The 144,179-nt window shown below is 45.1% G+C and overlaps 1 protein-coding gene and 3 long non-coding RNA genes across 4 annotated transcripts; 2 read left to right on the top strand and 2 right to left on the bottom strand.

Annotated features, from left to right (window-relative positions):
* The first annotated feature begins 42,260 nt into the window (after positions 1 to 42,260).
* On the top strand, positions 42,261 to 44,659 carry RTP4 (receptor transporter protein 4). Its single transcript, XM_011286030.4, has 2 exons — positions 42,261 to 42,557; positions 43,481 to 44,659. Exons 1-2 carry the CDS (start codon positions 42,376 to 42,378, stop codon positions 44,457 to 44,459), a joined length of 1,161 nt encoding a protein of 386 aa, XP_011284332.2. The 5' UTR covers positions 42,261 to 42,375; the 3' UTR covers positions 44,460 to 44,659.
* Positions 44,660 to 82,181: 37,522 nt separating this feature from the next.
* LOC123379988 lies at positions 82,182 to 112,156 on the top strand. Its single transcript, XR_006585172.1, has 5 exons — positions 82,182 to 82,436; positions 84,206 to 84,265; positions 110,736 to 110,928; positions 111,583 to 111,653; positions 112,018 to 112,156. It is a non-coding gene; the product is annotated as an uncharacterized LOC123379988 (long non-coding RNA).
* Positions 95,032 to 101,331, bottom strand: LOC123379990. Its single transcript, XR_006585174.1, has 3 exons — positions 99,075 to 101,331; positions 97,688 to 98,399; positions 95,032 to 96,607 (listed from the first exon to the last, which is right to left on the bottom strand). It is a non-coding gene; the product is annotated as an uncharacterized LOC123379990 (long non-coding RNA).
* LOC123379989 lies at positions 109,201 to 119,365 on the bottom strand. The gene is made up of 2 exons (XR_006585173.1): positions 118,788 to 119,365; positions 109,201 to 116,543 (listed from the first exon to the last, which is right to left on the bottom strand). It is a non-coding gene; the product is annotated as an uncharacterized LOC123379989 (long non-coding RNA).
* Between the last annotated feature and the right edge of the window lie 24,814 nt (positions 119,366 to 144,179).

The raw sequence follows: 144,179 nt of genomic DNA, 5'->3' as shown, positions 1-144,179 counted from the left end.
TGCCCTTCTGTGCTTGTGGAAGCTGACTTTTAAACCAAGTACAGAGTTCATGTCTGCTAAATTAAAGCTGGGTTTTAGCTCTTCACTCTAGACACTTCACATCTCTTTGGATCTTCGTTCCGTTGTTTAATGATCTTACTATTTCTCCCAGATTTATCTCAACTCAGATTTTGGCAAAGTGAGTTGATATATTTACGGTATTTGTTATCTTTGTACCTCATTTGAATCACCCTGCAAACCTGTTTTCAAGCACACCTTTCCCCTCCCTCTCCCCACTGGCCTCAGGAGAGAGGGGCTCTGGACCTCGCCCGGCTCCCGGTCCTCTCCAGGATGCTCCCTTCTCCGGCCACCCTTCCCTCCTGGACCTTCTGCTGTGATCTCCAGCCATTCGGCCTCCATACCATAGAGAGATAGTCAACTTTTCCGACCCGAACACCAAAATTCTTCTCTGGCACCTATTTCCGTCCCCATCTGGCTTCCATTCTCTTTCTCATTTTCTTTCCAGGTCAGGCTTCTAGAGGGAGGGAGAGCCCCTGAGTGTCCGCATTTCTCTTTTCCAGTTACTTCTGACCTTCTATCGTCTGGCTCTGTCCCCACTGCTCCCACAAAACCGCTTGCAGGATAGTCATTAAGGACCTCCTCATTGCCCAAAGCCAATCACCGCATTTTCTCTTCATACCTAATTTAACTTTCCTGGTGAGTTTGCTTTGGGGAACCATTCTGTCCTTAAAACAATTTTCCTGTGGTCTTATAGGCACTGCTTGTTCCCTTGTCCCTTCCTACCCCTCCAATTGTTCCTCTGTAGCTCCCACCACAAAGCATCTTTTTCACAGCCCCGTCTCTCGCTGTCCTTGGCCCTTGCTCCCCTCATTCTTCTCCAGTGGTGCCTCAAGTGCGGCCCTTGAGTCGTTTGTAGCAGAAGCTTAATTCTTGCTAAAAATGCCAAGTGCTGGGGCACAAGCCCAGACCTGCTGAGGCCGAATCCCAGGAGGGGCCCCGGGACTTTGCTTTAGAAGCTCTCCCTCCTGGAGACCCCATAGCACACTAAAGTTGGAGAACACCAGCTCTATAGACTTTTCCTGGGCCACGTTCTTTATTCTAATGTTTCCGACTTCATTGACCCCACTGCTGCCCAGACCCCCATTTCATTGTTGTCTTTAAAATCCTTTGCAGGGATTTCACCCCTAGAAACAGAGGCTAAGCTCCCATGTCCTGGCATGAGGAGCCCTTGTGAGTTGGCCCCCGAGTTTGCCTTTCTCACCCACAACTCTCACATGCATCCTGTACTCCAGATATACCCTTCCCACACCTACTTGTTCACATCTCTGCGGCTGGCTGTGTCTGCTGTCGGATGCCCTCCACCAAGGGTCACCTCCACTCACCTTCAAGTCTCAGAAACTATCTCGAGATTCACAGCCTCACCCCAGTGTTTTCTCTCTGCCCTTAGGGTACCTCTGTGTAGGACTCCCCACATCATATTGTGATCCATACTTGACCTTGCTGGGGCTCCTCCCTGACTGGAGCACCACACGATAGGGACCACGTCTTGTTCTCTTCAGGACCCTGAACTATAAGGGGTCCACGGCATGGAGTAGGAAGACAGTGGTCATGGTGACAGGGGCAGCAATGGTGCTCCTGGCCCGCATGCATACTGTACTGCTCATCTGGGTGATGGGGAACTTCATGCATCTGTCCGTGTGTTCCAGGCTCCAGGCTGGGTCCTGGGATACAGAGTGTGAACAGTCTCTGCTCTCAAAGGTCTCTTTTTGAGTGAGGGATGCAGAAAAGTCAGTAGGACAACCTGGGTAGAGAAGGCCGTTGCAGAGGGAAACTTAGAGGACTTTAGGAGCACCAAGGAGGGCATTCAGCCCAGACATTGGTTCCAGATGGAAAATTCCTGTCCTGGGAAAAGGGTGAAGTGGAACGAAAAGTTAACATTGCACAGGGTGGGAGAATGCTCCGGAAGGAGAATAGGAAGGCCTGAGCTTCAATGTAGTCTCTGCCACTGATGAGTCACCTGCTATATCACTTATGCCATCCCTGAGCTTCAACTTGCATGTCAGTAATGGGCGGAGTTTGAACTGAGTTCAGTTTTGAAATCGGTAAAAAGCAAAGTACAAACTTAGTGCTAAGTCTGTGTTGTAAGAGGTGCATTCATAAGTAGTGACCACCAGGTGGCACCAGAGAATCACTTTTAGCACAAACCCCGGGGTTTCGCCTCCTTTACTGAACCCTGGAAGGGGTGGGGCGGCGTCCTTTAGAATTTGAGGCTGATGGATGCCACCAGCTCAAGGCTTGCTTCTATGTAAGGCTCTTCTGAGACATAGGAGCAGAAATCTCTTTTGAAACACGCCACTTTGGGGGAGCTAGGCATTAGTTGTCTTTACACGAAGTATAAAATCATCTTCTATGCCTGCTGATGTCCTCTGGAGCCTGTTCCAGCATTCGCATGCTACCATTCCGGCTCTGACCCCATGTGTTGGACACGTGGAGGGAGAGGCATTGCTCTAGTCCCATTGGGACCACCTACTCACTTTTCATTCTCTGTGGGAGGCAGGCAGTGACCACAGGAAACAGCATGCATTGTCTTGCTAAGGACATGTCCCATCCCTGGGGCTTTGAGCAAAGCCAAGTAGTTGGGAAGATGACAAGTCCATTCTAGATCTTCATGTGCCTGGAACTGAATCAGAGACCCCTGTCAGGATCTGATGGAAGCCATGGACCCTCTCCTTCAGAACACTTACAACATGCATGTTGTTTCAACTGCTTCCAGACCTTTGCCTAAGGGACCCAGGCTGTGGTCCTTTCAGGGTTTCACTGGACCTTAAGAAATTAATGTGTAGTCATTCTCGATGGTCAACTATGCACATTAGCCTCTTAATTTGTAGTAAGACTATTTCCTCCTGAGACGGTTATCTCTTCCAGAGAACAAAGAGTGGCAGTGATGGGTCCCGAGTCTTAGGATGGCTAATATCTAAACAGTGGACCGTGCACAGATGAGTTGGACATAACCCTGATGTGTTTGGATCTGGCTTTCATGGGAGCACCTGGGCTGCCAGAGGAGGCTCCATTCTGGAACTCTGCTCCAGGAGAGGCTGAAGAGCTGCGAATGTTCCTGGCTGGGGACCGCTTGCTGGGAACGTACCTTTGCTGCACCAGGAGGACTGGGAGCTTCTGGCCAGCTACTCATCCACATCTCTGTCCTTTCTTTGTGAATCTTGCTTGGTGCTAGAAAGCTCCAGAGGTTCTGCCTGTGCCCTGTACAGATGCTCCACACATAAATGCCTTTGGGATTCTTTGCTTCCTGAGGCTAATGACCTAGAAGCATCATAAGACCAAATAGCTAGCAATGACCTGGGGATGAGTGTCTCCACTTGGGCCTGGCTCTGCCATTTATTAACTGCGAGACTCTAGGCTTCAAATAGAAAATGGGGATAATGACTTGTCTTCTTTGCTTCATAGCGTTCATGTATTCAACAAATACGGATTGGGCACCTGTTATGTGCCACTCACTGCTCTAAGCCCTGTGGATGCAGTGGATGAAACAGACACGATTTCTCTTGTCTTGATGAAGCTAACAGTCTACGGCAGCTTGAGAATCAAATCTGAAAACGTATCTGAGTACCTTCTGTTGTCTCTGTAGTGTTGGGCTGGGCTGCCATTCATACACTCTTCTGACTCTTTGTCGTTGTTGTTTAATGGTTTTGTGGCCCACTGTGGCAGGAGACACAGACTCGGGCTCACAAATGTTACCAATGTGGGAAAGTTCCAAACAAAGTTGATGGCTCTCAACTCCAGTCAATGGGAAATTGTAAAGGGGCTGGTCACACCTGTCTTCCTTCCTCCTTCATAGTCTCTCTCCTGGAAGATAAATCGGTGGGACTGAGACCTCCATTATTTAAACAAGCCACAAAGTCTATTGAGGTTTGGACAAGCAGGGAAATCTTGCGGAGCATGTAGGTAGGACACTTCCATCCTAGCACCGCAGGGCATCCTGCGTTTCAAGTCTCTTGAGGGTTTCTCTCTCTGATCCCACTGCCCTCACCATATCTGATGCTGGGTGCGCAGCTTTACACCCTCCCCTACTCTGCACCCTCGCCTCTTGCTTTATTTATTTATTTATTTATTTATTTATTTATTTATTTATTTTTTAGTGAAAATAATTTAGTATGGCATGGGGAAGGAATCTTGTTAACAACCAAAAGGAAATAGAAAAGAAAATACCAAGCTGTACCAAATGAGACCTGTTCATGGAGAACAGGGTCTTGAGCAGAAGCCAGCACTAACATCTTCCACCCGAATCTCCTTGCTGACTCTGCCCCATCTTGTTTCCTGGTCACTTGGGCTTGGGGCCTACTCAAGGACGTGTCCAAGTTTTTGACATGTGTTGAGGTCACAGCTGATGGGAAGCCACCTCCTGCTTTTCTCTGTGTTTCTTGTATGCATCCCCTCTCCTTAGCCCACCTCCGCAGAGGATTGTTAGATGATATACAAGGATTGCTTTCTTGGATCTGTGCCCTCTGGTTGTGTCTCTCACACAGAATTTTGGCTCAGCCAGGACACTTACTTTGGAAAATGGAACACTAGCAAACTTGATGCAAGCAGAGGCTTTAAAAAATGCCTGATTTCTTTAGCTTTCACTCAGATGTGCTGAAACAGCAGCACAAATGTGTGGCAAACAAGCCAGGTTGTCCCTGAAGGCACTAGCTCAAAGATTGGAAACAACCCAAAGGTTCCCATGTACTGATTTGAAAAGATCACCATGGTTTTGTGTATAAAGAAGAGTAGTATATCCAGCATAAGAAGGTTTTGTGTCCAAAATATGGGAAAATAAGAACATACATTCATGTATGGTTGTGTCCTCATTTAAAAAAAAAAAGGGGCACCTGGGTGGCGCAGTCGGTTGAGCGTCCGACTTCAGCCAGGTCATGATCTCGTGGTCCGTGAGTTCGAGCCCCGCGTCAGGCTCTGGGCTGATGGCTCAGAGCCTGGAGCCTGTTTCCGATTCTGTGTATCCCTCTCTCTCTCTGCCCCTCCCCCGTTCATGCTCTGTCTCTCTCTGTCCCAAAAATAAATAAACGTTGAAAAAAAAATTAAAAAAAAAAAAAAACAGTGGAGGGGCGCCTGGGTGGTTCAGTCGGTTAAGCGTCCGACTTCAGCTCAGGTCATGATCTCGCGGTCCGTGAGTTCGAGCCCCGCGTCGGGCTCTGTGATGACAGTACAGAGCCTGGAGCCTGTTTCGGATTCTGTGTCTCCTTCTCTCTCTCTGACCCTCCCCCACTCATGCTCTGTCTCTCTCTCTCTCTCAAAAATAAATAAACGTTAAAAAAAAATAATACAAAAATAATTAAAAAAATAAAAAAAAACAGTGGACAAGTATATGAGAAATGAATAAGAAAGTGTTATCTGTGGCTGGGAGCGGGCTGGGAGAATAGGGCAGACTGGGGACAGGAACAGGGAGGAAGATTTTTCACTCCTACCTTTTTACAATGTTGAACTCTGTTTTGATCAATTCAACTTCTGTATTAAAATGCTATTAAAGAAAATACAAGGAAAAAGTAAAAAAATACATAGAAAAAAAAAAAAGCCTGATTTCTCACTTAAGCCTCCACTACTGCTCTGAGAACATGTTTGGGCTGGGCTGCTAGAGGGATGTGACAGAGAGCCGACCAGAGAGTCCCCAAGCCAACCTGCCAGCCGAACAACCACAGACACATGCATGGGCCCAGTCAGGATTGGTCAAGTAGGGCTTCTAGGTGACCTGTAGGTATTGAAAAATAATAGGGAGTTTTAGGGTGATTTGTTACTCAGCAGTTCCTAGCTGATACAACTGCTGCTCAGGCCATTATCATGCCTTTCTTAACATAGCTTAAGAAAGGTATTGGTAATTTAATAGTAATTCATTGGAATTTAATGGTAGCTCATCTCCTGGCCTCCAGGCAATGTTCTTCCAGTCTTGCCTCCACTCTGATGTCAGAATGATCCACTCATGTTATGTTAGACTGAACTGAATTATTGAAGAGGCCATGAGGATCGCCTGATCCTTTTCACAGATGAGGAAACTGAGCCCTAGAGATGGAAAGTGACTTTTTCATGTCACAAAGATTCAGGGACAGCCCCCATCAGCTTCAAGACGGGAATATAAATCTCTGGGTGCCTGTTTGAGGCTCTATCCATGCACTGGAAACCTGCTACATGATCAGAGTAGCTCCTTGCCATCTTCCACTCTAACAGGTCCATTCCTGGTAGCGAAGGTCTACCCTCTCTTTTCACTGAGGAGTATTGGGAAGGTCCAAATGTCTCTCCCCAAATGTCAAAGGGGAGAAGTGTGTGATGGCCCCATTCCAGTGACACCCCTAGGAAATGACAGCTTCCCCCAACACAGCTCAGAGGCAGGTCTGGGCCCTGCTCAGTGTGGGAGGTGGGTCCTCTGTTCTGGGACAGCTGTCCCTAATTCCCTAACCTTTTTTGATGATTCCACAGATATGACCGGTGAAGTCCCCTTGCCAGACACGCTCCTATGGTTCTTCCCAGGGTTACAAAACATGCCCAGCTCGAAACTTTAATTCTATTTCATTGACTCCTTTAAGAAGGCAAATGGGACAGGAATGAGGGCGATATTATCAAAGGAAAAACCTTGATGGCACCTTGATTTAGAAAGCAGTGAATCACCGAAGAGCTGTGTAGCACGGTGCCTCCAAGAAAGCACTGCCCTTGTCACCAGGGTCGCACGCAGGCTCTCTCCTGGCTGTAACCGAACCCATTTTAGGCGTCCTGGGCACTGGCAACAGCAATGCTTGTATGTCATGTGTTCTTCCTGCAACGCCCAAGCCTTCCAGGCAAAACGATTCTGAAAGCAACCAGTTCAAGGTTTCCATTTGATCCTATGGATCTTATGGTTTCCATTTGATCTGCTTCGTGTGGTTCTAAATTCCCACAACCATAGGTGGTGTAGACAAAGTACACTGATATTAATGGTGGGGATCTGCGAGACCCTGGGCCCCCACTTTCTGCTCTTATCCCCTTTCCTCTTCAGCAAGGCCATCTTCCAGGCCAGGCTCGTCTCTGGGTGAGATGCTGTCGGTGAACAGGCTAACACTGAGTAGCAGCAGAAACCCAACAGCCCAGAGGACTCTGGACTAGAAATCAGGGCACCTCCTCACCCCAAGTGTTTGCAAAGGTAAAATATAATCCCTTTCCTCTTCCTAGGACCCTATCAGTTATTTGAATACCCACCCCTCTTACTGGGTGGGCTTTCAAACCACAAGGTGGTTTGCAGAGGGGACCTGCACGTAAAGGGTCTGAGTGCACTCAGGAAGGGGCGGAGAGGGGGACCCGTCGCTAAAATCACCTTTTTATTGAAGAATAAAGGACTGGAGCTATTCTGTTCTGTGGAAATTATTCCGGAAACTAATTTTCCCGGACAGATGGAAAAAGTAGGGAATGCAGGAAAGAATGATTAGGGGTTCTGCAAGACGAGCCCTTCTCTCTTGTTTCTGAGAAAACTGAGGCACTTTGGTCCATCCTGTTTTGAAGAAGACATAGGTGCAGGAGATGTGTACAGAACAGGTTACTCAATCGCCACCCTGCCTCTGTCCCCAACCCAACCCATGCACATACCTGAGCGCACAGAGAGTATCTCGCGAATCCTGTGAGCTGCTCTGAGGCCCCCATCCTTCCAGGCACTCAGCCCCCAAACTGTACTCCACACTCTCTCTTCAAAATTACAGCCGGGGTGGTCCTGTAAAACACAAGCCACATTAAATCGATTCCCTTGCAAACCCTTTCATCAAAACAAAACCAAATTAAAACCCATTCGTATTCTCTACCGATGGCTGGACTGTCTTGCCGGGCTGTGCAGAATCTGCCCGTGCTCCGTTCACCAGCATTAAGTATCATCGGCTCTTGGGTTTGGGCCCAATTCTCTTATTTCCTCTGAAAGGCTGAAAAAAGTCCTGAAAATGAGAGAACAGCAGAAATAGGCTGAGAACTCTTTGAGGTTATTAATTTTTATTTCCCGCTGGGTAAATTGGGCCCGAGGTTCTCCCGAGAAGCCCAGAGCAGTGATTTCAGGGGGCCCTGCCAGGGTAGGTCCAAGGGATCCATCCAAGGCTGGCACAGGAGAGCAATTGGAGGAAAACCAAAAAAGCCCATGCAAGTCAACTGGAAATAAATGAGGCTTGGATAAGCTTCGTTGCCCGGCAAGTCTCCCCCCTTACCCATTGTCCTTCCTTTAGGGGGCACTCTGCCAGCCAAGTTCCTAGATCTTCAGTCTACAGAATCTGATCTGAATAATAGGAGGTAATATTATACAGGAGATAATGGCTAATAATTATTAAGCACTTACTTTGTGCCATACGCTATTCTAAACCATTTATACTCAGCCGTTCATTTGTTTACTCCTTCAACAGATATTTATTGGCACTTAATACATACATAAATAAACACAAAAGAGAAAAATAAGCCCCTGCCCTTCACAGCTTACATTCTGGTACAGGGAGACACAAAATATACAGTAAATGTAATGAACAGGTAAATTGTATTGTATATTAAGAAGTGATGGGCTGGGGCGCCTAGGTGGCTCAGTCGGTTGAGCGTCCGACTTCAGCTCAGGTCACGATCTCGCGGTCCGTGAGTTCGAGCCCCGCGTCGGGCTCTGGGCTCATGGCTCAGAGCCTGGAGCCTGCTTCCGATTCTGTGTCTCCCTCTCTCTGTGCCCCTCCCCCGTTCATGCTCTGTCTCTCTCTGTCTCAAAAATAAATAAAACGTTAAAAAAAAAATTAAAAAAAAAAAAGAAGTGATGGGCTAAAGGAAGGAAAAGGGAGTATGGGAGAGCAGGGATCAGTTGTTTTTTTTTTTTTTGTAACCAAAATTTTTTTAATTTTTTTGTATTTTATTTTGAGAGAGAGAGAGAGCACAAGCAGGCGAGCAGGGGGGAGGGGCGGAGGGAGAGAGGGAGGATCTTAAACAGGCTCTATGCTCAGCGTGGAGCCCAACATGGGGCTTGATCCCACGACCCTGGGATCATGACCTGAGCTGAAATCAAGAGTCAGATGCTCAACCGACTGAGCCACCCAGGCGTCCCAAGGGACCGGTTTTACATAGTTGGGCCAGATGGGCCTTACTGAGGAAGTGACATCTGAGTGGGGACAGAGGTGGTAAGGAAGGTATCTATGTGGTTAGCTGGGGGACCAACACTCCAGGTAAGGGAACAGCCGGTGCAAAGAGAACAAGCCGGATGCTCTAGGACCAACAAGGAGCCCCGTGGCTTGAGCGGAGGCAGCGGGGAGGATCTGGGGGGGGGGGTATAAGGTCAGAGATGTAAGGGTTTGTAGAAGCCGTGAGAGTCTTAGGGGGCCACTGTAAGGGCATGGCTTTCTCTCTTACCAAGTAAGGAGCCACTGGAGGATTCGATTTAATGTGACTTACATTTTACAGAATCTCTCTGACTGCTGTGTTGAGCACAGAGTGTGGGGGGCAAGGAAGAAGTAGGGAGACAGTCAGGCGGCTGCTGCAATAATCTTGCTGAGAGATGATGATGGATCAGCAGAGGGGACGAAAAAGGCTTAGATTCCAGATATATTTAAAATTAAAAAAATTTTAATGTTTACTCATTAAAAAAAATTTTTTTTAATGTGTATTTATTTCTGAGAGAGAGAGAACGAGCACAAGCAGGGGAGGGGCAGAGAGAGGGAGACACAGAATCCGAAGCGGGCTCCTGGCTCTGAGCTGTCAGCTCAGAGCCCGACGCGGGGCTCGAACTCACAGACCACAAGAACGTGACCTGAGCAGAAGTCGGACGCTCAACTGACTGAGCCACCCAGGTGCCCTATGTTTATTCATTTTAGAGAGAGTGACAGAGAGAGAGAGAGACAGAGCAGGAGAGGGGGAGAGGCAGAGAGAGAGAGAAAGAGAGGGAGACACAGAATCTGAAGCAGGTTCCAGGCTCTGAGCTGTCAGTACAGAGCCTGATGTGGGGCTCCAAGTGCCGAACTACGAGATCATGACCTCACAGCCATGCTTAACCGATGAGCCACCCAGGAGCCCCAAGATACCAGATGTATTTTAAGTGTAGAGTCGACAGAGCTTCTTGGATCTGTGGTCAGAAAGAGAGGAATTAAAAACGGATACCAGGTTTTGGCCTGAGTGCTTAGAAGAATAGAGTTTCTTTTAGGCGAAATGGACAATGCTGGTGAATAAGCTTCTGGAGGAAGATCGGGAGTTCCGTTTGGGACATGTGGCGTTTACCAGAGTGGACAGTTGGATATGTGAGCCTGGAGTTCAGGGGAGAAGGCCAGCTGGAGCTATAAATTTAGGGGTCGTTGGGACACAGGTGGTAATTAAAACCTTGAGCTTGGATGAACTCACCCAGGGAATGTGCATAGGTAGAGGGTGGATCGAGGACCTTGGGGTGTCTCACATCCTGGGTCTGGGGAAAGATGAGGAACCCCCAAGAAGAAGGAACAGTCAGACAGGAAGGACAAAGCCAAGAGGATGCTCTCCCAGAAGCCAAGGGAAGGGAGAGTGTCAAGGAGGCAGTAAGGATCTGCTGTGTCAAATGTCACTTGCTCACAGATAGGAGCAAGACGGAGAGCTGGCCGTTGGGTTTAGCAATGTGGAAGTCACTGGTGACCCAGACAAGAATGCTTCGTGGGCAGTAAAGGGCATCCAAACCTAGTCTAAGTATGTTTAAGGAGAAGTAGGAGAGGAATTGAACACAATGAGTACAACAACATAAGAATAGGTAGAGAGGGGAAAATAAAGGCGCTAGGAGAAAAAGAGGAGTACTGTTGGAACCATGTCTTTGGGTCACCTAAACAGGGTTAAGAATCCAGTCACTTTGGGTCACTGAAGGGCTGGCTTTGTCATAGTGTTCTAGGGCTGCCAGAACAAAGTACCACAAACTGGGTGGCTGAAACAATGGAAATGTACTGTTCGTCTCACAGTCCCAGAGGCGAGAAATCCAAGGTCAAGGTGTTGGCAGGGTTGGCTCCCTCTGAGGTCTGTGAGACTTTCTTCCAGCCTAGTGGTTTGCTAGAAACCTTTGTCATTTCTTGGCTTGCAGGCACAGGACCCTGTTCTCACCTTCTTGTTCATATGACGTTCTTCCCACGGACACGGCTGTGAACAAGTTTCCCCTCTGCGTAAGGATGCCAGTTGCATTGAATCAGGACCCTTCCCTACTCCAGTATGACCTCATCCTAACTATGTGCAATGACCCCATGTCTAAATCAGGGCATATTCTGAGATGCTAAATTTTTAGAGGGCACAATTCAACATATAATAGCTTTACTATTTTTTATTTCTTAAATTTTCCTTTTTTAATGTTGATTTAATTTTGGGAGAGAGAGAGAGAGACAGAGACAGAACATGAGCAGGAAAGGGGTAGAGAGAGAAGGAGACACAGAATCTGAAACAGGCTCCCAGGCTCTGAGCGGTCAGCACAGAGCCCAACATGGGGCTCGAACCCACAAACCGGGAGATCATGACCCAAGGCAGAGTCGGTTGCCCAGCTGACTGAGGCCACCCAGGCGCCCCAACACATAATAGCTTTAGATAGGGGATGGGCAATATATCTTTCGTAACAGGAGAGAAGGTAGAGTACTTGTCCGAAATTGCTGCCAGGCTTATAGATACATTTGTGAAAGTCTGTGGACCTGCTCTTCTGAGTGCTTTAATTTTTTCAGACGTGGAAATCAAGGTCATTAGCTGAGAGTGCTGGCAAAGGCAGATTGAGGAGAGGGATGTTGTCAAGTTGTTTCCAGCAGGGTGAGAGTGAGTGGTCTAAGGAAACACAGCATGACAGCTGGGCAACTTTATGGGCGCACCTGTGGTCCTTGGTCCTGTATCTAAAGCCGGGCGGTTTGTGTGGTGTTGCATTTTTCTCAAGCTCCCTTCAGCCACACAGGGGCAGCAGAGAGTGTGGGGAGGGTTGTGATTTACTAGGGGGAGGTTTTACAAAGCAGATTTCAGCAGGGGAGGAAAAGGCGGGAGAAGGGAGTGGAGAGTAAGTGCAAGGAAGTTGTAATGATAGACCGTGGAAGCAAAACTGGCTACGTGGAGACAGTATGATTAAACCAATTTTACAGAAGAGGAAAGGGATGGATAGAGAAGTGAAGCACTTTTTCGGGTTGGATTCGTGGCAGAATCAGAATCCAAACCCAGCTGTGTGGTTCAGAGCCCATGTTTTTAGAGGCGGGACCAGAAAGGTGGGAGGAAAGAGGCAGGACAGAGGACGCATCAGATTCGTTTGGGGACTGTTCATTCCAGTGGCTCAGCTCATAACCATTCTTAACCACAAGCAAGGCATTCCTGATCCCTGTAACATGACATTCTATGATTTCAGTGGTTTCCTCCTCTTTGGAGAAGGATCTTCCTCTTTGATTCTGACAGAAATAGGTCTTTTATTTAGGACAGATATCTGTTTCCCTACTAACCTCCCACACTCACTTCTTTTCCTCTCTTAAATGTATATATATAGTGTTTCATTGTTCCAAAATACTTTTATATTCATTTTCAGTCTTTGTGTCCGCAGCCACCCTACTATGGTAGTTATTGTTATTCCTATTTTCAAGATAAGGCAATGAGGCTAAGCCTCATTTGGAATTCAAGAGTCAGACAATGGGGCGCCTGGGTGGCTCAGTTGGCTAAGCGGCAGACTTCTGCTCAGGTCATGATCTCACAACTCGTGGGTTCGAGCCCCTCGTCCCACTGTGTGCTGATAGCTCAGAGCCTGGAGCCTGCTTCTGATTCTGTGTCTCCCTCTCTCTCTGCCCCTCCCCTGCTCACACCCTGTCTCTCTCTCTCTCAAAAATAAATAAACATTAAAAAAAATTAGGGGCGCCTGGGTGGCGCAGTCGGTTAAGCGTCCGACTTCAGCCAGGTCACGATCTCGCGGTCCGTGAGTTCGAGCCCCGCGTCAGGCTCTGGGCTGATGGCTCGGAGCCTGAAGCCTGTTTCCGATTCTGTGTCTCCCTCTCTCTCTGCCCCTCCCCTGCTCACGCCCTGTCTCTCTCTCTCTCAAAAATAAATAAACATTAAAAAAAATTAGGGGCGCCTGGGTGGCGCAGTCGGTTAAGCGTCCGACTTCAGCCAGGTCACGATCTCGCGGTCCGTGAGTTCGAGCCCCGCGTCAGGCTCTGGGCTGATGGCTCGGAGCCTGAAGCCTGTTTCCGATTCTGTGTCTCCCTCTCTCTCTGCCCCTCCCCCGTTCATGCTCTGTCTCTCTCTGTCCCAAAAATAAATAAACGTTGGAAAAAAAAAAAAAAAAGAAAGATGTGGTAACTTCATCCAGGCTTGTGGTCAGTCTTGTGTTCCTCTAACCGACAGACAAAACCAAAGTCTTCCTGTTTGAGAGGGAAGTACAGAGGACTGGTGTGGATGAGACCCGGCAAATGACCTGCTGACTGATGGATTCTTGGCCTTCTATTTCTCCTCCCTGGGCCATCCTTCATAAATTACGGAGCTGATATTGCTAATTGTAATTGTTTTGTGAATGAATTATTTTTCTTTATACGATTTTACGTCTTCTGTACTTTCCAAATTTTCTGCAATGAGAATGTCTTAACTGACTTTAAAGTGTGAATGTATTAGTTAACCTTTAAAAAAGTGAAAACGAAGGAATTGAAGTAAATGGCTTCTGAGATCCTTTCCAACTAAAAATATGACTTTATTATATTTTTAGAGAGAGGGAGGGAGGGGCAGAGGTAGAGAGAGAGACAATCTTAAGCAGGCTGCACGTTAAGTGGCTCATGATCTGAGCCAAAATCAGGAGTTGGATGCTCAACCGACTAAGCCACCCAGGTACCCCTCAAAAATATGATTTTTTTTAAATTTTTTTTCAACGTTTATTTATTTTTGGGACAGAGAGAGACAGAGCATGAACGGGGGAGGGTCAGAGAGAGAGGGAGACACAGAATCGGAAACAGGCTCCAGGCTCTGAGCCATCAGCCCAGAGCCCGACGCGGGGCTCGAACTCACGGACCGCGAGATCGTGACCTGGCTGAAGTCGGACGCTTAACCGACTGCGCCACCCAGGCGCCCCAAAAATATGATTTTAAAGAAAGATTAGAGGGGCGCCTGAGTGGTGCAGTCGGTTAAATGTCTGACTTCGGCTCAGGTCATGATCTCACCGTCGGTGAGTTCGAGCCCCGCCTCGGGCTCTGTGCTGAGAGCTCAGAGCCTGGAGCCTGCTTCAGATTCTGTGTCTCCCCCCTCTCTATCCCTCCTCTGCTCACACTCTGTGTCTCTCTGTCTCTCAATAATACATAAACTTAAAAAAAATTTTTTTTTAAATCAAAAAAAAAAACAAAAGGCAAAGTTAACAAATGAGGTCACGGAGCACAGAGCAAGCTGTGATCTGCAGCTGAGCAGTTACGCCAGCTCTTAGAGCAGGAGCATCGACAGGTGAAACATTGAGCAGAAGGTCCAATTACTTGGAGGAAAGAGTCAGCAGTCCACCCTCTTTGTGATATAAGTTCAAGATGGAGACAGTGGACAACATGAATGAAAGATAATCAGAGATTTCACTGAGGAAAACATCCCAGTACCAGAGAAGGGTACATAGGTAGATGGAAAGAACACACGAGGCTTCTGGGTAGAGTGAGGAGAAAACTCAGCCCTAAACTCGTCCGAGTGAAAGTTGGGGAAATGAAAGGAACAAAACCCAAACACAATCTAAAAGCTTTCAGAAAGAAAACAGATTTATCTACAAAGGAAAAAGAATCAGATCACCAAGCTTTTGATTGTCGATAATGGCTGCAAGAAATAATGGAATGATGTTTCGTGTTAAGAAAGAAAATGATCTTGAGCCTGGACTTCTATAATGACCCGAGTGATCATTAAAATGTAAGGTCAAACTCAAAGCATTTTAGGCATACAAAGTCTGTACAGTGACTCTCACTACCAGAATTTCTGAAAGCTCTGGTCTAGCAACCGGAAAAAAAAGAACACAAGAGAAAATTATTGCAGAGAGAAACATTCTTGAGTAAAGAAACAAGGGCAACTTAAAAATAAAATTAGTGTTGACTATTAAAAAATTAATATTATGCTAGATTTCAAATCCGTAATGATCCCTATGTATAATCTGGGGTAAGAGGAGGTTAACATTTTTTTTTTTAACGTTTATTTATTTTTGGGACAGAGAGAGACAGAGCATGAACGGGGGAGGGGCACAGAGAGAGGGAGACACAGAATCGGAAGCAGGCTCCAGGCTCTGAGCCATCAGCCCAGAGCCCGACGCGGGGCTCGAACTCGTGGACCGCGAGATCGCGACCTGAGCTGAAGTCGGCCGCTTAACCGACTGAGCCACCCAGGCGCCCCAACATTTTTGTTAGAAATAGGGGGAGATATAAATACAGCTCAATTTTAGGTTATAGAAAAATAGACTTATTGTATTGTTTGGACTGCAACACTAAGTGGGAATTGCTTTCAGACTTTGAAACGAAGATCGGGAAGTTACATATAAAAGAAAAAAAAAAGACTCTGCCATATCAAAATGGAAATAGCAGTCTTACCTAACACCCCCGATCGCTGAATAACTCCTTAATTTGCCTTCAACACCTATTGGTTGACTGGTTAAGAGTAAGGATGCAGTGAGGCTCTCAAGTTTTGCTGTACAATAAGATCAGCTGGGTAACCGTGTTTATAACTCTCAATAGCAGGTTTCACTCCCCATTAATAAGGTCAGCATCTCTGGGGTGGGACACAGGCATCAATAGTTTTTAAAACTCTCCAGGTAATCCCAGCATGCAGCTGAGTTAGCTAAAAGGAAAAGGTCTCACTTCATGCGGAATTAGATGGCCAAGTGACAGTGGTGAGGTCCTTGCACCTTCTGACATTCCTCTTACCCGTCTCTGCGCCGTAAGAGTTAACATGGATGCCCACCATGGGTCCTGCCAGAGCTGAGAAACTGTCTAAAGCCAGTTCAGAAAGAAGAGGGTGTGTTTCCTTCCTTCTGAAATGTATCACAGGGGACCCATCTGGGTACGGTGCTCACCCCCTTCCTGGTCATCAGAGTTGGCACCCACATTATTGCTCTGTCTGCTGTATTATAGCCAAACTTGACCCCCTTCTCATTAGGAGCTTATTAGGCGGCTGCCCACAGCCACAGGTTGAAAAGCCTATCAAGACATTCTTGACCTAGAATAATGGTTAGCCCCCTTGCTGCGCTCTGCTGTTGGTCCCAATGCCAAGCCTGCAATACCTTCTCCTCTCCTCCCTGTCTATTCAGGACATACTCAGCTTATCTAGGAAGACACTGTTTGTTTTGTTTTGTTTTGTTTTGTTTTGTTTTGTTCTCTCTACTCACTATCTTGGCTCCTAAGTACACGCCAACCTCCTTTTTGCCAATTATTTTTAACATCCTCCAAATGCTCGTTTGATTGTAAGTCCGATACGATGAAGAGGCATTTAAGCCTGCAGTCTTTGGTTTTTTGTTTTTTGTTGTGTTTGTTTGCTTGTTTGTTTGCTTGAAGTAATCTCTGTGACCAGCTTGGGGCTTGAACTCATAACCCTGAGATCAAGAATTGCATGCTCTGTTGACTGAGCCAGCCAGGTTCCAGGCTCCCCAAGTCTGCGGTCTTTAAATGCGTTCTCAACACAACCCACCCGAGTGTATGTCAGTCTCCTGCATGTCTTTTCCTCTTTGACATGGTGAAATCTAAATGCCTTTGCGTGACCTCCATGCACTCATCAATCTAGCGCTCATCAACCTCATGAAACACCACTTTCTCTGCCTTCTGGTGAAATCCATTTTCCAGTCCATGCCTTTACTGCTGGGAGAACATGCTACCCACACAGCCTCTCCACTCATCTTCTCTGAGAAGCACTCTTGGAGGCCGCAGTCAGAATTGAGTTCACCTGCCTCTGTGCTCCCATACTACTCTTTTCCTCCCTCTGTGATGGAAGTCATGACTGTGTGTTATAATTACATTTCTCATGTGTTGGTTTCTCTTGCTAGACCACAGGGAACTCTGTCTTCACCCATGACTATCACAGTGCCTAATGTTTAATAAATACTTATCAGATGAATGAATGAATGAGAGAAATGATTTCTAGATCCTAACTGACTTGGCAAAAAAAAAAAAAAAAAAAAGACCTTGAGTTTGGTCAAAAATCAGGCTTAACGTGAGAGTGTGTTAAAATGCTTATTCCCAGGCTTCCGTCCATAAACGTTTTCATTCGGTAAGATGGGGATAAGACCTGGCAATCTGCATTTTCAAAAGCCTCCATATAGGAGTCTGATTTGTCAGATCTGGGGACTTGCCGTAGCCTGGGGGATTTTCCCTGGGAAATGATGTGCTTTTGCCATTCTTCCAGTGTGTGGAGTCCAGAGCAACAGGGCTGGTCATGGGGCTGTTTGGCCTCTCCCTTTCCAGGATGTTCCAAGAGACCAGCTGCCCCTCCAGCATGCTCACCCGAGTGACGAAGAGTCTGTCCAGCTTAAAACGTTCTATGGGCTGTGCCCTAAAGACAGCAGACCCGTGCCCACGCAGACTTGCACGGTCATGGAGCCCAGCCTGACAGCGGATGTGCATTTTGGCTGCCTTCTAATCCAAGAGGATCTGAGGAAAATAGAGCAACACTTTGCTCTCTGGGTCCTGTCATCTCTTCACTTTCTGATGTGACTGACAGCCCGGGCATGGGCAGTCTGTTTTTTCAGCCTCCATCCTTCTCTAAGTGAATATTGATGCTGTGTTTACCTCTAATTAATATTCATTGCAGTAAAGGAATTACACTCATCACTATTAATTATATCCTTCTTGCAGAAACCGGCTTTTAATAACATATATTCCAGGGTGGAAAAAACAAGCTGCCTGTCCCCAGCCTTGTCTGGTGCCAGGCGGTGAGTGAGTGATACAGGCGGCCTCAATTTGTTTATTTGGTGCGGTGGGAAGAGCGGTGGGTGGAACGTTAGCTCCTCGAAGTTCTAGCTCCAGCCCCACCGCAGCTACCGTGGGTTCTTGGGTTAATCCCTTCCTGCCCGGGCTTCACCTTCAGATCTGAAATGTGGTTGGACCAGATCAGTCATTCTCGTCTATGGCTGCACATTGGGATCACCTGGGGGAATTAGTGAACAAGGCCAAAGCCCGCACCATATTCCAGATGAAATAAAACAAAGTCTCTGTGGCCTGGGCCCAGGCACCGGTCCTTTCTGGAAGATTCTCAGATGGAATTCTTTTGAACGTCGAGAATTTCAGGGTTGATAACTGCTGACGTGGGAGTCCTCCTTACCAGTCTCCTAGTTGCTTATGGCTCCTGCACAGCATCCAGAAGGACGCTCAGCTCTGCCCTGGTTCTCCCTTGTGCTGGGGGCTTACATCCTGGATTCAGCTTTGTGGCGTTCCCTAGGAGCGGAGAAGAGGGAATAATATTCACCAGACACCTGCTATGTGCCAGGCACATCCAGTATCTCATCTGTCGGTCATCAGACACATGTCTCATGTCTGCTATGCGCCAGGCATGGGGTATTTAATGTTGGCGAACAAGGAACCTTCTGATCTAGTAGAGGAGAGAGAGTTTAAGCTGATAAGTAGCAATTAATTACAAGAGATTAAAGAGTTGCAAAGTAAAAGTAGAGGTTATCAGAACACGTAACGATGATGCTGGGGAGTGTTGGTCCAGGAAACCTGCTTGATAAAGGCACATCTAAGATCTAAGGCCTAAGAACAAGCAAGACTTAGTTCACTTAATCGACCGGGAGGAGCACTGGAGTCAGAGACGACGCCCTCACGAGGCAGATGCTGTGGTTCCTGTTTTACAGATAAGCCAACTGAGGCCCAGCGCTTTTCCTGAGGTCGAGGCAACCACCTTAGTTCTAACTTTTTGGCCGGGAGGGGTTATTAGACACCACTGAAACCACGTGATGGGGCAGAACGGGTCGAAATGACCTTGGCTGCAGCTGGACAGAGTAGGAATCAGGTTGGAGCGGGAATGGAGTGAAGCCACAGGCCCAAGGTGGGCTGCAGGTAGAAAACGCCACCTGCTTGGTTGTGCGGCAGACTGAACGTGGTCCCGGAACACATCACAGTGTTCACGCCCATCTCGGATGGGAGTAGCGTTCTGGGTAAGGCAGACAGGACATGTGGGATGCAAGGAGGGGTCCAACAGCAAGGGATACCCGGATGATGCCAGTAACGGGTCTCCTCCCGTTAGCCTGGAGTTCAGAGATGGGATCCCAAACTCGGAGAAAGGCAAGACAGTGCCCTGCCAGTCAGGACTAGACAAGCCCAGCGATGCAACTGCCTCCGGGAACAGGGTAACACCACATCTTGGCAACTGGCCAGGGCTCAGAGGTGAGAGTAAAGCAGGAAGTCAAAGCCAGTGTAGCGCCGCCAGAGTTGATGCTGAGGTCCAGAGCTTTGACCCACAGGATCCGTGTGGGAGGTTGTGGGCGGGCTTACCTGAAGATGGGAATCAAGTAGCTCCAAGTGTGGAGGGAGCAGGTATACGGAGGGGGGAGGCAGGAGGGATTTGACTGTCCAATCCAGTGGTCCTCGGTGGTTATGCGATTCTAGTATCTCCTTAGAATTTTCTTCAATATGTCTGGGGTAGAGTGCGGGCACCCGCGCTTTTAAGAATCTCCATAGGCAACTCTAGTGGACGTAAGAATCACTGATTTAGACCAATCCCTTCAGTGTTGCAGATGAAGAAACTGAGGCCTACAGAAAAGAGACTTGCCCAAGGTCATATATCATACTAGCAGAAATAGGATTTAAACCCTGGTTTCTTCATCCCCAGTCCAAAGTACCTAAATGTTCAAGTTGGCAATTAACGTCAACAGCAGTAACAACAGCTCCTTAAGTGCATACCCCTAGGCCTCTGATTCCATCTGATCTTCACAATCAGGGACTATTTATGCCCCAGGTATCAGATCAGCAAACAGAGGCTGTGTGACTGGAAATAATTTACTTGCTCAAGGCCATGCGGCTGGGCTGGGACAAGAACACCTTCTTTCCTAGTCCTGAGATCTTTCTCCGGTGTCAGATGATAAAAGTAGGCTTTTTTTCCCAAGAGGAAGGCCCGACCCTTCTCAACCTGGACAGTCTAATGGCCCCCAATCCATTTCCTGTACATGTCGCCAACAAGCCCCTAATGGAGTGACGCAATAAGGCCAAAGGGGAGCCTGGTAATTAGTGGCCTAGAGGCATAAGTGACATTTGGACAAGTGGACAGCTGGCTGCAGTGCATTTGGCACCCCAAGGGTTCCAGCAACCGGAGCTAAAGCGCCAAGTACATCAAACTCAAGTGTCACCAAGGTCTGAGCTCAGCTGCTCCCTTAGCATTTGCAAAATGTCCTGCCCGCAGTCTGCCCCTCACATCCTCTGTTGGCCATTTGCAGGAGCAGATGAGCTGAGGTTACATGCAGCTGATCCCAGACCTGCTGGTTAATTATCTTGGCCTGTAATTAGTGTTTCTTATTCCTCGCTCCTTGCCAACTTCCGCAGTTAATGTATCATTCTCTCCCGGCAGATTCTCCTTTGGGAGGGCGCCGAGGCCACGGAATGAAAATTTCCGGTAGTGGCAGCCTTTTGGAGTTGTTCGGTCTGCGGACATCACCCCTGGCACCATCCCTGATCCCTCTCTCTGCCTCACAGTCTATATCAGTCACCAAGTCTTCCGGTCTCTCCTGAACGTTTCTGTACCATGCCTCTGTCTCCCCATCTTTGTGCGCTCTGATTTGCTCAGGCTTCGTCGACTCCTGCAGTATTTTCTTAATGGGCTTCCTGCCCGGGTCCTGCAAATATCTCCTATGTGATAAAGGCAGAATAATCTTTCTAAATTGTCTACCAGGCTGCGTTGCTCTCCCATCTAAAGCACAACCTTTTTAGTTGGGCATGTAATGCCCTGTGCAGTAGGCTCTATTTTTCAACTCTTTCTTTCACATGGTTTTTAACACTTCACTAATTCAGAACTGCTGTAACTCTCTCCTCCTTCCCTTGCACATCCCAACATATATGTATATGTGTGTACATGCACACACGTGCAACATCATCCGTCCACGCTGCTCCGTCACCGGGAGGATGGAAGAAGGGGCAGGAAGGGGGCCTGATTGATGTGGGTGCACCCTAAGAACCATCCCAAGGAAAGGGAGAAAGACTCTATGTGGCTTTGGGAGATAGGACTAGAAGCTGTAAGTTCTTTTTAACGTACAGAATAATTATTCAACGGTCAATAGTGTTTGAACACAGGGTGGGCTCCCCCAGGAAATAGTGAAGGTGGCCCCTGGGGGATTCAGGAAGAAGCTACCTGTCCAAGCTGCTGGAGGTGCAGTTCTCGATCTCGGCACAGTCTGGGAGTCCTTGGCCCTCCTCTGACATTCTAATCCCAAGGTTCCGTTAATTTCTGATACGAAATCCACATGAAGTTTTGCTGGATCCACAACGAGTTATCTCTTTGGGAAAATCTCTCACCTCTCTGCACTCCGTTTCCCTAGATGCACGCACACAACTGCTCTGCAGACATCCCCGACGTGGGCGATCTCTACGAGGCACAGGGAACTGCCTCACACAGCACGGTGCCTCACACAGCTTCGAGTATCTAGCGGAAGCTAGAGTCTTACACTCATGCAGCTATGCACGCTTGAGGGAGAAGAAGAGCAGGAAAATCATTCGAATAATGCGGGGACGCCACCTGGCCTTCCACTTGGTACACAGGGCCCCGTGCCGGGAGAAGTGTGGCGGCAGGTGAGAGCGTGCCAATCCCTCATCACCATCTCATTCCCCGGGTGCTGCTTGGGGGTGGAAGGCACCCTCAGCGATGTGGCGATGACACCAGCCGCTTCATCTAAGGCATCTCCAGAAAGTTCCAGCCTGGAGAGGCCAACGGGCAGTGTTGGACTCAATGGGAAACATTACGTCAGGTAATGTGGGGCTTCCTGAGGGACTTTAGAGGGAAATTTGGGTGCCGTTTGATTTTCCCTCAGATGCCAACTTGAGTTCAGGTAGAACTCCGCTACGTAAGGCCTATCACCATTTCCAGTGTGGACCACAGAACTTCTCTCATCCTCCACAGAAGCCGGAGGAAGCATGGTCATGCCCCCCCCCCCCCCCGCCCTGCATCTCAGGAATTAGTGATGAGTAATTGTTTAGAAAACAAGCTATGTTAGTCTTTCAGGATTACTATGGTAGAAAGAACATTATTCTAATGGTTAGTGACCCCAGTTATGGTCCCTTACCAGTTTTGTGATTTTAGGTAAATCTCTTCCTTCCCGGGCTCGGTCTCTCTATGTGTGTTGAGGGGAGGGAGGGGAGAAGGGACTAAATGATCTCTGTTCTTCCTTCCGATGTGAATGTGCTAGAATGCTCTGATTTCTCTATGTCAAAGGTCAACAAACTTTTTCTGTAAACGGCAAGATAGTTAAGAGTCTGCATGCCCCATGGTCTCTGTAGCATCTACTCAGTACCATTATTGCATGAGAGTAGCAATAAATTAATGATCGTGGCTTTGTTTCAATAAGACGTTATTTATAAAAACAGGTGGCAAGCTGAATTTGGTTTGCTGACCCCTGGTTTGTCGACTCTTGTTCCAGACGACTCTATTTTCCACAAAATAGGACTGTCTCCAGCCTGAAGTAAGCGGTGGGGACTCCATTCTATTCCACTAAGTTGACTCTTTCATGAAGGGACTCGCCCAAGGCTCCTTCCTTCACCTCTGCCAGAGTCAAGTGGTTCCAGCTTATAGTCAGCCTTTCCTTAAATCATCTCTGAGTTCTCTTGAATTCAGAACCGAGAACCATGTGGTAAAGTAGTGGGAGTTGACCATTTTCAGTCTGTAAAGTAAGTCTAGGTTTTCAAGATTTCTCAAACCCCTATGATGAGTGGAAAATGTAGTAAATAATAGAGTTATTGAATCTTTCCAATAATAAGATCTAGAGAGAATATCTCAAGAGCGAGGCACATTGATCTTAACTTGGCATTATCCTCTTGATCTAGCATCAGTGACTTTTATAAATATATCCTCCTATAACTATCACCGACTATTGTATCAATTTTATCACTTCTAAGCTGGGTGTCTTCAAAGAAGTTAATCTCTCTGGGCTTCAGTTTCTTAATTGAGTGAAACAATCTGTTTAAAGAGCTTTGCACAGCACCTTACTGGCACACAGTAAGCAGTTGATAGATAGATGCCTTGTCCTGTGAATATTCTCCATACTTACCCATCTCCGGGCCTTACTTGTCTTCACCCTTGCACATCTGCATTCTTCCCATTCTCCAAGATTAAGCGCAAATATTAATTGGCCAGAAAGTGTTTCTTAATCTTCCTGGTGAGAAATAAACATCCCACGTCCCGCTAACCCCCTTAACGGAGACTCCTACTTCCTGGTTATTTTCTCCCTTGTCAGAGTGTGTCGGCACCTGTTACCATAAACCTGTTAGGGACAGAAAACCTCACCAGTTCTTGTCTGGATTCTCCCCATGGTGGGAGCCCCGTGCCTAAGCGCACAAAGGAGTCTTTGTTCGGGTTGGTCAAATTAATGAATCAAGTAAATGATGAAAAGCCTCACTAGCCAGATTCGACTTTCTCTTCCACTTTGCATTCTGTACTTGGTTTCGTGAGGATGGGGTCTCCTGTCAGTTTCCAGTAGAAATCTAACAAGGCTCATTCGTCTTCAGATTATATTGGATACGATAACAGAGAGATGTGATTCTTACTCAGGTTCGTTTGAGTACGGGTGGATGGTTTTTCTTGATAACTTGCAGCTATGAACTCATCCATTTATACCACAGCCAGGCACAGACTGGAGACTTGGAATATGGGCCTGGGAGACAGCAGGAGCAGGTGGGCTTGAAGCCTAGGGCTCAAGAGAGGATTTGTCAAATTTTGCTAATTAAGTCTGGGGCCCCTCTTTCCCTCAGCCTGTCAGGATGATGAGAATGGGCTGCAGCTAAGCTATTTTACTAGAGAATTCCCATTGTAATATTTTTGTCCTTGTCCTTAGTGAAAGAGAAGTCTGTGTGCACTAGCCATGTATTGAGGCCATACTTTACCCCAGTTTAGAATGTATATTTGTTCCTACTTGACTTCCAACTTACGGAGTTTAGTTTAACTTTGGGGAAATTTTGGTTCCCAGGCCTATGATACTTCCACGTGTGGCATGAATTACAGACTTTTAGAAAATTGAAAAGGGACTCGGAGATCAACGACTCTAAAGTCCAATGCATTCCTTTTCCCCCGAACGTCTCTAAAGGAGGGCCATGCATCTCGCTCTGAATGCGCCCAGGGACAGGGAGTTTTACTGCTGTGTGACAGCGCATTTCTTTTTCATTGTAACACCAGTTCTTATTGATGTTAATAGTCACATCAGCTTGCATTTTCATAGTGACATACTTGCAACAAAGTATCTTCCTGTTCATAACGTTTTGACTTTCACAAGGTTGTTGGGAAGAGGCGTCGGCGCATCCTGTCGGCAGTCTTCACTGATGGCGCATTCTGTCGGCAGTCTTCACTGATGACGGATGACGGCCACCACGCCAGGGGGTCTCTTTTTTCAAAAATAACAGCTGTTCTCCCCTTCCAAACTATAAATAGTGGAGCGTATGTTCTCAAAGTGCAGGGGGGGAAGAAAACACTCTGTTTTGAACTAGATGCTGTCTCAGTACTCCTTTCAGATGGCTTGACCACGTGGCCAGAGTTCAGGGACCAAAGGAAGCCTGGAAGAGGTCCCACCTGCCCTGACTGGCACTTCAGTTGCCATGGAGATGATTCAGGCAGTCACCTGGGATCTGCCTGCAGCGAGTGATGGTTCACATCTCAGAGAGCCGGGGGCCAAGCCCAGGAGCCGCTGGCCTTGAAGTCAGTGCAGCATTTTCAGCCCCAGGACCGGCCCCTGTTGGCACCAGCTGTCCTGGGTGGGCCAGGCCTGCTGAGGCGTGCTGCTCTTTTGCAGTGTCCTCTTTTCCCTCTCACGAGCCTGGATAAGTTCATGAACCCAGTGGCCTTCCCCTTCCTTAATTCAGGAATCCTAGCCTGTCCACCTGTTGCCAGGGGTCTACCTGGAGAGGGTCTAATGCCTTTCAAGGCCTCAACAGCCCAGCCTTAATTGTGTTGAGGGAACCTACACTGGCTGATGGGGCTGACAGGTCTAAGCTGTGTTCATAAGAATGAAAATTAATAATAATGATAATAATAACGCTAGGCATTTCAGAGAATGAAAGGAAAGCTATAACATTGACACATAAAAATAAAACAGAGCCCATTTAAATAGAATGGAGGAAAGAGAGAGCAAGAATGAGAACGCTTTGATACAAATTTTGAGTGAGATTCAAGAAGATGTTACAAAAGAGAAATAATGAGAAATAACAACAATAGAGGCGCCTGGGTGGCTCAGTCCGTTAAGCCTCTGACTTCAGCTCAGGTCATGATCTCACGGTTCGTGGGTTTGGGCCCCGCGTCAGGCTCTGTGCTGATGGCTCCGAGCCTGGAGCCTGTTTTGGATTCTGTGTCTCCCTCTGTCTCTGCCCCTCCCCCGCTCGCACTCTGTCTCTATCAAAAATGAATAAATGTAAAAGAAAAATTAAGAAATAACAACAATAATAAGAAAGAACCCTCAAAAGTTAGGAAATATAGTTAAAAATTTTTTCTAAAATTGAAACTTCACTGGGGCGCCTGGGTGGCGCAGTCGGTTAAGCGTCCGACTTCAGCCAGGTCACGATCTCGCGGTCCGTGAGTTCGAGCCCCGCGTCAGGCTCTGGGCTGATGGCTCGGAGCCTGGAGCCTGTTTCGGATTCTGTGTCTCCCTCTCTCTCTGCCCCTCCCCCGTTCATGCTCTGTCTCTCTCTGTCCCAAAAAAATAAATAAATGTTGAAAAAAAAATTTAAAAAGAAACTTCCCGGGGCGCCTGGGTGGCGCAGTCGGTTAAGCGTCCGACTTCAGCCAGGTCACGATCTCACGGTCCGTGAGTTCGAGCCCCGCGTCGGGCTCTGGGCTGATGGCTCAGAGCCTGGAGCCTGTTTCCGATTCTGTGTCTCCCTCTCTCTCTGCACCTCCCCTGTTCATGCTCTGTCTCTCTCTGTCCCAAAAATAAATAAACGTTGAAAAAAAAAAATTAAAAAAAAAAAAAAGAAAGAAACTTCCCACAGAAGCAGTGATAATATATGCAGGGACTGAAAACTGGATTAGTCATCTAAGAAAGAAACCTAAAAATATAGCCCAGAATATAGACCAAAAAAGACAAATCAATGAAAATTTTTAATGCAAATAAAAGAGAAATGGAAGGTGGACTCAGGAAGTATAATTGACAAAGACAAACAGCTCCAGAAGAGGAAAAGGAAAGAATGGAGAAACAATAATTAAAAATTGTGATTTCTTGGAACTGAAGAAAGAGAAACGCTTTTGTATAGAAAGTCACAGGATTATAGATGTAATTAATAAAATAACACGAACACACATTTTGCGGTGAAGTTTTAATTTCCAGAAATAAAAAGGATATTTTACAAGTTTTTCGAAAAGAGAGAGCAGGTTACTTACAAGGGGAAAGAATGATTTTGACATTCATGTTCTTATCTGCAGCAGTGGAGGCTGGTAGACCTAGGAAGTATTTAAAGACGATGAGTGGAAAAGCCGAACTGTGATTCCTTTGGTCCTCCAACCAAGGGCTGCAAGGGCTCAAAAGAGTATGCACCTGTGAACATCTTACAAAGGACTTGAAGATCTATGCCTTCTAGATTAAAATCTAATCAGGAATAAGAGTTCAGATTGGGAAAATGAAACATACAAGAAAAACATGCTGATTTTCAATGAATCCAGAGAATCTCATTTTAAAATATAACTCGAGTTTCTTAAAAGAGAAGAAATCGATATTTTAACAACTCGGACTAAAAATTCCAATCCTGTTAACAGGCAAGAGGAGGATGGAGTGAGGGAAGGCACGCTAATAGTCTCTTTGTGAGGGAATGTAAACACGGTTAGTAAAAGATTTGTAGTTGGATAGGTTAAAATAAGCAATCCCTAGGAATCTGGTTTTGGATGAATGAAGAAAATAAAAAATATAAAGCATGAGGAGTGGGAAAAGTATAACAACAAGAAGACTCTAAATGAAACGCATAATTCTTCAGGAGAGTTGAAATAACCAAAACTGACTCCGGACAGGGCTCTCTGGCCCTCCCCACCGCGCATATATGGGTACAGGGGCATCTGTGGGTGGGGCCTTTGTGCCAGCAGCTTCCAGTGACTGGGCGGTTCGGTTCAGGAGGCCCCCATTTGGGCTGCAGAGCTCAGCATGTCCTTCGGGCCATTTCTGCCAGTATCGTAAGGTCTACTATATTTTCATTCCCTCCTGGGTCCAATGTCTACTTTTCCATGTAACCTGGAAGTGGAAGGAGGTGTGGATAATTAGCTTTCTAGCATATTCCAGAGTGTAAACAGATGGAAAATTTTCCCGGATGTTGTTTTTTTTTTTTTAATTTTTTTTTTCAACTTTTTTTTAATTTTTATTTTTGGGACAGAGAGAGACAGAGCATGAACGGGGGAGGGGCAGAGAGAGAGGGAGACACAGAATCCGAAACAGGCTCCAGGCTCCGAGCCATCAGCCCAGAGCCTGACGCGGGGCTCGAACTCACGGACCGCGAGATCGTGACCTGGCTGAAGTCGGACGCTTAACTGACTGCGCCACCCAGGCGCCCCATCGGATGTTTTAATAAGACTGGCATAGAGCCGACACCAGAACTCGATAGAGAACACACACACGCGTGTGCACGCACACACACGCACAGATACAGACAGCTCTGATTTATGAGTGTTATATTCATTTTGTCAAATGGACTTAGGGAAGACAATGGAGCTAACTCGTTCATGTTGCTAACAAATATGGGAGTGTGTCTTCCGGCATGCTGAAAATAGACACTTGAAGGTTCCTGTGTGCTGCTTCCAGGCACCCTTTCTCCTGGGTGGGGCAAGGTGGTCCCCAGCAGGTGGAAGCCGGCAGTCTCTCAGTGGGGAGCCGCAGCAGAATAAGAGCCACGTCTGTACTGACAATTCCAGTACAAGTCCTGAGAAGGGAACTTATTGGTCCGGCTTGGCTCCCATGTCCATTACTGAGATTTCTTCTGTGGCAGATCTGGTGCTCCAGCAGGCCCGGAGGGCACCATGGGTCCACGTCCAGACCAATGGTAGAGTTAGCCTAACCCGAGCCTCGTGGGCTCAGAATGAGTAAGCGGTAACTGTCCAAATGAAAACAGGGCCCTTTATGAAGAGAAAGGAGAATGGATTCTGGGCAGATGGAACAAACACAAGTCAGACACACACAGACAACAAACAAAAATACAGGGGCGCCTGAGTGTTTCGGCTGGTTAAGCGTCCAACTCTTGATTTGGGCCCAGGTCATGATCTCATGGTTTGTGAGTTCGAACCCCACATCAGGCTCCATGCTGACAGCGTAGAGCCTGCTTCGGCTTCTCTCTCTCTCTCTCTCTCTCTCTCTCTCTCTCTCAAAATAAATAAATAAGCTTTAAAAAATACAAAACAACAGCAGCTAATGTAAGGTTAGTCATAAAAATCTTAGCAAATCAAATGTAGCTGTATATTCAAGGAATAGTACACTACTAAAGTAAAGAGTATCCCAGGTATGCAAGGATGGGTCAGCATTGAGAAATCCATGAGTGCAAATCAGAACAGTAATTGTTTCAAAAACAAAAAACAACAAAACAACATGTAGGGGAAAGGCATAGGACCTGATTCAGCATCTATTTCTGGTTGACTCATTCCTCCGGCAAATATTTCTTGAGCACCAACTATGTGCTAAGCACTTTTCCAGGGAACAAAATGGAAAATGGAAAAGTGAACAGAATGGACAAAACTCCCTGCCTCATGGAGGTCATGTATTGGTGATTAAAACATCATGCAAAAATAGTTAGAAAGTGAACCATCCTAATATTATGATAAAAAATTATCTTTCAGATGCTAACAGTAAACTTTATATTAAATATTGAAGCACCAAAGTTCTTCACATCCTAGAGTTCTTATGTTATTTATCTTTCAGAGCACAATTTTCATAAGATTTCTGAGAAGCATCAATATAGGTACTATCTGAGTCCTTGCTTGTTAAGAACATCTTTTTACCCCCTCGCAAGTGAAATAACTTGATATATTTTTCAGCCTTGAATGTTTTCCCTTTAAACTTCCCAAATGTTGTTTCATTTCCTTCTGGCTTTTAATGTTAATAAGAAATGATCTGAAGCTAACTTGATTTCTGTTTCTTTGTAGGTGAGCCATTTCTTCTCCCGTTTGCTGGGATACCTGTAGGTTTTTGTGTTTCTTGTCTTCCTCTGACATGAAAAAGAAAAAAAAGAAAAACCTTACCAGAGTATGTGCATGTGTAGGACTCTTAATTAATGATGGCCTTTCTGAACCCTTTCTTTCTTTTATTTTTTTAGAAGAATTTATTGTCAAGTAGGTTTCCATACAACACCCAGTGCTCATCCCAACGGGTGCCCTCCTCAATGCCCATCACCCACTTTCCCCTCTCCCCCACCCCCCTCAACCCTCAGTTTGTTCTCAGTATTTAAGAGTCTCTTATGGTTTCAAACTGAAGCAGAAGTCTTTCTCTGAAGCGTAGGTCTTTCTTTTTCTGGACCTCTGTATTCTTTGCCAGGGTTCCTTGTGTGACCTGGAAGTTTGGTGGGGGCAGTGGCCTCATTTGCCCGCCTTCAGAGTCCACTGGCACCAGGCTCATATGTCCTTGGCCATGCTCCAAAGTAAGGATACCCTTTATGCTACAAGGACCAGGAAGCTTCACTCAAACAGATTCGGACAATAAAGGGGAACAACAATGCCCAGTTCACTGAGATAAGGTGAACCCTTGAAGAGTGTTTTGCCAGGGCCCAGTGATGTTGTCAAGAACCAAGTTTCTTTTGATCTCCCTTCTCTGCCTCTGAAGCGTCAACTTCACTCTGAGACTGAACTTCCTCAAGGAGACAGAGGAGGTGCATGCAGTAGGGTCCGGAGATCCTATCTGCACCCTACACGACCCAGCAGGAGTGGGATCTCACCGGCTCAGAATGGGCACCCGAACTTATACCTGTTGAAGGGAAATGCACTTTCACTGATAGGTTTAGCCCCATCTTGGCCCCCCTTTGGCCCCCAAGGCTGAGATGGGGTCCATTCACTGCTGTTCCTTGCCCCACCACACCACAGCATTATGGGTGACAGGGAGTTACCTATAAGATACTCAGGTTTTTAATGTTTCTTTTAGTGTGTTCTCAGAGTTGGAAGCAAGTTCCAGAAGTGGTCTAAATACTGCAGAAGCGACAGTCACTTAGCTCTGTGGGCCTATTATATTAATTACCCAGTTTATGAAAATTGTGTAAAGATTTCGAGAGTGAGATTTTGGGAAAGCCCCTTAGCCATTGTTTTGGTTTTATTCCACTTTCATAGTCTGTCAATCCAAACATTGATGAGAGGGGAGCAAAGAGGCTAGACTAGAAGAATATCATGGAATAACACTAACTTTTGATATTAAGAAATGGATGTCTGGGTTCATTTATTTCTGTAACAATTTTTTTTTTCAACATCTGCTACTTTCCAGGTATTTCATCCCTCGATGTGAGGGTACAATGTTGTACCAGGTAGAAAATGCTCCTGCTCTCAACGTGTTTAGAGTCATAGAAGAGACTGGCACAATGTGAATTTATTTCTAAGTGGGAAAGTGTTATAAAAGGAAAACATCAGGCTGCTCTGGGAGCACATGAGATGGGCACCAAATCCAGGCTCCGGGAAGGAGTAAATGCTTATTATTAGAGAAAAGGACATCCGAGATCAGCTTTCTGGGAGGGGTGGTAGTTGGCCAGGTGGAGATGATGAAGGAGTCTTCCAGCCAGAGAGAGCAACCTGTGGAAAGGCCCAGAAGCGAGAGGCAGTAGAGCAGGATTCTAGAGTTAGAGCCCATGGTTTCGAATCCTGGCTTAGCTGCTTAGCAGCTGTGTGACAGTGAACGAATGAAGTTCTTGGTGCTTCCATCTGCCAAACGTGAGTAAGAATGGGAGCTACCTCTTAATGTTGTGAAGAGGGAGCAAGTTAGAACGGTGCTTCATTTGTTACATAAGAAATAAACCTTGTATAAAAAACAAAACACATCTTTCCCCATTGCATCAGCCAACAGTGAGTAAGAATTTACTTTCTGGTGTCTCTCATTCAAGGTAGCCATGCTTATTCTCGAACTTCCAGAGCAGTGGGTCCGGCTGCCTAAACAAGGCTGCCTGCTCAATCCTTCCCTGGACTAAAATGGCTCACTCAAGAGGCAGGCTAAAATACAAGACCAGAAGAGGAGTGAGTGGGAAATGCAGTTCAGTCAATAAGTCAGTGTGAAGGGTGTCAACGAGGATCCAGACAGATGGTCATGGAACAACCAAGATGGCGGCAGGGGCAAGGCAGCAGTCAGTGAGCCACACCGGTGGTCCAGAGAGCCTGACAGCAGGTCCTCGTCAAAGCTTCTCTACCCTGTGAAAAGGCAAGCCTCCATCTCTGGGAGGCCTAACCAGGACTAAGTCAGGCCCAGAGGCAAGGACACCAAAATACAGGCAGGTTATCAAAGCAGTGACTCATTCTTTGATTCATTCATTAACAAAAAAATTACTAAAAGGCTTAGCATGTGCCAGGCAACAGGTCAGGTCCTAGAAGTATTAATAATAACATGATATCTTTGCTTCTAGTTGTCTAAACTGTTCAGAACAGTGAGTAGGATAGATAATACCTAATACAGTGCTTTGATAAAAATATGCACAGGGCAGGATGGTACCAAGCCCAAAGTTCTGATCTCACCAAACCCAGTTGCAAGGATGAGGGGAGAGGCAAGGAAGGGGGGCAGAATAGAGAAAGAGGATTACGAAGTCTTCACCAAGGAGAAACCCAACTACTAATATGAGATCAGTGCTAGCTGGCTTCTCGAATGGCCTGTTGAGGCCACTCTTTAATATGACTCTTTCTAGAGCTTAGGTTGGAGACTGCAGGTTGCAGTGTGCAAGGACAGAATCGTATAATAAAGTTAGGGAGAGTACCCGAATAAGAAAAAATGCGGAGTGTCCATAAAAGATGAACAAGCCTCAGAAATATCATCGGTTAGAATAGTATTCAGCAACAAAAAAAGAGTGAAGCACTGAGATCAGGGATGCTGCTAAGTATCTTGCAATGCACAGAATAGGCCCCCATAACAAAGAGTTATTTAGCCCAAAATGTCAACGGCTGAGGTTGAGAAACCCTGGCCTGAAGAGGGAGGCAGAGGTCATGAAGGGTTATGGGGTCAAGCCAAGGAGTTGGGCCTTCCATTTAAGAGTAGTAAGGAAACAGGGGATTCCGTGGGGGGGGGGGGGTGGTTGGCATAAGATCTGAATTTTAGATAGATTACTTTCAGTGCGCCACATTGAAGGGTCCTGTGGAAATCAAAGTGGAGGCGGTCAGGAGACAATTGCAGATGAGGTTATGACACTCAAACGGACTGGACCTGTAGGCGGGCAGCAGGGTGCATAAGGCCATTATAGGTGGGAAAGCCTGGGCTATCCTAAGAGTAGAACATCAGACAAGACAGCAGAGCTCTGAGGGCCACTGCTAAGCACAGGAAGAACTTGCACAGGAGGCTAAGAGAGTGGCTAGAAAGCTGAGCAGAAAAACAAAACAGAACAGGACTGTGTGGTATCATAGAAGTCAAAGGAGCTTTTGTTTCAAAGAGGCCGAAGCCCTGCCCAGAGATCAAGTCATATGATGACTAGGAATTACCCAGTGGGTTTAGGAACAGGAAGGTTAAGGGAGACGATGGTGAGGCTGGGATTAGTGGGGTGTTGGGGACAGAAGTCAGGTGTAGTGGGAGGTAAGGAAGTGGCGGCAGCGAGTGTGTGACTCATTCGAGAAAGTGGCTACGACAGGGAGGCAGGATGTCAGTGATGGCTGGAAGGGGAGGTGGGGTCAACACATTTAAATGCCAAGTGGAAGCATCAGTAGACAGAGACCATCAGAAATATGAAAGAGGGAAACGAAAACGTCAAGATTTTCGGGAAGGATGGGAGTCATTGCTCGACTTAGGTTGAAGGACACCACATTAAAAAGCAGGAAGGAAGGACAGAGGGATGGGCACAAAGGAGTTTGTAGGTCTGGTAGCAGGACATTGAAGAGGTCCTTATCTGAAGCTTTCAGCTTTCCTGGTGAGCGGGGTAAAGCCATCTCCTCAGCGTGAGCTGGGAAAACGGCAGGTTGGGATTTGGGGGAGAGTGTACACAGTTCGAAATAGCTGCAGTAGAGTGGAAGAGAAGGAAGCCGAGAATTTTCTGGAAAAGGTAGAGGGCTCTACTGAGACTGGAAACGTAAAATATGCAATGGCATCCACAGGCGTGTGTTTTCCCAACAGCATCCGGCAGGCTACTTACATACTTGACCAAAGCAGGAAGCAGGTTCACCCGTGGTTGGGATTTTTAGCAGTCAGATGGGACAAGTCTCAGTGTCAGACCACCTTATCTAATCTGGAGACGGAAGGAGGTGAAGGTGGCAGGGCGCTGACGGACGGAGAGGGTAGGGAGGGCAGGGGCTGGCAAGGTCTAGCAATAGCTTTGGTGGGAGTAGCCGAAGGAGAGAGCTGGTTGCAGCTGGACACTGGATAATCTGGGACATGACAAGGTCAAGTATGAGGCCGCGGGATGGTGTGGCTTAACTGAGTGGAGATGAAAGTCCCTGAAAATGACTAGAGCCAGGAATACAAGATAGATTTTCGTCATCAAAGCTGCCTTGTCTCGGGAGACTAGAAGTAGAACATACCTCTCAAGGCAAGAGCAGATCCTAAGTAATGTCTTGTTTTCAGTTCTCCCCTGCATTTTATCTGTAAATCTAGACCCACTCGGACTTGTTACGCATCAAATCTATCTAGCAGCCGGCACTTAAGGAAATCATGCAGAGAAAAGTGGCAACATTTCTGAAGGCTACAAATGAACGCGGACCATTGTGTGCTCACTGACTTGAGGGTCAGAGCTACGGAAAGCGTGGTAGCCTAGACTTTATCATAATCTTTTTGCAAACAAGCACCCGCTTAGCCCACTTACACTGACCCTTGGACTTGCACCAAGCCAAGCAGGGCCATGCCAGTTTCTCCTGCACTTTATTTTCAATACCAGGGGAGAGGGAGATGCACTCAGAGATTTTAATAAATCCAGGGAGACGCCCTGGAGTCCTCTCCTCCAGCCGACCTTTGGTGGTGAACTGTTCAATATCCTCTCTATGGGGATGCCCTGTCCATTCCTGGAAGAGTTTGAATGTCAGTCCCCGTCTTTAATTCTTAATCCGGCCCTCTGTGTGTTACTCAAAATTCCTGCGATGCTGCTAGAGAGAGGGGCTGGTGGGTAGGATGAGCCACTCCGTCTCTGTGCCGCTTGGAATGACAGTCTTGTTCAGTTGTCCCTTACGTTGTATGAAAGCTCTTCTTGTAGCTTCCCCGTCAGGTCAGCCCTTGGCGTTCCCAGGGACAAGCTTGCATGCTTCTGCACACACCTAAGATCTTTGGTAATTCTAGCTAGCCCTCCGTCTAGTGGATCTTCCCTTCCTCAAGGTCCTGTTTCCTTCACCACCCCTCCCTTGTCTTAGGCACCGACCTCTACACACTGTCCTCCTGCACGTCTAGATCTCCTCCTCAGCTTTACCTACTCCCCAGTTCTCTTTGAGGGAAAAGTAAGCTCTACCAGGAGGTAGGCTTTCCACCTTCAGAGAACTGCTCTAAAGTTCACTACCCTACTACCGCCTTGGGACAGCCTGAGGCTGTGGATCACAAGAATCTGGGATACGGAAAGACCCTTTTGCACCCCCTAATGTAGATCCATAACCTCAACCCTCCCACAGAATGCCAGCGCTAGGACTGAAAAGGCTGAGCCCGAGACTGTCCGAACTAATGCTTTATTATGCGGAAAGGAAGCTGAGGCAGGGAGATGCCCGGTAATGGTGCCTGAGCAGACCATGGCAATCGGCCGTGGATTCAAATCCGGGTCCTCTCCCCCGAATCCGATCCATTTTGTTTATCAATTTCCCTGGGGATAGTAGCTCGTTTTCTTCTCCCTAAATATCTGTGCCAGAATAATTTTTCAGCTCAGTGCCACACGGGCGTGCTCTGAATACTCATTTCCCGCGCCCCGGGAGCTTAACGAGAACAAAAAGTGGATCCGAAAGTTAATCGGTTATTGGGAGACATGGATTGTAACAAATGCAAAGTGGGAGAAAACACACAGAAAGTAAAGCCTCGCAGTGTTTGCAGCCTTATGACATTCACCAGGCTGTGGCCGAAAGTGGACACGACAGAGCATTATAAATCGTGGGGCTGGCAGGGAAGAGCCAGGGGAGAAAACAGTGCGGCAGTGCCGATGCCCGCAGCCACATCCGTCACCTGCAATCTCCCAGCCCGCCTGCCTTCAGAGCAGGTCTTGTGCACCGTGCGGTTTGTTCAGAAGCAGTCGCTCTCCCTACTCACCGAGCTCTCTGCGGATCTGACACTTGCTACTGATGCTCAATAATTAAAGGTGCTCCCAGGGCCAGCTGAGCCCCTCCTCACCGAAACAAGGTGATAATGAGTCTGGATTTTGAAAACTGAAATGGAAAAGAAAAAAAATCTCTGAAGGGTTGTCAGGGAGAGAGAGAGAATTGACCTCTTTTCCTCCAACAACAGTGGAAAGCCTAACCCTCCATCTTGTGGCCAAGAATGAAAAGCGCCCCACAGGGAGGTATGGGAACCAGGCTGTGAAATTGATCCGGGGAGTGAACTGGGAGAAATCAATAACTTCGTGGAAGACTTTAGGTCAGATTCTGAGATGGCTCCAACACCCATCTCCTAAACTCTCCTTGGGGGGAAAATATTGCCAAGCATCTACCTAGTGATCGGGATCAGGGATCCTTTAACATACTCCCCAGACCACCCCTGGGGGACCTGTGGCTTTGAGCCCGCTTGCCTCCTGCTGCCGGCCTGGCCTCTTGGCTGCTCTCAGCACCGCTTCAGAATTCTCACTGATACCAGGATCTCCCCAAGGCCTGGGCTGCACTGTCATGGCCAGCCTGAGGCCGCAGAGGTAAAAAGCCAAGTTCCTGCTGATCGGAGTGACCAATCACAGCTGCAGGCCGTGCAGCATGTCTGCAGCTTTGCATCGCGATGGCCAAGGCTGATCTGCCTCCATTGCTCATAGCCCTCTTCCCTGGATTTCAGTGTATACCATTGTTGATTAAATTCGTACAGAACGACTGTGGCCTTCTCTTGGACTCCATCCATCAGAAAGCAAGCTGCTTTCTGATGCCAGGGCCACTCAGCCTTGGCAAGTCAACGACTGGACTAATCAAGGCTGACCTTGCCTTCCCGAATCACACAGTGCAAGAAAGTGCACAAGTGGGACTCAAAGCACCTGGCTGAGCCTCCTGTCGCTGCCACTCAGAATGTTAGATCTTGGCGAGTGGTTCGGACTGCCCGAGCCTCAGATTTTTAACGTATTAGTGACTCTTAGGCAAGAGTGTATGCCAATATCATTCTTGGAGCTTTTAAAAACTACATGCCCTCTCCACCCCTCAACCTGCAGAATTTTCAGAGGTGCGCCTGGACCCTTGTATTTTATAAAGCTCCATTAGATGTGTCCGTTCTGGAGCATTTCTTGTTTAAGAGTCCTAAGCCATCACGTTACTAAAGGGACAACATAGATGTGGGGATAAAGGTACATTCTAGCAGATGAAATGCTCTACAATTTGGTTATTCATCTTATCTTTTACTTTTCTACATACAGACACAGACACAGACACTTTCTAAGTTCTCAGTCTAACTGTGTCTCTTCTTTCCATAAGTGGGTCCTTGTCTCTTCCTTACTGTTGAATTATTGAGTTCAAATGCTCTGGCCCATCCAAGCACAACTATTTCAAGCTGCTGTATAGTCTTCTTTTTTGAAGTGATGCTACCTGGTATTTTGTAGTTTTTTTTTTTAATTTTTTAAACATTTATTTATCTTGGGCACCTGGATGGCTCAGGCGGTTAAGCGTCTGACTTCGGCTCAGGTCATGATCTCACAGTTTGTGAGTTTGGGCCCCGAGTCAGGCTCTGGGCTGACAGCTCGGAGCCTGGAGCCTGCTTTGGGTTCTGTGTCTCCCTCTCTCTCTCTGCCCCTCCCCTGCTCATGCTCTGTCTCAAAAATAAATAAAACATTAAAAAAAACCTAAAAAAACCCACACATTTATCTCACGGGATGGGGGGCAGAGAGAGAATGAGACACAGAATCGGAAGCAGGCTCCAGGCTCCGAGCTGTCAGCACAGAGCCGGATGTGGGGCCGGAACTCACAAACTGCGAGATCATGACCTGAGCCAAAGTCAGATGCCCGACTGACTGAGCCACCCAGGCGCCCCTAGTATTTTGTAGTTTTGATTCATATTTATAGCATATTAGTGCATACATCATTTAATATAGCGGGATGGGTATTCCCATTTCATAGATGAAGACATTGAGGTTCAAAGAGCTTAAGTAACTCGGTAAATGTTAGAGGGGGAATGTATACCCTCGTCTTCTTATTTGGAGCCCAAGCTTTTCTCCCACTGACAATTCTTCCCCCAAGAATTGTATCTGAATTTGCACTTCTAATTCAAAATGTTAACCATTACAAAGTGAACCAGTAAAGGATGGGACCTAGAGAGCCTTTAAAACCTCTTCCGTGGTTTGATGGTTTAATGATTCTAGCACATGTTTGGAAATCTTGATGGCTGACTGAATTCTTTTTTTCTCCCCCAGATATGATGAGCTGAGAGGAGAATGAGTTCGCCCTGTGTGGGACCTGGCTCCTCTCCCAGAGAACAGCCCAGGAGTAGTTCTGCCCTGTGGAGCTTATGCCTGGCTCTCTTCTCTCATCATTGCAAGATTGGTAGGTTTGTCCTTACAGCAGGCAGAAAGGAGGTCACACGTGGGAAGCGCTGGGGTCGTTCCCATGTGTATGGTGGAGGCCAGCTGCCATTGGCTTTGGGTATTTCCCACCCCTCGGGTCAGTTAGGCTTTTATAAAATCCAAGTGTGATTTTGGTGACATAGCTTTCCTTGACAGAAGACCTTGTTAGGAACAGAGAGGTCTGGGTATCTTTAGGTTTTTTAATTTTTTTAAATGTTTAATTTTTGAGAGAGAGAGAGAGCAGAGGAGGATCAGAGACAGAGAGAGAGGGGACACAGAATCCAGGCTCCAGGCTCTGAGCTGTCAGCGCAGAGCCTGACACGGGGCTCGAACTCCGGAACGGAGAGATCATGACCTGAGCCGAAGTCGGACGCTTAACCGACTGAGCCACCCTGGCGTCTCCCTGGGTATCTTTAAAAAATGGTTATTTTCCTCCTTCCCCTGTTGAAAGCACAAGAAGAATTTTGTCCGTCTTCATAGTGAAGAGACCTCATGGGGTTCTTGGAGATAGAATTCACGAAAGGATGGGAATCTCTTCTAAGACTGGGCCCTCCTGGATTTTCAATTCTTAAGCTAGTTTTCGTTGAGCCCCCAGCAATTGGCCGATGGCAGTTTCGAGTGTTCTGGCCAGTACTGGTTCCAGCTGTGGTGGCTTCTGCTCCCGGGCTTTTGGCTCTGGTAAGCTGTGATCCTCTGTGTCTCCCTGTTTGTCTCTCCAGTTGTCTGGGTAGCAGTTTGCCCCGCGTCCCCAATTCTCTAGTGAATCTTAGAAGAGTGGTTCGTTTTCAGTTTGTTGAGCTTTTTTCTTGTGAGGATGGCAGCGATGTCTTCTCAGCTCCTTATGCGCCAGAGCACAAAATGCCTTTGTACACAAAGGAGGGAAGTGAAGAAAAGTTACTTGCGCTCTTTGTCTCGGTTGGGGTTCAGGAAGCGCACCCGAGATCAGAGCGTGGTGTAGGTGGTTAATGCGAGAGGCGATCCCCGCGGGCTGGAACAAGTGGGTAAAGTGAGTCAGGGACAGGAGAAAAGCCAGTGAACCGTGTGGCGTTAGCCTGCTGGTTTTCCGGCACTGGTGTGCCGTGTGGGTGGAAGGGTTTAAAGACCCTGCTTTAACATATCTTTACCTTCACCACAGCCTTGGAATAGGGCCTGACTAGTTCTGACTCTGGTTTTAAGGCTGCCTGTAGTGCAAAAGAGGAAGTGCTGTCAAGAATGGGAATGTGGGGGTAGGGGGCGCCTGGGCAGCTCAGTTAAGCAAAGGGCTCTTGATTTCCGCTCAAGTCACGATCTCACAGATTGTGGGCTCGAGCCCCACATTGGGCTCTGCGCTGACCGCCTGGAGACTTGCTTGCGATTCTCTCTCTCCCTGTCTCTCTGCCCCTCCCCTGCTAGCGGGTGTGCTGTCTCTCCCTCTCTTTCTCTCTCTCTCTCTCTCAAGATACATAAATTAATTAAGAAAAAAAAAAAAGAATAGGACTCGTGGGTTCTACTCGCAGGGGCTTCTGGGTGGCCTGAGGTTGGTCACCTTCCTCTCTGGGGCTCAGCTTTCTTCAAGCTCACGGAAGATCTTTTCTACTCCTAACATCCAAATGGGTGCCTATGGGGGGATACCCCAGCATCCTGGATGGACCGTGTGAGGCCTGAAGCCAAATACATTTTCACAGAAATTGTGAAGTAAGCTCCCCCTTTGAAAACTTGTGAGTTGTTTTTTTTTTTTAAATTTTTTTTAATGTTTATTTATTTTCGAGAGAGACAGAGAGAATGCGAGTGGGTCAGGGGCAGAGAGAGAGAGGGAGGCACAGAATCCGAAGCAGGCTCCAGGCTCCGAGCTGTCAGCACAGAGCCCGACGCGGGGCTCGAACTCGCGGACCGTGAGATCATGACCGGAGCCGAAGTCGGATGCCCGACTGACTGAGCCACCCAGGCGCCCCGAAAACTTGTGAGGTTTTGAGTTGTTTTGGCTTTACATAGTTCTTCTGATTCTTTCTAGGATATTTATTTATTTATTCGTTTATTTATTTATTTAGTGTCTTTCTTGCCCAGTCTGAATTCTTAAGGGCTGTTGAGCTCTCTGAGTCCTTATGTGCTCATTTATTTGTAGTTTTTTTCATCCTGTATACTATTTAATATATATATATACACACATATATATACACGTATATATATGTATACGTATATATATACGTATATATGTATATGTATATATATGTATATATACACACACATATACATATACATGTCATATTATACATATATATAATAATATATATATTCTATGTAATTTAGCTTTGTTTTTATCCTCAACATATTTAAGAAAGGCTTTATGGTAACTTAACAAGGAAACCTATAACACAGCAACAACAACAAATAGCAAATGCTTCTGTCTGCTTGCTAAGCGCTGGTAACTATTTTTCAACTCATTCAATCCTCAGCACAGCCCTGTGAGGTAGGTGGTATTATTATCCCCATCTTTTAGATGCAGAAACCAAGGTACAGGGAAGTGAAGGCGCTTCCCCGGGCCTCCAAGGGAGAGAGTGGCGGAACGAGTACCCAAACCCGGGTGGGCTGGCTCTGGTCTGTGCTCTGAGTTGAAGGGACAAGTGGAGAAAAGTGACACAGGGACGGTGAAAGTGTATATCTGTCTTTCCTGATAGCCTGAGAATGAGGACGAGGAGATGACGGTACATAATAGATGTGTTATTTGTTCTTTTAAAGACAACCGTCTAATTCTGCCTTCCCTGTTCTACGTAGTGGTGAACAGCCATAATCATGCAGCACAGGGGCAGTGGTGTGGAGAACCAACCCCTTCCCTTACGTTCTTCTATGATAATATGATTTCAACACCTTTCCTCCCCTCTAGGCTGATCTTTGGCTGAGAAGCAGTCCTCACTGGACCAACAGTCCTTCCTAGGATATGTCCGGGAGTCCCAGCCCAGAGAGGGTAACCCTCAGAAGAGCAGATTGAAGACCCCCATTTGGATTTCCCCAAATGCCTTCTGTCCTCTGCCTTCTGCCTACTCTTCTACCATTAGAAAACCATTCCTTCCTTCTTTTTTTTTTAATTTTTTAAAAATTTTATTTTATTAGAGAGAGAGAGAATCCCAAGCAATCTCCATGCTCAGTGCAGAGACTGATGTGGGGCTCAAACCCACGACCCTGAGATCATGACCTGAGCCAAAATCAAGAGTCGGATACTCAACTGACTGAGCCACCCAGGTGCCCCTCAACCCCTCCTTTAGACAAGCCCACACTTTCCTGGGATTCAGTGTGGCCTCAGTAAGTCTTCCACTCTGCCACTCATTCAACAAGTGATCCTGGGGTCCAGGAGGTAACGATATGGCTGGTGTCACCCACAAGCAGGCACCCCAGTTCTAGTACTCATTTCTCCTTATTCTGAATCCCCAAAGCAGGAGATATGGACTTAGCTTAGGGGTCATCCAGCCTCATTATTCCCCAGATTATTCCTTCAAAATTTTCTGTTATCTGTTCTGCATATACCTATAGAGTTTCTGGGAGTCGAAGAGATGCCTAAAATTGAAGTAAAATTATTGTTACATCAGGGACTACATTTCTAGTTTCTTGTTTCTCTCCTTTGATCAAACCAAATCCTTCCGGCCCCTTCTACCCCCAAGCTCGAGTAACTACAGAAATAAATTATCAAGTGGATGACCGCCATAAAGAGAAAAAGTTGATGCTTAAGGGCTTTCCAGGATTTTTTTTTTTAAGTTTATTTATTTATTTTGAGAGAGGGAGTGAGGGTGAGAGCAAGGGGGAGGGGCAAAGGGAGAGAGGAAGACCGAGAATCCCAAGGAAACTCCGTGCTGTCAGCACAGAGGCTGACAGGGTGCTCGAGCCCATGAACTGTGCTATCATCACCTGAGCTGACATCAAGAGTTGGTTCCCTAACTGACTGAGTCACCCAGGTGCCCCTAGGCTGGGAGGGAAGAAGGGGAACATGTTAAAATCTAGAAAGCCAGAGAAGGCTTAGACTGATCCCATTTGGGACACAGTAACCCTAGTGGGGCTTCCAAGGGCATGAGGTCCTGCTTGTCTTATCTCTCCCGTTTGAGTTTGAACTCCAGAGTTACTGGGTGCATGAGACCAACATTGACCACACGCTCCCACACTACCTTCCCATGTCTGCGTGAGAATGTGAGCATCTGCGGGGGTAGAAGCTGCTTTCTTAGTCAGTGGTATTTATCCCAGAGCCGAGCAAAGTGCTTGGCCTCGTGTAAAAATAAGGGAAAACTAAAATACTTAGGTAACTTACAAATGCCCCCCGAATCTAGAACAGAGCTCTGTATTCAGATATCTCTTAGAGAGTTCTGTTCACAAACTAGCAAAACTCTGCTGCCCTCTGTCTTCTGAACAAAGACCTGTTCTGTGTACTCAGTCTAAAACGAAACCTAAGAAAATAGCTGACGTGTGTTCCTGACAGAGAAACTGAAACTGATGTTTTTTTTTTTCTCTTTCCCCTCTTGCAAGTTGCCAAATAAAACTGAGTTACTCACCAGGCATGGCTCCCCAGCCTCAGGAGAAGAAAACGGTTTTAGATGTTGGGGCATGGGAGCAGATATTTCAAGAACTGATGCAGCAGGAGAAACCCCGGGCCAGATGGACCCTGAAGTTGGATAAGAATCTCGATCCAAACTGCCTTGCAGAAGGGTGGAAGCAATACGAGCTGAAAGGATTCGGCAGGTGAGTGAGAGTTTGCCTTTCAGTGGGCATTCTTGGACCAAGACGCCAGCTTAGCCTCAGCAGCATCCGTGGGTTCCTTCCAGAGCATGTTAAAGGAACAAGGGTCACCAGGTTCTCCCTTTGCACAGTGTTCTTTAGTATGTAAATGCCTCCATTTTGTTTAACGCAGGAAGTTTCTTCTTTTACTAGGCTTCCTCCCTTAACCTGAGTGGAAACCACAAATGGGATGCTAGGGTTCCCCGGGTGGCTCAGTTAAGCATCCAACTTTGGGTTAGGTCATGATCTCACGGTTTGTGAGTTTGAGCCCCTCGTCAGGCTCTGGAGCCTGGAGCCTGCTTCGGATTCTGTGTCTCCCTCTCTCTCTGCCCCTCCCGCACTTGCACTCTGTTTCTCTCTCAAAAAGTGAATAAATATTACAAAAAATTTTTTAAATCTCACTGGCAGGGGGCAGAAGGACCCCTCCCCATGAGACACCCAGAGATATTTTACTAGCAAAGAGGCAAACGTGGGGCCACATAGGATAGAAGCTATGGTGGCTCACAGGGAAAAGCTTTGTTAAAAACACAATCCCTTTCATCCTTTTTTTTTTTTAATGTTTATTCATTCATTCTGAGAGAGAGAGAGAGAGAGAGAGAGAGAGAGAGAGAGAACCCCAAGCAGACCCTGAGTTGTTAGTGCGGAGCCTGACGGGGGCTTGAACCCACGAACTGTGAGATCATGACCTGAGCCAAAATCAAGAGTTGGACACTTAACTGGCTAAGCCACCCTGGCGCCCACCCCTCTCATTCTTATTTGGCAATGTGTCAATATCATATGGACTTTTTCAGACTGGAAGAGATCTCAGAGACTGAGGCCAGGCAGGCCAACCTGCTTCGGGTCAGCATTCACCTGAAGGCACACGGCCTTGTTCCTTTTATCTGCAGGTTCCAGTGTTCCTCATGCCAGCGGAGTTGGGCTTCTGCTCAAGTGCATATCCTATGTCACATGCACCTGGAGTCCCACAAATCCCAGGGTCAGGTGATTATGCGCCTCTTTGCTCAGAGGTGCAAGAAGTGTTCCTGGTCTCGATTTGAGAACCCTGAGTTCTCCCCAGAGAGTGCCATGAGGATTCTGAAAAACGTGGTGCTGCGTATTCTGAAGAAATTCTATGACTTTAAGAAGGTTTCAGAGCTACCGATCATTCGGGAGGTCCCTTTGGATGGGTCCCATGACACGAACAATTGTGAAGGTTGCTCTCTGGGCTTCTGCTTACTGAGATTGCAAAACAACACGACGGAGCCATCAGTATCCCCATTCTCTCCTACTGGTTCCTCATCTCCCACTGGTGATGTGTTCAGCCAAAGCCAATGGAATGGGTATTATTATGTCTATAAGGCATCAGGGCCCAGCCACACCACTGCTGAGCCCAAAGGGGAGACCAGCAGGCAGCCCATCCCAAGGACCGACAGGCAGGCTGCACAGGCCCCCTGCAGGACATACTCTGAGGTTGTCAGGAGGGTAGGACAACAGTCCACACAGCAAGCATGCTCACAAGCCACACAAGGGGCAGGTGTGCAGGCCACACGGGGGACAGACCCAAAGACCACGTTGAGGGCAATCCCAAAGGCTACATCAGGGTCAGACACTCAGACTACAGGGAGAATAGTCCCCTCTAGGTCAAACCTACAGCTCACGTGGACAGACTCCGTGGCTACACACGGGTTTTCGGCCTCCAGTGGAACTCAAGCTGCCTGGAGAAGTTCACCCAGAAATGTTCCAAACAGCTATCCCATATACGCTCCGTTAGTGCAACAAGATTACTTCGTTGATGAGGAGAGATTGAACCTGTTCTACTTTCTCTGCGGTATTTGTATCATTGTCGTTTTCATAGCCAAATGGTTAGAAGAAGGAAGATGGCGATAAGCTTGTCTTCTTTTGTCTCAGTTCCACGGTAATCAATGAACTGGTTGCCATTTTAGTACGACACAGAACATGCTTTCAGACCGTGCAGGGTCAAGTTTGTAAGAATAAACACTAGTTTCCTAGATCTCCTTAGCAGATAGTCTAAAACATAACCTAGCAGATAACGGACCCAATAATAAATATTTGATGGCTCACTAAAAGCTCTTCATTCATTCATCCACTCATTCATTTATCGGTATCTATAGATATCGATAGACGCCACATCTTGACAAGAACTGAGGGTCATGAGTGTTATCAGAAAGTTATTGTGGTAGGTAGAATAATGACCCCCCGAACTTATCCGTGTCCTAGTTCCCAGAACGTGTGCATATGCCACAGGCAAAAAGGACTTTGCAGGTGTGATTACTTTAAAGATCTTGAGGGGCGCCTGGGTGGCTCAACCGGTTGAGCGTCCGACTTCGGCTCAGGTCATGATCTCACAGCTCGTGAGTTCCAGCCCCAAGTCGGGCTCTGTGCTGACAGCTCGGAGCCTGGAGTCCGCTTCGGATTCTGTGTCTCCCTCTCTCTCTGCCCCTAACCCCCTCGCATTCTGTCTCTGTCTCTCTGAAACATCAATAAACATTAAAAAAAATTTTTTTTAAAGATCTTGAGATGAGGCGCTTATCCTGCATTATCTGCATGGGCCCAACGTAATCACAGTGGTCCTTACAGAAGGGAGGCAAGAATGTCAAAGTGAGAAAAAAGGAGATTTAACGATGGCAGGAGAGCTTGCAGTGATGGGCTTTGAAGATGGAGGAAGTAGCCATGAGCCAAGGAACGCAGGCAGCTCTAGAAGCTCATAAAGACAAAGGAACAGATGTTCCCCCAGAGCTTCCAGAGGGAACCAGCTCTGCAGACGCACGACTTCAGCCCGGTGAGACTGATTTTAGACTTTGGACCTCCAGAAGTCTATGATAATAAATTTGCGTTGCTTTAAGTCACTACATTTGTGGTCATTTGTTATAGCTGTAATAGGAAAGTAATACAGCTATCAAGATCACTCCAAGGATCAGGCAATTATGTTTTAGGTATGCTTCCGTTGAAACAACAATAAAAAGAGCATTTTGTAGATTAGAAATATCTATAGGCCGGGGCGCCTGGGTGGCGCAGTCGGTTAAGCGTCCAAGCGTCCGACTTCAGCCAGGTCACGATCTCGCGGTCCGTGAGTTCGAGCCCCGCATCAGGCTCTGGGCTGATGGCTCGGAGCCTGGAGCCTGTTTCTGATTCTGTGTCTCCCTCTCTCTCTGCCCCTCCCCCATTCATGCTCTGTCTCTCTCTGTCCCCAAAATAAATAAAAAACGTTGAAAAAAAAAAAAGAAATATCTATAGGCCGATCCCCTCTTGTTCTTCTTCCTCCCCTGCTTAAATCTATCCCAATGCCCCCGTCCAGAAGAGACTCCCTTTGATCTGGTGACCCCTGGAGCTATCCTGTTCTCTCCCTTCTTCCAGCACTGGATGAGGAAGCACGGAAGAGCTTGCCAATCCTGAAACCTGGGCCTCAGTGTCCCCATCTATAAAACAGGCTAATGTCTTCCAGTGAAACATGGTAGATTGAACACGTGCATTTCCCTCTGAGCTTTCTTGAAATCTTACTGAGTGACGGTGGAAGGGGGCGGGGCGGGGGGGGGGAAGGCATCAGCACACAAGGGTAAAGACAATGGGTAGAAGCCAGCAAACCGAGGGACCAGTGATAGGTCACTGACTTGGCAGAGTAGGGAGATCCGGAATAGAAATCAGGTGAGGGAAAACTGAGGCGCAAAGCAATTCATGCGGCACAATTTCAGAAAGTTCAAAACCGGAGGCCACAGCCACGCTGAAGGAAGCTGCTGGGGACGTGGAAACAGGGGGATTGGCTGAAGGCGTTTACAGCACGTTTCTTTCCTCCAGCCCTCTGCAGCCCAGTCACCACTCTTAACTGACTCCAGGTTTATTCTCTGAAGACATTGACTTAGAGGGACTCTGGACTTAGGGACTTGGGTGATGTTATGGGACAGAGTGCCACCCAGCAATCAGAAAGGTAGTCAACGTCTATACACTGACTATGGGAGTCCCTTACCCACTCCCAAACCTAGGAACCATGCCAGGCTTATATCCTACGCACCCGCCCCTCAAATACACAGGTGAGTGGATGGGTCCTCTTTGGGAAAACCTATCAGCTCAAGAGAAAAAACAATACATATCTATGAAAAATGGTGGGGGGGGGGCCGTGGTGATGAGTTTCATCTAGCGGAATGACTAGCCAAAGTAGCTCCAGAGTAAATCCACCAGATGCAAGAGCCCTGCAGAGGGTCGGACACCTCATGTGGACAGATTGCCGAGGGCTTATCCAATATTTGATATGTGTGAAGGGAAATATCAACTGTGAAGGCGAAGAAGAAAACCAAATTTAAAAAAAAAGTGGGGAGTCAGAGAAAACGGATACTTTAAAGATAAGAAAACAAACCAAAACCTATTTCAAAATGATTATTTATGCCTCAGAGGGACAAGAGAGGGTATCATCTTCGCGAAACATGAATTAGACCGATTCTCTGCAGCACTCTCAGGTGAGGCAGTTATCTCTGGCTGGGGGTGAGTCTTTGGGGGGGGAATCTCAGCTACAAGTCTTATGCAGGCAATGCTCCTGAAAGCTGGAGGAATGAACACCCTGGTCCTGAAGGCCAGGCTCTGGCCAGGGGACCACAGCCTCCACGACAGGCAATATTTTGCACCACTCCAATCCACTTGCTTGGTCTAAAATGCTCCCTGAATCCTCCAGGATAAGAGGAAAGATAGCGAGCAAACTAAGCCCCATCACTGCATCTATCTTGGGATGGCAACTATCTCCCTTTACTACTCATTCTCCATTCCCCTTACCTGGGCACCTCTGCCGTTCGGGTGGCTTACCTGCTCAGCCTTTCCAGACCTTCATCTTGGCGGTGTGGACCCTTCCTCACAAGGCCTTTCTCAGTTGTGGTTTCTGCATTTGTCCATCCACTGTCAAAAGTACCAAGTACCAAAAGAGGAAAGTACCAAGAGAGGCACCAGCGGATCACTTGAGTGCCAAATATATTCTTCCTGGGCGCCCCCCTCCCCGCGTCCTATTTCCCTCTGATGATCAGGAGAGTGACGCTTTTTTGCCTGCTGTTCTCTCGGCAAAAAAGTCTTTGAGACGACCAGCCTTCGCTGGTCATGCAGTTCTTGCCGCAGTCCCTAGTGGGAGCAGTCCCCACCCGGGGTGGCCAGACCTGCAGAGCCTTGGGTTGTGGTGATGGGACACCTGAAAATGGCGCCTGATTTAATGTGAGTGATGGGAAACAAGGTCGTTCCTACTTCCATCTCTTGATTTCCAGATCCATATGCTCCACCACTGGGACCGCACACACAATGGTCATTGATTCAGAACGTGTACTACTCCGCCCCGGTGGACGGTGACTCATCTTTGCAAGGCAGCATCTCCAAGCAGCATTACAGCCACCTCTTTAAGGGGCTGTATCATTGATCCGTACCTCAGGCTGGCCACTTCTGGGTGGTGTTGTATTTGAGAAAACCAGGAAACTGCATGGCCTTATCACCTCTGCTGTAACTCTTTTGCTCCACATTTGGTCATTTCTCTAACGTGATAATATGTGATGCGTTAGTTTGCTAGGGCTGTGGGAAAGAATCCGTTCCGTGCCTCTCACCCAGCGTCCCGTGGATTGCTGGCAATCTTTGGGGTTCCTCGGCTTGTAGCAGCATCACCTTGCTCTCGCCTTTTACTTTCACGAGGTGTTCTTCACATGTGCGTTTCTGTGTCCAATTTTCCCCTTTATTTTTCTAAATAAAAAAAAAAATCTTTGTTTTTGAGAGAGAGAGAGAGAGAGAGCAAGGGAGGAGGAGAGAGAGAGGGAGACACAGAATCCGAAGCAGGCTCCAGGCTCTGAGTTGTCAGCACAGAGCCCAAGGCAGGGCTCGAACCCACAAACGGTGATTTCATGACCTGAGCCGAAGTCGGACGCTTAACCGACTGAGCCACCCAAGTGGTCCCCCCCCCTTTTTTTTTTATAAGGACGCCAGTATGATTTTATCCTAATTACCACCACATAATTGAACTAAACTACTAGTGAACCAAGACTGGCCTTTACCTTCCTCTATTGACAGGTCTTAAGTAACAACCTCTTCCTGACCATGTGATCAGCTGTGAGCTGAGGGAGAGGCGTGAGTGCACCAGTGGAGGCTGACCTGGGGGCTGGGCTCCCAGGTCACCCAGCTGTTTTGTTTTCTCCATCCCTGACTTCTGTTCAATCCCGGGCCGTGTCACTTCCATATTCTGATGTGTTGTGCTGGGCCTGCTCAACCTTATGACTAAACGAGCCTTTCGGAATCTGGCTCACAATGGGCATCTCTGGCCCCATTACATTTTGATATCTCATGATCAGGAGTCTTACCTCTATGAGGCCAAATGGCTTGTAGAAGTTGGTTTCTGAATGGTGTGTAATTCTCTAATGCGGATGGGCACCCTGGTACCAAAGGGTCAGCCGGGTCATATGGCCTACGTGGCAGGGCCACTTGCATTGCATTGTGCTTCCTTTTAGAGGTGTGAGGACCTGTGCTTCCTTTTAGAGGTGTGAGGGTCAAGATGCTATAATTTGACCTTCCCGTTGGAAGCGCTATCCTGCCGTGCTCCAAACTACTGTGCCCCTAAAACCTTTACTGATATGGCAGGGAACCTTTGTAGGATTCTGTAGGACCCCTACCCCGTGAAGTGTGAGGTCTCCGATGCACTTGCCACTTCTTACTCCTCTTGTCTGATTAAAATGGTATCGTTGATGGAGTAAACCAATGTGACGTTCTGCAGAAAGTCCAGATGGTTTAGGCTCTGCAGATTGTATCATGACCGAGGATGAGAGAGAAAACATGGTCCTGGGACAAAAGCATAAATGTAAGCTGCTATACTCTCTGTATGAATGTCCTCCAGGATTTGACTGGCTTCTATAGGAGCTAGACCGGGGAATTAATTGAGAATCGGCTGGAGAGCACCACCTCTGTGTCTTTTAGGTCTGAAGGGTGGCTCTAATCTCTGCCATTCTCCGTGAGACATGATAGTTTTGGCTTTTATGGTACTGTATCATGGTTTTTTGAAAGAGAAATCTTTAGCTATTCTCATTACAGTAGCTCTTACCCAGAGGAAAAAGAACCAAAGAAGGGTTCTACTTCCACTGCATGCGTGCATTCCAATTATCCATTCAGGGACTGGCCAAATGCACTGGGTGAGCCCATGGATTTACTGTATTCATCATGAGCCTGACGTGAGCCGGGACTCAGCTTATAACGTGGCCCCCAGATACTTCTACTCAAACAGCGGTCCATGATTTGTTTCAGATCCCTGGGGATCAATATCAATTCAGATCCTGAACCTAAAAGCCCTCAATATGTCTAGATATTCCTCTTTCCCCAGCATACAGTTACCCAAATAAATGGCCATACATCTGTTTGAGGAAGGACCGGGGACTTTTGCCTCATTCTTTCCCCTTGGGAACCAGCCTCTCTGTAAGCCAATGAGTTATGGGTCTGAAAAGTGGCTCCGATCTTACTAAATAAGCATTCTAATTTTCTTTTTTTTAACTTTATTGGTTCAGCTTCCCTCATATTCCTGATCATCCATTTGTGGTTTCTTTTGATTGTATAAATTGAGAAATATTCTTACTGGCTGCCTACCTGTTTATCGTCTACATAAAAAATAGGAAATAGATACAACTAGTATATTGGTACAGAAGGCCCAATATCCAAACAATAGGAGCTCCAGAGAGAGAAAACAGAAAATGAAAAAACAAAACAAAACCTTTAAAAGCCTTTCTTAGAACAAAAGGACAGGACTTCCTGCTTGAGAGGGTCCCCGAGGGGCCACCTACACAATGAATGGACAAGGGTCACATCTAGACACATTATTATGAAATTTCTAACACCAGATATAAAAAAGACTCTAAAAGTTCTGGAAAGAAAAACAAGACAAAAAAAAACAAAAAACAAAAAACAAAGACAACATGCAAAGGGCCTAGAGCTGTAATTACATTGGCCTTCCAACATCTCAATGTGTCTCAGAGGCATTCATGCTTTTGTGTATTTGCAGATGTCATTTTCTGATTCAGTAATGGCTCTTTCTTCTTTTTCTCAAACTTGTTTTGGCCTCTGTTTTTTGTGTTAGAGGATTTCCTCAAACATCTGGTAGTCCTTGGCTCTCCATCCAAGTTCAAATACAAGACACTAGAAAGTGGACTGGCATAGGGTATGCTGGAAGACAATGGAACGAAGCCTTCAAAATTCTGAGGGAAAAAAGTGACTTCCAACAGAGTATCTCATACCCAACCAAAATGTAGTCAAATGTAGGTACAGAATAAACCTCATTTTCAGTCACGCAAGGGGTCATATTTTTACCTCCTTTCCTGCCGTGGATCCATTTTCAGGAAGCCCCTAGAGGATATTCCTTCCCTCTCTCCTCTTCCCACCGCAGTGTAGAGTGAACATCCGGAGTCCAGTCAGTAGGGGCTCGGCACAGGGACTGGGTGAGCTCCTAGAAAGCTGGAGAAGCCAGCTCCCAGAATACTGACTCCCAGCTGGCCTAAAAAGACAAATCCACACTGGCGCTGGCTGACAGAGGGCTCCAGGAGGGCATGCTTCTAAGGGGAACATGGAGGAAACTGAGAGGCTCCCTCAGGCACCTGCAGGTGTGGAAGTATGCAGGTTCACACTTCCAACAGAGTATGGAGATGAGGTAGACAAGAACACGGAAAATCCACGCAGAGAAACAGAAAATGAAGACCAAGGGGATCATTGATGGCAGGGCGAACAAAAACGGTTGCACAAGAAAGTAAATGCAATAAGACCATATGGCTTAGCCACGAGAGCATTCAAACAGTCCTAATGTCAAATATCACGACTGAAGGGCACTTTAACAAAAAATTAGGACTTAAAAGCAGAGGGGCTGAGGGTATATACGACTGCGAAATCTGTATCTTGATGGTAGGAAACCCGTGCATGGTTTTGAAAAATCGAGAAGCAGAGACGCGGAGTTTAAAGACCAGAGACAAAGGCCATTGTTTCTAGGAAGGAAAATGGAAGCAGGGGGGCGGGGAAGGGCGGACTTTTGTAATAGACGTTACAGGACACTCCGCTTTTCTTGCAGCGGTGTATACATTTGGCTGTCCCCAAAATTAACATGAAACGCCACTTTTGAGGCATCTGATTAGATGTCCAAGCTCCTCCAAGTTTCCCCATTCTGAGCTGCTGGCTGCTTACTCTCATAGGCCTGTGCCTTTGGCTTTTCTCGCATCCGGGCTCTTCTTCTTTTCTCCCACTCCTCCTCTGGCCACAAGGCAGACACTGTGGGAAGGCGGCCGGAGGGAGGTTTTCGAGGCGCAAGCCCCAGGCTAACGTGGCCCCCTCGGTCAGCCGGGGGCCGGGCGGTGGGAGGCTCCCGTGCGGACAGGGGAGAGCCCTGGCGGCAGAGAACTTTAAATCGGTGATCACACCCGTGAAACGTGGTCTGCTGTTTAACCTCACTCGCGCCGCCAATTCGGAATTTCAGTGGCAAAATACTCCCCGAAAATAGTATTTTGATGGCCTCCATTTTAGAACAAATTGCTGCGGTTACGGTGTGACCTTTAATATTATGTTTGTAAGCGTGGCTGCCGCCGATAAATCACTGCGGACAGACCCCCACCGAATAGCTCCTGGAAGTGACTGCAGAAAATTCCGGCGGGGGCGGGGACGCGGGCGGGGGAGACCGGCCCCCCCGAGCGGATCCGGTGCGGGTCTCGGGCGCGCCGCCGCCCAGAATCGGGACCCCAGGCGGCAGGTCTGAGCTGGGCGGCCCCCACCCGCCAGCCGCGGAGGGACCGCCAGGTGGCCGGGACGGTGCCGAGATCTGCGCGCGGGGCGCCTCCGCTGTCCCCGCTTCGTGCCCGTGCCGCGCGGCGGCGACCCGCACCCAAAGCGGCGCGGGACCAAATCGCCCTCCCGCTGTGCTAGGTCTGGCTCGGGAGAGAAAGGCCCGCGGCGCAGGGGGTGCCCGGGCAGCCAAGGCCACGGGGCGGGAGTGGGGCTGGGCGCCCTCGGGCGGGGGCCTGGGGCAGAGGGGAAGGCGGGGCGGGGGCAAGGTGAGCACCCCTTCTGTCCTGCTCCTTCTTCTGCGCTTCCTCTCTCCCTGCTTGTGGTTGGGGGCTAAGCCACTCCGGCCTTTCATTTCGCTTTTTTTTTTTTTTTCTTGCTAAGGATGTGGTCCTGGAGATGACTTGTACCTGAGTTTTGTAAAGGGATGTGCGATCTATTTGGAGTTGGTTTTCCTTCTCAGAGACACAAATGTTCCTTCGCCCAGAGTATTTGGAGAAACTTCTTTTTAAACTGGAGTAGATGATCCCTAAGCTCTCTTATAAAAGAAGGGTGCTTTTTAAAAAGACCCATTCAGGGTGTTAAATAATACATCATTGTTTTCAAATTAGATTTCCAGGATAACCATACCCAAGCACTTGATGCTTGTGTTTCTATGGGATCTTGTGTAACCACTAGGTATCCAATAAATATTATGTGATTTGGCCTTTCCTTAGGCCCAAATTTCATCTGTCCCCCAGCCCCCGCCTCTCCCCACTGTCCCCAGCCCCACCTTAAACTGTTTAGTCCAAGAGCCCTGAAGGCCCAGGATGTGGCTGGCCTTCAGGAAAGCATGACTCCATCCCCAAGCTGAGGAATTAACTGGAATCCTGAAATAAAGCATGGGGATGTTCCTGGAGGACGTGTGCAGAGAAATTCAGCAACACCTCGCCAAGCCATGAGTGTTATCAGTCAGGCCTGGCAGCCAAGCTGGAATCAGAAACAAAAATATTTATTTTAAGAACACTGTGAGCACCGAGCTGATTCTGAGGCAAACAGATCTGACCTGAGGAGGCTCAGCAAAACAAAACAAAACAAAACAAAACAAAACAAAACAAAAACACCCTCCTTTTAACAAAATCAGTCATCCCCTGAAATGGAAGAGTTTTTCTGTGTGTTGGATAGTCCGGGGCCAAAATCTGTGGATTTCAAGGAACACTAAATGCATCCAGTGGTCTCCTTGACCCAGCTTTCATGTTCTCTGACCCATCTCCCCTTCACATCTTCACTCCCATGAAGTCAGGGCACTTTCAGCTGGAGTATGATGGCTAAACATCCTCTGGCCAAGAAGGCAGAGGGACAGAAGCCTCTGGAGGTTTGGAAGGACAGATTCATCAGATGTCAGACCGGGAAACAGGTTTCCAGAGCAATCCTGACCCGCCCCTTCGCAGCAGTGGGAATGGGGGGTGTCGCTGTTTGACCTCTGTTACCTCGAGTGGCAGCCAAAAGGTACCAGCTTCCACTTTAAGATGTCAAACAGGTGAACACTCGGGGGAAGACGCCTTACCATCCAAATTAAACTAAAAGGCTGGGGATGTGGAACTGGGAGTTTCTAAGGTTTATATTGGGAAGCAGGGACTGGTTGGAGCAGGGAGAGGCAGAAAAAAAAAAAACAGGAAAAAATTCGGCAAAACAATGTAGTCCAGTTCCTGGGAACTTCTAGAACCACCTTTAGAGTTGCTGCAGGTAGGCAGAACAGTGCTCTAGTGTCATTTGACCACCTCTCTGGGGCCTGGGTGACAAATTGTCTGGCAGGCCGAATTTGTGTGCTCCCGAGTTAAGGTGGCCCTTTCCCTGGAGACCCCGGGAAGCTGGGAAAGAGGGCTCAAGCTGGTTTAGTGGCTCAGAGACCTTAGACTGGGCCCTTAGAGACCTTCTGTCCTAAGGCATCTTTTAACAAATAAGGAAACCAGATCTTTGGAGACAGAAGTGAGCTCCCTGTTAAACCATAATTTTTATTTTTATTTATTTATTTATTTATTTATTTATTTATTTATTTATTTATTTTAATTTTTTTCAACGTTTTTTATTTATTTTTGGGACAGAGAGAGACAGAGCATGAACGGGGGAGGGGCAGAGAGAGAGGGAGACACAGAATCGGAAACAGGCTCCAGGCTCTGAGCCATCAGCCCAGAGCCTGACGCGGGGCTCAAACTCACGGACCGCAAGATCGTGACCTGGCTGAAGTCGGACGCTTAACTGACTGCGCCACCCAGGCGCCCCAAACCATAATTTTTAAAAAAGATAAAAAGCCACGTCTTTCATGCATACAGATTTGAAAGGAATACGTTGCAAAGATTTTATTGAGCTCATTAAGTAATGTGGAAAGCAGTAAGTTTCAAAACTGGCCCAAAGAGCATTTGAAACACTAGATATGTGTAGGTAATCTAATGGCTTGCGGGGTTACAAGCTGTACAAAAACTGGTTTATGTTGAACAGGATCATAAACTGTAAACCTTGAGGCTCTTAGTTCCACTGGGAAGAAATTATTTGCATTTCTGTGGAAGAAAATTTTCCCAGTGAGCCTTTGCCTCATAGGGAAGAAAACGAATCCAGTAAATAGGAAGTCAAGCCTGGCACTGAAAGGGTACCCAATAATCTCCTTTTCCTATTTCCAAGTTTCAGATAATTTTTTTTTTAACTTGTCAAAAATCACACTAATACCTGCTAGGAGTGTAAGGGTTAAATGGTAGTGTAGGGCTAACCTGTAGCCTTGGGAAATAACAGCTTTGTTTTGACACTGTAGGTTAAGAGATAACGGCCTTGTCCTATCAATCAAGGGAATGAAAGTTCAAGGGAAATCAGCTGGATTGGTGTTTGATTGGATGGGGGCAAGGGCATGTTGAGAACTTTGAAAAAGTGGGCCAGAGGCAGGGTCAAGGAGGTCACCTGGTTGCAGCTTAACCGGCAGAAGGTCTGAACTGTTTCCACCCCCATCTGGGAACTATTTCTTTGTTCTGTTCCCAGGTGATAAGATGATGTGGTCGGCTATAAAAACTCTGTACCTCGGCTGTTCGAGGCCGCACTCTGGTCAAGAGTGTCGGTCCCGATTGGTCGGCCTTGCCTCTCGTTGCAGTCAACTTTGTTGTGACTCTCACTGGTGCCCGTAGAATTCTGTTTCAGGAGTTGTGTGGATGCAACAGGAGATGTAGGGTAATCACTGAGGTCTCATTTTGGGCAAACCAATCTTTCTGTCCTTGCAACTCAATCCAGAAAGACCATGGCAGACAAGAGCCAAATCGTCAATGGCAAAAAGGACACCGCTTAGGAAAGTGGTACGTTTCCTACTTCTCGTCTGTCCAGCCCATCTATTCCCTTAAGGTTCTGCTCATGCCAACACTGGTCTTTGAGGAAGGCCAAAATGGGTCCTCATTCCCACCTTCCCCAAACGCAAGGTACAGTCTCACTATTCCCTGTCTTCCCTACAGGAGGATTCCTTAATCGTCCCGTGACCCGCCTTTCCACACTCAGTCTTCATATTTCACTATCTCTGGGCTGCTTTCTCGCATAGTCTCTTTTGGAACCTTCATTAGATGTTTTCAAGAGAAGTTGGAGGACACCTAGTGAAGATGTTAACTAAGGGGATTTAAGTACGAATGTACTCAGTTGGCATAGGTATCTGTTGAAAACCCTTCTAGTTCTTAAACTCAAGCGTTCTGTAATTGTTTTCCCAAATGGGAGTGAGAACCTACATATAAAACCTAGAAAGCTTCAGGTAGGTTTGCAAAGCCAGCATTGACCTTTCGGCTTTAGAAAAACTCTAATTTCCTGGCTCTTCCTCAGAGTGCATACTAATGCCCTTCCTTCTGGGAGGCTCTGAGGATAAGTGAGTTACTATTTGCCAAGAGATTTGGTAGCCCCAGGCGAATGACACAGAGCTATGACAAGGCATCTGCACAAACATCCATTCTTTGGCTCTTGCCAGATCTTTGTGGGCGGCAGAGTTTGTAATAACTTCATTACCAGAGTCCATCAGACTCGCTAGTGTCTCCCTAAGATTGCCTTTTCCATTATCTTTTTGTTTGTTTGTCTACAATGGAATTCAGGTGGATAAGGAACGAGGGTAGTGCTGGGGTAGCTGTTAACTACATTCAAAAGATAACATAATGGGAATGAATCATCTACCCCCACGCCCGGATTCTGAAGCTTATTTTTGCAATCTTTGTATCCTCTATATAAGAAGAGAAAAATTCCAAGAAGGAGAGTTCCTTAAGGCTAGTGACATTGAGAACCATCATGAGGTTTAGACCACAAGTTTGGGATGAAATGGGAACATTTTATTTAAAAAAAATTTTTTTAATGTTTTTATTTATTTTTGAGACAGACAGAGATAGAGCATGAACAGGGGAGGGTCAGCGAGAGGGAGACACAGAATCTGAAACAGGTCCCAGGCTCCGAGCTGTCAGCACAGAGCCCGACGCGGGGCTCGAACTCACGGACTGCGAGATTGGACTGCGAGATGGTGACCTGAGCCAAAGTCGGTGGCTTAACCGACTGAGCCACCCAGGCGCCCCTGAAATGGGAACATTTTAGAAGTGTTATACCCAAATTCTAATTTTGTTCTGCTACTCGTATGTTAGGGCCAAGGGGATGTAAGAGACTATGAGCGATTGCCATTTTATACATTTGGCAATGAAGACCCAGAGAAAGAACGTAACATGCTCAAGTTCACACACCTGTGTTGAGGTGCATGTTTTTGTGATTTATAGGGGAGGAGGCAGGAGGAACAAAGACGTTGACACTAGTACCTTGTCTGTTGAGCTGTCTCATCGATGAAGGATATTTCTCTGCGATTGCACTATAAAACAGAACAGAAATAGGAAGGAGTGGTTCCAGCCCATTTCTCGTCTCCTCAAATCAAACTTTACTCAGATTTTGTCCTCAAGGCCTCCAGGACCAGCTGTTATCTCTGCTGACCACCCCCCCCCCTCACCGTTTTCCCCAACTTCTCCTAAGAAATCATATAAAAATGGCCACTTTTATCAAATATCCATTACAAGTCCCACGCGCAAAGGATTCTACTTCTAGTATCTCGATGAATCTTCATAACAACACTGAGGCCAGTACTGTTGTCTTCATTTAATAAATGGGAAAACCGAGGCTCATTTGCATGCTGAGATTGAGTATGCAAGATCCTACAGCGGGTAACGAGAGAGCCGGGAGTCTTACTTGTCAACTCTCCACTTCAGTTCTGTGCTTTGCGGTCTTCCACACTCCATACCATTTTCTCAAACCTGTGCCTTCTCTCATCTGGCTTCCTCCCCTGGTGAGTAAATTCCACTTCTAGATGGCGCGGGCGTGAGTAAATTCCACTTCTAGATGGGGCGGGGGAGTTGGGGGGCCACTGTCATTGGATCCATGCTGGAATCCAAAAATCTGAGACAGGTAAAGGATGAAGCAGTTGAGTGAGTGCAGAGCCAAGACAGATCTAAAGATCTGAGTTCATGAGTACTGTGGGTTGCCTGCCCAGTGCCCATTTCCCATTTTTTCCTTACGGACATCATTTTTTTTTTTTTTTCAAGTATCCATCCACAAAGCTCATGTGCTTCACCCCCCGGCTCCAGGGAAAGCCTAATTTATCCGAGGCCAGCGACTGGTTCATAAACCAGCGTCTGACACAAAGGTGGTCACTGAGATACAAGGAGAAGTTTGGAGAGGACTTCTGGCAAAATCCTCCTAACTGCTTTGCCTGCTCCTGCACACATTCCTTTCCATGCATGGGGGATTGTGAAATACCAATTCTGAGAACTGGTTTGATGGCTCCAGTGTTTCCAACCCACTTTCTCGGCACAGTGGCAGTGCTCCTGGCTTTTCATAAGCCAGCTCTAATTCGAGGTTTTGGGTCTAGAACCCCCTCCTGTCTTTAGTTGACAGTGGAGACTTTTTATTTTTTTTATTTAAAAAAATTTTTTTAACATTTATTTATTTTTGAGACAGAGAGAGACAGAGCATGAATGGGGGAGGGGCAGAGAGAGAGGGAGACACAGAATCGGAAGCAGGCTCCAGGCTCTGAGCCATTAGCCCAGAGCCTGACGCGGGGTTCGAACTCATGGACCGCGAGATCGTGACCTGAGCCGAAGTCGGACGCTCAACTGACTGAGCCACCCAGGCGCCCCGACAGTGGAGACTTTTTAATGAGGTGGCCCAGGAAATACTGCCCAGTGTCTTCAACAGTAATAACTTCATTTGTTTCCATAACTTAACAGAGGTGTCATGAAAATTAATGAGTGTGCTGGTGGAAATGAATTGTCTTCTGCAAAAGGTTCTCTGCACTCATCGTGTAGGAAATTGTGTGGATCTTTCTTTTCTTTCTTTCTTTGCATCCGGGGCAACATGTTTCTAGCTAAAGGGTATGGGTTTTTTTTTTTTTTAATTTTTTTTTAACGTTTATTTATTTTTGAGAAGAGAGAGACAGAGCATGAGCGGGGGAGGAGAGAGAAAGAGGGAGACACAGAATCTGAAACAGGCTCCAGGCTCTGAGCTGTCAGCACAGAGCCCGAGGTGGGGCTCGAACTCACGGACTGGAAGATCGTGACCTGAGCTGAGGCAAGATCATGACCTGAGCTGAAGTCTGACGCTTAACCGACTGAGCCACCCAGGCGCCCTTAAAGGGTCTGTTTTGATTATACTTACGATGTAGAAAGTGGAGACTTGGTAAAAATCTTCTGAGCCTTTGTTTTGAAGAAGTGTGACATTGGGAGAAAAATAATCCCAAAGAATGAAAACCCAAAGGAATCATTTCAATCAAATGTTTCTCATGACTCTGGCCTGGGTATCTGGATTCCTCTTCAGTCCTTGGGTCTTTACACTCACAGCTAGGCTGAGACGGATTCACACTGAGCTGGAAACACAGCCAGGGTTGGAGAGGAAAAGCTCTGCCATGAGTCTCACAGGGTAGTTAGTAGAAGAGGTTACTGATCCCGTGGTCACATATGTGCTATGCTGTCCATTGCCTACCTTTCCTCCTCTCTCTTAAAAAAGAAAGAAAAAACAAAAAACCAAAAACCAAAAAAACACAAAAACACAAAAAGCAAAACTGGGCATGGGGATAGAATGTAGTAATGTATTCATTTGGTCTTGTAAATTTTCCACATTGAGGTATTTTAATGACGTTGAGTCAAGATCACAATTTTTTTCCCATTCTGAATGTGCCCTCATCTCAAATTTGCTAGTGTCAGGTAGCATGAGATAGATCGTAGGCTTTTGGGGGGTCTTGCTAGGAGGAAGTTGGAGATACATTGAGCCTGAATCGAGTAGGACACATTTATATATTTCACATATCTGAACGTAAGTAAGATGCACCATTTTATGCAGAAAGTTGATAATGTTTGAATAAAACATTTTAGCTGCCATTTGAAAAGACATATTAGAACATTTCAGTAAATTGGTGAGAATTTATTGCTTCCTGATTTGAACAGACATGAAGGATACCTTGTTTCATCCTCTAAAAATGCAAAAATGTATTGAAGAACTGAAAGAAAATTCAGATGAAAATTGGTAGATATTTATCATACCGTTAAAAAAAAAACTATTTCGTGTGTTTAAAATCTTTCATAATAAAAATTCAGGGACTTTAAAAAAATGTAATGGAACACAGAACAATGGGGATCAACACAAGCAAAGGAACTGATAGAAATTTTCTGATCTTGAGAGGCAGGCAAATTGTAACAAAAACAAAAATCACCCAAGATAGTAATTCATTAAGAGAAAGAGATAGCTTTCCAATAAAATTAGCGAATAGACTCTTGGATGGTTTGATAAGCCAATTAACAAAGTGAAGTGAATCATGTAAACACACTGGAAAATTTTAAACTGTTCTGTAGACTTGACCTGGAATGATAATATCAATGAAGGATTAAAAAAAAAAACTGATAATATACACTATAACAAGGACATCAACAACAATTTCATTTAATGAGTGGCTTGATTCAGAGTGCTTAAGATGAGTCACTGTACAAAGAAACCTGAAATGCCCTGAAAACTTCCTGTTCACACAAGAAAAAAACTTCATAAAAGTTCCATTGCTTGACAATAATCCTGAAACTTTGGATGGCATTATTAATAGAGTTATAAAGGAACTTTCCTGAACTGTCAATAATGCTTTCAAAAAATTGATTAACCATGTTAGAAGAAAACTGTATCATCTTTCTAGTCTATAGTAAATGATATTACAAAATCAAATGGAAATTCGATCAGATTGTAGGGGAACAGTAGACAGAGATGTCAATGTATGTCATTTTCTGGATTTTGTGGTACCTATTGGCATTTTAGAATTTATTTGTTGTGATTTTTTTCATTCTAAAGATTCACTTTTGCTTCAATTTTGTATTTTTCTTCTTAAAGAGGGCCTGACTGTATTGTATAAGCTCAGACCCCACCAAACCTCCATGGTTCCAGCAGTGACATAGGGAGAGCTGATGTGGATTTGGGGGGCGGGGGTGGTATTTATGGGAACCTGAAATATAGGTACCAGTTATGGAGACAAGTGAAAAGAGGGAGCATCCAGGTGGCCAGAGACACCAAACTAGAGTGTTGGCTAAGTCAGGTTACCTTATAAATAGGAGAGGTCAAGAGTGGATTGGGGTGTTCCAAAGGCTCTTACTAACAATTACAATAGGGGCACTCGGGAGGCTTAGTTGGTTGAGCATCTGATTCTTGATTTGGATCAGATCACGATCTCATGGTTTGTGAGTTCCAGCCTTGAGTCGGCCTCTGCACGGACAGCATGGAGCCTGCTTGGGATTCTCTCTCTCCTTCTCTTTTTGCCCCTCCCCTACTTTCTCTCTTTCTCTCTCTCTCTCTCAAAATATATGAATAAACTTAAAAAAAATAGCAACTGTTACGGACCACTTATTATATGTCACGCATTACATCAGAGGTCACAGCTATGGCCCATGGACCAATCTGGCCTCCCCTGTTTTGTAAAGAAAGTTTTACTAAATGTAGCATTTAGATATTTTCTATGACTACCTTTGTGCTACAACAGCAGAGTTGAGTAATCATGACAGAGACCACATGGCTTATAAATTCTAACATATTTGCTATCTGGTCCTTACAGCAGAAGTTTGTCAGTGATGTGGGCGTTAACTGCACTATGTGGGCATTAACTCTGTGGTAGATTGTTTTTTCCCATGTGTCCACATTGTATCTCCCAACCCATATACGCAGGTGAAAATGGGACCTTCTAACCCACCCCCCAACTACCTGAGTCTGGGCAGATGGACCCTGTGGCTGCTTTGACCAATAACATTCAGTGAAAGGGATGCTTTGCCATTCCAGGCAGTGCTCCAACCTTCCTGGAAGCTTCTGCTTCCAGACTATTGGAGAAGCCAGCACTGTGTAAGTACAACTACCTGAGACTACCATGTTATGAGAAGCCCAAATTTCATGGAAAAGCCTAGCATATTAGATGCCACGTGAAGAGAGAGAACAAGGACCATGTAGGCACCAGATATGTGTGTGAAGGAGCTACCTTGGAAGTAGATCCCCTGCCCAGATGCTCCCGCTAGTATCATGTGGATCGGGCACAGAGCACCAAAACAAACCCTTCTGGAATTTCTGACCCACAGAATCGTTAGATGGATAAAGTGGTGGCTTTTATCCATTAATTTTGGGGTAGTTTGTTATGCACCAATTCATGTTATCTTCATAACTACCTCATGAGATATGAATTATCAGTCTCAATTTTTGCGTCAGAGAATCAAGGGTTGGAGAAGCCGAGTTATATGTTCAATGTCACGCAGCTGATACACCACAGAGCCGGAGTTCAAAGCCGAGTCTGTCAGGCTCCAAAGCCCAGGTCCCTGCCATGCTTACCAGTGCTGACATTCCGTGTGCTAAAAGCCAGCAAAGATAAGGAACAATGGACCAGACAGAAGGCTCCTGAGAAGGTCACACTCCAGCCATAGTGGAGTTATATTCAAGGAGGGAGTTTTGAGTATCCAGCTTCCATAGAGTGGAGCAGCTAGTGTTATATTCAATGTTGGGGCCTTGGCAATTCTCCCGACAATGTTTCCTTTTCATCCGTATTATGTGTTTATTCTCTTCCAAGGCACGTTGTTTTTCAAAGTGCTTTCTTTTTAAAAAGCTTTACTGTGGCATAAAACACATACCACAAAATCTACCCATTATAAGTGGATAGTTAAGTGGTTTCTAATAAATATATACAGTTGTGCAACCATTGCTACAATCCATTCTAGAACATTTCCAAATGTCCTAAATGAGGGAACATTTCCTAAAAAGGTCCTTCGTGCCAGATTGCGGTCAATCCCTACTCCTACAGCCAGTCCCTAGCAATCGTTGATCTGCTTTTTGTCTCTGTAAGTTTCCCTTTTCTTAAAATGTCATATAAGTAGAAGCATGTGATAGATGGTTTGTTGTGTTAGACTTTTTTTAGTTCAGCGAGCAATTGCTGAAAGTATTGCGTTATATGGATGCACCACATTTTCTTACAAATTCAGCCATTGACAGACGTATGGTTTGGTTCCCATTTTGTGTTTAGTCAGTGTTCGATTGTTTACAATTCATGGGACCCAAACGGACAATGCCTAACATCTATGGTTTATTGAAGGACAAGGATACAAAAATAAAACAACATTACTAAAATACAGGCTCCGAGCACTTCCTACCACTTTCCTCAGAATCAAGAAGGTCTCTCAACGTTGGGGGAAGAATTGGGGAAATCGAAAGTGAATATCTGGGGCCCGATCTCCATCCTCCTGACCTTGCAGGCAGGACGCCAAAAGTTTCCTGTTTTTGGCTCTAAGTGGCAGGGTATGGAAATAAACAAAGACCACCCAAATGAGGACAAGAAAAGGCTGTTATTTAGAGCTTGCTTTAGCCAGGGGGTCAGCTGCCATCATGCTTTTGGCAGAGACTTAAAAGGAAGCAGGAGATGGGGGCGCCTGGGTGGCGCAGTCGGTTAAGCGTCCGACTTCAGCCAGGTCACGATCTCGCGGTCCCTGAGTTCGAGCCCCGCGTCAGGCTCTGGGCTGATGGCTCGGAGCCTGGAGCCTGTTTCCGATTCTGTGTCTCCCTCTCTCTCTGCCCCTCCCCCGTTCATGCTCTGTCTCTCTCTGTCCCAAAAAAGATAAATAAACGTTGAAAAAAAAAAATTAAAAAAAAAAAAAAAAAAGGAGGCAGGAGAGTCTGAAAGCTTTATAGTGAGAAAAGGGGAAGCTTCGAGCATGCCCCAACTGGAGATTGTTGGCATGGGGAGCTGAAGGAGGACTGGTTATGGGTCAGAGTTCTGTTTTATATGGGTCAGAGTTCAGCCTGGCCACTGACCATTGACAATATTCGGCTTCTCAAGGGCCAGTCTTCTCTTAAAATCCCCTCCATCTAACTCCAGCACATGGGTTCCCAGGAAACTCTTCTGTGATGCGATAGAAATGAAGGGCATTTTAGGTCAAAAGACCCAGCTCTAGTCCATGGGAAAAAAAAAAAAAATCACTTCACTTCTCTGAGATTCAGATTCTGTCTATCTTGAGATAGTACATAATGATAGTAATGCTTTATAATAGATATAGATAGATATAGATATAGATATTATATAATAGATAATAGGGTTTATAATAGATTGCTCTAAATTTCCTAATTTTTTATCTGTTCCCACAACTGTGCCTTTTGCCACAGTTCAAAAAAATATTAAAAAAATAAAGATATAAGGGTGCCTGGGTGGCTCAATCGGTTGAGCATTGGACTTCAGCTCAGGTATGATCTTGTGGTCTGTGAGTTCGAGCCCCGCGTCGGGCTCGCTACAATCATCGTTACAATCCATCTTAGAACATTTCCAAATGTCCTAAATGAGGGAATATTTCCTAAAAAGGTCCTTTCATGCCAGATTGTGGTCAATCCCTACCCTTAAAGCTAGTCTCTAGGAGACTAGCTCCCACAAAAGGGAAGAGGATATTTCCCTACACCATGGCTCTGAGTTCAGCCATATGATGTGCTTTGGTCAATAAAATAGAAATGACAGCACGACAGTTCTGAGCTTAACTCTCGAAAGGCCTTTGTGTTTCTACTTGCTCTCTGGTTGGCTTCCTGCATTACCATGAGTAGATCGTGCCTAGTCTAGCTCACTGGTCCCAGAAGGTGGAGCAGAGCCAACCTGTCCCAGTTGAGTAACCCTACAACACCTGACCCCTAGTTAACCCCTAGACCCCTGAGCAAACCCAGCTAAGATGAGCAGACTCACCCAACTAAGTCCCATCTATGAGAATAAATGATTTTGTTTTTTAAGCCACCCAGATTTGGGGCGGTGTCTTAGGTAGCAAAAGCTAATATGATACAGAGCTGTCATGTCAGTCAAATAAAACAATGAGTGTGGAAGCTTTTTAGAAACTGCAAAATACTTTCCAAAATGAATTACCCTTATTTTTTGTTCCCGCATGACCTTATTTTCAATTATCTGTCATCCTCAAAAATGTATTAGCTGGGCACAGTTTAAGGTATGCTCTTTTACAAAGTTTTCATCTATATATTTATTTAAAATTTTTTTTAACGTTTCTTTACTTTTTGAGAGAGAGAGCGAGAGAGCGAGAGCAAGAGTGCACGCACGAGAGAGGCGTGAGCAGGGGAGGGGCAGAGAGAGGGAGACACAAAATCCAAAGCAGGCTCCAGGCTCCAAGCTGTCATTACAGAGCCCGACACGGGGCTCGAACTCACAGACCACAAGATCAGGGCCGGAGCTGAAGTCGGATGCCCAACCGACTGAGCAACCCAGGCGCCCCTATGTATTTATTTTTTAAATATTTTTTTGAATACCAGCTATGTATTCTGGAGAATACAGAAAGACTTTTGAAATTCAAAGAAATATGGCCTGGCCTGCTGTATTCTATGGTGGGCATCTATTCTGTATCTTGCTCTCCTTCAGAAGAAAGGGAGAGCCAAAGCTCTCTCTCTAGATGATGGGGAGCACAGAATTCTTTGGAGAGAAAAACAGGAGTAGAACTTCTTCCATCTGGTAAGGACTAGGGAAGAGGGCCTCATGTACCCTCACGTAGAGAAATTACTGGGGAACCTTCAGTCCTTGTCATTTACATTTCTGAAATCAACACGTTTCTTCAAAGTCCAATCCAAATTCGATCTCCTCCAAGCAGCCTTCTCTCCTAAGGCCCTTTGGGTAATACCTTTTTTCTTTACATCTGGGGCAATCTTTCTTTGTTACCTCTATTGTAGCCTTGGAATACCCCACTGCTTTCACAAAGACAGGAACCTAGTCAACTGTCTGGATTTGACCAGGGAATGGCTTGTCGTAGCTGAATGAGGCTTAAGGCAGGAGAACGCAGCTCTTGGCAAAGGTTGGGACGAAGGAAGTAGAACACGGAGCCGCTGGTTTCTATGAACAATTCTTGGGGGAACCAGGAGCTCAAAGAGTGGCCAAGACTACTTTGGGCCATATCAGGGTCTTAGAAAGAATTTACCTCTGGCTGGGAATGTGAAGGCCACACCTGTTTGGAGGCACTTACCTTCTGCACTGAGCCTCAGGTTCTTCAAGTGGCCAGGGCCCAGCCAGGGGGAGCCCTCAATAACATATTCCTCAGATGCTCCAACCAGATTTGGATTTTCTTGGAAACAGCTCTCCTTTTAGACGACTGGTGCTGAAGCATTACACAATGTAGAACATTGGCTTGACTTGACAATTCATTTTAAGTACTGAATTTTTAAGAAGGGGTATCTCCTTGGGGCGCCTGGGTGGCGCAGTTAGTTAAGCGTCCGACTTCAGCCAGGTCACGATCTCGCGGTCCGTGAGTTCGAGCCCCGCGTCGGGCTCTGGGCTGGTGGCTCAGAGCCTGGAGCCTGTTTCCGATTCTGTGTCTCCCTCTCTCTCTGCCCCTCCCCCGTTCATGCTCTGTCTCTCTCTGTCCCAAAAATAAATAAACATTGAAAAAAAAATTAAAAAAAAAAAAAAAGAAGGGGTATCTCCAGATCTTTAGAATCTCAGGAGGCATTACAAATACAGTGGCTTGTGGTTGTGACAGCTGTTGTTAAAGAGTTAACTCACTTATGATGCTTTTGATAGAAGCAAAACATGCAGAGTTACCCACTTTTACTTAATTAGGGACGTGATCGGTATCAGTAGTAAAACAGGACCCAACCGATCTTTAAAATGGCCGCAAGAAATATTTCGATACAATTTCGATACTCCTTTTATGGTAAACCAACGGTTTACCTTCTGATCCCATATGTCGATCTCATCCGGGAGCCCCTATTTCCCTGAAGTTCGGGAATTGTCTCATTTCTGCCAGCATCTCCTCTATGCCTAGTACAGTGCCTGGTGCGTGATGAGAGCTCAGAATGTATAATTGCTGTCTTGAAGTGTTACCACCAGCTGCTTTTGCAAATGCGATTCATTCACTCCTGTGCAACAATTTTGCAAAACATTCCCACACGGGTTTCCACGGAGGAAGGGACTGAGCCTCAGAGAGGACGATTTGCTCAAGATGGGACCGTTAGTAAATGGCAAGATCAGGATTCAGTCCTGGCCTACTTTCTATGGAATCCTTCTCTTTAGACCGAGAAACAGGACACAGAAAGGAACGAATACGGGGCTTTCATTGCTATCCTGCTGTTGTGGATTTCACTCTTTTCTCTCCTTTTCACTCCATTGACTTATCATATTATACTCTTCAATTACAGCTGTCAACGTCCTCCCACAATTGCTCTGTATTCTGGGCTATAATTGCTCCTCACAGAACTTGAGCCCACATGCCTACAATTTCCCTATCAGCTAAGAAGCCCACACTGCCTCCAAGGGACCATGGCTGCATTAGCCCACAGAGGTATATGCACCTATGATTACTGCCATTTTCCACTTTAGTTATCCCAAGGGAAGCACTATTCTAGAGTGCTTTTTAAGTAATGTGTAGTGACAATATCGTGACGTGGGTAGGTGGCCAAGAGTCATTATCCCCCATGTTATTATTGGAGAAGTACCTTCAAAGTAAGAGCTGACACGTTCCCTTGCATGATTGAGGGGGGACACAAAGGTGAGTCCCTCTGGTATTGAGGGTCATTCTGTGTCCTTAATGCTGAGGGCACAAAGCTCTATCCTAGGTAACAAATGGAGCGTCCATTTAAGAAAAGTCAAAAGCTTTTGCTAACAAGCTCCTGACTTGCATTGTCCAAGAAAAATGTAGTTCAGAAAAAGAATGCTTCCAGTTTCTTCTATATAGAAATCCCCAAAATGCATTTCAAAAAAACTCAGGTCACAGAGCCCGAGAAGGAAAAGAGCCTTGCATGGCCAAAAGAACTGGGGTCTAAAGAGGAAATGGCACTTGGCCAAGTCACTCAGCAAATGGTAGACAAGAGCCAGATTTTAAGACTTCCAGGCAGGGGCGCCTGGGTGGCTCAGTCGGTTAAGCCTCCGACTTCAGCTCAGGTCACGATCTCGCGATCTCGTGGTCCGTGAGTTCGAGCCCCGTGTCGGGCTCTGGGCTGATGGCTCAGAGCCTGGAGCCTGCTTCTGATTCTGTGTCTCCCTCTCTCTCTGCCCCTCCCCCGTTCATGCTCTGTCTCTCTCTGTCCCAAAAATAAATAAACGTTTAAAAAAAAAAAAAAAAAAAAAGACTTCCAGGCAAGGGCCTTCTTCACTTTGGTTAAACTAATGGTTGAAAGGGAGGACTGGTGTCACTTGCGCTTTCAGTCTCCTGGGTGCTTCTGACAGGGGCAGCTGTAGAAACAATGGGTCCCTGGGATGCAGCTCCTGCCATTGGTAACACCTTATGTCTAGGACACCGTGGTCCAGAACTCAGTCAAGAAACTCTCAAGACACCAAAGAAACCAAACATTGCTGAAGAGATATAAAAAAAAAAAAAGAATAAAACAAACAAACAAAGAAAGAAAACGCTAAAAGGGCTCTTGAATGTGCTTGAGATACAGTTCCCTCTCCACCTCAGGAATGAGAAATTTCTCCTCAGGAAGCTGGTTTTAGGGACCTGAGAAGCTTCTGGGAGAGATGAAGAGATCAAGTATAAGGGTTTTCCCAACCAACTTGAAGCCCAGGGAACCAAGTCCCTGTCACAAAGGAAGGGACCCCCCCTTTCCTGTATGTTAACTAAAATCAGAGAGCTAAGGAAATGCTAAGAACGGGTTCCCAGAAGATACTGGGAGGCAGGGACATTACAGAGGTAGCAGCTGTCTGAGGGACCTGCCTGGCATCTCGTAGACACAAAGCCAAACTGACACAACAGCAACTAAACAACACTAAGAAGGGGCACCTGGGTGGCTCAGTAGGTTAAGCATCTGACTTCGGCTCAGGTCATGATCTCACGGTCCGTGGGTTCAAGCCCCACATCGGGCTTTGAGCTCAGCTCGGATTCTGTCTCCCTCTCTCTCTGCCCCTCCCCCACTCATGCTCTGTCTCTCTGTCTCTCAAAAATAAATAAACGTTAAAAAAATTTTTTTAAAAATAAACAACACTAACGGAACAGCAACACGATTAAACTTTACTGAGCACTTATCATGTGTCAGACACTTTTCTAATTGTTCTATATACATTATCTCATTTGATCCTGACAGCAGCTTTAAAATAAGAATTAGGGAATATGGTGGAGTCACTTTCAAAGGTTCTGGGAAAGGATTATTATAAATTAAAAACATTTCATTAGAGGGCTGTTTTGAGATCCCCACAGCCTCTCTGTGTATGCATAAATATTGTTTTCGATACATATTGGTTTGAGCCAGGGGAAAGTGCTAGTGTTGCAGAGCAAAAACATGGTCAATAGCAGGGATTTCATATGGTTCAAACTTATATATAAAATATATACTCTTTATGGGAATTAAGTAAAAAAGTAACAGGCAAATACAATAGAGTGGGATACATACCAGTAGGTTTGTGCACGCTGAAAAACATACATGCACAAAAGAGGTTCTGGCTAAGGTTTAAGGGGAGGAGAACAGTCAGGGGGGACTTTTCAGGGGGAATGTTGAGATCTGATGGATAATGAACAGTAAAGGAAGTTAACTCTTGTGAGCCAGATACAGTAAGTCAGGGAGGCTTGGGGTCATCACAAAGTAACAGACATGGGACTTTGCACTGCCACTAGAAAGTGTAGGAAACTGGAAAAAATATGAAAAACAAAGAACGCTTTCAGACCTGGAACAATAAACATCACAAGACCATCACTAGGAGCAGGAAAATAAACAAGGTGAATCCTTCAGTTGATTAAAACCAGTAAGGCTTAAAAGACTGAAATCAAAAAGAGTACATTCTCTGTACAGAAGTCAATTAGAATCAAAAAGAAAAATATCTAAAAAATAAACAACATCATTTTTCAAAAAAAATTTAATGTTTATTTATTTTTGAGAGAGATAGAGAGACAAAGTGAGAGCAGGGGAGGGGCCGAGAGAGAGGGAGACACAGAATCCGAAGCAGGCTCCAGGCTCTGAGCTGTCAGCACAGAGCTCAACATGGGGCTCGAACTCACAAATCGTGAGATCATGACCTGAGCCGAAGTCCGACGCTTAACCAAGTGAACCACCCAGGCACCCCAATAAATAACATAGTTTTAAGTAACTCTTGGGCTAAAAAAAAGAAACACTGAGAAGAATTAGAAAGTATTTTGAACTGAATGAAACAAAAAAGACTACATACCAAAATTTGTGGGCTGCGGGTAGCGCAGTACCTAAAAGAGGTTGTGGAACTTTAAATGATTTAGGTAGAAAATAATACAAATCAAATGAACGATTTCAGCTTCCATATTAAAAAGCCACAAAAAGAGGAGACACTTCAACCTAAAGTAAGTGAAATAATACAATAGTAGAAATAAGGGTAACAATCAATCAGAGAATGTACAGATCATGGAGCAAATCAATGAAACTGAAAGCCGACTCTGTAAATGTCAGGTCCCAGCTGCAGGCAAATCATGTTCATCTAGAAACCCAGAGATGAGAGTAGCTCATAAAGGAGGTCTGCCCAATGGAATGTATACTGGCTGCAGAGGCCCACAGCTATGACCTGCCGCTTAGTGTATCTCCCTCTTGATTGGCTGCTGCAACAACATTTCAACAAAACTAATAACTACGATCTAACCTCATCAAGAAAAACAGGGGAGCAGACCAAAGTATCCATGTCAAGAAGGGAAGAGGGTACATTATTACAGATGCTACAGTAACTAAAAGGATAATAAGAACGATTGTGAACAACTTGATTCCAAAACAAATTCAATGTCTGATATGAAACATAAGAAACTTTTGGGGGGGGGAGAAAGCCAAAACTGACTTGAGGAAATAGAAATTCTACACAGTCTACACCTATTAAAAAATAATTGGATTCCTTATTTAAAATATTCCACAAAGAAAAATCCCCACCCAGATAGTTTCTCTGGTGAATTCTTTCAAACATCTAAGGAAGAAATAATAACAATCCTATACAATGTCTTTCAGAAAACAGGGAAAGCAATAATACATTATTCTGCCACTAGTCAAAGAAATGAAAAGAGATACCAGCCGGACCATTTGGATCCTGCCTTCCTGCAAGAGTATTATGGCATCTGCAAATCCAAGAGAAACGAAAACATGTGCTCATAAAAATGCTGGTGTGCAGATCTTTATAGAATCTTTATTTATATTAGACATAAACCAGGAACAATCTAGATATACACCAGCCGAAGAAGGGATAAACAAATTGTGGTACATACATATGATGAAATACTCCTCACGTTAAAAAGGAAAAGTTTCACAGAGATGCAACAACACAAATAAATCTAAGAAAGAAAAAAAAACCATGACACTGAATAAAAGGAGGCAGGCACAAAAGAATATGTATATATATACTTCCCATTTTTATAAAAATTTAAAGCAGGTAAAGCTAATCTATGAGTGGATCAGTGGTTACCTGAGGTCATGTGTGGGGGTGATTAGCTATGAAGGTATATGAAGAAACTGACTTGCTTGTGGAAATAGTCTTTATCCTGATAGAGATGATGTTTCATATGTATATACAATTATCAAAAGCTCACCAAACTATATCGTTAAAATGGCCACATTTTAGTACATGTAAATTATATCTTAATAGAATCAGATTTAAAAAAAAAATAAGAGAAATAGTAGAAACAAAGAAATTAGGGAGAATCACGTTGTCCCTAACGTTTCAATTGAAGCAAGTTGGTGGAGGACGGTTTCCCTCACGATTCTGGGAGGAAGTGCTGGAACAGACCTGGTTTGAGATGAGGGAAGAATACTGACGGGGCATTATTGAAATGCTGAATTAAAGGTGCCTGTGGCAGTCGTGTACGATAAACCATTTCTCAGAAGGAGAGGAAATGGCTGGGGAGCCCTCATTGTAGCATTTCTTGATTTTCACGCCGTAAATGCTTCCATCACATCAACAGCTTTAACAAGCAGCTTGAAAAATTTCGGGAAATTTAGCAACAGGCTCTGGCGATCCAGGAGTAGCTGGCTCCAGCGTACCACTGCCTGTGAATCATCACAACAAATACGTGGAACAAGCAGCTGTATAAATGGAGGAGTTCGCTGGGGTGGGGGGAGGGAAGTGCAATCACATGTGAATAAAATCCTGCATACCTGGTAATGAAATCCAGGTATGTAGATGCAATTAGGGCAAGAGTTTTGAGAGAAAGATGCCTAGCATTGTACCTTAGGCTTGTTGGTTTCAAAGCTCAGCCAGGAGAGGGTGAGCAGGTAGAAGAAAGTGAGAAGTGAGGAGCTGAGACTCCGGAGGAGGACCAGGGCGGTATGGTGTGGAAGGAGCCAATGGCCAGAGCCAGGAAGTGCTTAGCAGTGTCAAATTCACCTTAGTTACGTACAACAAAGGCGGACACTTCATGGCGTGGAGTTGACGGTGACCTTTAAGGACACAATTTCAGTGGATATTGGAAGCAGATGCTTTCCTCTAAAAGCCCAGAGGTGAAATAGCTTTGAAGGAGATCGGCTTCATAGAATATATACAGGTCTTTTTCTACTTATAATGACATTACATTCGGACGAACCCATTGTTAAGTGGAAATATCTTAAGTTGCAAATGCGTTTAATATGCCTAACATCAGACCTTAGCCTTGCCTACCTTCAGTGTGCTGAGAACACAGTTGGGCAGAACCATCTCACATAAAGCCCTAATTCATAAATCATCATAACATAAAGCCACCAGAATTAATGTGGTGAATATCTCATGTAATTTATGGACTACTTTACTGAAAATGAAAGACAGAAGAGCCATCTGGGTACAGAATGGTTGTCAGCGTATTGGCCATTTACCATCGTGATCCCGTAGCTGACTGAGAGCTGGGGTTCACCATCCCTGCCCAGTGTCAGAAGCGAGTTACTGTGCATATCAATAAGACTGAGAAAAGATCAAAATCCAAAACCTGAAGCACAGTTTTTATTGAACACGTACATCTTTCACACCATTGTAAAGTCCAACCATCCTAGGTCAGGGACCATCTCCACTGGCTACGGAAGCCCATAGCTATGAACCGCCCCTGTGTGTGTCACTGCCCTGATCGACAGCCATGACCAACCCTACCTACTCTAACCAGAAACAGAAGGTGTCCTGAAACCCAAGCTAAGGTACCCAGGCCCAAAGTTTTATAGTCAAGCATATCCCTAGAAACCTGAAGATCTCTTCATCCACTCATGGGAGGACTTCACAGTGGACCTGGGTTCTCTGTTCCACTTCCCAACTATCTGCACCACCACCAGGCCCATGAAGGAAACTTGTCTTTTCCTCCATGACCCATCAGCTCTCTAACCATGGCCCATGTTGTCCTTTTCTCAAAGAGGTAGTTCTAAGTTCTCCGCCTTAGCTCCCAACAGTAGCTAGCATTTCTGAATAGGGATTCAGTAAATAATTATTGGGTGAATCGATGAACCATCTATACTGGCTTCCACACAGAATCGAAGGGTCCTAAAATCACAGGTCTATTCCCACACCAGTGTCACTGCAGATGTGCTCTGCAAAACCACATTATGCTCCTTGGAACATCCCCCCAAAGTGTGGCTTCTTCTCCTGCCAAGTCCCTATTTCTGAAGCACCATGATTACCCCAGTACCTCAAAGAGCCACAGGTAACTGGATAAGACTTGAGTTGTTCTAAATTCCTCCCAACGACAATGTAATCTCAGCGTCTTTCAACTTGAGGTGTTTTTACCCACTGGTGGTGACTTGAAACTATAGGAGAAATATCACATCTATTCTTGGAGTGTTAGTTTTGTTCAAAGCTGCTTTAGTGGGGGAGATACACACACACACACACACACACACACACACACACACCCAAACAGGTATAAAAAATAAACACTGTGATGTACTGGGAAATATAAAAACAATAGATTTTTAAAAGATAAAGCCCTGGGGCGCCTGGGTGGCTCAGTCGGTTGAGCTTCCGACTTCGGCTCAGGTCATGATCTCGCAGTTCATGAGTTCGAGCCCCGCGTCGGGCTCTGTGCTGACAGCTCGGAGCCTGGAGCCTGCTTCGGATTCTGTGTCTCCCCCTCTCTCTGACCCTCCCCCATTTATGCTCTGTCTCTCTCCGTCTCAAAAATAAGTAAACATTTAAAAAAATTTAAAAGATAAAGCATGAGTTTTCAAAGAAATTATGTTTGCAGCATTTACTTTAAATTTCTAGGACTCTTTCAACTCCTCCCTTCTACTCCACCCTTATATCCACCCCTCTGTGGGGTATCCACATTCATTCTCCTTGGTCATCAGGGAAACTTGGATGAATGAGTTTGACAGAGTGTTGGAGGCATATGCTGACAGGTGCGAAGAACCAGGACATGACTTCTAGCACCAGATGCCCTTCGGCTTTTCTGAGGTACCACCTATCCCCAAGGAACCTGGAGGACTGCTGCTTGGGGCTCTTCCCAGAGGAGGAGGCTGTCAGCCCTATGGTTTCACACTTCCCTTTGCCGTCCTTCGTATCACCCTATCCATATTCCACTGCATCTGACTGCACCAGGCCTGCAAACAGCCCCTGGTCGACCGCATACCCAAGAACCCAGACCCAGAAACCAGAGAGGGAGCACAAGCACCGGAACCAGGAACTTCCAGGTTCTTGCTGACTCCTTTACCAGCTTCACTCACTGCCCGAGTCACTGGGAAAGAGTGCATATGTAAGGAAACTTCACAGTATGCCCATACTTCTGTGAAACCCAGAGCTTAACAAGGGCTTCTCAGAGCAATTAGCCTGATTTATGTAGTGTGTATATATATATATATATATATATATATATATGTTTATATATATTTATATATGTTTGTTAATATTATATATATGTGTGTATATATATGTGTATATATATATGTATATATATATATATATATATATATATATATATATATAAACTCTTGGTTTTATACACTTCTTTGTTTTAAACATCGTATGTCTATGAAAAGATATAAGTGATATACCCTGGAATTGAATAGTTTGGAACCTCTGTAGCTACATGTGCTGGCTCTGCCTCCAAATTCCTGAAACCCTTGCTACCCAGACCAACATCCAGGTCTCTCCCAGGTGAAAAGAATTTGGACTGAAAGGACCATGGAAGTGGTTCGGTGGGGGTAATATTGCTTTTAAGGCATGTTTTGAAATTTTGTGGGGTCTTATAGTTTGCCACTGGTGTTCAGTGAACAGAAGCCAAGGGGGATAGACATTTGGCACCGCATAGGAGAGCTACAAACAACTAAGAATTGTCCCGAATTTCACATGAAAATTGAACATCCCTTTTAAAAAAAATTTTTTTTTAATGCTTATTTATTTTTGAGAGAGACAGAGTGTGAGCGGGGGAGGGGCAGAGAGAGAGAGGGAGACAGAATGCGGAGCAGCCTCCGGGCTCTGAGCAAGCTGTCAGCACAGAACCCGACACGGGGCTCGAACCCACAAACTGAGAGACCATGACTGGAGCCGAAGTCGGACACTCAACCAACTGAGCCACCCAGGCGCCCCTGAACATCCCTTTTTATAATCGTCAGAGCCTGGCAGTTAGTGCTCTTTTACATATGTACCCACTAATGGTATTTGACTCCTCACCCAACACGCCTGTACTGGTATGCCTTTGTAATTATAGCCCTCAAAGTATGCAAGCATTTTGCTACTTGATTATGTACACTAGTTTACTGGAATATATTATTCTTATTACTTGGTTATAAATTACTTTCTTTTACGTCTTCATGTGTTAAATTCAGGGCATTATGTTGTTGTTTGTGAGATGACGTGTGTTGATAGAGTGTATCGGGTGTGATTTTCATTTCCAAAGACTAGGGAGGGCATCAACAACACGTTATTTTTCTTTATTTGTTTTGTATTTATTTTTAGAAAAAGAAGCTTTAGATCGACTAGTGTTGAAAATGACTGGGTTAGGTGATAAACGTCAAGAGCCTAGGCAAAGGACTGAGGAGAGGAAAAGGAAATCGTCGTGGATGCAGAATCGACAGAATTTGGAAGGTGATTGCATTCAGTGGGTTAAAATTAAGCTCTGCTTTGTCCCTTCTGCAGGCTGCGTAAATCCAAAAGCCACCATCTTTCTTGGCTTCGCAAGCCTTTCATTATCTTGGTTGCTGTCTCCAGAAGCACTTCTCTGAGTCTCCAAATGGTGTTTGGTTATAGAGGTCCACACAGGACTTAACTGTATAGAAAGGAGGAGCCAAGACTCCCAACTCACAAACGAGCATGCCTTGCACGAGCCCACAGATCTGACATGTTCATGGATACACATAGCAGACATTATCAGTAGCTCGAAACTATCCCCTCACTTTCTGTCTATGCTGAGGGACTTTCAACTGTCAGCATTTGCATTTCTTTGACAGCCTTCTTTGGCCACTGAAGCCTGCTTTGGTCACTGAAGGAGGATGAAAAGGCTGGAGATAATGAATCTCCCCATCTGCTTAACTGCCCTCAACAAATAACTGACCGGTGTTGGTATATATGTGCCTTTCTCTTACAGTAGATGGATATAGTCAAAGAGCACAGGACTGGGAGATAGACATGGGTTCCAAGCCCAACCTGTACCAAGTCACCATCTGACTTTAGGCTTGTTGTTTCTCTCTCTCTCTCTTCTTTTTTTGAGAGAGAGAGAGAGAGGGAGAGAGGACGCAAGTGAGCGAGGGGTAGAGAGAGAGAGAGAAACGGGGCTCACCTGAAATGCAGTTTGTGCTCACCCAAAACAGGGCTTGAGCTCACCCCACGTAGGACTTGAACTCATGAAATGTGAGATCATGACCTGAGCCGAAGTCAGATGCTTAACTACTGAGCCACCCAGGGGCCCCTCTCTGTCTCTCTCTTGACTTCAGCTCTTACTCTCAAAATAAAGGATTTTTACTACATTAACATTTCCCAGAATGTGTTCTTTGGAAGAACATTGAGTTTTGGGAATGTTAACAATTGTCATGGGGCAAAGACGAGAGAAGAAAGAAGGTTCCTGATCCGCAACCTGTGGCAGTCTCTATCTGCTTCTCAGGACTGTGATAAAATAGGACTGGAAGGCTTTGCTCAGTGCCTGACATATAGTAGACTTACAATGAATGGTGACTGATTTTAAATCCAAAGAAGTTAGCTCCTATTCTGTGTAGAATACATCATCATTAGAGAGGTGTTTTTAATAGGAAGTCCATGCACTCTCTGAAATTGTAATAAAAATTGCATACCCTGTGCTCCTGTGTCTTTTTCTGAATTTTCTGGGTGTCTTAGATTTAACTGGGTTCTTATACTCCCTAAAAGATTAGGCTTGCCTTAAGCCATTTGTTCTTATCAGCTGTTTTAAAACGTAACAGCGAACCATTATTTCCTGGTTTTAATGCTCAATCAACAAACACTTAGTTCGAGTTTTACCTCCCCTTGGGGAGAACACTCCAAGTCTTTGTGCAGTGGTCAATTGGGGGAATTCACTGAGAATTCCTGATATATGAATGCCAAGTGTATAAGTGACATGCAAATATAAGAATTCAGTTGATGTAAAAGAAAAAAAAAATAATGGGTTCTAAAACTTCTGGGTTTCACAGGGAACTATATTTGTATTTGCACAGAAATAAAAACAGGTTTTTGTTTATTCATTATATTTTTTAATTTTTTTTCAACGTTTTTTTATTTATTTTTGGGACAGAGAGAGACAGAGCATGAACGGGGGAGGGGCAGAGAGAGAGGGAGACACAGAATCGGAAACAGGCTCCAGGCTCTGAGCCATCAGCCCAGAGCCTGACGCGGGGCTCGAACTCACGGACCATGAGATCGTGACCTGGCTGAAGTCGACGCTTAACCGACTGCGCCACCCAGGCGCCCCTATTCATTATATTTTTAATTCTGGACCATTTGATGGATGCATGCTGTATGTTAGAATGGGGTGGGATTTTCCCTATGTGGATTGGAACAACTGGGCTATTGTTGAATATTTTCCCTCTACCCTTTTCTCTCAGCGCAACAGATAGGCTACGGGTCTTGGGTTCAAATGCTTTGCCCCACTGTCCGACCATTAATTGGATCAATGCGTCCTGGTGTTTATTGGGAAAAGATGTTCGCTGTATCTCCCTGTGATATCCCCAAGTTTACGCAGTCCCTCCTTGTCTGGAAGGCCTCAATAAAACTCTCTAGAGTGTTGGGAGACCTGGTGCTCTCTCAAGCCACGTACAGTACAGCTGCCTTCGCACGAGGCACCTTCGAAGCGAATGGGACAAACCACGGGGGATGGTTCCAGCTCTGGTTTTCTCAGTCTTTCTCTCTCCACGAAGCCTAGTCTTTGGCTCTTCCTGCCAACGGCTGGGACCACATTTGAGAGTGCCGGCAAGGAGTTCTGGGGAGGAAGTACAGGGAGGCGGGAAGGAAAGGTGGCAAATTGGCAGAAATGATTTCAAAAGACGCATGTTTTCCCAATTACTTAAGCTCACCTGGTTCTGTCGACATCAAGAGAGGCGTAATTTTCTTGTTTTTAAAAAACAAATTATGCCTTGGTAGGAAAATACGTGCATTATCATGAGTAAAAGGGAAATATGTTGTCAAGATAATTGCTATGGGAGCTAGAATCCACTCTCAGGAAACTCTTTTGCGTTTCTTGCAAGTAGAAAACAGTCTTTTTTTCAGAACAAACTAACCAATAACGTTGGTACAGAGGCCTCTGACACACTTGATTATTTAAAATTCTTAGTTTAGTGGCCTTCATATTTTCTTTTTGTGAATATGGGACTCCTTTTAATTTTTTTTAATGTTTATTTATATTTGAGAGAGAGAGAGAGACAAGAGACAGAGTGTGAGCGGGGGAGGGGCAGAGAGAGACACAGAATCAGAAGCGGGCTCCAGACTCTGAGCCATCAGCACAGAGCCCAACGCGGGGATTGAGCCCACAAACTGCGAGCTTGTGACCTGAGCCGAAGTCAGACGCTCAACCGACTGAGCCACCCAGGCGCCCCTGGGACCCCTTTCAAAACATGTCTTCAAACTGAGGATCGTAAAATGCTAGTAGTTGTGCATTTAGTACCTGTGAGAGGGAGAAAATATAAAACAGTATTCCAGTTAGCTGTTGCTGCTTGCCAAGCCCATCTGGTGGTTTAAATCTTAAATCTGGTGGTTTAAAACAATACCCTTTGTTTGTCTGGCTCATAACTCAGCGTTTGGGCAGGGGCTGGCTGCAAGAACAGCACATCCTTGCCGCACACAGCGGATCAGAGGTGGTTTGAGGAGTGGAGGCAGAACTGTTAGTGTCTTCAGGCATGGACGTGTCTCGAGGTTGGTACCCACCGTCGGGCTTCAGCTCGGGCCGTCACCCACAAAACCTATACATGGCCCCTCCTCATGGGCTCTTTTTTTTCATGACATGGCAAACTGAGTTCCAAGAAAAAGTCCCAAGAGGACCAGGTATCGCCTGTATTGCCTCTTATGACCATGGCTCAGAAGTCATACAGCTCCGTATCTGCTCCAGTGATGAGCCCACCCAGACTTAATGGGTACAGTGTCAATGTCGCATAGTAAGAAGAAAGTGGGATCAGAGTTATTGTTGTGGCCATTTTGAAAAATATGATCCTCCACAAATAGCAAAAAGGCTCGCATTAGGTAATGCTTTTAAATGAATGTATGAATGAGCCTATCGCCCCTGGTAATGATACCTCCTTGTCTAGGGATTACTAAATGTCACTGAGCACCTTGCTCAAGAACAAATGCAGGTGAAACACATCCCAACAGGGCCACAGCAATCTGTCGCAGTTTGAGGCCCTGACCATGCCATGTTTCCACCCACAGAAGATGGACCTTGACTTCTGTTGAGCGTACCTTCCAGATCACTCCATATTCTGTTCATTCTGGTCTCTAATCCTTCTCCTACATGTGATTTATCCCTCGTTCAGCTCTTTCTTTTTTTTTTTTTCTAAAAATACATACCTATTCACAAAACGAACCACCTCACAAACCAACTTTAGCTCCATCTGCCTGTAGAAATAACACACATAAGCACCTGCCATTTTTGAGCACTTAAATGCCAGACACTGAGCTGAGTGCTTTCCCAGCATTAAGTACATTAACCATCATTGGGATAATACGGTAGTTTGTGAGATTATACTATTCCAAAAATTAAAGGAAAACAACACCCTAAGGTTTATAATAAACTTATCCAAAATCTCAGCCAGTAAGTTATGGATAGGGTCTCATGGAGACTTTGCTTTCAATCATTATGATGCTATGGATTCCTGCACAGGATAAGCCAGTCTATTTCATGTGACATTCAGGGGCTAAATGAAGTTTGGCTAGTTTTACATTGTAACAGTTTTCCTTCACCCTCATACAACCTGTTTAACAGTCATCTGGTGCTTCTTACTACACACACTTTATTCTTTGTTCATTTGCTTAGTGTGTTTTTCTACTCCCCAACTAGCAAAATATAAATCCCATGCTTAAATGCCATCTCCTCTAGGAAGTCTTCCCTGACTTCCTCAGATAGTTAAATATTCTCTCCTCTTAATTTCTATGACACTCAGTACGTGCCTCTACTAAATCTCCTCGGACACTAAAATTATTTGCATAACTGTCTGTTCCACCAGGTAATAAGGCTGGGGATGTGCTGTTTATTTGTAAAACGTTAAAGACTAACACACACTCGGTACCAACTAGTCACATACTCTGATTGGCGGAGCGTCTGTTTCCTGCCCTGATGGAGTAACAGATGTCACACTAGCCCTTTTGTAGGAAATAATTAGAAACCAAGACAAATTATATAAATAACTATTTTCTGATGTTGAACCAAAGGCAGTGCGGGACTGTGATCTCTGAGAGATGGTAAACAACCAAGGTCAGACCCATGATTAGCATGGCTCCCTTTTGGAGAGGGGAGCCCCAACAGACTATAGCTGCTTCACAGAGCTGAAAAGACAGAGGTCAGAATTCAGGGCCACCGAGGCAGCTAGATTTTCTGGGACAGGGTAAGTGGGAGAAGTGAGCTAAGTACAAAAGGAGCTCTAAAACTCTGCTCTAGGAACCCCTTAAACCTTTAGCTGGATACTAACCTGTGTATGTGGAGAGAAAACAGCAGGAAGCCAGAATTAGTCTAACCCTAGGGCACTAGCCATTCTAGAACAGCTCTTTCTTTCTTTACTTTTTAAAGTTTGTCTTTATTTATTTTGAGAGAAAGAGTGAGCAAGTGGGGGGAGGGGTAGAGAGAAAGAGGGGGACAGAGTCCCAAGCAGGTTCCACACCATCAGTGCAGAGACCAATGCAGGGCTCAGATTCACAGATTGGGAGATCATGACTTGAGCTGAAATCAAGAGTGGGACACTCACCCGACTGAGCCACCCAGGCGCCCCCTAGCCTGGCTCTTTAAATGTTTCTAAACAAATCTTGAAAAGACTATGTCGATCCATGAGCAATTGAAACGCCTGCTGGAAAAAATTCTAAACTCTCTTCTAAAAGAAGATAAAATCCTTTAAAAATGTAGTACCAATGCCAAGCACACACTCAAATTTGCTAGGTATGTAAATGAGCATCAATACATGACCCATAACCAAAAGAGAAAATCAGGAACAGAGAAACATAGCAAGAAATGAGAAATGATAAAATTTGCAAACAAGAACTTTAAAACAGCTTATGATTATAACAAATAAAGTAAAGGAAAACCTCAACCTAATGAGTAGGGAATCTTAAGAAAGAAAGAAAAACTTAAGATAGAAAACCATGAAAATTCTAGAACTAACAAATACAATATTTGAAATGAAAATTAATCATGGGATTTAACATCTGATTAAATAATACGTAAGAAAGGTTGATGAACTTGAAGTCAGAGAACAACATTATATGACTGGAAGCACAGGGAGATAAAATGCTGAAAAAAAAAATGAACAGAATCTCAGAGACGGTTGCCTTGTGGTACAATATCAAGGAGTCTAGTGTATGCACAACTTGAGTACCAGAGGAGACAAAAGAGAGAAAATACTTACAGAAATGATGGTTGAAGAAATTTTAATGACATGGGAAACGTAAGCTCCGAGATACAAGAAGCTCAGTGTACTTCAAGCAGGATAAACACATATACCTCCCTACATACACATCACACCATGTTCTAATCACACTGCTGTAGACCAAGATGTGCTAAATAGAAGATTAAGAGGAATCTTAAAAGCAGCGGAGGTGGGGGTTGGGTGAGGGGAGGAAGATATTCTAGAAAAACAAAAGAATACCTATAAAAATGACCACGGGTTTCTCATTTCAAATCAGAGAAAATTGGAATAACCTCTTAATGTGCTGGGGGCGGGCGGATGGAGAACCCATTAACCTAGAAATCCATAGCCAAAGAAAATATTTTTAAAAGGAAGGCAAAATAAAAATAAACGAAAGCTGAAAGAATTCGTCACTTGCACTCCCTGCACTGGGAGAACTGTTAAGGAAAGTTTTCCAGGCCAGAGGATAATGATACTAAGTAAAATGTATCTGTACACCTAAGATCTGATTGTGTAAATTATACTTTGTTACCAAAGAAGTCTTTCTTCTCAGGCTGCCCTTCAGATTTCAGCGCTCAGTCAACCCTCCTTGAAGGCAACTGTATTTTTCAAGCGGATTCTCAGCTGGCTGGCAAGACCAGGGCCCCTATCTGCCTTCTCTACAGGTCTTCCTCAAATTCGCCTTTCAAAAAGGTAAGGGGATACCGAATACTGGTGGAAGATGTGGAGAAAAGGGAGCCCTTGGGCGTTGTTGCCAGGAACATAAGCTGGTGCAGCCACTCTGAGAAACAGTACGGAGCTTCCTCAAGAAATTAAAAATAGAACTACCATATAATGGAGCAATCCCGCTTCTGGGTATGTTTCCAAAGTAAACATCATCTTTATCTTGAAGAGATAGCTGCACCCCCTGTTTATTGCCGCATTATTTATAGTAGCGAAGGTATGGAAACAACCTAGGTGTCTGTTAACAGGTGAACGGTGAGGAAAATGTGAAATCCACACAATGGAGGGGCGCCTGGGTGGCTCGGTCGGCTGAGTGTCCGACTTCAGCTCAGGTCATGATCTCGCGGTTCGTGAGTTCGGGCCCCGCATGGGGCTCTGTGCTGACAGCTCAGAGCCTGGAGCCTGCTTCGGCTTCTGTGTCTCCCTCTCTCTCTGCCCCTCCCCTGCTCTCACCCCTCTGTCTCTCTCAAAAACAAATAAACATTAAAAAAATTAAAAAAAAAAAAGAAATCCACACAATGGAATGTTATTCAACCTTAAAAAAGGAGGAAATCCTGCCATTTGTGATGACATGGATGAAAGTGGAGGGCGTTGGGCTAATGCGTAAGTGAAATAAGTGGAATAAGCCAGACAGAGATTGATTAATTCAATGGTAGAGGAGCCCTTTCCCAGTGTATATGTATATGAACTCATCACATCGTGCACTTTAAATATCTTACGATCGTATTTATCAATTGCACTTCAATAAAGCTGAAAAAAAAAATCCTGCTCTTTCTCCCTTTGAAAGCTTCTCACACCAGGAGAGTTAACAGGGCACACGCTCAGAGGCTGGTGGTGAATTCAACAATCTGAGGAATTTTTATCAAAGAGACAGAGTTTTTCTTTTGGGTCCCAGTATTGGGTCTGCTGGGGATCTAGAAAGCTATGGCCCAAATCTGCTCTTCGGTTGGGAGTTTCTCAGTAAACCAGTTCCTTTCTCGATCCCCTGAGAAAAGATTGGAGGTTTGAAAACCAAAGCAAATGTGTCCCTGTCGGGCTTGGACCTTGCTTTGTGCTCTGTCGAGGGCAGGACACGTTTGCCAGTGTGCGTTTCTACCCCACCAGCCCAAATGCACCATGTAGGGCATCAGGTCTTATATTATGGTTGGTAAAGTGAAGTCATCAAGAGTCTTTTATCTTCACATCGGAGATTCTGCTTTTGTAGAATGGAGGTTACTCTATTCGGTGTACATATATTAAGGAGGGAGGCCCTCGGAATGTTGGAGATTTATTTTGCAAATGGTCTTATCCATGTTTGAAATCTCATGAAAGGAGGGAACCCAGGAAGGAATTCATCAAATTCCTCTTCCTTTTCTTCACACATCTTTACAGTCTTGTCGAGACTATTATTTCATGGTTTTGTAGTCGACAAGGAACTTTCCCACTCATGTTTTCACGCAAGCGTTACAACCGTACCCTGTGGGAAAAACAAGGTTAGGATTATCGTCTCATTTCACAGGTGTGGAAACTAAGCTCAGAGGTTTGCCCAACAGAGCTAGAACTAAGTAGTGGGTCTTCAAGGCCCCCAGTTCATTATCGTTGCCATGACACTGGCTGGCACACCTTGACTGGGTTGATGTCTAGCCTGCCTCTCACTGTGGGCTGACACCCGGGGCTTGCCTCCCGATTAGAACAGCCCCAACACAATGCTAACTCCCTTCCCTCGTCAAAACCCAATGGCCAGCTTCCTGTGCTTCTAGTTCTAGGACACAGCACTGGACTCTGGAGGAGCCTGGAACGATCCCATAAAGCTTTTCCAGGTAAGGAGCACAAATGTGAAATCGCAATTTCTTTTTCTCCTTTAAGTCTTACTGATTTATTTTCTAATTCCAGTAATTAACATACTGTGTTCTATTGGTTTCAGGAGCACAACTGAAATCATGATGTCTTAATCACAGCTTAGCTGCTTTTTTGGGTGCTTCATCTGATTTTGGGCCACCTTAAGTTATATGTTGCATTTCAGCTTGGTGCCTTCTCACTGGGCCCTCATAACCCAACTCTCCTCCCCTGGCCCTTGAAGCTTGGCCATCCTCTCTGTGGCTTCTCTAGGTCTCTGCTTCCCAGCACAGAACAGGAGGGTTCCTTTAAGAGTGACAGTCAAGGTACAAACAGCAGATCACAGTTTGGTCCTACATGTGTTTTTTGTGGGTAAGGGGCAGCCTCCCTTGTCCAGCTCCACCCCCTACACGGCCCATCTCCGATCTCAAAATTGGGTTCATTCAGTATGTGTCCCTTTGAATATTTTGCAAACACAGAGCAAAGTTGAGAGGCTGTGATGCACCGATTTCACCAGTTCATAATTCTGCAAGGAACCTTTCCACTTTACAGCCCAATGATCCAAGGTTCTGAGAGGGCAAGTGGCTCTCTGAAGATCACCCAGCAAGCTAGTGGCCGGGCTAGGGCAAAGATTCTTTCTGTTGCTTCCATCGTGTCCCTCCTCTCCCCCGTAAGTTTTCAGAGTCAAGAGGCAATGATCCTGTTGGGAGGTTGACTGTCCCTCAGGCAAGATTCAGATTCAAAGAGGAGAGGACTGGGGCGCCTGGATGGCGCAGTCGGTTAAGCGTCGGACTTCAGCCAGGTCACGATCTCGCGGTCCGGGAGTTCGAGCCCCGCGTCGGGCTCTGGGCTGATGATGGCTCAGAGCCTGGAGCCTGTTTCCGATTCTGTGTCTCCCTCTCTCTCTGCCCCTCCCCCGTTCATGCTCTGTCTCTCTCTGTCCCAAAAATAAATAAACGCTGAAAAAAAAAAAAAAAAAGAGGAGAGGACTACCAGCCTTCTGGTTGAACGGGCTCTATTTCTCAAGGGAAGACCCTACCTTTATTTATTCCTGAGGTTTAATTGTTTTGAGAACAGTTAAGTGCCTGTTTCTCACTAGTCACCCTTTGTTTCTTCCCTTGGACATATTTTTGCCGGGCTCCTTTTTATTTGCTTTGAAATACGGTTCTCCTGCACGCAGTTAAACCCTAAAGAGTTTGTTGATGGAATTTCAAATTGTTCTCTTCCAAGTGTTTTCTACTTCTGAGCTCTCCTTACCCAGTGAGGGTGGGGAGATGGAGTTAGAAATGAGAAAACTCAGTCTTGGGAGCCTCGCTGCGTTTCCTTAAAAAAAAAAAAGAAAATCAGCACAGCCTTTGACGAGCATGTTACAAGGTTTAATTCTCCACCTTAGAGTGTCCGTGAAAGGCAGTGTGATGAGCACACATCAAGCCTGGAGCCTGTCTTATAAGGAGATTTTAAGAGGGTCCACCTGCTTCTGGGTGGAAGCGGTGCTTTGCTATGGCACCAAACACATGGCTCGGCATTTCATGAAGGCTTTCTGAAGGGGGGAGAGAGACAGCTCATCTCAACGGCAGATCCGTTGCAGGCAGTAAGAAGCCAGTGGGGAGCTGGGTGCCTGTTCCAGTTATTATTACTGCTGTTGTCATTATTATGATCGTGTTTCAAATTCACTTAATGGCAACAACAGGGCCTGACCACCAAAAAAGAGACTCAAAAAAGATGTAATGTCTGCCCAAGGGCCTCGTTTTTGAGCTGAATGTTTTTCCAGTAACCATTTTCACAGTCCTTTGGTGGCTGTTGTGGGTACGTGTGTGTGTGTGTGTGTGTGTGTTCCGACCGGCCTGGCCAGATTAATGTCCATAAACCACACACGCAGAGGAGCTGTCTCGCTCACATACACTTTACTGCTGCTTTTGTTAAACCAGAGTCTCTTTTCAAGATAACATGACAGATTTATTGACATCATTCTGCCTATGCTGCCATCTTCTCAAATAGGATTTAGAGAACCTGACGGATGACCGGTGTTGGAAGTGACCTCAGAGAGCCAATGACATAGTGCTTAAACCTGCCCTTCAATCACCCCTCTTGCCTATTCTTGAATACACCTGATGCTAGAGAACTCAGCACCTAATAAAACAGTCCATTCCATTCTTAAACAATTCTGCTAGAACGTTCCTTCTTTCATTAGTGCCTTAGGTGTCTGCTCAGTCGATTTCTTTCTCCTTCCAGAGAGCAGCATTCTCTAATTCATGCAGGTTCCTTTCTCTCTTTGCTCATGGCTATGCCCCCTCTGGAGTGCTGCTTGGCACTGGGGGTTCTCTTAGTGCCTCTGGCTTTTCTATGGTTGGTCTTCCATTCCCCTGGGCATCATCTGGGGCTCATGTTCCAATAGGGCTGATGCTTAGTAAGTCTCCCTGAAACTTAGTGGCTTAAAACAAGAACAAATTATCATTTGTTATGATTCTGAATGTTGGTAGGGAAGTTCCTCTGCTGGTTTCTCCTGGGCCTCGACGTGGTGCCTTCAGATGGAAAGCTGGGCTGGGGAGGAAAGGGCAAGATGACGTCACTCTCATGTTCTGCAGTGAGTGCTGACAGTTGCCTGGGATTCTTTGGCCTTCCTTCACATGCCCGCCCTTTCTTCATTGTGCTAAACTGACATTCCTCCCCTGGTGGTCTCTGAGGCAGTTTTCTAAGGGGGTAAAAAGGGAGTAGGGTCTCTTAAGGCTATTGAAAAGAGCACATTGCTTCTGCCACATTTCTATTGGTCAAAGCAAATCACAAAGCCAGCCCAATTCAGGTTGGGGAATTATTTGCCTCTCTTGATGGTTCTTTTGTCTAGCAACACCCTGTCGGACTGGTTGTAGAGAAGGGACATAGAGACAGCAGAAGGTACAGATGGGCACGAGGGCGCCCCCTCCTCTCTCACCACTGTTTCTTCATTTGCTCGAGACCAGTATTTCTGGGTCTATAGTGACAACCCTCTTTTCTAAAGATTTTTGTTGATTTTGGAAGAGAATTACACATAGAGAGGAGGAAAGTATAATTGTAGCATAGGTGAACGTTGCCTTAAATCTCAAAGATGAAGACACTTAAAGACATGTGAAGAGCCTCTGTGGCCACTTTTAAGTTTTCAGCCTGGGACCTGCATCTTCAGATTCGACTATTTCCTCCTCTGTCATATCAGGGGTCTCATTGTTCAAGGGTCTCCATCCAAATCTCGACTCGAACCCCACCTCCTTCTAGGAAAACTTTCCTCTTCCTGGAGGAAGATTTTACCCCCTTTCCTGATATAAAATGACTTAGCTTTAATGATGTGGTCTTAGCAATCCAAACCCTCATAATGGTGGTCATCAATCAAATTTCATAGACAGGCGAGCACAGGATGGGTGCTGGGTCCCTAGGGGAAGCAGAACGTGGAGCTGCCTTTTGAGGGTTCCTTTTCTCTGTTCTCTTGTGAATGCTGTAGCTGACGGTTCCTCTTAACAGGACCTATTAAAATAGGATTCGCTCCCAAGGACAAACATCAGTTTTGTGTGCGAGTGTGCGTGTGTGTGTGCAGGCACGTGTTAAGTATGTCTGTGAAGTTCCTGGGAGTGATTCAGGTAAAATGGGTTTTATTCAATTAAAAATGGAGTCAATTGCTCACTTAGAAGTGGAGTCAATGGAACCTCCATTATTAAATGGAAAGTGTTTTACTTCTCTTTCTCTCAGTCTTGATCCCTGTTGGAATCATGACAGTTTGTGTCCCAGCCTGTCAAGTCAGTGGTTCCCACTCCCAACCAAAGACACATACACATCATTCTGAAGGGATGTCCGTCCACCTGCCAGTGGTGATTCTCCCCTAAGGACACACAGACAAGGTCTAATTCATGTTTTATGAGAGGCTTTCACATATTTCAGGGTAATTACCATGTCTGTCACAAGTCTGTTCTCTTAGATAGCCTTTCAGGCTGGTTTAATGAAATGTCATCTGAAAAATGTCACTTCACCAATGCAAAAAAAAAAAAAAAAAAAAAAAAAGGGAAAACATTCGTACTCACACCTACTATTTTGATTCCAGATGTTTCAGTCGTGCATCCAATAGGAATCCAAATGGTTAGACACACAATGTGGATAACATATGGGATATTGAGCATAAACTGTTAAGTCATCAATCTGCTTCTATTTCTTTTCTTTTGTGTCCAGTACAGAGTCAAAGACAAGGAGAAAAGAAGGCTCTGGAAGCAGATTCTATGTTCAACTTAATAATTATTTTCCCTAACTAGACAAGTCCTACAAAACTATTTAATAAATATTTAATATAATAGCCAGTAGTATTTAGTAATCACCTACTATATATCAGTCACTGTGCATCAGACTTCTAGAAAGCCCTTGGTAAAGGCCTATTGGGTGAACACTAAGTATTACTTAATACATACAACTTTGTGAAGTAGAAATTATCCCCATTTTCTAGAGGAGGACAATGGAATTTGGGAAGGTAAAGTGAGTGGGCCCAATTTTTATAATTAGAAAGTGTAGAATCCAGATCCTTCTTCTCACTGAACTCAGGGCACCCCTATCCTGGGCACTGATTGGCAGGGGAGGTTTGGGTTAGAGACAGTACAGGTGATTTTTCCTTGGTGTCTTCCTCTACATCTGAGGAGGAAAAGTCAAGGCTGAATTCAGGGAGCGGAGGAACACTGGGCTGGTCGAAGAAACAACGACGGGGGCGGAGGGGACTTAATAGCCAAGATAAGGAGAGAAGAATGTGTTGGGGTGCTTGGCACATACTGAGTAGACCAGTCCAACTGGATGTGGGAGGACTCATTTGAGGGTGTATCGGAGGTTGGTTTTGAACTCTGTGTACGTTTGATGAGAGTCTTTGAAATAGTTTGACCATGGACAGCTTTAAATAACAAATTAAGAAGGCTTGTTACTATGGATTGGTCAAGGCCAAGAGCACTGACTGGTCTTGTTTATAGAGATGTAAGCCTGTTCAGGGAAAATTCCTTCTTGGTGATGTTTGGCAAGTTATGGGCAGGCCTTTCCTCCCCTTTGGAATGGGAAGCTGTGTGATTCAGATTTAGGTTTGAGAATAGGACACAAGGTAAGTCTCTTGATCTGTTTCTTTGTCACTAGAATTTGGAAAAAAAGTAAGAGTTTGTCATGTGATACCTGGCATATATTTTCCTTGGAAGTCCCTAAAAATGTTCAACAACAGAATTCAAGATTTAGGATCAGTTCTTAGGATCAGTTCTTAGGATCAGTTCATTCTTAATCTTTCCTTCAACCCAAGTCCAACAAGAGGAAGCCAATGAATTTATTCACTCAACAAATACGTGAAGAGAAACTACATGTGCTACGTACTGGGTCAAAGCTCAAAAAATCAGGGGGTGGACAAACCAGATATGATTCCTGTCCTCAAATAATTTATAGTCTCTGTTCTGAGCTAATCATCCTATAACGTTATTGTGCAGCATTACAGTGTTAGAGGGTGATGAGATATTACTGAATTCAAAATGTCCAGCAAAGGGAAAGGATACTTGACCACAGAGTGATCTCCCTGACTCTGGAGGTGATTCCTGCACTAAGTAGGAACTGGACTTAAATTTCTACTAAAACATCTGCCCAACATGGGAATAGAAAAACCTAGAATTCATGTTTCTAAGTACATGCATCTGAGCCTGGGATGGGGCCATCCAGGATGGGACTGAAAAGGAGTAAAAAGTGGAGTGGGGAGATATTTTTCTTCCTTCCCCTGGAGGAAAACCAATGTGGGATGGAGCAACCATAGGCCAAGTCCTCTCAGGAGAGCTGAACAACACAAAGAAGGGTCAGAGTTCTTCCACAACAAAGGGAGAATCACCCTCCAGGTTTAGCCTGATTCCAAAGTCAAGAAAGCTGAGATTGGTTTCCTTTTGAAACCAGGAGACTCAGCCCAGGAGAAAATGTAGATTCATTTTTGATCTTAAGAAGTTCATCATCAGGAGGCCGGTGCAAAGATGAATTTGAGGTCATCAGCTGATTTCTTGGCTTATGCCTGTAATGGCTGCATGCAGGTGCACTGGTCCCTTCTCGAAGTCTCGCGAGATTATTTTATGTAAACTGTCTGGGCCTCAGTTTTCCCGTTTGTTTCATGATACTGATGATATTGTTTGAAGGGCACCATATGAACTAAATGACTCCGCTTGAGCAGTTGGCCAAACATAGTAGCTGGCACCTGGCTAAAACCCAGTACTTGCCTCATTCCATCACATCTGGAATTGAAATACAGCTTTAACAAAGTACACATTTTGTGAGAGAGGTTTGGTAAGCAAGATAGGAAAGTATTCATTATTAACAGTTTCTCCGGTCAGGTCCTCAGCTCCTTAAGGTATTCATTCCAACACTGGTGGGAGGGAGCTCAAATGAGGCAGCGCATGGGAAAGCCCTTTGCAAACTCTTCAGTACCCTCCTCACAGCGGGGACCCTCTCGGACCTGAGGGGCCCTGCTCACTGGCTTTGCAGCAAGGATGCTGGTGTCACGAGGCCAGCATCACTGTGTGGAGGAAGCCTTCGTTATTAGCCCCACGGGCCTGCTAATGATGACCACAGGCAAAGCAGCGGTGAGGAGGTTTTCCATTGTCGTGCCTTTTCCTAACCCCAATTTGGGCCACCTCTGGCTGCTGTGCCTCTGGGTGCCTGGGGCCCAGAGGCCTGTAATAAACAAGACCACTCTTGGGGAGCTTCCACTCATCTCCAGCCAGCGTGACTCTGACTTCCCAAGAGAAGATAAATGACGGATAAGCCCATGGAGAGGGAGGGAGACACTTGTCATTACCAACCCGGGGCGGACAACAGAGGGCTGGGCAGAAAGGCAGGAAGCAAATGGCACTGCTGCCCCTGTAGCTGCTGCCCCTCTGAATGCTTCCTGGTCGCAGCATGGGGCAGGGTGGTGACGATCTGTCTCACCGAAGAGCTCTCCGGAGGTGATTCCAGGGGCCCTTCTTGGAGGAGCAGAGGCAGATCCTGCCAGAGTTTGCTGATACCACCGACTCCATCGAGGGTGCCTTCTTGACTAGAGCCTTGAGGCTGGAGCTCGGCCTCCATTTAAGTGTAAACCTGCAGGAGAAGTCATCTCTAAATGGACTCATTTCAGCTTCCCCACGCTTAACACGTGCGCACGCACGCACTTGTCTTTCTGTTTTTCTTCTAGGGCACTAAATGATTCTCAAATTTCAGTGTACATCAAAATCACCTGAAGAACCTCTAAGTGTGCAGGAACCACCCCTCCACCATCACCACCGCTACACCCCACAGACCTATGGGAATCAGGGGATCTGTGTTTTAAGCAGTTTTCCAGGTGATTCTTACATAGACGGGTCTTTTTAGAAAAATTTTAAAGCTTATTTATTTTGAGAGAAAGAGAGAGAGAGAGAGCAGGGGAGGGACAGAGAGAGAGGTAGAGAAAGAGAATCCCAACCAGGCTCCATGCTGTCAGCACAGAATCTGACGTGGGGCTCGAACTCATGAACCATGAGATCATGCCCTGAGCCGAAACCAACAGTGGGACACTTAACTGACTGAGTGACCCAGGCACCCCTCTACGTAGATGATTCTTGCATCTCAAAAGTGATATCCTATTCTGGGGGTTCAACATTCGATACAGAACCGATTGTATAGAGTGTTAAGACCAGAAAAGACTTCAAGGTTATCTAGAACAACCTTTCATTCCACAAAGGACACAGTATCATATAGTGGATAAAGGCATAGACTCTAGCAAACTGTCAGAATTCAAATCCTGGCTCAGCCTCTTACAAGCTGTCTGATTTGGGTGCAATCATAGGTACAATCAAGACACCTAAATTCTCTATGCTTTTTCCATCTATGAAAGGGAGAGAATATCAAATAGGATTATACCTACATTACAAGAAGTTTCGTGAGGTTTATGTCAATTAATATAGGGAAATCATTGAGAAGGGAAATCATCATAGTCAGCATTCAGTAGATAGTATTTGTATCATTCAGGATTCAGAGAAGCAGAACTGCTTTGCGTGGGATAGAATAAGAAATAGATTGCAAGGATTAGGCCATATGCAATTGTGGGAGCTGATTATGTTGACTATTTACGTCTATAATGTCTGCCTTTGGTGTTGGGCCTGAAGTCTGCAGGGCTAGACATAGAGAAGGAAATAGACATAAAGTACGGATACCAAGAACAGACGAGAATCGGTAATATTTAGCTGGAAGGGGATCTGTCTCTCCCCTCCTTCAATCTCAATGATGCTGCTGACCCACAAGATGAGCTGACTCCCCGCATCACAGAGTAGCACCTACACCTGACCCGTGATTCAGAGGCGTTGAAGGAGAGCATCTTCGGTGCCGGAGGAGCTGAGGGCCCATCTGTACCTCATGGCCATCGGGTAAGCTGTTAGATTGGTGACGATGTGCATGAACTGAAGCCATGCCTGCCCTCACCGACTTTCAGAGTACAAAAAGGATGAACTGTCTCCCCTTCGTGTCCCCCTTCCAAAGCTCACATGACCCTGATTTGGAACGCTAACTTGCGGCCAACTCTAACGTGAAACCTTATAGAGAAGGGAATTGTAGGATTTATAGTTCCAGCTTAGCTAAGTGGATAGAGTGCAAGACCGCCATCAGAACACTGCAACAGAGAGGGAAAGTAATTTATTCGAAGTCACGCAACAAATTTGTAGGAGAAGATTGACAAGGGGCGGGACCTATTGTTTTCTATTCATGCTATTCAAGCCTCCTGGTTATGACAATGATCTTAAGAGGGTATCCATCTGAATGGTCTCTGGACCCACAGACAGAAGCCCCAAGGGGTGATGGATCTACTTCAATAATACATTAACCGAGGACCTTCTAGGTGTCAGATACTCGGCCCCTGGGCAGGTAGGAGTCCTTACTCTCAACCTGCTCACAGGGAAGACAACTGCATCAGTAAGTACGATAAAGGCTAGAGAGACACATGCTGCAAAAGAGGGACAGTGGCCGTGTTTGGATAGAGCTTGATGGAAAGTGGGTTATCAGGATAATGTCCGGGCCTTTTGCCTAATAGCCAAAATTCATCACGTCCAACCCTTACTTCTGCGCTCTAATCCCTCGGTACTCCACCCTGGGAACATAGGGCTTATGGGTTTTCTGGAACTGAGGGTTTCCCAGGATGCAGGACTTCCAGTGCTGAAACTGGAAAGTGTCTGGCAAATGGGGGTAAGTTGGTCACCTTAAGGCCGAACAAAATAGAGTTAGTTTCTGAAGGGAAAGAGCAAGTAAATAAAGCCAGCTAAGTACAGTATAATACTCTCTTGGCTATTATGGGGGACTTAAAAAAAAAAAAAAAAAAGGACCAAACCTGCAGCACTCAGTCGCACAAGCCCAGAACCACTCACAAACAATAAAGAAGCCAATCAAAGGAAGCAGGACCCTCCAGTCACCCTCAACTTTCTTCAAAAGTTCCTGAACTATTCCACTCGGGTTCCCAAATCCTCTCACCTCCTTTTTGTTCTCCCAGAGGCTTTCAAAGACCACTGGACTTGGTTTTTGTTGAGTCTCTGTGGCTTTTACTTTGGGTCTTTCACTGACTTTGGCTTCACCGTCGCCTTTGTGATCCTTTCCAATCAAGAAGAACGGAAAGAGGACACTCCCACTCAAAACACCCAGCACTACCAAGACGGAAAGACCTTGAGCAGAAAAGAAGGTACTGGAGTTCATGTTTGGTTGCCAGTGCTGACATGGTCACTCAAGGAATTCTCCAGCTCTTCGGATGGAAAGTTTGAAATAATCAGGGGTGCCTATCAGGACCTTTAACTTCCACTATACAAACATCATATCAGATGAATCACCTTCCGGATCTACCAACCAGGGTCTTTGTTTGGCTTGCACAACTAAAATTAGCAGCTCATTCATAATCCATAACGGCTGGGGAATTATCTCATACACATGGGACAAAGGAGAGGGATCCGAAGAGGGGCCTCTTCCCTAAGTCTCATCCATGAGATTCTTCTTGTTAAAGAGGCACTCTCAAGCGTCCAATTTGCCGCAATTATAGCAATCAAAACAGCATTCATCCTCCTTCCGCACCTGACGAGCCAACTCATGCATTCTCCCCGACAGTGGTGGGGAGGATGCTAATGCAGCTCCCATCCCCCTGGTTCCAGCTATAGCCATCACAACCGCCCCTACTCCCTCCCTCACAGCTGGAGTTGGTTCACAGGCCAAGGGGCTCGGTCATGTCGACGCCCCATGGTAGACCTGTAGCTGCCCCGACCCACATGGGCTCACTGGTTCTCCAGGGAAAGAGGGCAATTAGCTTTTGATATTGGCTTATGTATCTCTACCCCCAAAGGCTGGATGCAAAAGAACTGATTAGAGGCAACCTCTTCCATTTTGTAAGTTTCTAAGGCTGATAAAGAAGTCCCTGCTGTGAGAACAGGTGCAGGTGTAGCACTATGGAGAAGCCGGGGCTTGTCTGATTGCTTCTTTGTGCCAGCCTCCCTGGCATTTGAATGGGCGCTTTGTGAGCACACAGTCTCCCCAGATTGCAGGAACCGGCTGCTGCTGGTGGTGGGTGGGGGGGGTCTGTTGATTAAAGGCCCATTAACAGAGCACGAATAACTCTCAACTTCCTCCTCTCACCTGCTTCTTTGTTTTCATCTAACGGCTTTCGGGAGAGCTGAAAATGTTATTAAATTATTCCAACCCCCATGATGCTGCCATTATGAGTCCTGTCAGAGCATGCCTTCCCCAGCAAGGTACCTGTAAACATTCTTGTGAACCACTCCCGGGCTTACCAATAGATGATGTAAGAAGTCTGCAGCTACTCTAGTCAGGCTGGCTTTGAATCATCTGCATGCACACCAACCCTGTGTTCCTCCCTGGAAGCACTGGCTGCCCCACCAGTGACACATTTCCATGGACCTTCAAGGTCATTGACCACAGTCCTAAGGTTGTTACTCACTATGTTTCCCTCGGTCCCTGCCGAGAGTCTTTGGGAAACAATACACAAATCTTTGTTGTTACTAAGGATGATTGCCAAGCCCAGTGGAACATTCTCTCACCTTTTCTCAGTGTCCTCATCTTTAAGTGGGGATAACGGGGATAACGAGAACACCAAAGCACTATTATGGGTCCCAAATGAGATCGTGTTTGCAGAATACCTAACGTTCAATTGTGTGCTCAATTCTTTTTTTCCCCGTCATGTCAGCCGATCAGTTATTTTTAATAACCTCCACTGGAATGTCCTGCTGTCTCTCAGTCTGACGAAAAGTTCTCCTAGAGCTGGGCGCTTCTAGATTTTCCATTTGTCCACACAATCTACCAGGCATCTCGAATGCGGAAAGAGCCAGGAGTCTCCGACTGGAGTGTTGGTGCTGCCCACTGTACCCCGTTCCTCTCTCTGGTTGTCTTTCAATCGTCCTTTTGTCTCTTCTGGGTCCTTACTCTTCCTTTCCTCCTTAAATACCCTGCCCTCTTATCTTGGCCTTGCCCTATGGCAATCACACTCCTTCATTTTAAAGCGATGTCCCACCTTCCATGAATCTCTTCCCTGGTGGACCCAGCCCACAGGGACCTCTTTTCCAGATTGCTAATCCCTTCACAGTAGCATCACCAAGCCTAGCGAGTAATTGCTTCCCAAAAGCCTCACATGAATATAGAAAAAATGCGGTCCTCTTGACCGTTTTGCAAAACTCCTTCCCTGGCTGTGCTGTCTATGTCTACGCAGCACTTTAAGCCAGAGGCTGGCAATCAGTGGCTCCATGGCCGAATCTGCCCTGCTTTCTCTTTCTGTCTGGCCTAGAGCTAAGACTGTTTATTTTCTTTAAATGGTTGGAAAATGAAAAGAGGAATAATGTCTCATGGCATATGAAAATTATAGGAAGTTTAAATTTCAGCATCTGCAAACCAAGTTTTATCAGAACACAGCTGTACCCATGTTTTTATGTATTGTCTGCAATTGCCTTCAGACTATAGTGGCAGAGTATGAATTATTTGCTCTCTGCCCTTCACAGAGAAAGGCTGCTGACCCTTGCCTTAACGTGTACAAAACCCTTCACATTTGCTCATTCATTCGGTCCTCATATTAGGCCTGTGGTAACATCTCCATTCTCAGAAGCTCAGAAAAGTTGAAGCCGTTCGCCCGAGCCGGCAACCCGTTGTCCCCAACCCGTTGTCCCAACCACACCTACCCCTGTACTATTCTTCATGCCAGGCATCATGGAGGTAACTCTTTGGCCTGGAATCCATTCTCTCTCACATGCCTCACTTAGCATCTCCAAGGTGCTCCCTCAGGAAATCTGGGTGTGTGGAAATGTGAGCTTGCATCAGTGGCTCCCCAGACGGCTCTGAAATGGGGTGCAGTTGTTAGCAAATGAAACTCATCAATAACTAGTAAATGGCCTCTGGTCTCGGGTGGTGCGGGAGCTGGGTGAACTGTGTCCGGCCAATCGTAACTCCTTCCTCAGCTGACTCTAGTAAGGCTTAATTAGGAGGAGGTGACATGTTGCTGGTGACCACCAATGGGCAGCAAAGTGTACAAATGAGCAGATGGAGATCCTGTCCCCCATCCAACCATTCTGAGGCAGCTGACTGCCTGCCCAACCCCCCTCCCAAATCTCCTGCTGTCCTCCCTCTTCTCCTGAGCTCCTGGGCTCACTGGCTGTCTTTAGTTTCTCCCTCACTGGTCCTTGGTTTTGGGCCATACTCTTTCCTTAGGGATCTATCTTATGCTTTCCCAGGGGTTGGGTGACGTAGGGTGAATTACTTGCCCTCACTGAACACATCTGTTGAATGAGGATAATACCTTTATATTCAGCATAGTTGTGATGGTCACACATGAAAATTTATGTAAAGTACACTTTGCACGGTGCCTGATCTATTGACCAGACTCAGTAAGTGATAGCACAGCAGCGTCTTCCTTTGGAGTCTCAACAAAGTTAGGAACAAGCCTTTTCTTAGAAGTCTGTTTCTTCTCCCCAGAGCTTTCTGACATGGGTATAACCCTCCCTCTCTCATTTCCCCCCAGTCCTCAAGTTCCCCAACATTTTCTCATGGCTCCTTTGATAGGAAAGCCAGCAATGTCTGTTGATATGACTCCTGTCCTGGAGAGGGAGTGGTAGTTCTGAACCAGAGCTGAAGCCTCTCACTGGGAATGCCAGGTTCCAAGGATGCCCTCCATGGCCACAGGGGACACTGACCAGGCCTTGCCCCCTCCCAGAAACCAGGATTTCCAGGCTCTCATTGGAAGGTTCCTTCCAAAGCCTTTCTGGTGTACCCATGAGTAGAGTCAAAACTAACTACTACCTTTGTAGAGACTTCCATTTCAGTAGTAGCTACTGGACTAGTCAGAATTCTCCAGAAAAACAGAACCTACAAGGCGATATGTATATACAGAGAAACAGATTTATTAAAAGGAATTGGCTTACACAGTTATGGAGCCTGGTGAGTCCAAATTCTGCCTGTCGACAAGCAGTTTCAGGATCCAGCAGAGCTGATGGTACAGACGAACTCTGAAGGTAGTTTGACAGAGAATTCTCTCTTGCTCCAGGAGACTGGTCTTTTTGTGCTATTCACGCTCTCAACTGCTTACTCAAAGTTCACTGATTAAATGTAAAACTCATCCAAAAACATCCGCCAAGTTGATATAATATTAACCACTACAGATAATGGGCATAAATACTCTTTCCATTGCCTTTCTTGGACAATTCCTATTTTGTTTGTCTTTCTAAACAAGTATATTTTAGGAGGGAGAGCAGTTGGAGGGCCATGTGATGTTACTTCCTCTATCCAGAGTGGTCAAATAAGAGTAATACATATACCCTCCTAGGGGGGGTAAAACTCTCTCAACTGTAGAAAGCACTTTTCAGTCACATTCTCACTGGTGTGGGCCAGGCGGCAACGGGTCAAATATGGCTCATTTTTCAGAGAGGGAAACTGAGGCTTGGTTGAAAGAGGAAGCTTGGCCAAGGTTGTCTTACACAGTACATTTGTTGGTGATACAGGACAGCTGAGTAGGTACCCTGGAAGCCCGCCCAGAGTTTTCCCACTCCTTACCTAACATTGGTACAGTTGGCATGTCATGAAGCCAAAAGTTGAGCAATTGCTTCAAGTGGGTTTGAGATCCTTTCAATCAAGGGCCTGTAAGGAAAAATTGTGAAAGCCTTTAATATTTAGTAGTTGTCCTGATTAGCTCATCCACCTAGGTTAGCTCTGATTCCTCTTGTCTTTGACTCAGCTGTTTTACAGCTCTGTACCGATAGAAATTAAGTTGTAGAAAAGGGACAGGAACGCAAATAATTCCGGTCCACAGAAATGCAAATTGAGCCTAATGGGATGCGATAGATTATTGTGAGTGCTTTTGCGTCTCTTTGTCAATTCATTTCAGCTTTCTGTATTTGACTAAAAGTATGTGACCCCGTGAATTTGTATTTGAATTCACTGCAACGTCCACTGGCTTCTTCATCAATTCCTGAGGCAAAAAAAATCTTTGGCATATATTCATTTTCTATCTGTAAGAGCATCATGATTATATCCTCTTTTAAAACGCATCATTTAATAAGTCAGTGTAAACCCTACATACATCTCGTCTGGCCACACTGCTCTGTGTTCCCACACCTCACCAAAAGAATAAATAGAAGTGTCTGTGAGCTTCGGAACGTTCTGGGGAATTAGGTGCTTTACAAAGCACCTCCACCTTTTATCATCGCTTTTGATTCCTCCAGTCCACCTGGGAGAGCAGATACCGTTCCTAATTCACAAATAGAGAAAATGAAGGCCAGAGAAAAAACACGTTTTATTAAACCAAGATCTTACAGCTCTACGAGGCAGAGCCAGGACGTCAGCCTGGCTTCTCCTAGTCCTCTGTTCAGCCTCTTCATAAAGCCACGTCTTCTATTTTGATAAGAAATGCTGCGGACTCAGCCTGGCAACTGGATCCCCGTGAGGGAGAGCTGCTGTTTCAGAAAAAAAAAAAAAAAAAAAGCCAAGAATTTGGATATAACCGAAGTTCTGAGAAGTCACAGGTCCATCCCCAGGGATGCCGGTCAGAGTCCTTTTTCATTTTTCCCCTTGAGCACAAAAGCTAGTTTTACATTTTAATGGATTTAATTACTGCATGGAGATCTGAACAGATAGAAAAGGAACAGGCAGGGAGGACACAGTGATGGTCTATTGAGCAGCATTTGAATTAATTTGGAGTTTTCATCCCTATGATTAGTGTGGTTATTAGTGTTAATACTTGGAGTTCATGTTAGCAGGGTGTTATTGCGAGTTTGAAGCATTAAAAGAAGCCTGATTTCCTAGTATTTGTTTGTTTACTTATTAATCAGTCCATTCATAATTGCTATGGTGCTGACATACAAAACGGCTCCTGCGTTCAACTTCTCAGCTTGACTTAATAAAGGAGAATATTGGGTCTCATTTAGTCAGTGTTTAATGCTAATAGATTGTCCTTGTTTATTTTGGTCACTTCCCCACTGTGGGCATTCTCTCTTTTGTCTTCAGACCACCGTGGAGACTCAGATAAAGCCTCAGAGCTCCCGGAAAGAGCCTAAGCTAGGGTTTGCGATACCGGATTTCTGTTGACTTGAGCTCCTGGGATGGTCTTGGGAAAGCCGCGCCTCCTCTCTGGCCTCCGTTTCCCCTCAATAAACTAAAAGGTTTAAGTGAGATGATCCCTGTTTCCTTTCAGCTCTGTGGTTCAGGGAGCAAATCAAAATGGAGGGGTGACTGGAGTGTGATAGAAATGTGAAGTTGTAACTACGAGAATACCTCTCCTAATGCATTAATTTTTCAGTCTGCTGTTTTACTTCGAAGTACATAGGTGCGGATTCATTTTTTTCTTCTTGTTGGCTCTGGATGCGTTGGAAATCTCCAATCTGAGCGTTTGTGTCTTTCTTCAACTGTGGAAAATTCTCGGACATTTTCTCACTGAATGTTGACTCTCTCCCTTCTCTTTGAGCCCCTATTAAAAGTTGGCAGACCGCAAAAAAAAAAAAAAAAAAAGGCAGACTACATTCTGTTAATATCCTAAAATCTTGTCTTCCAGGCATAAGTTCCATCTACTGCTGTGTCTACTCTGCTTTCTGAACCCTCAAGCTTTCAACTTCAATGATTTTTGTTTCTAGAAGCAACATTTGTTTCTTTCTCAAATCTGCCTAGTCTTTTTTTTTTTTCCACGGAGCCTTATTTTTTTTCTTACAGTTCGATCATTCATTGCACATCTTTAGTCATTTTAAGCTTCTCGTGGTCTCCATTTAGATGGCTTTATCCTGACTTCTTGATGTGCAGATCCCCCTGTGTATTGTACATGTTTACTTTGCCTTTCTTTTCTCGTGAATTTTGTGATTTTTTGAGTACGAGCACATGTTCCGTGACGATTATGGGAGTGACTTCAATGCAATATAGGTTGCGAAAATATCGCTCTAGAGAAAGCTTTACATTTGCTTTTGGTGAGTGTCTCAGAGGTATCATGATCCCAGAAACATTTTAATGTAAATCTTGAGGCTTAGGGATTCCTATCACACATGGGTTATATAGTCTCTTACTCTAGGTCACTGCAGAATAGGACACATGGAGGCTGTTTTTTTGTTTGGTTGGTTTGGTTTTATTTCTACACAGAATCTCAGCCAAGACAGGTTTCCTGATAATCTCCCTGGGTGGGTGTGGTAAGACTGAATGATGACTACTAAAAATATCCAGGTCCTAATCCCTGCATCTTGTGAATGTTACCTTATGGCAAAAAAGAGTCTATAGATGTATTGAAATCGAGGATCTTGAGATGGGAAGATTATCCTGGATTATCAAACTGGACCCTGAATATGATCACAAATATCATTATAAGAGGAAGACAGAGGGAGATCTGACCGCAGAAAGGAGACTCCAACGTGGCAACGGAAGCAGACATTGGGGTGATGCTTTGAAAGTAAAGGAAGGGGCCGCAGACAAAAGAAAGCAAGAGATGCAGAAAAGGCTTGGAAAAGGCAAGAAGGCAGATCGTCCCCTGGAGTCTCCGAAGCGAGCAGTCTTGCTGGCATCTTGAATTTAGACTGACTTCCAGAAGCTCAAGAAAATAAATGTGTTATTTTATTTTATTTTATTTTTTTCAACGTTTATTTATTTTTGGGACAGAGAGAGACAGAGCATGAACGGGCGAGGGGCAGAGAGAGAGGGAGACACAGAATCGGAAACAGGCTCCAGGCTCTGAGCCATCAGCCCAGAGCCTGAGGCGGGGCTCGAACTCACAGACCGCAAGATCGTGACCTGGCTGAAGTTGGACGCTTAACCGACTGCGCCACCCAGGCACCCCAAATGTGTTATTTTAAAGCCATTAAGTTGCAGTAATTTGTTGCAGCACTAATGAGAAACAGAGCTGGTTAGCAGAGTTTTTCTGTTCCTCTTGGACTGAGAGCAGTCCTTCAAAGGTCATCCCAAGAAAACTTGACTGGATTTTCCACGAAAGCAGACAAGGAGGATGTTGTCGATTCAGTCCAGCCAGGCTGGGAAGACATGGAATGACGAGATTCAACAACTCCTGTGACTGCAAATCAGCCTTCAGAGGGAGGATACAAAGACATGGTTTCTTGATTCTGAGCCTTTTTTTCACTGACCAAATCAATGTCTTCAAATGATATAACATAGTTGTCAGGGACGGTGGGACAGAAGTTGGTGTTTTGTATTCCATTTGTCTTATAATTTGCCATATGAAGAGAAAAAGCATCTTCGGCAAAATATTTACATTCTACACCCCAATTTTCTCATCTTTAAATGAAACTAATAAGAGTGCTTCTCTTATATTATCATGGCGAGGCTCCCCTTGGATAGGGCATGTCAAATGGCTGGGCGTGTATATGCCTTAGCCTTGCAGATAGACTCAGGGTCCCTGGAGGATCTTGGCCCAGGATTCTTGTCCAAGAACTATGTGGAGAGAATTAAATGACTCAAAAAGATTCATGAGAAGTTTTAAGGGCTCAAAGAGCAACAAAATGAAGTTTTGTCATCACCAAAGCCCTAGAAAACAGAAGATTCTGCTAATTTTGGAAGGAGAAGAGCTGATTTAAAATAGAAGATGCTAATGTGATTGCTATGTTGTTCATTCAACAAACATGCATTTGTTGGGTGGTATCCTATGTGAGGCTAGATGTCAAGTGCTGCGCAGAAGGCAGACATCGACAGCCACCACAGTCATCCCGTTTCTAGCACAACCAACCATGCTGCTGTAACAGTTCACAACATTGCAAGGGAATTTCAGAGGCCTTCTCTGAGGTGGAGAGTCTAGGAACTGCTTATAAGCATTTTACAGATGGGGAAACTGACCCTCAGGTTTTATAAAGTCAAAGTTGGCTCTCAACTTTGTCTGCTAATTCACTGCCATTGACCCTATATCACAGCTAAGTTGAGATCCCTGACCTCAGAGTGCTTAGAGATAAGACGGACAATCAAAGAGGAGAGAGCACTAGAAGGTACATGTGACTACCACAAGATATAAAAAGAGAAACAAATAAGGTCCTTGGGAGACTAAGAAGGCTGTGATATGGCGTGGGGTGGGGTAACCTGGTAAGACAAAACATAGAAGACACGGTGGAGGGACATGAAAACATTCACATTTAAAAATCCTTCACCTTCAAAAATAAAAACCAGTAACCCAACAACAACAGGAATGGTTTCTGACCAGGTCAGCATGTTGTACTACATGTTTTCGTTCCATAAGCGATTATTATGTACCTACTATATGTGTGGGGTTGATCACAGTGACCCGGAAGTGATGGCATACTGTGGAACCAGCCTGATTTAGGGAAAGGAGACCTGTGCTCCAGCCCTGACACTGAATGTGGCCTCTGGTTTTTTTGTTTCCCCTTCAGCTTGAGTTTCTTCTTGCATACATCAGGAATCTAAACTTCTCTGCTGCTCTGACATTCTAAATTTGAATACGGAGGATGGTTATCTACTGCCCTGTCTTTTCTTTCATTATTCATTCTCTCTTTCCTCGGCTTAATAAATTATTTGCCTTATTCCTCCCCCCCCCCCCCCCATCTCTTCCTCCTCCTTCTTTTGAGATGGCTCCTTCCCTGCCCTCCCTCATGGTTATTCTCCTTCTCACGTTCAGGGTCTGCATATTTTCTTCCTCATTACCTAAGTACATGTAAATTGGCCACATTGCTGATGCGGAAGCAATTTTTAAAATTGGTTAAAATGTGCCAACGTCAAACATGACGAATTCTTCCACTTTTGGACTCCTCATGATTTTAATCATCCAAAATCAGCCATTTAAGAAATGACAGCATGAGGTCCAAATTCCCTTAGCATCATTTTTTTTTTTTTTTTTTTTTTTTGGTTGGGTTTTGTCCTTTGATGCTGTGTGTGTGTGTGTGTGTGTGTGTTGTGTTCACCAAAGTTGTCACCAGGTTTGGGCATTGTTTAAGTATAACATCGATCACTTATTGTGTGCAACACTGGCTGGGTATGTGGAGAAGGAATAACATTTAGTCTGCAATCAGAATGGGACTTGGGGACTCGGTGGATGAGAGCACGGAGGCACGGTCAGAAATAAAGAGGGAAGCTTTGGCTCCATTATACTGGTATCTTGGCCCAAGATCCAGGAATGCCTGACTCTTGTCTTCAGCACGAGTTTCCTGGGTGTTGTCGAACACACGGCAAAGTGTAGTATAATGGACACAAAACTACCACCTTCTTACCACTGAGGCTGGGGCCTGACAATCCCTGATAAGGAGCTGTCTGTTAAATACTGATCTGGAGGGGCGCCTGGGGCTCAGTCAGTTAAGCGTCCGACTTCGGCTCAGGTCATGATCTCACAGTCCGTGAGTTGGAGCCCCGCATCAGGCTCTGTGCTGACAGCTCAGAGCCTGGAGCCTGCTTTGGATTCTGGATCTCCCTCTCTCTCTGCCACTCCTCTGCTCACACTCTGCCTCTCTCTCTCTCTCTCTCTCTCTCTCTCAAAAATAAATAAACATTAAAAAAAAATTTTTTAAATACAGATCTGGAGAACATGAGTTAGGCTTGTTACCTGCCTTTCTAAAAGTGCAAATCTCTATCCTGGGTCTCGTATTTTCCAGAATATCTTTGTTAAGAGAAAGAAAGAGTACTGGACCCAAGAGGGACCTTAAACTTGCTTACTCAATCAGCCATGTGTAGGGGCCATGCAGGCAACTGATAGCAGGAGGGCTCCAGCAGGTGGCAGAGTACCTGGGAACGGGCTGACCATGAAAGATGGGATTCCTGTCCTTGGGGGAGGGCAGGACAGCGGAAAATGGGAAAAGCACAGCAAGGCCTTTGGGGTGAAATGATGGCTTCGAGGCTGGGTTTGCCCCCTCGCTAGCTCCATGGCTCCGAGCAAGTTATTTAACTTCCCTGACCCTCAGTTCCCTCATCTGAAGAGCAAGGATAACAATACCTACTTTAAGGTGTTTGTCTAAGGATAGGATGGAATCATCTGTGGCTATAGCATGTGGACATAGTATGTGCTCAGTGAAAAGTGCCACTATTCTCTCTGCCATTCATTACAGGCTACAATACAAAATACACTAGTTGCCTGCAACAGAACAGTGATTTCTGAAGTCTAATGCACGTAAGAATCACCTATAGAGTTTACTAAAAAATGCAGATTCTCAGTCCCATCCTCCTTCAAGAGATATATGTTTTAGCAAGTCCCCCACCGCCAGTGATTCTGATAAAGTGGTTCAATGATCGCACATCGAGAAGTACTGCATTGGGTTACATTAAAAAAAATTTTTTTTTAATGTTTACTTATTTTTGAGACAGAGGGAGACAGAACATGAGTTGGGGAGGGGCATAGAGAGAGGGAGACACAGAATCTGAAACAGGCTCCGGGCTCTGAGCTGTCAGCACAGAGCCCGATGCGGGGCTCGAACCCACGGACCACGAGATCATGACCTGAGCCGAAGTCGGACGCTTAACCGACTGAGCCACCCAGGCGCCCCAGCACTGGGTTACATTTTAAGTTTAAAATCTGACTTCTCCTGGTTCATGGCTCTCACAACAGTCCCGGTCAGGCTTCCATTCTAAAGATTTCCAACCACCCTTCTTCCTTAGCCTCACCTCCAACCCCAAGCACAATAAGCCGCTGCTGTCATTGGCAACACCTTTGGGTGAGATTCCCTAGAGCAGTGGCTCTTAACTTTGGCCCTTAACTATTACAATCACTTGGAGGGCCTTCAGCCATCCTGATGCCCAGGCTGCACCGGGACCATCTAAGTCAGATGTCTGGGTGGCTCTCAGCATGAGGTTTTTGGAAGTCCGCCCAGAGATTTCACTGAATAGCTACGTTGAGAACCACTGCCCTTGATCCTCTGCCCTGCCTTCCTTTCACATCTCCTCCACCTGGTTTCCATCCCATGCCTGCTATCTGGATGTTTCCCTTCTTTCAAAATTTTTGGCTGGGTTCACTCAGCCGATTTCCTGGTTTTCTCGTCATTCTTCCTGATCCACTGACGCCTCTCGCCTGGCTCTATTTGGCATTGATGTCCTACCCACCCACCTCTCTGTTGAAACTTGCAAGAAACAACACTGTAGACTTCTGATGGCACTACTTTGCCTTGAGACTGGGGGCAACAGATGGAATCATGCCGCTGTCTTTCAAACTTCTTTGTCATTTTCTTCCGCTGGAGAGTTTTCCCAACCCCCACCTGTTTATCCAGCCAGAGCTCATGCAAAGGCTTCCTATTCTAGGAGACCATCTTTGATTCTCACAGGCCACAGTAGAAAGACCCTTATGAGAGAATAGCATTGAGACGGTGCGTTATGACAGTCTATCTATATAATGAGAGGGGAGGATGTTACGGTGACAGTAGTCATTAGAGCTTCTTCTGGGAAGGAAACTACACTTATTTGGAAAAAAATTACGAGTGCTTGGAGTAGAAGTTTATACTGAGAGGGATATAAAACAGGTCAGAACAACCTTGCTCAAATGTAAGGGCAATTGTTTAATACCCCAGAGAGGAGAAAGGAGGCCCTCCACTCCGTGATGTGACCTGCACCATGATTTCTTTCAAATCCTGAGTAAAATCTATAGATCATTCCAAAATATTTCATAAGAGGTGATTCCTCAGGGCACTGCTATGGGCCCAAGTCCAGGGTATTGAGGGAAAGACAGGCCACGTGGCACGGACAGAGAGACAAGAAATAAGCAGAAGATTCTAATGGAAGCTTGAGGAAAGGTTTGAGAGTATCACAGGTCATGGAATATGGGTTAAGGGTAGGTTTGACCAGGTATCCAAGGGGCATCTGGATTCCATTTAGGCATCTTCTCTGCCCACTGAACGGGAAGTTTTCTGATCGTAGGGTCTGTCCCCACCGCCTGTGAACTTTGCTAGTGCCCAGCACAATTCTTGGCACATGGGATGCTCTAAAAAGTGTCTGGAGAATCCACAATACAGAGAGCACATTAATATGGGACCACCAAGGAATTCATCCTGCCTGTGGCTATTTTGTGGTTCAGACTGAATTCTCTTTTATTCACCACTTAGATGCTATTGAACTTGTTTCTCCAAATGCAGTTGCTCAAAATTTGATTAATTGGAGCTCAAAATGACATTTCAAAATCCCCTCTTCCCAAACACATAGCTCATCAGAAATGCCTCCCACTATTTACAGTTTTGCTTCATTGAAATATGATGATGCCAGGCAGACAGCGATGTGTATTCAGTGGAATTCAATTTTCCTGATCACTGGCTCCATCGATCAGTCTGTTTGCAAAGGGCTGATGCAAGCATCAATTCATCTCTTATGGACAGTGGGTGAGCTGCTCCTACTATTTCTGCATGTGAAAGGGGCTGTTAGACTCTAAAGATGGGATTCTGGAGGATCGCTTTATTATTGCTGTTTTAAGCTTTATTGAGTTCCTATCATGGATCAGGAGTTTTTACTGTTTTCATATTTAATCTTTACAATTGACATTTTGTGGGAGCCGAATCTGGGACCTGGAGAACTTGGGGGGGAATGGTCTGTGGTTACAGCATTAGTGATGTGTAGAGTCAGGATTCAAATGCAGTTTTTCGTCCTCAATGGGGAAAAACTGAGAACCTTTCCCTATGCTGAGGAACACGACGAGGATGTCCATTCTCACCATTACTATTTAACATGGTACTCGAAGCCTTAGCCTCAGCCATCAGACAACAAAAAGAAATAAAGAGCATCCAAATCAGCAAGGAAGAAGTCAGATTTTCAATATTTGCCGATGACACGAGACTCTATGTAGAAAACCCGAAAGATTCCACCGAAAAAATTGTTAGAACTGATACGTGAACTTAGCAAAGTCGTAGGATATAAAACCAAAGGGCAGAAATCGGGGGCATTTCTATACACCAAGAGCGGAACGGCAGAAAAAGAAATCAAGGAATCAATTTCATTTACAATTGCACCAAAAACAATAAGATACCTAGGTAAAAAGATCTGTACTCTGAAAACGATAGACTTATGAAAAAACTTGAAGAGTACACGAAGAAACGGAAAAGCATTCCATGCTCATAGGTTGGAAGAACAAATGCTGTTAAAATGTCGATACTTCCAGGGGTGCCTGGTGACTCGGTTGGTTAAAGATCCAACTCTTGGTTTTGGCTGAGGTCATGATCTCACTGTTTGCGAGTTTGAACCCTGCATCGGGCTGTGCATTGACAGTGCGGAGCCCGGTTGGGATTCTCTCTCTCCCTCTCTCTCCTCTGCCCCTCTTACATTCTCTCTTTTTCTCTCAAAATAAATAAATAAGACTTAAAAAAATCTATACTTCCCAAAGCAACTGCACATCGATGCAATCCCTATCAAAATACCACCGGCATTCTTCACAGAGCTAGATCAAACAGTCCAAAAATTTGTGTGGAACCAGAAAAGACTCTGATTGGCCAAAGCAATCCTGAAAACAAAAAAACAAAACTGGAGGCATCCACGACTCTAGATTTCAAGCTATATGATAAAGCTGTAGTCATCAAAACGGTATGATACTGATACCGAAACAGACACATAGATCAATGAAACAGAACTGATTCCAAAAGTAAGCACCATCCATTTTGTTAGATTTTCTTGTTAGAGGTGGTCTTGGGGCTTAGGCAGGAGAGGCAGAGAGAGGTGACTGAGAAAGGAATCCAAAATAAGCTGAAGGGGAAGAAGAGTAAGTGTGGCTTATTATTCAACGTACTCACTGACTATCAGACCCTTCTGTGATCCCAGTCGTGCCTGTAGAGACAATTGTCACTGCAGCCAGAAGGCCATACATGGCCGTAAGTGTGCCCCTCCTAGACGATGTGGGCTCCTGGCAGGTGCGTGCCTAGCAAGTGTACTCAGTGTGGCACCCGGACCAGAGGAGCAAGAAGCAAATGCAGTGCTAGAGAGGAAGTCTCTTAAGGGCAATGCTATACAGCTGGAAGCCCAAGGAAGGAGACTTTGTGGATCCTGAAGGAAAGCCGTTTTCTTACTCAGTTTTCCAGAGGGAAGGACCTGGGCATCTGACTCAAACAAAGGGCAGGAAACAAGAAGGAACCACCCAGGATTCCAGTACTCGTGGCAGTTTTGTCAACCCCAATCCACCTCAGGATAAACCTGCACAGCCCATTCGCTTTGCTACACCAGGCAGAGTCAGGAAAATGCTCCCGCAGGACTGCCACAGCTCTGTCAAAGTCCGGGGACAAGGACTTTCAAGTTTCAGGAAACTTTCCTTGTTGCTCATGATTGTGTCCCCAGAAATCTGTTATCTTGTAGCTATCCTCAACGCATGAAATGCATGAAAGATCTCAAAGGGAACCATGGTTTTGATCCCCCAGAAAAGTTTGGGAAAGGTTGAAAGCGGGCTTCTCTTTTCCAGCAATGATTCTAGCTGATATCGAGACCCAAACTGATCAATAATTGCCTTCAATTTCTCTGAAAACTACAACTTTACATTATAAATATCCCCCCCCCCTTCCCAAGCAGGATAAAGCCATCACTTTCTTTATTAGAAGATCTAGGTGTTTTCATAGTCCTTTGGGTTTGTCTGCATGGCCTGGTTAACAAAGGACAGGATCACATACAAGATGCAGAGCAAACTTGAAATAGGTGGGGTTGGTGCTATTCTTTCCAGTTTGCAGATCAAGAAACTGAGGTTCAGAGAGTCCATGTGGCTTTTCCAAGTTCACACAGCTAGGTAGTGGCAGCCCTGGGATCAGGACTGCTGTTCCAGTGTACGTTGAACGTCATGCTGCGTGTTAGAGCTTGAGTAGTGTCAACAGCTTACGGCCGCCATCTTGTTTTTCCCACTCAACCTTGAATCCCATTCATTTCTCCTGGAAAAGGTACCAGAATGGGGGCAAACTGCTGTTTTAAATGCCATTCGACTCCACTCTGAATAGAGAAACTTGAGGAAGCCGCTCTGACGGGCAGCAAAAGTTCACAGTAGGTTCAGTATCTTAAAAACCAATACAGATTTCAACACGCAGGTTATGAAGCAAAGTCTTAGATAATCTTTCTAATCCTATTAATGGCTAACTCCTATTCCCAGCTCAGCTGATCAAGTCCAATACATTGCAGGTCAGAACGATCACTCCAGGTCGAATAGTTCATTGTTTTGCTCGCGCTTAGGCTGGATATTTGATTCCTTTTGGACAGCAAGTATCAGAGCTTCAATGTGTGTGTGTGTGTGTGTGTGTGTGTGTGCAATTACATATTTCCAAGCCCTAATAGTTATAAGGTACCTTTTAAAGCAAATACTATAAAAGGTAGCTAGAAACTGATTAATCACCCTGACTGATATTTTGTGTTCCAACTGCAAGAGGGGAGGGGGAGAGAGGGAGAGAAGAAGAGAATAAGGAATAGAAATGTTTGAAAAGAAATGAACAGGCGAAGCAGCATATCAACACTGACACATACAAGATGAATAATGTCTAAAATGTACCCAGTACACTATAGTTTATAAAACTCATTCACCAACTAACATCTCTACTGTGATTCTCAACACTACCCCATGTATCAAGTAGGCAGAATAAGTATAAACATCAGCATTTTAATAACAAGGAAACAGAAATATAGAGCCAGATCTTGAGTCCTGGGTAGGAACCACAAAACTTTCCACAGAACATTCTGTGTGGTCCAGAACTCTCCCCTACACTGTCATTTCTGCATACACATCAGCCTTTACTTACATAGTACTTACCAGGGTAAGAAACCTTTAGAAGTGCTTTATGTTGACTCAGTTAATACCTAGATGTATGTACTCAGATTCAAAAAGCAACTGAACTCTATCAGTTTCATACAAACCCTCTACAATATAATTCATGATGTGTGTTGGGCAGGAGTGCTGATTACAAACATAAAACAAAACAAAGCAAAGCAAAGCAAAACAAAGAAAACAAAACAAAACAAAACTACCTATTGGCTATGTAAATAGTGCAATTTTAAATTATGTGCGCTGCATTTGTACATTAAATACTCTTTCAATATACTTTCTCCCATACGGTTTCTTCTTATCCTCACCAGAGCCCCATGAAGTGGGGGGTATGATCCTGTTTGAAACAGAGGGGAAGCTGAGGCCTTGTCTCCTGGAACTAAGTGACATTTTGACAAGAAGCCACGCTTCCTGTGCTCAAGAGGCTATGCACGCAGATATTCTCCTCGCGGGGCCCTTGTCATTCTATCTGTACCTGCGCCTGGAGCCTCATAAAGAAAGAAGGTGGGTGGGGTAGGAGCTGGGAGACCAACAGCCATTGTTTCCTGTGGAGGCCTGATGGGATGGAATAATTCACAGGATTATTATTATTATTATTAATTCATGGGATTAATCATGCTTGTGTGACCACTCTTAATTCATGGTGACCACTCTGCTGCCTCCATAGCTGGATGCTGGGATTATCTCACCCAATTCAGCACCCCACGGTGCTGGTGTCTTGGGTTAAGGTGAGGTCACAGATTGTATTCCAGGACTTTAGCGTTCCAACCACCGCTTGGCAAAATGTTCAGCCTTGTCGTTTAATTTTTCACTTTAACAATCATTCATCAAACACTGAAAATGAGCACCATTCCAAGGGCCGGGGACAAAGGTACGCGATTATTTATTTAACTCATACTTACATAACATTCACCATATGCTAGGAACCATCTCATTGCTTTATTAACTAATGTGATTGTCTCTGCACCAGTGAGGAGGGTTATTATCCCCGTTTCACAGATGAGAACACTGAGACCTAGAAAGTTCAAGAAACTTGCCTGAGGTCCCACAGCTAGGGACTGGTAGAGCTGGAATGTGAATCCACGCTGTGTTGCTTGAGAGTGAATGCTCTTAACTGCGGTCTTTCGAAATCTCTGCCTTAAATATTTTGTTGTCTAGAGAACCGGACAGAAGATGGTCACGGTCATGGGGTAGATTATTATGGTCGTTGTAACAGAGATGTGTGCAAGGTACGTGCAGAAAGAGTTTCAACAGACTACTGCTCCCCACTTCTCCGGTCCTAGCTGCTGCTATCCGTACCTCCTCGCACCCCATTTTCACTAGCCCCCTACTGATATGGTCTCATATCTGACCCCAAAGACCAATCCTATCACTGTAGGGGGGGTGGGGGGCGGTGATTTAAGCTTTCCCATGCCAAGAGCGCAGGGTACCCAGCATTAACACAGCCTGCTTATGTCCACGACCCCTATCTGGTGTATTTCTGTCTTAATCTTCTGACCAAGCCCCATGCCATATCATTGGCCCATAAATTCGGTCCCTGGCTGGGCCCCCCTTGGCCTCTCTGGAAAGCATACCAATATCTCTCTGTTTCAGATGAACAAGAAGGGGATCTGGCAATAATGTATGAGCCCTGATCGAAGGACAAGATTCGATGCACTTCTCCAGTTACTCAAGTAGGTGGTCCCTTTCCCCACGTACTGCTTCAGGGATATTTCTCCGATGCTTGGACATGGAGGGTGACCTTCCTCAGTCGACAGCCATCAGGCACTTCCCCACTGGAACTTCTAAACCAGCCCTTGAGTTCTTGAATGCCTTTCGGACTGAAACTCTGCCTTCTCGCTCCAGTGCCCTCTTCACGTCTGCATCTGATGTCCTGAGACTGCTGCCCAATGTCACCACCATTGCCTGACTATGGCAGACACCTCCCTTACCACTCCCCTTCCTAATCACATGCCAGGACCACCACCTGTCTCCACACCCTGCACATCCTGTGCCTCATTTAGCACAGCCCTCTTCTGCCCTCCGTAACTGTTTCTGTAAGATTATCCCGATGTCTCCTCCAGCAACCTCTGTAATTAGGAGCCAGTTACCAGCAATCTTCACGCTCAGACTGTTTATTTACATCAAAGTCTAGCCATCGGTCTCACCTTAATTTTTGTTTTTAGCTGTTTCGTCTCAAGAAAATCAACCATTCTTGACACTGAAGACACTGTCATTTTTCACTTAGCTTTTCTCTGGAGCCATAAAATAAAAGCTCTGATTGTATAATCAAAGACAGCAGGAGATGGGGAGGTGGGTCCCAAAGCACTGGGATAAATACATTTGACATTTATTGAGTGTTTAAGTTATGCTAGGCACTCCGCTACGTGTTTGTTTACATTTTATCATCGATCCTTTGCAAAACTCTATGAAATTGGTGCTTATTATAACCTCTTTGTAAATGAGGAAATGGCGGCATCCAATATTAAGTAATTTGATGGGGTCACACAACTAACAAGTGGCAGAGTCGGTTCTCTGTGTGCTTCGGTTCTAACCAGCAATGTTCTAACTACTTTACTTCTCCTTTCTGAGTCTTGGTTTCCTTACTGTAACATAAGGGGGTAGAATGGGTCAGAGGACTTCCAAAGTCTCTTTCATATCAAGAAGAATGGAAACGCATCCGTGCAGGTCAGAGTTCAAGGTGGAAATCGTCTCCCTTGCCCTCTGCTTCTTGCGGATCTCTCTGAAGGAGGAACAATATTGTAATCGGGTCTGAAGGTTTGTTCTGTGAAGGGGGGAGCTGGCTCAGTCTTGGGGGGACCCAAAGCAACAGATCCCAGAAGGTAATTACATGCGACTCCACAACAACTTTCCACCAACTGCAACAAATTTAATCTTATGCATATGAGGAGCCTAATAATTTTTATGAGTGAATAGAGAGTTTGGAATTTAGAAAATTTGTAGCCAAGAGTGATCTGAAGACAGACACAAACTCTGGCTTGGATTTAAACTCAAGTTTCAACAATGCTGAGTAATGAGGCCAATGGACTCCCCCCTCTCCCAAAATCGTAGAGTGGGAACGACTTGAAAGATACTACCCAATACCTCTATTGTACATATGAGTGAATTGAGGCCGGGAGAGGGTAAAGAGTTGCCCGGTGACTCAATTATGGGACAGTACCCCCCAGCTGTTATCATCATCCCTTGTCATAGTTAGAAAAACTTAAAGGTGCTAAGCTTAATTATTGATGCGTTTACCTTAAGTACTGCATTTCACACAAAAAAGAGGAAGGACTGAAATCTGAATTGCAGCACCACCTGCTCCCCAAGAAGATTAAACACCCACAGGGTACCTCTTCCAGTTGAGGCTCTGAAGGAAGGCCCTTCATCTCAAAGGCATTCATTCAGATGGCACTGTGTTTCTTTGCAATCTCAGCGTAGGTCTTTGTTTTCCTCAGGACTTAGAAGGATATATTTAAGTGTTAAACTCACTGAAGTTGCTCAGCTCTGTCCAATAAAAGGATTGGCCAAGATCAAATTAGCATTCCATCAAGTACTTTAAATACAATACAAGCTACTGGAACCCTGACGACAGGAGGTCTCAGAACTGATAATGTATTGAATTGCCCTTCAAATTAAAATTCTCCCATGCTTAGGAGGGAAGTAGGAGCGGAGATGTGGGTTGGCAAAATCAAGACACTTTGTCTTCGTCAGAGAGGAGGCGGCTGTTTGAAAAGCAATGGGGGGGGGGGGGGGGGATTTGTGTGTCAGAGTCAGTCAGAAGAAGTTCCAGAAAAAGTTGCCCAAAGCCAGACTTTATGTAAGATCTTTTGAGATCTCCCCTCGAGGCCCCTGTGAGAAGCTAACGGCGGAGAACACAGAGCAGGGGCAGCACTAGGGGAACTTCTCTGACGTGCAAGCTGACTGGGACCGTGTGGCTGAGAGCTCAAACCGTGTCATCTGCAGGAATGTCAACACCCAGCTCAGCTGAGCTGGTGGTCCAGAACAGGGGATCCAGCCTGACAGGTAGGGCGTGAAGTAGGAGCCCGCAGGCAAAAGTGAGGTGATCTCTGGTAAGTACGGCAGCAGGGTGGCATAGTCCCGATGAGCTGCTTGTTTGAGCAGAACCCCCGGACTAACTGGGGGTGGGGAGGAGAGACAGACAGGATCTGGTGCCCCAAGAAGAGGGGAATGGCAAGACACGGGCAGAGTGTCTAGGCTTAGGCAAAATGGCTAGGATTTATACACCGGCAGCCTCGGATGGAAATTGGGGCAGAAAAGTCTACTCGTGTTAACTGAGCAAGCATCGCAGGAAAGCAGGTCAGGACCGTAACTTAAGTGAGGGAGCACGCTAGGCTAGCGCCCACCCCGGCATGGTACCTCCCAAGCCCCAGGAGCAGAAACTTCTCTTGGCCTCTCCTGGTCTCTACGCTTGACTCAGGGAAGAGAGGTAGGGGTTTCAATGCCCGCCACTGCACAAGGGCAAGAAGGCAGGGACTGGAGCTCACGCTGAGAAGGTCACTGCTGACCTACACAACAGCTGTAGCATCATAGAAGGGAAGACGGCTAATCTCTGGCAGGGAGGGAAGGCAGACACCATTCTCCTGACTTGACCTCAGTCTGGGCCTCTTTTTTATCACCTTTTGTGGGGTGACCTGTCAGGCACTCACCAACTCACCTCTGCCAGTGCAGAAATGGCTGCCATCAAGTCAGTGGGTTGTCCCTACTGGGGAACCACATTGGCACTTAGTAAAGACACACAATCGCAAAAAAATACAGTCGCAAAGATGTAGTTCCTAAACCCAAGACCGGTATATTTTCAAGGGTGGTATAAATCTTGGGTTTCGGTGCTTGACTTACGAGGAAGAAGAGAGAAGAAAATAAATTAGGGGCCCGGCACAGGATGTTCCCTGTCATTGGCTAGTTGTGAGTCAGCAGTACCTTCTTTTCAAAGATTGCCCTGATCTAAAATGTATCCACTATAAAAACCTCTCATATTTTCTAGCACTGGAGCATTTCTAAAGCATTATGCAGTTCTATGATCGCAACCACTTAGAAACGTGAAATATATTTTAGTACCCTCATTTTGCACTTACAAAGTTAAAGCTTCAGGCAAAGGAGTCCTTTGTCTATAGCGATGTCAGTAGAAGAGTGTGAGCCCAGACTTGCTCCTGTGTCTTTCAAGTCCCGGAACCTGAGCTTGAGTAAAAGAAAAACTTCACACAGGACCCTTGTTAAAAATGGCAAGACGGACTTTATTGGAGCCGACTGTGGTAAGGGAGAGACTTCAGTGTGTAAACTGAGCTCAACCCCACCGAACAAGAAACAGGAGGCTTTTTAAATGCTGGGGTGTGCCGAAGGAGAAGTACCAAAGGACACTAAGGGCGGGTGGCCCATGTGCTGAGGCCTCTGCGGCTTTTGTCAAAGTTAGGCTGGCTCCCGCCCACCCACAGAGACGGGGAGGCCCTGGCTCTATCTTCTTGCTGATTGTATTCCAAGGGATGGCTCCCAGGTCCTCGGGACAGATATGTCTGGACTGCAGAAGATACGTCTCAAGGGACGAAGAAAGGATTCACAGTTGCAAGTTTTCTAACGTAAATCCTCTAAGAAAAGTGAGGTCAGGGGCATAGAGTCAGGTATTGGCTAGAACAAATAGTAAATTCTTTTGGTAGCTTTGAGCTTTCTCAGGTGGCCATTTAAAGAGGACTGGAGTAGGGGCGCCTGGGTGGTGCAGTCGGTTAAGCGTCCGACTTCAGCCAGGTCACGATCTCGCGGTCCGTGAGTTCGAGCCCCGCATCAGGCTCTGGGCTGATGGCTCAGAGCCTGGAGCCTGTTTCCGATTCTGTGTCTCCCTCTCTCTCTGCCCCTCCCCCGTTCATGCTCTGTCTCTCTCTGTCCCAAAAATAAATAAACGTTGAAAAAAAAAATAAAGGGGACTGGAGTTGTTATCCCAGGGATATGGCCTCCAGCTAACAGAAGCCATGCTCAAGCTTGTTCAAGACTCTTGGTGTGGGGGGTGGATAAAGCCATATGTGCTGAGAGTTTTGCGGTTTTCACTTGTCACCATTCCCTGTGGTCTCTCCATTTCAGTGCTGGATGGAATGGATCTAAGGCTTCTGGCGATGTCTTCCTTATGCCAGCTGTAGAGAGAAGCCCATTCTTATTTTAGAGTCCTGAAAACCCCAAGCCTCATGGAAGATCCATGCCTGCTCTCAATTTCTTACTTTCCTACTAGGGTCCAAGCCGAAGGATTACTTTCTCCTAGGCTAAAAGGAAATATCTACCTGCTTTTCCACCTCATGTCCAAGTAGTACCACTTGTCCTGTAGCTGTTAGACAACCGTAGCCTTGCACCCTAGAGAGAGCCAAATTTTCCAGTAAATCTATTCACCATAGACTCTGGAAACCTGGCTAAAAGGCTCCGGGGGAAGCAAATGTATTACTATTATTTTCCACTGTTTGCTTCTTGTAGCCTTCATTAGATGATTACAGCTTTGGGATTTGATGGATGGAGCAAACGGTCCTGTCACTATATTTCTGAGCTGGTCCGTAGCTACACTCAATAATTACCAGGCAGCAGAGTGGGGCATGTTGAAGACGGCTAATGAATTATCATCTTTAAGCCTCATTAGGCTTCTTGATGGCAAAACCTCCCATTGACAAGATCTCCTCCGACATGATTTTCCAAAGACCCTTGTTGCCTGTCAGGCACGAGACTATCTCTGCATGCATGAGATAGTTTGGAAACCACCCCGGTTTCCTGCTATGCCACTGTCTCACTCATTTGCCTTTGCTATAGCTTTGTATGTGTGCATCTGTGATATATGTGTGTCTACTCAGAGGTAGACTGAGGTCTCTGGAGAAAATAAAAGAAGGGCAGTACTGAATTCCATCATAGAATTGAATTTTCTGGTTGGAAATTATTTTAGACTCATCCCGAACTATTGCTTTTCGCTTTCAAATCGATTTTCCTCCCATAAGTAAATGGCAAAATGATCCCCCCCACCCCTGCTCCAGTTCTTCTGGCCAAAAGCCCAGGCATTCTCCTTGCGACCCATTCCCTCTTAGCCCTCACATTCAATCCACCAGCAAATCCGGTTGGCTCTGCCTCCAGGAGACCTGGCAGAAGTCGGACGGGCGCTTAACCGACTGCGCCACCCAGGCGCCCCCATTTCCGGTTTCTGCACTCCTTGAGGCAGGGCACAGAGTCTCAACAGGGCACTGGGCAGAGAGTGGGTGCTCAGCAAGTACCTTCTGGAAGGAAGACACATGTCTCGACAGGCTACGTATCCATTTACAGTGACAACAAAGAAAACCTTGCAACATGAACACGAGAAAAGGAAAAACTTCCCCCTTTCACTGCAGCCAAAGAAGTTGGGAGGCAGGAGCATTAACTGACACATCTTTTCAGAATATTGCTTCTCTTTTGTGGAGGAATGAGGCAGGCAAGCGGAATCAGCCCTCCCACCCACTGGGGAACAGTCGGGATGAGTAATTATCTCTAAGTTGGTGGTGGGGGTCCCTGGAGCTGGAGAAACAGCGTGGTCTCTGCAAATCCCTAAGCTGATGACAGGGACAGGGCGGGAGGCAGGCTGTGTTATCAGTACCCCAAGGGAGATAAGGAAAACAAAGTAGCAACCCTCATACTGCTTTCCCAGGAAGCCGGCCGGCTTGCCTGAAGCCTAGCGTGCTATTTAACTCAACACAGCTGCAAACAAACAAGATTAGAAATGAACGATGGATTTCCTTTTAAAATGTAACATGAAACAAAAGCACCTTTTTTTTTTCATCGTCGGGAGCAAAAGAACGGAAATGCCTGCTTGAGGAAAACAATTTCAACATACCAATTCCTTCCCCGTTAGCTCAAATTACTTGTTTCAAACACAAAACACTGAACCCTAGAAAGGCCTTTAGAAATATGGTGCTGTTCCTCTGTCTCTCTCTCTCAAAAATAATTAAACATCAAAAAAAGGGGGGGGGGCGCCTGGGTTGGCTCAATCGGTTAAGCCTCCGACTTTGGCTCAGGTCAGGATCTGGCGGTTTGTGGGTTCAAGTCCCACATCAGGCTCTGTGCTGACAGCTCAGAGCCTGGAACCTGTTTCGGAATCTGGGCCTCCCTCTCTCTCGCTGCCCCTCCCCCACTCACCCTCCGTGCCTCTCTCAAAAATAAACAAACCTTAAAAAAAAATTTTTTTTTTAAGAAGTATGGTGATGTGCCCATTTTATGGACGAAGAAACTAAGATCTGGAGAGAAGAAAGGACGAGCCGGGAATCACACAGCACACCAATGGAAATGAGAATCTCGAACTGACTTTCCTGTCCCCAGTTCCTATCGTGCATGTGTGATGTGGAGCAAAGGCAAGGTCAATGGACCAGTCTACATACCTGGGCTCCAGATTTGATCAAACGGCAAACTGTGTGATATTGGGCAAGCCTCTTCTCCTTGCTTCACCTTCCCCATCCATCAAGTAATCCGTTTGGCCTGAATGACCTATAAGGCTTCCCCCAGTTCCAAAGTTGCATAACTATGACTTCAGCACATGCTAATAATAAGCAAACACATCAAAACATAGAGAGTACGTCCTGTATACCAGATCCCGTGCTAAACATTTTTTTTCACCCAATACCTCATGTAATTTTTTTATAACCCTATAAAACAGGCATGTTTATTACTGCCGTTTACATGTGAGAAAGCTGGGAGTCAGGTTACCTAACTGGTCACAGTGGAGTCAATTGGTGTGTGTTGACAGTGGGATTGAACAGCTGCCTGTCTGACCTCAGGGATGGAAATTACAAGTTCAACAAGTATTTAAATGTTAATTCTGCTCACTTCCTCCAGGAACTGAGACCTCACACCCATCTCGGCAAAAATCACTCTGGGGCACTCTGGGACAAAAAATAGCTTCTCTCACTTGGACCCATTGATCCAATGATACTCAAAACCACCAAGAAGTCTAACACTTATTCCATAAAACAGTTCTTCAAATAAGGGAGAATTGTGTTTGTGACCCTTATTCTGAGCATCTTCTCTTTTGTGAATTTTCTTTTTTTAAAAAAATTTTTTTTCAACGTTTATTTATTTTTGGGACAGAGAGAGACAGAGCATGAACGGGGGAGGGGCAGAGAGAGAGGGAGACACAGAATCGGAAACAGGCTCCAGGCTCTGAGCCATCAGCCCAGAGCCTGACGCGGGGCTCGAACTCATGGACCGCGAGATCGTGACCTGGCTGAAGTCGGACGCTTAACCAACTGCGCCACCCAGGCGCCCCAGTGAATTAAGATTTCTGATCACTCTGGTTCTTTGTTTGGACCTACTTTCAACTCCCTTCTTACCCCAGCAGAATGCATCTGCCCACACTCAACGTATCTCACACTTTCAACTTAGAGTATTATTACTGATTAAAATCTCTAGTGTTTGCAAGGAGTGGAAGCAGAGATGATGATTTCAGCACAATGTGAACAGAGGATCTTTGTTTGGGGCTGTGATAGAGTCACAAGACCTGCTTGTCCTCCCATCTGAAACAACATTTTCTTAAAGAGACCAAATGAACCAGAGACAAGAAATAGTAAAAGTGAAAGCGTATGAAATGAAAACCAGAATTATGATAGAATCAATGATTTGAGAAAGTGCTAAAATTGGTAAACCTCTAGCCATACTGGTCAGGAAAAGGTAGGAAGAAAGGGAAAAAAAGAGCATCACTGTAGATTTTAATTGATATTAAAAGGATAAAAAGTAAATACTATGAGCAACTTTATGCCAGTGACTTTGACACAGTATTTGAAACGGACAAATGCCTTGAAAAACACAAACCACCAAAGTTCACTAAAAAGAAAAGAAAACCCAGATACACCCAGGTTTATTAAAGAAACTGAATCAATAATAACCATCCAAAAAAATCACCATGCCCAGATGGTTTCGTGGTGGATTCTACCAAGCATTAAAAGAAGAAATGATGATAATTCTCCATCATATCTTCCAGAAAATAAAAGCAGGGAGAACGCTTCGGAACTCATTCCATGAAGCCAACATTGTCCTTGATACCCAGACTAGACAGAGATATTACATTAAACAAACAAACAAAGGGTAAACAAACACCCCTCCTGATACAAAAATTCGTAACAAAATTTTAGCAAAACTTAGCAGAATAGAAAGAGGTCAACACATGATGATTAGGTAAGGTTTATCACAGAAATACAAGTCTCCTTTAACATTTGAAAACCAATCGGGGGCGCCTGGGTGGCGCAGTCGGTTAAGCGTCCGACTTCAGCTCAGGTCATGATCTCGCGGTCCGTGAGTTCGAGCCCCGCGTCGGGCTCTGGGCTGATGGCTCAGAGCCTGGAGCCTGTTTCCGATTCTGTGTCTCCCTCTCTCTCTGCCCCTCGCCCGTTCATGCTCTGTCTCTCTCTGTCCCAAAAATAAATAAACGTTGAAAAAAAAAATTAAAAAAAAAAAAAAGAAAACCAATGGTGGAATTTACTGTATTAATGGACTAAAACAGAAAACCTGAATGATTATCTCAACAGACACAGAAAAAGCCTTTGACAGAATTTAATGTCTACCCATGATTAAGAACTCCTAGCAACCTAGAAATAGAAGAAACTTGTTCAAACTTATGAAGAGCCTTTATAAAAAGCTTTTGACTAAGATCATATTTGACAGTGAAGATCGAATCAGAGAAAAAGCAAGAACGCCTGTTCTCAATGCTTTTCTTCAGTGTTGTACTGGAAGTCCCAGCCAGTGCAATAAAGGAGGAAAAATTTCCATACAAATTAGAAAAGAAGAAGCAAAATTATCATTATTGGAAGACGGTATCATGTATTTGTAGAAGTTCTTAAGGAATCTCCAAAACAGCTACAAGAACTGGTAAGTTCTGGACAAACTTGAGTTTACCAAATTTGTAGAATGCGTGTTGTCTTCCTAAAAATGGTTTAGAAGCAATAAAAATTAATTGTAAGTTAGCAATGGACAACCATAAAATAGAATTAAAAACAGCAGCTTAGTGGGGCGCCTGGGTGGCGCAGTCGGTTAAGCGTCCGACTTCAGCCAGGTCACGATCTCGCGGTCCGGGAGTTCGAGCCCCGTGTCAGGCTCTGGGCTGATGGCTCGGAGCCTGGAGCCTGTTTCCGATTCTGTGTCTCCCTCTCTCTCTGCCCCTCCCCCGTTCATGCTCTGTCTCTCTCTGTCCCAAAAATAAATAAACGTTGAAAAAAAAATTAAAAAGAAAAACAGCAGCTTATCATATCCTCAAAATATGAAGTCGTTACGGATAAGTTTGACAAGAGATGTGCAAAGCTTGCAGACTGAAAACCACAAAACAACGAGGCATGTAAAAGAGCTCCTAACGGAATGGGATATACCACACACATAGATTGGAAGGCTCAATATTTTTAAGAAGTTAATTCTTCCTAAACCGCTCTATAGATTCAATGCAATCCCAATTAAAACCCCAGTAAGCATTTTTTTAATACAAATATAACATTTCAAGACGATTCCAAACTCTGTATGGCAATTCAAAGGACCTACGAGGGCCAAAACAAATTTGAAAAGCAAGCATAAAGTCTTTAATACCACCCAATTCCAGAACTTATGAGTCTATAATGATCAAGACAGAACAGAATTGGCATAAAGTTAGGGAAACCTATTAATGCAACAGAATAGAGTATAGAATTCCACCCACATGTAGATACGTGGTCAATGGGTTTTTGACAAAAACGCAGAGGAAATTACATAGGGGAAAGGATACATTGTCGACACATGTGCGGGTACAGTTTGATAGCCCTTTGCAAGGCCAGTTAACTTCAACTCTTACCACAATAGAAAAGAATTAACTCACATGAAATATAGACTTAATTGTGAGCTAAAACTATGAAACATTTGGAAGGGAAGTCTTAGTGACCTTAAGTTAGTTAAGGATTTCTTACATAGTACACTGAAAGCACAAAATATGCTTTATTATGAAATAAAAACATAGGCATGTCGAATGTCATCAAGATTGGTCTTTGAAGGATATTGTGGGGTTTTTTTTAAAGCTTATTTACTTATTTTGAGAGAGCGCAGGGTCATGCATGTGTGTGTGAGTTGGGGAGGAACAGAGAGAATGGGTGAGAGAGAACCCCAAGCAGGCTTGTGCTGTCAGCACAGAGCCCAGCTTGGGGCTCGATCTCACAAACTGCAAAATCACGACCTGAGCTGAAACCAAGAGTCGGATGCTTAACCCACTGAGCCACCGAGGTGTCCCATTCTTCAAAGGATATCGTTAAGAGAATAATAGTGAAGTCACAGATTAGGAGATAACATTTGCATCATATATAGCTGACAAAAGGCTTTTATCCAGAAAATATAAAAAAGAGTTACAATTCAAACAGGAGAAGACAACCTAATTTATTTAAATGTGCAAAGAATTTCCACTGGCACCTCACTGAAGAAGATATATAGATGGTTTATAAACTTATGAAAAAAACGTCTAATTTCACTAGTGACTTATTACATGCAAAATAATGACAGGGACACTTGGGTGGGTCAGTTGTTAAGCGTCTGAAATTCTAGATTTCAGTTCAGGACATGATCTCGAGGTTTGTGAGGTTGAGTACTGCCCCCCCCCCCCCCCCCGCCGCCATCAGGCTCTGCAATGACAATGTGAAGCCTGCTTGAGATTCTCTCTCTTCCTGTCTCTTTGCCCGTCCCCTGCTCACACACACACATTCTCTCTCAAAATCAATCAATCAATAAAAAAAAAACTCTAAAATAATCACAACGAGATACAATTATACATTGACTAGAATGGCTAAAAATGTTTAAAAAAATAGGGGCACCTGGTAGCTCAGTCTGTTGGTCACTGAACTCTTGATTTTAGCTCAGGTCATGATCCTGGGGTGTGGGATCGAGTCTTTTGTCAGGTTCCGTAATGAGTGTGGAGCTTGTACCTGAGATTCTCTCTGTCTCGCTCTGCCCCTCTCCCCAGCTTGCACTCTCTCTCTCTCTCTCTCCCTTTCTGTCTCTCTCTCAAAAAGTTAAAAAATAATACAAAAGATAATTCCAAATATTGATATAGATGTGGAGCAACCCGATCTCTCATACATTGCTGGTGGGAATATAAAATGTTATAACTACTTACTCAAAAAGTTAAACGCACACCTACCGTAAAACCCAGTCATTCCACTCCTAAGCATTTCCTCAAAAGAAATGAACGTATATATTCACAATCGGAGTTGTATATGAATATTCATAGTAGTGCTATTTGTATCAGCCAAAAATTGGGCTCCACCTGTCTAATATCAAGGCGGTATAAACAATTTGTGGCAAATCCATACGATGGAACAATATTCAGCAATAAAAAGGAACAGGCTATTGATATATGCCACAGCACGGATAAATTTCAAAATATATTGAATATGAAAAGCCAGACAAAAAAAGAGTACACAGTGCATGATTCCATTTGTATAAAATTCTTAAAATATGAGAACTAATCTACAGAAGGCTAATCAGCGGCTTCCTGCAAATAAGAGTAGAAAGATATATTACAAAATGTCATGAGGAATATTTTTGGAAAGATGAGAATCTTTGTAATATTAATTGTGATGTGGTTATAGGATATATCTATATGTCCAAACGTGTCCCCTTTTATGCTTTAAATGTGTGCAGTTTATTGTACATCTATTATACCTCAATAAAGTGGCAAATAATTTTTTTAAAATTATTTAAATATTTAAATATTTAAAAGGAAGGAAAATATTTGAAAGAGAGGAAAAGAAGGAAGACTAAAAATTTTATAACAGTGAGGTTGACAGAATCCTCAGTGAGAAAAGCACAGAAGAGGAAAAGACATTGAGAAATTGGTGGGAAGAAAATCCAAGACAAAGTCATGATGTATTAGGGACAGGGCTTTGAATCAACAGCATTCGATCAGCCATGTTTTAAGTCCTAGGTTGGTTCATATTGGTTTATGGAAGAGATCATCTGAGAAGGAGCTTTAGCAGTGGTTTTAGAGTGTAGGCTGCAATGCGACACATGATACCTGAGCAGAGCATAAGAAAGAATATGAAATCCTAGGCTTAAAAGTGTCACTTTATCACACACTCCTCCTCCAAGCAGCGTTTATGTTAGAGACTATTGGAGAAGAAAGCTGTACCACATCCATTTCTCCAAATGGTGTTTGTAGTATTAAAGAATATCTAACCACCCTCCAAGGGACTTGGATTCATTGACTCCCCTCTCCCTTCACCTCCTGTGGCAGCCATGGAAGAGAGCCTTCACCTGCAGTGTCTTTAGGTCCGTCATAGTGTTTGAGCTGTGGTCATTTTCTAGCAGTCTGTGGTCAATGAATGACCCTTACCATGTCTGCCCAATGTGGGATTCCCCACAAGATAATCCTGGGATCAGAGCTGTCCAATGGGTTGATCAAAATGCTTTCAGAGTTTCACCCAAATCTGTTTCTTCCTATCTGATCATCTTTCCTTCTCCCTCTCCCTTCATAGATATCAGGCCTACAGCATGGTCAGCTCTCCCTATCCGCTTTCTCTCCCTCTCTTCTTTATCTTTCACAGGCATTACTCTGAATGCATCTCTCGCACTTCTCTGTCTTGACATCTGCTTCCTGGCGGACCTGAACTAATATGCACCCTGTCACTCCTTCACATCAACAAAGTCTCCAAGTTCTCCAACGTCACTACCACTGCCTTCCGTCAGGCTGCCCTGATTTCACCGCCCAGGAACGTATCCTGAAATGGTCAGCCGTTGGACCTGAATTCCAAAGTTGGTGGTATGCTGGGAACAGAGTGGTTGCTTGTCTGGTCTGGACATCGGAACAAGAAGGCTACACTTTCCTGAAAACAAGATACGATTTGGAATGGAGCTACTTTGCAGTCTGACTGCAACGCCCTGCTCTGATAATTTAGCCAGCATCTAATGTTCCACGTCCCAATGTTACCTTGCTTCTTTTCCATCTGAAACGAGAACAGTGTAATCACAGTCTCTGCTCTTCTTTGCAAAGAATCGGAGAGGCTGGTGAGAATCTTGTTGGTAGAGTGCTGAGAGCTCCTTACAAGTTCCGATAATCTTGTGTCTATGGATAAAAATGATGACCTGCCACTGTGCCCATATGTGCCTTTCATTCTGGCTCCAAATAAGGCCTGGCTGCCCGCGTCTGGTGCTTACAATTCTCCAATCTTGTCTTTCGGTACCCTTCTCCTCCTACGTCTGTTCCAGCCAAATGGAGCCACTCGCTCATCCCCAAGCACAGTCAGAGCTTTCTCACTTCAGTAACTTCACTCATTATCTTTCCTCTGTCTGGAAACTCCTCGTCTCTCGCTCCCAAAGCTGCCTGTCCAAATTCCAGCTATCATTTAAAGCCTATCCAAAATATGATATCCTCTAAGAATCCTCAGAGGTACCCTCTCTCTCTGCTATGATTTCACAGTCATTTTTTTTGTATATTTCTCATAGGGTTCATTGGTTTCCATCCTGTCTTGTGTTTATTAGGCACGTGTCTCGTACCCTCCCCCACTGGGGCTATCAGCTCCTTGCCCATCTTTTGATCCCTCTCCCAGTGCACCCACAACCTAAGGGGGCTGCACTGAATGCGTGCATTGTTTTCAAAAGTGGTGATGGGTTCCCTTGCACATTTCCATAGCGTGCCTCTTTGAGACCCAAGGTAACAGCCTAGAAGGGCTGCTAGAGAGGGCTCTAGGCAGCTTTGCCAGGAAATTGTCTTTCCTGGGCAGGGCCTGCTGTGCAAGCATGTGAGCCTTGCATCATTAGCACAGTTCTCTGGTCAAACTGGCTGAAAGAGTAAAAGAGCGAAGGTCTCCAAGATTCACATGAGGGTATGAATGACCATCATTGCTAAAACAGATCACCTTTCCCCCTGGGTCTGAGAAAAAGGTTTCAGGAGCCATTGCAGGTTGGAGGGAGCTTCAGTAATAGTAATTTCCATCCCATCTCTAAGACCTGCCGCATTCTGTGTTCTCTAGTTCTATTCTCCAATCACCACCAGGCCTGACCTCTGGGCATTCACCACTCACTCTGGAAAGTCACAGTCAAAACAGAGATGAAATTCCAAGCATGTTTCTAAGAGCTTGACAGTGGTCTTAGTCTTCCTGAGGGTCTCTCTCTCTCTCTCTCTCTGCTACCAGCTTCCATGAACACGTTTCCAGCTCAGTAAACATTCAACCAGGAACATATGTTGAGGCCTATTGTGTGCCAATAACAGGGTTGAGCATACAGAGATGAATAGGACCCAGCGTCTGCAGTCAAGAAACACTCAGCGAACCAAAACAGCCTGTAATCTTATGAAACTTTTTTTTTTTTGGGTTCAAAATTTTATGACCTTCTTGGATGATCCTACTCTGCCAATTCTCATTTTAAGGTTTGGTTCTGGAGTACTTTTGAACAGAGCAAAACCAATCTCCTTGATTTAGATGATCAACTCTGCCAACTGTGTCTACCCAGTGCAGTGCGGTTCCAAACCACCACCCAGAGAAGCAATTTTACAAAAGCTCTGGGACAGACCATTAGCATAACACAGTGCAGTAATCCTGATGTCTGAGTGCAGACACATACAAAAAGGGGCAAGTTGTTCTATCGCTTGTTGGTCTATCCATGCGGTGTAGATGTTGAGTCTTTCCAGGTAAGAACAGACAATTCTGAAGACAGTGCGCAGAGACCTCAGGCAGATCATGCGCGTGGATGGTAATTTTCTCAAGTGGGGATAATTAGCTTTAGCTGAAAAGGCAAAAGTATTTCCCCCAGCAGAACAGGAACAAACCTGGTGTTTGTCTTCATTTGCAAAAGGTTTCTAACGGCAGTATTTTTAATCTACAGACCAAATAGCCAACAGCTGCTACCAGCCCGGGTCCCAAGGCTGGAATGCAGCCCGACGATTAATTTCCTGGAAGCCTAGCAAAACGACGTCGGATGCCAGATTCTCAAGAAAAGTCTCCTCTTCGAATAACAAATCTTCCTCCAGCTTTTTAACCTCTTCCCAATGTCTCCGCCAAGAGAAAAGAATCATGTAAGTGTCACCTTGGATCCTATCTCGCCACTGCTGAACCACCTGAGAAACCTATCGTACTTACCAGCGGAGACCGGGCTTCATCTTGTCAACAGCTCACTGCCCTGGGATTTTCCATTCTTCACATCTGTCATTATCGAGACACACAGACATTCGTCAGTGAGCTGCGCCTAACTTTTAAAGAGCTGCTCCTGAGGCAAACTTCAAAACTTGGAAGCTACTGGCTGCGGGGAATGAACTCTGGGCTGGAACTGGGAGCCTGGCATGGTGGATTTTTAACTCCCCGTTCATCCTTAAGAAAGCTACGCTCTTTGCAACTGTGTGTGCACCCAAGGTACGAGAAAGCAGCACCCACCTTGCCTACAGGACATCTGTAAACCTCAAATGAGACCACGTATATGAGTATGAGGGCAAAAGACCCGAATAATTAGAGAGCAACCACTGATTGACAAGATGGATTCTCTATGTCAAGGGAGAGAAACTAAATTTTGTTTTTAATTTTTATTTTTGAGAGAGAGAGAGAGAGAGAGAGTGAGTGCACACAAGTGGGAGAGGGGCAGAGAGAGAGGGAGACAGAATCCGAAGCAGGCTCCAGGCTCCGAGCTGTCAGCACAGAGCCCCACGCGGGGTTCAGACTCACAGAGTGCGAGATCATGACCTTAGGTGAAGCCACTTAACCGACGGAGCCACCCAGGCACCCCGAGACACTAAAATTTTTCATCGGGCCAAATGACCATGAGGAATGAAGCCAGTCAGCAAAGCCGGAGCTGACACGCTTGCACAAAATTCAGCCAAATTTGCAAAAAGACCCCTGCAACACATCCTGTTATGCTCTCCAGCAGTTGAAACATCCTGAAACTGCTACCGGAAACAGTGAGCTGTATCCCACTTGCCACTCTGTTCCTGAAACTTGCAGTTTGGCACTTGTGTCTGTGAAGTCTCCTTGAGGGACACAGAGCTTGTGTGGTTTTGCCTATTTACCTCCGAGCTCAATCCTTCCCCTTCAGAGCATACTTTTGGTTTGTTGCCGAAAGCTATGTCTCTGTGGTTTGCAAACTCCGTGGCAAGAAAGCCTTTCCTTGCCTCTGACCAAATCTTTGCATCCCAGAAATTGTTGTTGACACATACATGTGATAAAAGGGAAAAAAAAAATCACTGTACAAATATAAAGAAATGATGCCGTTGATGGTTAATCTGTTTAACTTGTATTTGCCTGTATACATCACATGGACATAAATAGTTAGAGATATGGTCTTTGTTAAATAGCAAAAGAAAAAAAAATACATGCTAGGGTTAAGAATTAACACAGCTGTATAGGGCGCCTGGGTGGCTCAGTCGGTTGAGTGACTGACTTCGGCTCAGGTCATGATCTCGAGGTCCGTGAGTTCGAGCCCCGTGAGTTCGAGTCCCGTGTCGGGCTCTGTGCTGACAGCTGGAAGCCTAGAGCCTGCTTTGGATTCTGTGCCTCCCCCTCTCTCTGCCCCTCCCCCCGCTCGTGCTCTGTCTCTTTCTCTCTCTCTCTCTCTCTCAATAATAAATAAACGTTAAAAGGCTTTTTTAAATAATAATAAAAAAAAGAGCTAACACAGCTGTAGCCTGGACCATATTTGACTTTTAGCACACCGTTAGGTACATGAAAAAATAAGTTTTCATTGAATGGACCTATGTGCACGAGTAATGGGATGCAATCTGGGTATCGGCTTAAACTCCATCTGTGCCTCAGCCTGTGTCAGGCATCTATCTCATGCATCTCCATGCTCCTGGGGGGCTTTGCTAACCCAGGGCATGACTGTTAAGGAGCTCAGTGGAGGAAACCAACAAGTCTAGACACATTTAAGAAGTGTAGTTGGGTGTTACTCTGCTTAAAAGTGTTGGGAAAATATAATGAAAAACAAAACCCCTTCCCAACCCAGAAAATCTCTCCACAAGGGACATTAGAGAAAGCATCCACTTTAACTACTGACTAAGCATTAAATCATGTGATGCACATCACAGGGAATCTGCTAAGTGATTGCAAAGACGTAAAAGAGTCTCACTCCCTTATACAGCAAGGTACAGGATACAAGTCATTAGACACATGTTCTCAAGGTCACCGATGACTGGTGCTTAAGTTAGAGGACTCGACAGCACCTTTTATCTAACTTTACCCTGGGAATTGGGGAAACCACCCATGTCAGCGAATTGGCTTTACCTGGAAGAGAAACAAACTTTTCGTATCTTTACGACAAACGGTAGCTTTTCACATTGGAGCAAGGTACCCACTGAAATCAGCCTCTTACCCTCCTGTGGGAACTGGGAAACAGGGAGCTACCTCCGCTGATAATTGCATTTCACAAAGATGGTTCCCAGGCCCTTGACCCAGACACTCCAGAGTGTCATAAAACTGACAACAGGTCTATCTAGTCTTCAACATTTTATTTATTTTTAAACTTTTTTTTTTTAACATTTATTTATTTTTTAGAGACATAGACAGAGCATGAACAGGGGAGGAGCAGAGAGAGAGAGGGAGACACAGAATCCGAAGCAGGCTCCAAGCTCCGAGGCATCAGCACAGAGCCTGACGTGGGGCTCGAACTCATGAACCACGAGGTCACGACCTGAGCCGACGTCGGACACTTGACCGACTGAGCCACCCAGGCGCCCCAAGGTCTATCTAGTTTTTATTTTTTTATTTTTTTTCAACGTTTTTTATTTATTTTTGGGACAGAGAGAGACAGAGCATGAATGGGGGAGGGGCAGAGAGAGAGGGAGACACAGAGGCAGAGAGAGAGGGAGACACAGAATCGGAAACAGGCTCCAGGCTCCGAGCCATCAGCCCAGAGCCTGACGCGGGGCTCGAACTCACGGGCCGTGAGATCGTGACCTGGCTGAAGTCGGACGCTTAACCGACTGCGCCACCCAGGCGCCCCTCTATCTAGTTTTTAAAGGAGTGCATGTCAAAACGATGAACAAGGACTTAGAACTACAAAGTTTCTAAGGTAAATCCTCTAAGCAAAAGGAAGGGAGGGAAATCTTTTCGTTTTTTTTTTCAACACGGAAAACATAGACTCTTGCTTTTAATGTGTATTTGCCCTTACAACAGCCCATAGCTTTTTAAGCAGAAGAATTACATTGAAGACAATAGACGGAAGGTATGAATGGTGACTTCTCTGGTGACAGGAAATCTGGATAATGGTCCTTCCCTTCAGGGTTGGCTTTGGATTCCTACGTGTCCTATGGCAGATCTCAGACCTTCTCTGATCTCATGACTTTCGAGCAACTGAAGGGGGTCAACTCTCACACATTAGCTTCTAGTGGCGTGTCTGCTACTTTTTCTGGATATTTCAGCTCTGGATGCTGCTTTCTACATGCTCTCCACCATCATTGGTCTGGGGGGCCCCATCCTCCTTGCTGCCCCCACCGCTGCAACTGGTCTTCTGTAGACCAGGATGCTGGAGAGCTGCACCCCTACTGGTCACCCGTTGTGGTTCTGTGTCCATCACGTCCTCAGGCTGCTCAGGTTTCCCATGATGTTGCCACGGGTCAGGTGACAAAAGATGCTTAGGAAATTGCTCCCTTCACCACCACCACCTGCTTACCTCTTTACCTTCCCCACTTACTTTCCATACCCAAAGCTCTCTTCTACAAAGAGGGGTACACTTTCTCCTTTCTGCGTCCCACTTGGACCCCCAGCAATAGAATTCTTTATGTTTTCACAGGTAGTTTTCTCAACTAGTGCATAGGCACCCTAAGGAAACTAGTTGGGACAGTTAACTAGTTGCCTCTAGGGCAACCCGAGTCCCTGCATTCCAAGAAAAACCATGTTTTCTAGCTCTTATGTGTGTAAATTACTTAAGAGCCGAGACTACTTACTATTCATTTCTGGTCCTCCCAACACAAAGCAAGATTCCCATGAAGAGTAGCTTTTCCCTTCATGCTTGTTGGTTCCCTCTCTAGGCCCCCATCTTATTCTCCAGCACCTAATCGATATTTAGGATTGTCTAGCAAATAGAAAAATGATGGTAGCAAACACATCTTGAAGTCGTAGGGACGTAGAATTTAGAACTGGGTTTAAGAACGGCTGTGTATATCTCCAGGCTTCATATTGACCATCGAATGCTGTCGTTTGTCTTTAACAGTGATGGGGCTCAGGGGAGACCCCTCCAAAATATGCCAAAGTGGCATATTAATTATTTTGAATTAAAGTTACTTAAGAAACAGCAGGTTCAAGAAGGATGCTCTGACTCTCCTCCCTGTCTCCCTGGAAGCAGGAAATAAATGTCCCCTGTGAAAGTTATTGTGCCTGTACTAGGATGTAGAGAGACATCCTTATTGCCAGAGATAGAGAATTTATGGCCAAGAAAGCTATGTAAACAAACTCTGATTAGCCTCTTCACTAATTAGCACCCAAGCCTAAGTTTCTTTGTCCGGTCAGTTCTCCAAAAATTTATTGTTTCTTTGTCTAAAAGGTACATACAGGGGCGCCTGGGTGGCGCAGTCGGTTAAGCGTCCGACTTCAGCCAGGTCACCATCTCGCGGTCCGTGAGTTCGAGCCCCGCGTCGGGCTCTGGGCTGATGGCTCAGAGCCTGGAGCCTGTTTCCGATTCTGTGTCTCCCTCTCTCTCTGCCCCTCCCCCGTTCATGCTCTGTCTCTCTCTGTCCCAAAAATAAATAAACGTTGAAAAAAAAAAAAAAGGTACATACATAAACATCCTGCTTTGGTCAATTCTTAGGTCCTATATCTGTGACACCTCCATACATATGTAATTAAATTTGTGTTTTGTTTTTTTTTTTCTCCCTTGTTAATTGTCTTATGTTAATTTAGCTCCCGGATCAGCCAAAAGAACCAAGAGGGATAAGAAGAAATTTTCCCCTTCCTGACAACAGCAAATGCCTTTTAGGTACACGGCATCACACTATGAACTCCCTGAGGTTAAGCAAAGAAAACAGTTTGCAAGGTAAACACATGTCGGTGGACATTCAAAAAATAGTGTTAGCTTAGGATGAAACATTAACTGAAAAACATCCATAAAGTACATAATTGCTGCCCCCAAAAATGACAAATTAATAGTGTTATAATAAACACGATTTATTTCACATTTCATTCTTCCTTTATGGTGGCTTGGTTTGCAGAGAGAGGAACAAAAGGCGAAGGTTTTAAGGAAAAAGTGGAGCAGAAAAATGGTAAAAGAGATGCTTAGGTAAACCTTTCATTATATAACACACCTAAAATATGAGAATCACATGTTTTGTCAATGCACGGATGAGCTGAGAGGAAAGTGAGGAAGCCAGACAAAAAGAAAAGTATGGATCCCTAGGGATAGTTTGCCCTTGCATGAGCTCTGATTAGGGGTGGCCTAGTGTCCAGCTTCTAACTGGAGACAAAGTCTGCACTTGGGCAGAGTGGGGATGGGTTACAGACTACCACAAAGAGCTGGGTTTCCCTAAGGAGAAAATGCCACAACTCACAGACGAAGAAAATGACCAATATTAGATTTTACTCCGATTGTGGGTGGAGTAGGAAGAAAATAAAAGGAAAGGAAAGGAAAGGAAAAGAAAAGAAAAGAAAAGAAAAGAAAAAAGATGAGACAAGGGGAGGGGAGGGGAGAGGAGAGAAGAAAAGGAAGGAAGAGAGGGAGGGAGGGAAAGAGAGCAGAGAGAGAGAGAAAGAAAGAGAGAGGAAGGAAAGAAGAAAGAAAGAGAAAGAAAGAAAGAAAGAAAGAAAGAAAGAAAGAGAAAGAAAGAAAGAAAGAAAGAAAGAAGAAAGAAAGAAAGAAAGAAAGAAAGAAAGAAAGAAAGAGAAAAGTTTCATTTGAGAATTCCTAAACCTGACTAGAGTTTGAGAATTTGAAGCCAGAATTTACCCTACTTGTATGGTACCAAAACCCAAACTAAAAATTAACTTCAAAGTAGTCCTGGGGTGCAATGCCTCTTGATGACTGGAAGGAGCAAATACAAGTCTTCTCTGGAGAAATACACTTAAATCTCAGGCCTCCAAGGATTTCCAACCCATGATTATGGCTGATATTGGAATTCCAGAAGTGGAATATAAAATAAATATAATTATTGTGCCTGAAGTAGTAAAAGGGGGTATTGGAATAAGACAAATGAAGATTGTAAAATTTGACCGGGCAGAGTTCAAGGAGGACCCACCTTTAGAATTTTTATATATCAAAAGTATATGAATCAGCATTAGAAGGTTAATGGATGGATTAAATAGTATATTAGACACAGCAAAAGAGTTGTTGATCTCTAAGATAAATCTAAAGAAATTATATAGAAAAAAGAATAGAGAGACAAAAATGGACACATTAAAAAGTTTAGATACACAGGTAATAGAGTATAAATCTCCAAGGTACTAATCAGAATTTCAGAAGGATAGAATGAAAGAGAGAAAATATTTGAGGAGGTAATGGCTGAGATTTTCTAGGATTAACGGAAGATACCAATGCTCAGATTTGGAACGAGTGGTGAACCCCAAGCAGAACAAATGAAAAGGAATTTACATTGAGACACATTGTGGAGACACTGTAGAAGTCTGAACACGAAAAGAAAGCCTAGAAGTAGTCGAGAAAAGAGATTTTCTGCAAAACCGGTAATTTGCTTCTCAACTGCAACACTCGAAGCTAGTGCTTCGTAAAGTGCTAAACGAAAAAATTGTCACAGTCGCACTGTAGAGGCTGTGATATCATCTATCAAGAACAACAAAGAAATAGAAACATTTTCAGACCAACAAAAACTCTCACTAAAAAACAAACAAACAAAACAAAACAAACAAACAAAAAACCAATGTCAGGTTGATATTCTTCAGAAAAAGGAAAGGATTCCAGAAGAAAGATCTGAGAAGTGAAAGGAATACCAAATATAGAACAGTGTGGACTTGTGGGTAAAAGCAAACAGATAATGACTGCAAAAGAAATTAACAACATAGTTCATATCCTGGACAACAATGGCATGTGGGATGAGGAGACCCGTTGCCTCAAGTCATTTGAATTTCCTTCTCTTGTTCAGGAGGAAGAAAAATACTTTGTACTTTGAGTTAAAAATGGGTATGTTAACATTTTAAGGGTAGCCAGAGAAGTGGGATGTAAAACTTCTCAACTGGTGGAGGGTAGGATTAGGGGGCAGAGTCAATCTAAAGGATGGGGAAAAAAAGATAGAATAAAAAAGAAACATTTAAAAAATGGAAAAGTGTATGCGGGCACCTGGGTGGCTAAGTCGGTTAAGAGCCGGACTCTTGATCAGGTCGTGATCTCACCGTTTGTGAAACTGAGCCTGCATTGGGCTCTGCACTGACGGTACAGAGCCTGTTGGGGATTCTCTCTCTCCCTCCCTCTCTTTTCCTCTCTCAAAATAAGCAAATAAAATCCCTTTTACAAAAAAGCAGAAAAGCGGAAAGCATGAAATAAGATGAAAGAAATGAATTCAAACAGGTCATTTATCTCAATCAATGTGGGTGAGCTGAACTCCAGTTGGAAGACGGGGGTTTTTAGATGGGATTTAAAACAAACTTAGCTATATGGTATATACAAAAGAAACAATGCAACCGTAAAGGCATTAAGACGTTTAAATAAACAGATGGAAAAAGAAATTCTAAGGAAAAGTCAAACATGGTAGACTTTATGTTAAAAATATTACTAGCAATGAAAAGGTTTATTAAATATTAATAAAAACTTCAATTCTCTATGAAGATAATTCTAAACTTGTAATCACCTGAAAACATACACAGCATCCAGCAATGAGAGAATGCACATTATTTTTGAGCCCACATGGAATCTTTGCCGAAATATAGCTTCATTTTAGATCAGAGAACTCTCAGTAAAATGTAAGGAGTTTGAGACTATATTCTCTGATCACAGTACCAATAAGTTAGAAACAAAATTTTTGAGGGGCGCCTGGGTGGCGCAGTCGGTTAAGCGCCCGACTTCAGCCAGGTCACGATCCCGCGGTCCGTGAGTTCGAGACCCACGTCGGGCTCTGGGCTGATGGCTGAGAGCCTGGAGCCTATTTCCGATTCTGTGTCTCCCTCTCTCTCTGCCCCTCCCCCGTTCATGCTCTGTCTCTCTCTGTCCCAAAAATAAATAAATGTTGAAAAAAAAATTTTTTTTTAAAAATTAAAAAAAATAAAAAAAAAAGAAACAAATTTTTGAAAAAAGATGAAAATAGACCACTGGAAGCAGGAATACTTTCAATGATAATTTTATCTCAAAATTTTCTTTTAGACTTTGCTGATGGATGATTTTAATAAATTTGTACCTTGTCATTTTCTGGAACTCTCTATCTTATTTTTTCTTTAATATATAAAATATTTTGTTGACGTGTGACCAGTTTGTAAATTGGTTCTCTGGTCACATAGCACATACGTGTGCATGCAAATATGTGCATGCTCACTCATTGGTTGATTAACCTAATTTAATTTTTTTTTTATTTTTTTTTTCTTAACGTTTTATTTATTTTTGAGACAGGGAGAGAGCATGAACAGGGGAGGGTCAGAGAGAGGGAGACACAGAATCTGAAACAGGCTCCAGGCTCTGAGCTGTCAGCACAGAGCCCGATGCGGGGCTTGAACTCACGGACTGCGAGATCATGACCTGAGCCGAAGTCGGCCGCTCAACCGACTGAGCCACCCAGGCGCCCCGGTAACCTAATTTAATTTTAAAAACAAGCTGAATTTCAAAAATTCAGCTTTCCATGTTAGTCCAGCCATTCAATACTCTATCAGTAATTTACATTTGTTTAAGAAAAAACTTCTTCTATGAATTATGTTTTAAAGATCAGTGGCATAAATGTTGGTTATTGTTGTACTATAAATTAAAAAAATACTGTTGTCAATATTTATGACAGAGTTCTTTTTCATTTGGGCTTGAGATACCCCAAGAGGTTTCAAATGGTCCCAATACATTTCATTTAATTTGAAATAATGTTATTATAAATAACAGTGCATAAAATTCACTTGGTAAAGATAGGATCTGTGAAGTTGATGATGATAAAAATGTATTAAATTATAAACTCCAGGAAAGCAAGAACCAAGTCATTTTTTCTCATCATTTTGTCTTCTGTACTTAACATCATATCCAATGCACAGTATTTACAATTTTTTAATATTTATTTATTTTTGAGAGAGAGAGAGAGAGAGAGACAGAGCATGAGCAGGGGAGGGGCAGAGAGAGAGTGGGAGACACAGAATCTGAAACAGGATCCAAGCTCTGAGCTGTCAGCACAGAGGCCGACGCGGGGCTCGAACTTGGGAATGGTGAGATCATGACCTAGGCTGAAGTGAAAAGCTCAGCCAACTGAGCCACCCAGGCCCCCCGATATTTACAATATTTTAATGGAAAAAAAAAAAGATCATGTAAGTGTAGGATGGTCAATGATTAAAGGCCAGAAATAAAAGGACTGCATCTAATATGAAGGGAAAAGCACTCATGACCATTAATTATTTTGGTTCATTCAGCCAGTCTCTACTGAGTGCCTACTCTGTACCCGCATATGTTGCAGGTGTCACTTGATGTGTTGATGGCCCGCATTGTTCCTTAACCAATGTGGAATTTACAGTCTGGGGAGATACAATCTGTTGGAACTGTGGTGGAATTCTTATATTGGAATATAGGGTGATTACAAGAATCAAGTTCTGAGCTTTTGAACAGTGTGAGAAGGATGTGGGGGAACTCAATTCATCACCTGCTGTAGGCATCTTACAGTGGAATTTTGATTTTACCCCAAATTTGACCATTTATAATAATTCTTTAATATCCATGGTTGACACAGTACTTTAATATTCATTATCTCATTTGAAGCAGAAAGACTGAGTGTTATCACTAATTTACAAATGAGGAACATAAAGTCCAGATACACGTAAATCTCAAGGTTGGTACCCAGATTTCCTGAATCCAAATTAGTAGAGATAAAGGCGATGTCACATTTTAAAGACTCGGTTTTGGCGTGTGTTTGCTTTCGGCAAATATGTAAATTGAAAACAATCGTCTCCTATTTGCACTTTTCGAGATACCAAACTATCTGGCTTTGGCAAATTTCATTTCTGGCCGACTGCCAGAACTTTTCCCTTCTTGTCTGGGGATGAGTTATTCGCTATGGGGACACAGCCAGAAAGTCCTCGGTTATATGAGCAGGAGTCTTTGGAAGCAAGTCCGGTTGGATACGGCATTAGTCCCCTGTGAACTTCTTGAAATGAGACAACTTGATCACGCATCTCTGTGTTCCCAGTGTCCCCCACTTATGGGGCCGGCCGAATGAAAATGGGTCCGCAATAAAGCACGTCACTCCTCTGTGCCATTCCGGCTGCCTCTGCCCTTGTGACACTGCCATTCAAATCATCTTCCAGAGCGGTTCTGTCTGTCATGCCTTCGCTCAGAAGCCTTAAGTGGCTCTCTCTTGCCCGCTAAATATTGACCAAATCCCTCAGTGTGTCATCCAAAGTTCTTCATCGTCTTTTTGAGGTTTATGGTGTTCCACTCATTCAATGCCTCTTCTCCCTGCCCCATAAGCTTTCTGGTCTCCAACCGTGCTGGCGTCTCACTGTTGCCATAGCACACTTGATTTGCGACAACTCCGTGTCTTTGTTCGAGCTGTTTCCTCCGTCTAGAACACGCTCTGCACACACACATATATGGAAATCTAACACATCCTTAACAATCTCTACTTCTCCTTGGATCCTTGACTCGGAGGGAATCTCCTTTCCCCATGACCCCACCATGAGCTCTGACTTTGCTTTGCCTCCATGACCCTTACCCTATTCCACCTGATATCAGTTACTGAGCTACATGCCAGGAGTTTAGGAATGGCTTGCCTGCGGCACCAGTGTGCCATTCATGATGACCCTGGCTCAGTTCCTGCCACACAGTTGATGTTTCATTAATGTTTCCTGAATTCCCAAAAGTCATCGCTTATACCACTTAAGGTAACCAGAAATGCAGAACCCGCCTCTACATGGTCAACTTGACCCTGGCAAAATTTTCTCTCCTGAAAAATGAGTGCGGTGATACAGAGAAGGTGCAATGTGGTCACAACTGCAAAGAAAGGGGCAAATGTAACATGTTGTCTGACCTCTATTTTGAAAAATGAAGAAGACTCAGAAACTCAAGATGGGCATTGGAAATTAAAACTCCTCAGTATTGCCAGAAGGTTACTAATGCAAATTGTCTGGTGATCCTAGAGAAAGTTTTGTCACTTCTAGGCTTGTTTTCCACATATTACAAAGTTAATTTGTATATAGCTCCTCTAAACTTTTATCCTGCTGACTTTTCATCTCCTAAGTTCAAAAAAAAAAAAAGTATATTGAATTGCTCCAGACATCTAGCTGGCTTGATCTGGAGTGCATGCATAATTTAAGCTGATTGAATATTTTGCCACATTAGACTGAAAAATATCTGAATCCCCCAAACAGTAAAAGAAAATGACAGGCTCAAATGCCACTTGGCATCACCTTCCGTGATTTCCGCCAGGTAATTAGGGTAGTCTCGGAGGCCGGAATGGATAGCTACAGGATTCACTCATGAACACTCAAGGCCCAGAAACGGATGACTCTGTCTTTGGCTGATGCAAAGTCTTCTTTCCTTCCTTGGAAGCAAGATAAAATAAAACCCTTCCTCAGATTATTTGCTTTTTTTTTTTCTTTTTTAACAGATTTTTTTTTTGAATTAATTTTCTTTTTAACCAAAGAAAATGGGGTTTGGAAGTTGCTTTCATTAGTAGAATTTACTTACCTTTGAAATATACCAAAAAAAAAAAAAAAAAAAGACACTCCTAACGCCCTTCAGGTTTGTCAGAAAAACCAACTAATGAAGCACTCAGGCTTGTAGTCTCCCCTCCCCTCCTGAGCCTCTGACTCCTCTAACCCTATGTCACTCTCCTACCCACATGGCACAAAAGTGCTCACTCTTCCTTCGCCCCCCTCCTGAGAGTATGAAGACAAGGGGTGCTATTTGAATTGAGACCTGAATATAAAAAGAAGGCAACCAGATGCAGATCTGGGGACTTCAGGCAAGAGCAAAGGCCCTGAGGCAGGAAAGAATTTATAGTCAGGAACAGAAAGAAGGGGTGTGTGCCCAGAATACAGTGGACATAGAAGTGCGCAGTAAGAGATGGGGGTCACACAAGTTCAAATCTGATTGCCTCTATAGATGCTAAGAAAATAGAGTTTGGGCATCTGAGAAATGGGACACCAACCAGACCTCGGACCAAAGGTGTTTCCCTTTAGAATTTCTTGGAGCAGCCAGTTCTAGACAACAATCCCTCATTCATCATCTCTCTTTCCCAAGAAAACACTCCTGTTCTCTGAACTTCCGAGGCAATTCTCCTAACATACCCTGTTGGTTCCTGCCCTGGGCTTTCTGCTGTTCCTTTCCCCAGGATATCTTCCCCCCAGTCTCTGTGTGAAGAAATCTCAAGCCCATCCTTCCAAATTCAGCTAAAATATCCTCTCCTATACCTATCCCAAATAAAGGGGAATGCTTCCACAGAAGTTTGTATAACTCTATTACACCATATTTGAAATCGTGTTTTGTTGTCTCTCTTTACTAGGGAATTAGGGGAGGGGGAGAGGAGGTGACTAGCATTCTCTCCTTGACCGAACTCTGCTCAGGCTCCCCTGCATTCTCCTCTCAGCTAGACCTCGACTTGAGGTTTCTGTGATCATCTTTACATGGCTCAATTTTAGCAAGAATACTGCTAAGTTGATTTAGCCAGAATCTCCCATCCTCCGTAGCTGACTGTCCTTCATATCTAATCAGCCTCTTCCTCCTTTACCCTCCCTGGGTGATCCCCTGGCCCCACAGCAGAGTTCCTCCTACCCTTGATGTTTTCTCTTAGTAATTTTCCATCACTCACCCCCAGCTTGCTTCTCGGCTGTAAATTCCCACTTTTCCTTGTATTCAGAGTGGAGCCCCATTGCAGTGGTTCCCACAACTCTTGTGATAGTCCACACACACACCCCACCCCCACCCCTTGAATAAAGTCTGCTTATTGTCTTTAACAAGTGTCAGGAGTTATTTTTTTTTTTTCTTTAACAGAGAGAGGAGGGAAGGAGGAAGGGAAGAAGGAAGAAAGAGGAGAGGAAGAGGGGGAAGTAAAAGAGAGGGAAGGAGGGATGGAAGAATTTAAGCTTCAAAATAAAGGAAGTAGCCCGTTTCTGGAATATCTGTAGCAAAAAAAAAAAAAAAAAAAAAAGGCAGGGTGGGGGGTACTAAATGCACCATAAAGGATATTTTTGTAATTAACTAAGTTATACTGTATCTGGGAAACTCTTCTTTTGCCTTGCTAAGACCACCAAGGAATATAAAATCCCTCCCACACTTCTTTTCAAAGGTATTTGCATATGAGTCCTGATTCCTGCTAATCCCAAATTACATAGAACTGCCTGCCAGCAATTAGGGGTTTAAAAAACTAGAAGCGAAGAAGGCAGCTGCAGAACACTGCGGTGGAAACAAAACCTCTGGCTAGTAACCCAGGGATTGGGTATCTACGAAGCTCATTCAGCAAACAGTCCTACCAGTACGGATCATATGGAATGCAGAAAGGGACAATGCAGAAATGAGATGATTTAAATAAAGGTGAAGCACCCCAGGCTTAAAATGGAGGATACTTCTAACGCTGAGGTTTTATTTTGGTGCCAAGAGATGTAGCAGATGTGGGAAGGGAGCCAAGACAGAGGACATCTGGTCTAGAGGGTTCCAGGAGTTCAAGCAGCCCTTGAGCCATGGTGGCATTGTTGTCTATTACAGTGATTCTCACCCTTGGCAGCTTATTAAAAATTAGACAAGATAGTTTAAAAACTATAGTGCCTGGACCCCAGACCATTTAAAAATAGGAATTTCTGGGGGCGCCTGGGTGGCCCAGTCAGTGAAGCGGCTGACTTCAGCTCAGGTCTTGATCTCAAAGTCCGTGAGTTCGAGCCCCACATCAGGCTCCTTGCTGACAGTTCACAGCCTGGAGCCTGCTTCCAATTCTGTGCCTCCCTCTCTCTCTTCCCCTCCCCTGCTCGTGCTCTGTCTCTCTCTCTCTCTCAAAAATAAATAAACATTAAAAAAATTAAAAAAAAAAGTGGGGGGGAGGCGTCTGGATGGCTCAGTCGGTTAAGCGTCTGACTTCAGCTCAGATCATGATTTCACAGTTTGTGGGTTCGAGCCCCGCATCAGGCCCTGTGCTGACAGCCCAGAGCCTGGAGCCTGCTTTGGTTTCTGTGTCTCCCTCTCTCTCTGCTCCTCCCCCAACTCTCTCTCTCTCTCTCTCTCTCAAAAATAAATTAAAAAAAAATTTTAAAAATAGGGATTTCTGCAGATGGGGCCGTAGCATTAGGATTTTTAGAAAGCTCACCAAGGGATTCCATCAGACACACAAGCGGTTTAAATTCCTTTCCTCCGCCTCATTCGCAAAGCCCTTTCACACGCGTCGGCTTATTGAATCTGGTTTATACAGGAAGGTAAAACCAGAGCTCAGAGGCGGAAGGAAACTTGCCCCAGGTCACGTAGCTAGTGGCAAGATTCTGACTTGGGCCTTCAGACTTCAAATTCAATAGGAACGGGTGTCAGTCCCATTTAGGGAACTGCTTCTGGGGAATGTCTTGATGGAGGACAAACTGGTCCTGTGGGATTCTGCTCTCCCTTTTGCCACCTCTTCTCCTTGATTCACATTCCTCTTTTCTCCCAAGCATTTCTCCCTCCACCCCTCTCATCTGAGCAGTGACTAACCACTCAGCAGGAATCAGGTGTGTGGGCAGCCTCTCTGGGGGGAAATGTTCTTTTTAAAAGAACACTGGCAGGGGCGTCTGGGTGGCTCAGTCGATTGGGCGTTCGACTTCAGCTCAGGTCATGCTCTCACCGTCTGTGAGTTCGGGCCCCGCGTCGGGCTCTGTGCTGATAACTCAGAACCTGGAGCCTGCTTCGTATTCTGTGTCTCCCTCTCTCTCTGCCCCTCCCCTGCTCGTGCTCTCTCTCTCGTGCTCTCTCTCTCTCTCTCTTTCTCTCTCTCTCAAAAATAAATAAAACTTGAAAAAAAAATAAAAGAACCTCGACCAATGAGGTAAGACGCAAATAGTCGGTGCAATGGGGGGTGAACAGTATATGGGAGTTTCTTGTACGATTCTTGAAACTTTTCCGTAAGTTGAAAATATCGACATAAAAAGTTATGAGGAGGAAGGAGAGGAAGACGTTGGCAGCATTTAATATAGATTCAGTGGCCTTGGTGTGGAACCATGGCCTGAAGGTCTGAAGGCCTGAGTCTTCTCTGCTCTGAGACCTTGGCCAAGCCACCCCCTGTTCTAGGATTTTATTTTTCTATCGGGAAGATGAAGGGGCTGGAGTAGATTTTCCAACTTATTCATTGCTGCACGAGCCAGCCCAAATCTTAGCGGTTTACAACAAAAATGTACGATTACATTTCATGGTCCTTTGACCAGGCTCCGCTGAGTGATTCTCACTTGGGGCACTTCCATGGGGTGACAGATAGCAGCTGGGTCTGGAAGTACCTGGCTTGAATGGGCTGGACATCCGAGGTGATTCATTCACAAGGCTTGCAGTTGATCTTGGCTGTTGGCTAGGAACCCAGAGGGGGCTGTGAACCTCGAGTGCCTGCCTACATTTTAGCTGTCCTGTTAAGCAGAAACAATGCCGTTGTCCTAAATTATGGCAGGCATTTTTTTTTTTTAAAGGATGTGAGTTTTTCATAAACTGGAAGTTCTACACTTATGCGAATAGTTATTATTGCTGTTAGGTACTTTTTGCTGACCACCGGCTGTCCCAGCCTTGCTAATTGCCATCTGGTCAGATGTCTGGGTGCTTCTCCGGACTACTCCCTGTCTGCTGCTAATCTTCTGTTCCCACCCATTCCCCCCAGATGCAGCTACCTAGGAACCCCAGCCTAAACAATAAAGAAAAGTTACTCAGAAAAGTCGTGTGGGGTTTGCATTTGTACAACCTGTGATTATTCTTGAATATTGGTCGCTATTACAGGGTGAGGGGGGGCAACCTCAGTCCCAAACACATCCTGTCTCACGTTGTCCCCATGGTGGGTGAGGAAAATACATACACTGTATCTCAGTGGGCTCAGAAACCTTGCAGAATCTGAGAAGTGCACAGGCGGAGGGCTCACGGACTATTTGAGAAGGTTACCTTTTGCTAAAATTTTTAGTATGTTTGTGTACTTGTTTTCATCAAAGTTGCACGTTTATTTTTAGAGCCTATGATTCCACAAGATTTGTTTCAGAAAGGAGTAGTTCCCTTGTTGCTTGCCCCCTAGAGACCCCTCCCCAGAGGAGACCACTGTCAACTATCTCAGCTAGGTTTGTTTTGTTTTATTTTGTTCCAGATATTGCTGCTTCTTGATTTTTCTACACCCACCCCCTTCCGTGATTACATATTCACATCCTTCCAGCCTACCCTAATCTTCTCATGACAGTCCCATCTGATTTGGGCCAGGCTAGTGTTCTGGGTGTATTATCACAACTACACGGGCACTGTTCGCAGCTGAATCCTGCAGCATTCACCGATCACTTTCCCTTTCCAAATCGCTTTTTGTTTTCTTTAGAACTAATGATAACTTGTATTTTTTTTAAATTTGTTTATTCTTCTTCGTAGGTAACACCAATTCATCCCAACCTCTGCCCAGTCATCCCATCTCATCTCAAAATGCTCAGAAACATCAGTTACCCCATCCGTTCTGTCTTTTTGAAGAATTCCTTCTTAGGCCTTGTGCTCCAACCTGCTGATTTTTTGACCTTTGGGCTGAAGGCACAGTAGCAACTTAGGATCTGACTTTTCAGTCATCATTATGACTC

Source organism: Felis catus, chromosome C2 (genome assembly GCF_018350175.1).
Source record: "Felis catus isolate Fca126 chromosome C2, F.catus_Fca126_mat1.0, whole genome shotgun sequence".
In the NCBI taxonomy this organism is placed as follows: Eukaryota; Metazoa; Chordata; class Mammalia; order Carnivora; family Felidae; genus Felis; species Felis catus.
This window is presented reverse-complemented; position numbering and strand designations above follow the sequence as displayed.

Coding starts and splice junctions, on each gene's coding strand:
- RTP4 (XM_011286030.4), top strand. CDS start 42,376: ATGGCTCCCCAGCCTCAGGAGAAGAAAACGGTTTTAGATGTTGGGGCA. Junction 42,558..43,480: donor GAGCTGAAAGGATTCGGCAG/GTGAGTGAGAGT, acceptor TTTTATCTGCAG/GTTCCAGTGTTCCTCATGCC.